This window comes from Gossypium arboreum, chromosome 11, assembly GCF_025698485.1.
Source record: "Gossypium arboreum isolate Shixiya-1 chromosome 11, ASM2569848v2, whole genome shotgun sequence".
NCBI classification, from domain to species: Eukaryota; Viridiplantae; Streptophyta; class Magnoliopsida; order Malvales; family Malvaceae; genus Gossypium; species Gossypium arboreum.
Window position 1 is genome coordinate 158,925 of NC_069080.1, and position 136,755 is coordinate 295,679.

General features: G+C 33.1%; 21 protein-coding genes and 2 long non-coding RNA genes across 32 annotated transcripts; 13 read left to right on the forward strand and 10 right to left on the reverse strand.

Annotated features, from left to right (window-relative positions):
* The first annotated feature begins 1,701 nt into the window (after positions 1-1,701).
* On the forward strand, positions 1,702-7,348 carry LOC108457202 (bifunctional D-cysteine desulfhydrase/1-aminocyclopropane-1-carboxylate deaminase, mitochondrial). The gene is made up of 10 exons (XM_017756118.2): positions 1,702-2,097; positions 2,177-2,242; positions 2,323-2,517; positions 2,607-2,717; positions 3,226-3,317; positions 4,079-4,171; positions 4,741-4,798; positions 4,880-4,993; positions 6,188-6,285; positions 6,843-7,348. The coding sequence occupies exons 1-10, from the start codon at positions 1,834-1,836 to the stop codon at positions 7,045-7,047; spliced, it is 1,296 nt and encodes a 431-aa protein (XP_017611607.1). The 5' UTR covers positions 1,702-1,833; the 3' UTR covers positions 7,048-7,348.
* Positions 7,349-9,402: 2,054 nt separating this feature from the next.
* LOC108455883 (transcription factor MYB54-like) lies at positions 9,403-11,002 on the forward strand. 2 transcript variants are annotated; one of them, XM_017754455.2, is made up of 4 exons: positions 9,403-9,734; positions 9,841-10,221; positions 10,330-10,449; positions 10,644-11,002. In XM_017754455.2, the coding sequence occupies exons 1-4, from the start codon at positions 9,620-9,622 to the stop codon at positions 10,745-10,747; spliced, it is 720 nt and encodes a 239-aa protein (XP_017609944.1). In that variant the 5' UTR covers positions 9,403-9,619; the 3' UTR covers positions 10,748-11,002. The 2 variants fall into 2 exon arrangements, with proteins under 2 accessions (XP_017609944.1, XP_017609943.1); XM_017754454.2 differs by having other exon boundaries at positions 9,407-9,734; positions 10,321-10,449.
* Positions 11,003-13,128: 2,126 nt separating this feature from the next.
* LOC108456277 (DNA-directed RNA polymerases II, IV and V subunit 12-like) lies at positions 13,129-15,087 on the reverse strand. Its single transcript, XM_017754872.2, has 4 exons — positions 14,916-15,087; positions 14,274-14,347; positions 14,109-14,201; positions 13,129-13,400 (listed from the first exon to the last, which is right to left on the reverse strand). Exons 2-4 carry the CDS (start codon positions 14,311-14,313, stop codon positions 13,378-13,380), a joined length of 156 nt encoding a protein of 51 aa, XP_017610361.1. The 5' UTR covers positions 14,314-14,347; positions 14,916-15,087; the 3' UTR covers positions 13,129-13,377.
* A 435-nt stretch (positions 15,088-15,522) lies between these two features.
* Positions 15,523-23,428, reverse strand: LOC108457305 (uncharacterized). 2 transcript variants are annotated; one of them, XM_053021551.1, is made up of 8 exons: positions 23,202-23,428; positions 21,423-22,647; positions 18,712-20,074; positions 17,966-18,245; positions 17,510-17,617; positions 17,147-17,425; positions 16,208-16,351; positions 15,523-16,056 (listed from the first exon to the last, which is right to left on the reverse strand). In XM_053021551.1, exons 2-8 carry the CDS (start codon positions 22,594-22,596, stop codon positions 15,868-15,870), a joined length of 3,537 nt encoding a protein of 1,178 aa, XP_052877511.1. In that variant the 5' UTR covers positions 22,597-22,647; positions 23,202-23,428; the 3' UTR covers positions 15,523-15,867. The 2 variants fall into 2 exon arrangements, with proteins under 2 accessions (XP_052877511.1, XP_017611778.1); XM_017756289.2 differs by having other exon boundaries at positions 18,712-20,089.
* A 2,077-nt stretch (positions 23,429-25,505) lies between these two features.
* On the reverse strand, positions 25,506-28,217 carry LOC108455933 (zinc finger protein SHOOT GRAVITROPISM 5-like). 2 transcript variants are annotated; one of them, XM_017754511.2, is made up of 3 exons: positions 27,451-28,217; positions 26,944-27,343; positions 25,506-26,373 (listed from the first exon to the last, which is right to left on the reverse strand). In XM_017754511.2, exons 1-3 carry the CDS (start codon positions 27,542-27,544, stop codon positions 25,752-25,754), a joined length of 1,116 nt encoding a protein of 371 aa, XP_017610000.1. In that variant the 5' UTR covers positions 27,545-28,217; the 3' UTR covers positions 25,506-25,751. The 2 variants fall into 2 exon arrangements, with proteins under 2 accessions (XP_017610000.1, XP_017609999.1); XM_017754510.2 differs by having other exon boundaries at positions 25,506-26,397.
* A 5,184-nt stretch (positions 28,218-33,401) lies between these two features.
* LOC108455751 (uncharacterized) lies at positions 33,402-36,842 on the reverse strand. Its single transcript, XM_017754293.2, has 7 exons — positions 36,150-36,842; positions 35,015-35,053; positions 34,845-34,915; positions 34,549-34,613; positions 34,381-34,470; positions 34,195-34,287; positions 33,402-34,108 (listed from the first exon to the last, which is right to left on the reverse strand). The coding sequence occupies exons 1-7, from the start codon at positions 36,563-36,565 to the stop codon at positions 33,707-33,709; spliced, it is 1,176 nt and encodes a 391-aa protein (XP_017609782.1). The 5' UTR covers positions 36,566-36,842; the 3' UTR covers positions 33,402-33,706.
* Positions 36,843-38,050: 1,208 nt separating this feature from the next.
* On the forward strand, positions 38,051-40,553 carry LOC108455770 (purple acid phosphatase 17). The gene is made up of 7 exons (XM_017754314.2): positions 38,051-38,448; positions 38,822-38,978; positions 39,057-39,164; positions 39,242-39,369; positions 39,796-39,924; positions 40,028-40,095; positions 40,185-40,553. The coding sequence occupies exons 1-7, from the start codon at positions 38,056-38,058 to the stop codon at positions 40,402-40,404; spliced, it is 1,203 nt and encodes a 400-aa protein (XP_017609803.2). The 5' UTR covers positions 38,051-38,055; the 3' UTR covers positions 40,405-40,553.
* Positions 40,554-41,642: 1,089 nt separating this feature from the next.
* Positions 41,643-44,312, reverse strand: LOC108454829 (uncharacterized). Of its 2 annotated transcripts, XM_017753416.2 has the most exons (4): positions 43,954-44,288; positions 43,785-43,867; positions 42,131-42,186; positions 41,643-42,051 (listed from the first exon to the last, which is right to left on the reverse strand). In XM_017753416.2, the coding sequence occupies exons 1-4, from the start codon at positions 44,123-44,125 to the stop codon at positions 41,973-41,975; spliced, it is 390 nt and encodes a 129-aa protein (XP_017608905.1). In that variant the 5' UTR covers positions 44,126-44,288; the 3' UTR covers positions 41,643-41,972. The 2 variants fall into 2 exon arrangements, with proteins under 2 accessions (XP_017608905.1, XP_052876796.1); XM_053020836.1 differs by lacking the exon at positions 42,131-42,186 and having other exon boundaries at positions 41,643-42,064; positions 43,954-44,312.
* Positions 44,313-46,176: 1,864 nt separating this feature from the next.
* On the forward strand, positions 46,177-48,413 carry LOC108455780 (uncharacterized). The gene is made up of 7 exons (XM_017754327.2): positions 46,177-46,604; positions 46,703-46,913; positions 47,287-47,357; positions 47,441-47,518; positions 47,834-47,921; positions 48,006-48,061; positions 48,157-48,413. The coding sequence occupies exons 1-7, from the start codon at positions 46,340-46,342 to the stop codon at positions 48,246-48,248; spliced, it is 861 nt and encodes a 286-aa protein (XP_017609816.1). The 5' UTR covers positions 46,177-46,339; the 3' UTR covers positions 48,249-48,413.
* A 376-nt stretch (positions 48,414-48,789) lies between these two features.
* On the reverse strand, positions 48,790-50,012 carry LOC108455823 (protein COFACTOR ASSEMBLY OF COMPLEX C SUBUNIT B CCB3, chloroplastic). Its single transcript, XM_017754376.2, has 3 exons — positions 49,867-50,012; positions 49,708-49,757; positions 48,790-49,470 (listed from the first exon to the last, which is right to left on the reverse strand). The coding sequence occupies exons 1-3, from the start codon at positions 49,907-49,909 to the stop codon at positions 48,955-48,957; spliced, it is 609 nt and encodes a 202-aa protein (XP_017609865.1). The 5' UTR covers positions 49,910-50,012; the 3' UTR covers positions 48,790-48,954.
* A 321-nt stretch (positions 50,013-50,333) lies between these two features.
* Positions 50,334-50,777, forward strand: LOC108456802 (SEED MATURATION PROTEIN 1). The gene has a single exon (XM_017755482.2). The coding sequence runs from the start codon at positions 50,397-50,399 to the stop codon at positions 50,643-50,645; it is 249 nt and encodes an 82-aa protein (XP_017610971.1). The 5' UTR covers positions 50,334-50,396; the 3' UTR covers positions 50,646-50,777.
* Positions 50,778-51,155: 378 nt separating this feature from the next.
* On the reverse strand, positions 51,156-61,659 carry LOC108456801 (probable serine/threonine protein kinase IREH1). 2 transcript variants are annotated; one of them, XR_008274476.1, is made up of 18 exons: positions 60,608-61,658; positions 58,849-58,913; positions 58,548-58,730; positions 57,119-58,474; positions 56,476-56,648; positions 56,032-56,278; positions 55,645-55,737; positions 55,425-55,565; positions 55,232-55,324; positions 54,528-54,732; positions 54,161-54,246; positions 53,546-53,634; positions 52,465-52,516; positions 52,292-52,348; positions 52,023-52,196; positions 51,862-51,939; positions 51,578-51,761; positions 51,156-51,484 (listed from the first exon to the last, which is right to left on the reverse strand). XR_008274476.1 is itself a non-coding variant. In XM_053021820.1 (17 exons), the coding sequence occupies exons 1-17, from the start codon at positions 61,299-61,301 to the stop codon at positions 51,678-51,680; spliced, it is 3,870 nt and encodes a 1,289-aa protein (XP_052877780.1). In that variant the 5' UTR covers positions 61,302-61,659; the 3' UTR covers positions 51,156-51,677. The 2 variants fall into 2 exon arrangements, 1 of the variants encoding a protein (XP_052877780.1); XM_053021820.1 differs by having other exon boundaries at positions 51,156-51,761; positions 60,608-61,659.
* Positions 61,660-70,514: 8,855 nt separating this feature from the next.
* Positions 70,515-74,067, forward strand: LOC108454007 (TPR repeat-containing thioredoxin TDX). 2 transcript variants are annotated; one of them, XM_017752285.2, is made up of 10 exons: positions 70,524-70,934; positions 71,024-71,057; positions 71,386-71,538; positions 71,635-71,722; positions 71,807-71,887; positions 71,967-72,031; positions 72,158-72,298; positions 72,368-72,484; positions 72,971-73,001; positions 73,453-74,067. In XM_017752285.2, exons 1-10 carry the CDS (start codon positions 70,825-70,827, stop codon positions 73,779-73,781), a joined length of 1,149 nt encoding a protein of 382 aa, XP_017607774.1. In that variant the 5' UTR covers positions 70,524-70,824; the 3' UTR covers positions 73,782-74,067. The 2 variants fall into 2 exon arrangements, with proteins under 2 accessions (XP_052877860.1, XP_017607774.1); XM_053021900.1 differs by lacking the exon at positions 71,024-71,057 and having other exon boundaries at positions 70,515-70,934.
* A 1,466-nt stretch (positions 74,068-75,533) lies between these two features.
* Positions 75,534-79,894, forward strand: LOC108457052 (ERAD-associated E3 ubiquitin-protein ligase component HRD3A-like). The gene is made up of 6 exons (XM_017755862.2): positions 75,534-76,373; positions 76,485-76,973; positions 77,597-77,812; positions 78,268-78,591; positions 78,713-78,955; positions 79,484-79,894. The coding sequence occupies exons 1-6, from the start codon at positions 75,549-75,551 to the stop codon at positions 79,691-79,693; spliced, it is 2,307 nt and encodes a 768-aa protein (XP_017611351.2). The 5' UTR covers positions 75,534-75,548; the 3' UTR covers positions 79,694-79,894.
* A 1,262-nt stretch (positions 79,895-81,156) lies between these two features.
* LOC128284245 (uncharacterized) lies at positions 81,157-84,230 on the forward strand. Its single transcript, XR_008274627.1, has 2 exons — positions 81,157-82,030; positions 82,152-84,230. It is a non-coding gene; the product is annotated as an uncharacterized LOC128284245 (long non-coding RNA).
* LOC108453996 (zinc finger protein VAR3, chloroplastic) lies at positions 83,694-87,739 on the reverse strand. Of its 2 annotated transcripts, XM_017752271.2 has the most exons (8): positions 87,222-87,739; positions 86,655-86,772; positions 86,074-86,420; positions 85,799-85,915; positions 85,293-85,409; positions 84,368-84,466; positions 84,120-84,286; positions 83,694-83,984 (listed from the first exon to the last, which is right to left on the reverse strand). In XM_017752271.2, the coding sequence occupies exons 1-7, from the start codon at positions 87,617-87,619 to the stop codon at positions 84,169-84,171; spliced, it is 1,314 nt and encodes a 437-aa protein (XP_017607760.1). In that variant the 5' UTR covers positions 87,620-87,739; the 3' UTR covers positions 83,694-83,984; positions 84,120-84,168. The 2 variants fall into 2 exon arrangements, with proteins under 2 accessions (XP_017607760.1, XP_017607759.1); XM_017752270.2 differs by having other exon boundaries at positions 83,694-84,286.
* A 3,084-nt stretch (positions 87,740-90,823) lies between these two features.
* LOC108456907 (outer envelope protein 64, chloroplastic) lies at positions 90,824-101,303 on the forward strand. Of its 2 annotated transcripts, XM_017755642.2 has the most exons (13): positions 90,824-91,280; positions 92,449-92,601; positions 92,960-93,084; positions 93,230-93,355; positions 95,163-95,345; positions 95,452-95,596; positions 96,379-96,547; positions 97,603-97,737; positions 97,837-98,037; positions 98,955-99,082; positions 99,159-99,210; positions 100,231-100,300; positions 100,880-101,303. In XM_017755642.2, exons 1-13 carry the CDS (start codon positions 91,078-91,080, stop codon positions 100,960-100,962), a joined length of 1,773 nt encoding a protein of 590 aa, XP_017611131.1. In that variant the 5' UTR covers positions 90,824-91,077; the 3' UTR covers positions 100,963-101,303. The 2 variants fall into 2 exon arrangements, with proteins under 2 accessions (XP_017611131.1, XP_017611132.1); XM_017755643.2 differs by lacking the exons at positions 98,955-99,082; positions 99,159-99,210; positions 100,231-100,300; positions 100,880-101,303 and adding an exon at positions 98,687-98,881.
* Positions 101,304-103,882: 2,579 nt separating this feature from the next.
* LOC108454776 (probable auxin efflux carrier component 1c) lies at positions 103,883-107,110 on the forward strand. The gene is made up of 6 exons (XM_017753345.2): positions 103,883-105,300; positions 105,378-105,630; positions 105,724-105,809; positions 106,154-106,311; positions 106,573-106,649; positions 106,741-107,110. The coding sequence occupies exons 1-6, from the start codon at positions 104,097-104,099 to the stop codon at positions 106,805-106,807; spliced, it is 1,845 nt and encodes a 614-aa protein (XP_017608834.1). The 5' UTR covers positions 103,883-104,096; the 3' UTR covers positions 106,808-107,110.
* Positions 107,111-112,065: 4,955 nt separating this feature from the next.
* LOC108453997 (thaumatin-like protein) lies at positions 112,066-113,776 on the forward strand. Its single transcript, XM_017752273.2, has 2 exons — positions 112,066-112,705; positions 112,787-113,776. Exons 1-2 carry the CDS (start codon positions 112,639-112,641, stop codon positions 113,455-113,457), a joined length of 738 nt encoding a protein of 245 aa, XP_017607762.1. The 5' UTR covers positions 112,066-112,638; the 3' UTR covers positions 113,458-113,776.
* Positions 113,777-115,767: 1,991 nt separating this feature from the next.
* On the forward strand, positions 115,768-116,608 carry LOC108455801 (probable calcium-binding protein CML27). Its single transcript, XM_017754349.2, has one exon. The coding sequence runs from the start codon at positions 115,976-115,978 to the stop codon at positions 116,414-116,416; it is 441 nt and encodes a 146-aa protein (XP_017609838.1). The 5' UTR covers positions 115,768-115,975; the 3' UTR covers positions 116,417-116,608.
* Positions 116,609-117,498: 890 nt separating this feature from the next.
* On the reverse strand, positions 117,499-119,212 carry LOC128284262 (uncharacterized). The gene is made up of 2 exons (XR_008274649.1): positions 118,732-119,212; positions 117,499-118,363 (listed from the first exon to the last, which is right to left on the reverse strand). It is a non-coding gene; the product is annotated as an uncharacterized LOC128284262 (long non-coding RNA).
* Positions 119,213-123,432: 4,220 nt separating this feature from the next.
* Positions 123,433-125,712, forward strand: LOC108457215 (ras-related protein RABA6b-like). The gene is made up of 2 exons (XM_017756145.2): positions 123,433-123,893; positions 125,212-125,712. Exons 1-2 carry the CDS (start codon positions 123,676-123,678, stop codon positions 125,645-125,647), a joined length of 654 nt encoding a protein of 217 aa, XP_017611634.1. The 5' UTR covers positions 123,433-123,675; the 3' UTR covers positions 125,648-125,712.
* A 949-nt stretch (positions 125,713-126,661) lies between these two features.
* Positions 126,662-131,150, reverse strand: LOC108457214 (uncharacterized). Of its 2 annotated transcripts, XM_017756144.2 has the most exons (10): positions 130,804-131,146; positions 130,625-130,694; positions 130,343-130,410; positions 129,825-129,886; positions 129,250-129,331; positions 128,922-129,155; positions 127,782-127,910; positions 127,647-127,708; positions 127,452-127,559; positions 126,662-127,017 (listed from the first exon to the last, which is right to left on the reverse strand). In XM_017756144.2, exons 1-10 carry the CDS (start codon positions 130,852-130,854, stop codon positions 127,002-127,004), a joined length of 882 nt encoding a protein of 293 aa, XP_017611633.1. In that variant the 5' UTR covers positions 130,855-131,146; the 3' UTR covers positions 126,662-127,001. The 2 variants fall into 2 exon arrangements, with proteins under 2 accessions (XP_017611633.1, XP_052877739.1); XM_053021779.1 differs by lacking the exon at positions 130,625-130,694 and having other exon boundaries at positions 130,804-131,150.
* Positions 131,151-136,755: the final 5,605 nt, after the last annotated feature.

The following is a 136,755-nucleotide window of genomic DNA, read 5'->3' on the forward strand; positions in this document are numbered from 1 at the left end:
AAATATTTTTATTTTTAGTTTTAAAAGATTCATTTCAAATAGTGAATTGGAATAAGCATTTTTTTAATCACGTCAACTTCCAAAATTGTTAATAACATTATTTATTTTGAGTAACTAATGATATAATTTTTAATCATATAAGATAATGGTAAAATTGTAATTTCAAGTCTACTAGTATTACATTTGAAATTTAGTCTTTATATTTTAATTTGACATAATTTGATCATTTATTTCATAATGGCATTAATTAGTCTAAATGCTTAACATCTTGAACTATTTCAATTAAAATGGTTATGTGAATTTTCCTTTAAAATACTTTTCTAACACACACATATATATTAACATGTTGGAATGGATATATTTACAAAAGAAATCAACTTCAACATTTTGACCATAATGATTAAAAGAATCAACTATTATGAGATTATGTGAAAAACTAAATTATATCATATTAAACTATAAATATTAAAATTTTAAATCTAAACTCAGTAGAGGTCCATAACGATAATTTAATCTAAAATAAGCTATTTATAAATTGATTTAATAAAAATAAATTTAAATTAATTGATTATAAGTTTACGGAAAAAGAATTGAAATAGTAAATTAATATATACTAAAAGTAATAAAATGAGATATGTGGTAGGAATGAAAGAAATTTATTAATGTTAACATAATTATCTTTTATAAAAAAATTAGGAAAAAATACAAAATAATTTTCCAAGGAATTTATACCTTTTCCATAGCTTGCCAAATGACAAGCTATTCTTTTATTTTAATTATTTAAAGAATTATTATATTTTGTTGTATCGTATTTTAATTTCTTTTAGGTCATTTACTTATATCAATATTTAGTGTTGAAATTAATAATCATATAAATTATTTAAAGTAAGACATTTTAGGTGGAACAGTAACATACTTCTTCGATTGATAGCTGGGCTGGCTATATTCTCTAACAAAATACCAAAAATGTATCCAATGAAATTTTCATTAATTAAGCCTAACTCAATTGTTGTCCTTTTTTTAATTATTTTTATCATGTGTCACGCTACAATTATACTACATAGTGAGAAATATGATTTTTAAAAAAAATTAAAACATGAAAATTTTAACAATTGAATCCATTTTTTCATTAGGATTCAATTGATTTTTTGGCCTTAATTATTATAATCAAATAATGTGAACCTTGCCAATATTACATTTTTATTAATTTCCTATGTTTATTTTTATGTAAATTAAGTGAATTCAATTACCATATCCATATTCATGAAAAATTAATAAAGGTGTATATCATTTTTCTAAATATTAATTCTATATCAATTTCCTTTTATAAAATTATCAAAAAATCATTATTTTTACATAATAACATATACATATGATAAAATTTAAATTCAAAATATTATGGTCTTGATTATTGAATTTTATCATTTCAATGGTGACCTTAATTTCAGCTAAAACCATATATTTAAGCCCTAAGTTGTGGATTATCACATAGGCTCTTAAAATATGAATTAGCTTACATTTTACTTTCTCCACTTAATTAAATTAATCATTATAATATAGATTAAATATAAAAAATTAGTATTTTATATTAAAATTCCATCATGCTAGTACAATAACCATGTAAATACTTTTACCGTAAACACAACTGCGTCGTAGTCATTATTATGTGTTTGTTACTACTGTTGATGATATTGCAAATGACATCATTTCTGTTACGAATTATATAAAATAAAAAAAATGAGGCTGCAGCTGAAAATGGCTTCCTCGAGTGCAATTGATTAAAGGCCTGTGTGTCGTAGTATATCTACATCATAGCCAAAGGACATTAGTGCAATGTTGTGGTCAGCTACAGCTAGGCTGAGTGCAAATCCATCGCCCTTACATCTGCCTGTTTCAAACCAGTCTATAACAGTCTTTGGAAAATCTAAACCCAGCAGAGTCCGTTGCTCTCACTCTCGCGCAATGGAATCCAACGACGACACCTCCAAAGCTAAGGGCTTAAGCTTTGATGATTTCCTCAGCAAGAAGCCCTACTCTCCTCCTACTTGGGCCTCCCATCTCAAACCAATCCCTTCCCATGTCTTCTCCCTCGCCCATGTAACTACTCTATCTCTACCTTTCATTCATTTTCATTGCCTCTGCGAAACACCCTAATCTTATTCCTTCGCTTTTTCAGCTTCCTACTCCAATTCATAAGTGGAATCTGCCTAATTTGCCCCAAAACACGGAAGTTTGGTTGAAGGTAATTTTTGCTCTCTCTCTCTTTTTCTTTAATTTAATATTTTGTTTGCTCTTTGGTACTCACGATCTTAGTGCATGCAGCGTGACGATCTTTCAGGTATGCAATTGAGCGGTAACAAAGTCAGGAAATTGGAGTTCTTATTGGCGGAAGCAGTGGCACAGGGTGCTGATTGCATCATTACAATCGGCGGCATCCAAAGCAACCACTGCCGCGCCACCGCTGTCGCTGCTAAGTATTTGAATCTAGACTCCTATCTCATACTCCGCACCTCTAAGGTTCTACTGTTTCTTTTCTTTTACCTTTCTAATATTATTTATTTCCCCTGCTACGATTATTCTTTTGCTTAACCAGTTTCCTGTTGCAGCTTCTTGTTGATAAAGATCCCGGATTGACTGGAAATCTGCTGGTGGAGCGTTTTATGGGCGCTCATATTCAACTTATTTCAAAAGAAGAATATGCGAAAATAGGGAGTGTTGTTAGTTTCTGACTTTCTCATTGCCATATTTTATTTGCTAACTATACTTATTGCAGTGCTGAGCCTAATTAGTAATTGCCAAAAAGCTGATGCTAATTTGCATTTGGATTGCGAGGAACAGAAAAGCTTGTCCTTGTAAAGGATACACACACATTAATTGTTTTATAAATGCATTCCGGTTTTCATTTATTACTGAGTGGGGATATGTAATAATGTATCTATTATAATATGACTCTTTGCTCGTTTTCAATTATTTTTAGATACTTTGACCTTAGACATGGATTTTGAGTTTACTAGCAGATCCGATTTTGGGGTTGCTTCATTAGATGGCTGAAATAAGAGTTTGTTAATGATTTCTTGAGAATGTTTCTGAGATACATATCACCAATGATCCTGCTTCTACATTGCAGGATCCATCAGCTATGTGATTGAATTGATAATTCTTACGTGCTAATGCTGTAATGCATTATGTGGTATTCTAATTCTCCCTATTTGAAATTTTGGTTAGGCCCTTACTAATGTTTTGAAAGAACAGTTGCTAAAGGAAGGCCGGAGGCCTTATGTTATTCCTGTTGGTGGATCAAACTCCCTGGGTACCTGGTGAGCTTCTGTCATAGTTTATTCTCTCTTTTCTTTCACATGTCATCTTAGTTGAATTATTTGCTTCGAAAGCTGCAGAAAATCAGTATCTGTTCTCTTACAAACTAATTTTTCTTACAAACTTTATGCTATAGGTGCATAACATGAGAAAAGCATTTTGTTTTTGGTCATTGGTATTTTCGGTTTTTCTTTTTTAAATGATAACTTGTTTTATATGGACTATATTCTCTAAAATAATAACTTTGGAGCAAGACTTTATAAATATACACTAAAAACTGCGTGAAATCCCTAACAACTTCAATTAATTTAGTTAGTACCCAATGGACCATGGGTTAAGGTTCATTTGTGCAAACAAACAAATTTATTATATGCATGATCATTGAAACTTTAATTGAATTGATAAGGTCCACTTGTTGCTGTAATACCAAATTGTTTTCATTTTTCATTGAACTGGATAAAATTTCTCTCCAAATGTTTTACAAAGCTTGTACTTGTTTGGTATGGAACTGTTTCTTTGGTCTTGAAGTTGTTTCGTCTAATACCAGATTCATGTATGGATCATTCAGGTTGAAAGAACTTACGATCCTTTACTCAAGCAGTTAACTATAGGGCCTTAATAAGTTCAGTGTTTTATTTTTCAAGGATATTGTACTATAAGTTCCTTGATCTTCTTTTCTCCTTGTCAATGTTTGCTAAACTTTTGAAGTATTTATTCCTTTTCTAAATCCAATACAAACATTTAACAAATTTTCTATCTTTAGGGGATATATTGAGGCAATGAGGGAAATTGAGGAGCAACTTCAGATAAGAAGCAACAGAATAAAATTTGACGATATTGTTGTAGCATGTGGCAGGTTCTATTCTACTCAAATATTTTCATTGTCAATGAATGACTTTTCAGATTTGATCTTTGACAATACTTAGCATTACAAGAAATAAACAAAACCTTTCTTCAATCAGAAACTTTGATGCCTCATTAACATTTTAGTTAATTTGTGTTTATGGTAATCGTGAATCCGATATCTGAACATTACTAAAGCGTTAAAACTATGAGAGTGCAACTGTACCATAATTGAAGCTATTGTCAATTATGTTTATGGGTACATTTAGTTTTCATTCATCAAAATTGGTTTATTTTTTTAAAAGTTTAAGACCTTTTTTTTAGTTGATTTCTTTGTTCTTGCAGCGGTGATGTTGACTATTTTTTACTTCCTTACCGTATAGTATTCCTTTTGATTTAGTGCTAAAGGAATTTAAGTCAGGGGTCCATTTTGGAGAGGCGTGGTCGTAAGTGCATTGAAGTTTTATTAGACTTGTGATCTTTAATTAATTTAGGTTTTATGTTGACTAACATCTGACCTTGGATCCAGGCTATAGACAAAAGCAATGTTGAGTGACAATTTTTTGTATTATTTATTTTTAGTGGCGGTACCATTGCTGGTCTTTCATTGGGATCATGGCTTGGAGCCTTGAAGGCAAAAGTGTGTATTCTTATTTATATACTAACACATACATTTCTGCATAGGCAAACTGATTTTTATGATGTTTTACTGACAACTTAGGTTCATGCATTTTGCGTTTGTGATGATCCTGATTACTTCTATGACTTTGTTCAAGACTTGATTGATGGACTTCAAGCAGGTGTTAATGCACGTGATATTGTCAGCATTTTAAATGTGAGATTTAACATGTCCCTTGGATTTTTGACATTTTTTCTCTTTTAAGATATAATAAATGATACTTCTTAGCTGTGCGGTAAATTTAACATGCATGTTCTGATGATGTTGAATGAATTCTTCATTTTATGTTGGTTCTTTTTTACAAGCCCTCATACCTATCTTGGAGAAAGTTTTAATGCCTTATATTTGTTTTGTTCATCACTCAGCTTTTTGTAGTTTCCCTACATTACTCTATGTTTTGTGTCTGTTGTAAGTGTAGACATATTATTTTGTTTAGATTTGTTTGCTAATTTCCATGCTTCAGAAATATCAAGTTTCTGGAATAGGCTTAAGACCTTATTTGTTTTAAGGATCTAAATCTCAACAGCACACTAGTTTAAGTAGCATAATTCTTTATAGTTGAAATTTGAAGTTTCTGGGTCTTAACCTTTTAAAATGTTTCATTTTAGTCCTTTTGTCACATCTTTCTATTCATAATTTATAAAAATGACCATGCGGCTTACCAATGGAATGCAAACACATTGTGCCATGTGAGCTACAATATGGATGTTACATTAGTGTTAATAAAATTATTTTAGGAAAAGCAAGAAGAGAACCACTTTAAAGGTTGGGGACCAAAGGAGATAACACAAACATCAGGGACTAGAGTGAAATCAAAATAAAAGGTTAACCGCGAATGGCATATACTCCCATATTTAGATATACAAACTAATCTTGGAGATGAAGTCTACTATATAGACACTACTTGGACTAATCAAGTTGCGTGAAAACATGTTAATAAGCAAAGATAATGATAAATCAACTTGCAAATGTTGTGATAAATCATATGAAGTTAACATCCTATGGGAGACAATCAGGAAATGCTTTCATTGTTGAATTCTTGATGTGTCTCTCATATTGGCTGAAGGATATTTTCCTTGTAAGTTTCAGGTTAGGTTTTGGGTACACCTCGGGTGGTTTAGCTTTTTTAACTTTGGTGTGAAATCAGGTTGGGTTGAGTTCGGACAGTTGGGCCGGTCATTCTGGTCAATGTCTAATTTGTAGTCTTTACCTATTTGGTTTATTATATGCATAAGATGGAGAGAAATTCTTGTAGCTAAAGTTTAATTTTTCTGATAACATGACAGATGCCATGAACATGCTGTAATTTATTGGATGGAATATGTATAATGTTGTAAAAACTCCTTACAGGCTAAAGGACTGGGTTATGCAATTAACACTTCTGAGGAGCTTAAATTTGTGAAGGAAGTTGCTGCTGCAACGGGTGTTGTTCTTGACCCTGTATACAGGTATGAAAGTTATCTTTACTATTGGCAATTTTAATTTTCTTCCTTTCTTCGTATGAGTGTTTTTTTAGAGGAAAACTAGAATCTTCTCATAGTTATTGAGCTAATGTCAACGAAAGAGGAAAACCATGTCTTTTGTTGGTATCTTTTCCCATGTGGCTAAGATGTTGTTATGATATTCAGGTTTTATACTTTTGGTCACATGCCTTATACATGCATATTGCAACAAAAATTTTAACTTGGTTGAAATTAGTGTCGTGATTTTCACAGTAAAGTAGAGCATGTTTTACTTAAAAACCTTCAGCCATAAGGTATATTTCTTGATGAAACTGGCTGGCGTAATCTAACTTATCTTCCGATAAGATTTGAACTACATGTTCGATAATTAGCATGGTGCAATTAGAACCTAGCAATTTCTTTTTTTTTGTTTGTTCAACAGAACCTAGCATTTTCTTAGAACTAGAGTTATCTACAGGTTCTATTTTGGAAAGGAAGATTTCTTTTGAGTCGTTTGTTTGCTTGTTTTTTATTTTATTTTATTTTATTTTTGTTGTGCTTAGTGGGAAAGCTGCTTATGGGATGATGAAAGACATGGCTGAGAATCCAAAAAAGTGGGAGGGGAGAAAGGTCCTCTTTGTACACACAGGTGGACTCCTTGGGTTGTTTGACAAGGTTGACCAAATGGCCCCCTTGGTGGGGAACTGGCAGCGAATGGATGTCAATGAATCTATTCCTAGGAAAGAGGGTATCGGGAAAATGTTCTAAAGAGAGCAGTGTGACATCTTACACTGTTCTGTTTAATAGACACCGGTTGTCCAGATTTGGTGTGTGGCAAATGTATGACTACAAACATACATACATACATACATACATACATACATACATCAAGGAACATCCACTGTAATTTTTATGGCACCAAACTTATTTATTTTGATGGTGGGATTTAATATTTCATTTTCAGATATACAAGGATATTAAGTTGAAGTGTGGGTGGTAGTCTTTTTCATGTCTTATGTAAATACTGAATCATCAATGGAGGCTCTGATGCATCTGCTCTATCTCGTAATGTGAACCTTTTCTTGTCGGGAGTTTTAAGTAAAAAAGAAAGAGGCTACATTCCTTTGACACATGATATGAGAAGTTATGTTGGATTAATTGGTTTAATATTTGATTTATTGACAATAAAAGGGAAGGTATAATCTACCGTGGGAAGACCTTATATTCCTATAATTGATTCCCTTTGTTAGAATTGAAACGTAACTTTCGGTTGGGGTAAAGTTGAAGTTTGTTGACCACTCAGTAATGGTCGATCAAGAAGTTAATATTAAAAGCAGCTAATTGAGAGCTTCAGATATTTATTATCCTTGTTTGGGGTTTTGAATGGTGTGGCGGTATCTGCAGCTTAATCATATGGTCGTGGTTGCACAAGTTCATTTATTAATAATATCGTCCTTTTTCAAATCTTGATTAATGATTGGCTACTAACCTATTTCTCTGCCCATGTCTCTAAGTTCCAGCTTCATCAAAGCCTATAAAACACCTGGACTCCTGGAGACCTCCCCAATTCGTGACAGCATATAATATAATATATGTGTTCAATGCCATGGTCAATATTCAGAGTACTGTAAAATGTTCCATGGTAAAAAATTGACGGCAGGCGGCAGAGCATATATTTAATGTGATGTTGCATTGGTCAAGGCAAGACTTTATTATTATTAATTTTTTGCTCAGAGAAATTGACATTTATAAATAAGGTGGAGACCACCATGAAACACTAACAGATCGCCTGGCCAAACTCCTTACGAAAAACACTAAACAGCTCCCAACAAACAGACAAACCATAATGAACATAAACATAACACTCGAAACAAAAGTGCATCCCAAGGCATTACAGATTAAACCTAACATAATACTTAGACTATGAGCTGCCAAATGCATTAGTAAGTTGTTGTATATGTATATTATCAAATGCTGACTAGCATCGATCATATGTCATTAAAACATAACAAAAAGAAAGATGATGTGAAATAGATTAGAGTTGTAGGTTTTGCTTAGCATGTAATGGTTTCTGGCTTTATGGGTGCAATGATTGAAATTTGAAGAAGAATTGTTGATGTGCAGTGCTGCCATATTATTGGACCGCTCTGGTAGTGAATGCAGCTGCACTTTTTGAAGGCCTCACTGTTCTGGGACTGCCTGTTTAATTTTAAACAAGACAAAATTATGGTTGCTGCTATTATCTTCATCGTCGACATCATTCCACACTTGAGCCGAAAGAAAGGGATGTTTAGTGCCTTTATTGATCTGCAATATATATATATCAACTTGAGATTCTGTAATAAATATGGTTTAGAACAAAACTCATCTAGTTAATATGACAGTATCAGATGAGATGTACGTTTACAGAGGTTGGAGTACTAATTTACATGCTTATCCTCCTCTACCTAATACTCCACAAGCTCAAAAATAATTGAGTTGCACTCTTTGCTATATTTATTTCCACACTGAAATAGACTTGTGGTTTTCTGACAATAGTAAGAATGAAGGAATATATTTGGTGGAAAGGCTACCATCTTATATCATTGGTCCCAAAATAATGGAAAACATGGGGAACGGTAAGAATTGGAGCAGAAATGCATGCATAGGCAATAGGTTGGTAGTTGGTAGTAGGGATGAAAAATTAGTTTAAAATGGGTCATTTAAAAAAGCTATAAATTTGAGTAATCTTAATATACAAGGTGAAGTTGAAGGGTTCTTTTTAAAAATTAATTATAAAAGAAAGTATGTATGATATTATTAATGATAAAACATCGATTAGTTATTTTGGGAGATAGCAGCGGAAGCCGCAACAACAACATATCATCTGTTTCTGTAGGTAAAATAGGTGAACAGTCAGTGAGTCTAAATCAATATGGAATGAAACTGGGTTAATATTCCTATTCTTAGATGAGCGTAATATGTTCAAAAAGAAAATGATTCAAATGTTTGCTTACCGGTATTTCTGATTTTCCAAAATATAGTAGCCTTAGAGATGAGGGTGGCAATGTTTGTTAGGTCTGAGAGAAGACCTAAAAATCTCACAACATATGCTTTACCTGGCATACCATTTTACAATAATATCAGGTTGTATAGTTTTTGAGTATAAGAAAATAGGGGATGTAGGTTAGAAAGTTGAAAGCAAAAGAGAACCAAATTGATTTCACCAAGCAACCCTTGTTTTTTGTATGGTTTGCTTAGACGTTCCATCAACTAACCCACATCACAATTCAATTGCCTTCTTCTTCTTCTTCTTCTTCTACTAGCAGCCTATCTACGCTTCTTCATAGCCAATCAGCAGATGTGCTCCAGAGGCCACTGGAGGCCTGCTGAAGATGACAAGCTGCTGGACCTGGTCCAACGCTATGGTCCTCATAATTGGAACGCCATAGCCGAAAAGCTTCAAGGCCGATCAGGTCTTCCATCTTATTTACTTACTTCCTCCTATGCTTCAATTCTTCTTCGTCTACTTATATCATAACTAGCTAGGGTTTCTAAATATATTAGTTTTGATATGATCAGGCAAAAGCTGCAGGCTGAGATGGTTCAACCAGTTAGATCCCAGAATCAATAGAAGCCCTTTCACGGAAGAGGAAGAAGAGCGACTTTTGGCTTCCCATCGGATCCACGGCAATCGATGGTCTGTTATTGCAAGGCTTTTCCCTGGCCGTACTGATAACGCCGTTAAGAACCATTGGCATGTCATCATGGCTCGTAGATGCCGCCGACAAAGATCCTCTTCCAAAACTCTTCCTCCTTCCACTTCCACCTCACATCAACCTCACATAACAAGCACCACCCTTTTCCCCCACAATAATTACATGCACGCTTTCCCTCCTTACTCTTATTTCAAACACTTTTACGCACACAATCCAAACCCTAGTCTTACCACCACTACTCAAGGTTTGTTTTCTTTTGTTTCCAATATATTACCTGTATCATGTTCTCACCATGAATATTTTTTCTTAACAAATAATTAACATTTCATGCTTATATGTGTAGCAATAGCAGATACAACCCAGCCAACCGAATTCTACGATTTCCTTCAAGTAAATACAGACTCCAACGAAAGCGAAGTGACAGACAACACCTGCAAGAGAGACGGTGAAGAGGTGGATCAGGAACATCAGAGTAGGCCTGCTGTTCCCTTCTTTGATTTCTTATCAGTGCCCAGATCCTCCTAACACCCATGCATGTCTCCATCTTTCAGCTATATATCACATATACATCTTTATTTGTAAAACTGTTGAGGGTATAAGAAGTCTTTTAAGTGTCATTACAAAAGTATTGTCTTTATTTCGAAATTTTATTTCTAACTTGGACAGAAAACTATATACGATTCACAAAAGGGTGCTCCGTGAACCGTACCAACTCTTCGCCGGAAGTTAAAGACAAAGTTCAATATGAAGACAATAGTTTTTATTGTTGAGAGTTTCATTAGTTATTTGAAGGCCTCAGGGCTCGAAAAAGGAGTCAATCCCCTCAACCATCATTTATATCAATACATTGTAGGGAAAAACTAATTGGAAGCTTTGGTAGATGTTTCCACTGCATTAATTGACACACACAGTATTTAAGAATGTAAATGTAATATTGAAGGATTGTAAGTTTTTTCTATATGTAGAAAACAGACCACATGATTTATGTGTGCTTGCTATAAAAAAAAAAAAATGTTGCTGTAAAACTCCCTTTACAATGAAACTTTAATTAGCATTAAAATGATCATGCTCATTTCCCTTTTCACCTCTACTCTTTTATACGTAATTAATTTGCATGCTTGTATACCATTTTCTTCTGTAACATAGCTTATTGCATAAACCCCATTACTACTGCAATCTACTTTGTTTTCTCTCTCCTTATCAAACCAGAGAAATAATGGTATAAAACAGATGCCGCATCAGTAATTTCATCTCAAATTATTAAAAATCTTAAAATTCAGAATGAAATTATTAATATAGCATTAAACTATTAAAAATAGATAATATATTTATTTCATACAATACTTCTTCTATCAATGAATAATTTGCAATTCTTAATCAAATATTTAAATTGTGATTGTAGTGCTTTTATATTACAAATAGTAGTGGGAATAAATTATATCTAATTTATATGTACTTTAACTTGGTTCAATTATAAAAAAAATGAATATATTAATTTATTTTCATGTTGAATAAATATAGCAGTTGTTATGTACAATATGTAAATGTAAAACGATAGTACATCGGAAATGGTGATAGTAATTGAATTAAATCCAAATATGAACCATGAATATTGATAATAATTAAAGAGGGTAAGAAACAAAATATACGGGTTACCATCTACAATATATATTAAATCAGCAGGTATATCATCATTTGAAAACCAAAATACACCTATATCAAAAGACTTTATTTCCTCCCTACATATTTTATAACATTAGAGATCTTCACTTATATACATATATATATGTATATCTTATTCTTAATCTCAAGATAAGCAGGCATAAGTTATAAGCAGTTTAACTTTTCTCTTGAAAGTTATTCTACGCTACTTATTTTATTTTGGCGTTATCGAATAACAGCAGATGGCACGATCAAAGAAAGCATGCATTGTGTTCTTTGATGAAGTCGATGCGATCGGGGGATGGTGGAGACAATGAGGTTCAACGTACCATGCTTCAAATCGTGAACCAGCTCGATGGCTACGATGCTCGTCGAAACATCAAAGTCCTGATGGCAACAAACAGGTCAAACTTGCTACCTACGATTCCAACTCCTAATATTCAACGAAGCATTGCATCATCTTTTGTTTCTTCAAGCCATCCCGACTCCAGTATTCGGAACAGGAGATGCTTACTGCTCTTGTCCTTTTCTATTTCATTCATTTTTTCAGGCCAGACTCACTGGACCCTGTCCCGGGCGATTGGCTCGTAAGGTTGAGATTGGTCTTCCCAATTTATAGTCTCCGACATAGATATTCAAAATCCATATACAAGAACAATGAATTGTGAATCCGATATTCGATTCGAGCCTTTAGCCCGACTTTGCCCAAATTCCACCGGTAGAATCTTCTTTCCAAAGTTTTATCTTGTTCCAAATATTGTTTTACTTCCAAAGAGTGATTTCGAGATTTTTATGGTATTTTATTCATAGAAACAGATATAAGAAGTGTGTGTACCCAGACCGGAATGTATGCCATTCGGGCTCAAAGAAAAACATTGACGAAAAACAACCCAAAAAGAATAAAAATAGAAAGACTACCAAAACTCAGGGTTTATTTAAGAGCGAAGAAGCTATATAATTATTAAAGGTAAAAGAGATTTCAATATTTGATTTTATATTCTCTCATAAAGTGTTTTATCACTATAATTAACGATTAAAAGAATGCTATTTTGAATGAAAGATAAATAAAATAATTTGAATATTTCATTTAAAAAAAAATTATTCGAGACCTGGTCTGTTTATATTTTTACTTAAAACCTTTTACATTTTACTTGTTGGAGCATACCTTTAAATTTGAGCAAGTAACCCAACCTATAATCAAGTCTAATTACACATGCATAAATTTTAAAGATAATCAAATTTAACAATCATTTGGATCAAGACTAAATCTCAAAATTCCAAATATACAACTAAAAATACCAAATTAATATAAAAACTAAATTTGCGAATTACCCATAAGGAGTAATACCAGAATTTAAACTTTCACATCTCAAGAGAAAAAGCACATTTCACCCACAAAAGATAGTTTGACAACCTTTATATCATTCACATATTTCTATCATCCAAACATCAAATCCAAAACTTAAAAATATAAACAAAGATTTAAAAGTTCACCATTTAACCAGAAATCACTAAAAAGTAGTCACAATAATATAGACAGTTTTTAAAAGTATGAATTCGTTTTTGATGTTCTAAATCAAGACATCACTTAGTTACTAGGCAAAGCATCCATGGACAGAACTTAGTGTTACTTCAAATCCTCACTAACCACACTTAATATAATCAACCATATACAAAACGCATAACTACTGATTATGAGATTCCTTGTTCATACCCTCCCCTTCTCCGAACACCACTTTCAGCGAGCTTCGTACTGAATAACTGCAATAAAGACAAGGTTTTATGACATTAATTGTCAAAATAATGAAAGACTCTCTTCGAGATGAGAAAAGGACTACAAGGAAATTCATTTCGCAGGTTAAACAAAGCTATAAGCCTGCTTTTGGCTAGAATAAAATTGTAGATTTGAAACGTCACACTTGAGGGCCTATTGCTAAACATTAGGCAACAAAGAACACATCCCAAACATTAACAAGAAACTTAATATGCATCAAAAGTTTAATGTTTGGTTGGTCTCAGGGATACTGTAAGTTCATAACAGCAATGAAGAGAACTTGTAATGGACAATCAATGTAGACTGATGAGGGTTGATATTGTCCCGGTTGAATATCCGAAAATGGTGTGTTCTCACAAAGTATAAAAAGCAAAAGGAAAAAGAGAATAAAGACCATAATTTAACTGTCTTCGGCATGCAATCTTGATGTCTATCAATTTGTTTAATTTCAGGAGGAGAGATGTTGGATTAATAGAAGAGGTGTGATCCTAAAATTTGAAGTTTTTATTTGAATCTAGTTCACAAGAAAGTTGCATTCAGTTCAACACTGTCAAGTATCGGAATAATGATCTCATATCACATTTTGTTTTATGTTTAGTACTGACTATTCCTGATCCTAAATTCATTCTTGATAGTGACACAAATAAGCATTACAAATAGTAAAAAGGACAAAAGTAGTGAGAAAAGAACATTACTTCTTCGGGTTCGCTTCTTGTAAAGAATGCGATAACCACACTCCCGGCATTGTATCACATCTCCATGCTTCAATGTGTTCTCTTGCCCACAGTCTTTATAAAAAGAATAAAGAATCAAAAGACTGTGCCAAAACTCAGGGTTTATTTAAGAGCGAAGAGGCTAACCTCCGCAGATATAGGTAACCGGTTCAGGTTGTGGATCCATTGATGCTCACTCAAACAAGTTTTTCCTGACGAACCTGCTCAAAACTTTTTAATATAGTTGGAGGAACATACACTGATATCCATGTCCTAATTTACAGCTATTAGATGAATGTTTCAGAGCAAACAAAGAGGAAGGTTCAGCGTAAACGAACAGAGCCCAACAATTTTGAACCCGATTTGAAGTCCAAAGCCCTGTTGTGCTCAATTTTAAAGCCCAACTAGGGTTTGAATCCGACATCAAGGTTGAGTGCAGAAACGTCACCTAGTGTGAACACGCACAGGGAGCCAACATTGGATCTCAAAACAGAAATGGGAATCAGTTACAACAGCTAAGCAACAAACAAAAATAACATATTGAAAATCCAAATTAATCAAAATAACAGATTATGAATCTGTATAAAATGAGACATGCACAAATGAAAAAAAGAAGGGAGTTAATCAATGACGAGATAAATTCACTCAGAATACAAAAAGAAGGGAGAATATCATAGTGTTTTTTAGTATCTTCGTCTCCAGCTAGTTGCATGCATAAGAATATCATATGTTTTAATCAGACCAAGAAGCTGCTCTAGCTCTTCTCTGTAGGCAGGGTCAAGAGCATACCCGTTTGGGGAGCTGGCAGTGTGTGTCGATGATGCTGGTGGCCGGTGGAGGAGAGGAGAGGAGAGGGGTGTTTCAACTGAGGGGAATATAGAACTGGTAGTTAGAAACCCTATTTGTTGAGCATTGTTTAATTATGGAATGAATCTAACCAATTTAATGTTATGGTTTCTTGTACAACTTAACAACTCAATACATTTGTGTTTTTTTTTTTTTTAAGTACCACTCTCCTTTCTATCGTTTTTAATATATAATTCTTGATGCAGTTCAATATACGTTGTAAGATGAAAACCTGATATGAATCAGAAATATTGAATGAAATCTACTCTCTATCCACATCTAATAGTCTCTCACTAACATCCTCAACTTACATATATAAATATATTGAATGATTAATTGTATTAAAAGTAGAATTTAAATATCAAATTATTTGTAATTTTGATATTAAATAAGTATTGAATCTAATAAATATTTTATAAATGAATATCTTGACAAACTTTTAGCCGACTGGCTACTAGTTTTCAATTCAACGATCAAATCATGCGTATATAGGTAGCTGCATCATGAAGCAAGCAAAGCCAACAATAACAGAGTGAAAGTGGGAACCCCATTTCAATCAAATATAAACTCAGGCCGCCAAAATTTTGTTACCATCTATGTCAGAAAGCTAATGCTACAACATAACCTAAAAAGAATTTATCACATTTCATTTACAACAATATTATGTTAGATTAGATCAGAATTATTCCTCATCCACAAAATCATATCAAGTGATGAAGTAAACTCTAACGCCACACTGTTACAAAAACCACATCCTTCATAATTGGCAGTGGGAGAAACTCCTTGGATATCACTTCAAATCCCATTCAGGTATTACAACTCACTCACCTCCTTTCCATGTCAATAAGAGAGCTGAAAATGAGACAAGTAATTGCCGTGAGTCTCATCCTAACATTCAAGCTGATATGGGTTCGTAAGGGTATGATAACCACGGGTGCTTCAGAGCCTCAGTGGCAGTAGGGCGCTTCTTTGGGTTTACTTCAAGCAAATGAGCAACAAAATCAACGAAACCCTGGTCCTCCATTGGCATCCGGTGCCTCAAGGATGTCTTCTTGGGTATCAGGTATTCTAATCTGTTGGTCTCCTGAAGTAAAAATGCAAGACTTTAACCTCAATTTCATAAACAAGAAAACTGAATTCAAGTAATACAAGGAGATAGGGTAGGGAGCTCATAACCACTCAAAAATAATGTTTAAAGTACTTCTACTGTAAGTAAATAATGAGAAAAAGTTGACCTGATTACGTTCATAAAGCATGTGATTCTTAGTAAAATATTTGTATGTATCCCGTCCTTTGGCAAGCATGCCTTGTTCAATGGGACCAATGATTCCAATTACCCTTGCAAGAAATGTCGCAGGTGAATCATTTTGGAAGAGGACCTACACCATCATTAAAACCAAAATGTACCATAAATTAATAAGACATAAGTTGCAAAAAATAGGTGATTAGAAACGGAACTGACACATCCTGCACTTGAGGCTACAGAAAAATAAAATGGACGAAAGAGGGGGAAACATCTCTATTTCCAAGCATATATCCAAAAATATATTTAAAGAAAGTGGTAGAGTGAAAGAATATGCATTTCGGTAACATTAATAATGAAGTTTTTGTCAGTAGAACGGGCCAACTTATAGCAATAGATTTAATGCATGGAAATCTAAATCTTATACCATAACATACAAAAAATTTTCATTTGGTCAAGTTTGAGCCAAATTATGTCAGGAAACCTGTATGCAGACAAGTTAACAACTCAATCAACTAGTCTTCCTGATGTTTTGAACAAGAGACAAACTAATTGGAGAAGTGCCAAATTTTTAGTCCATTCAGCATCTATAGGTGAGGACATCACTGAATGGAATTAAGAAAAGGTCTTCAAATATACAAGATCCTTTTTTTTTAGCAGCCAGTAAGTTTAAAATCAAATTAATGTACAGTCACAGTGCAATATATGCCTTTGTGGGCAAGACAAGAAGTCTAAAGTGTCAAAGATAGAAAGAAGATACAAAACTTTATTTTAGTAATATTCCTAATTAGAATAATTTATTAAGCAACTATTTTATTTTAGTTTCCTTAGTTAAAAACATTTCAAAAAGTTATGAGTTAAGAAAATCTTCAATATAATGTAGACATAGGAAGCAAACAATAATTAATGTCAAAAGGACACCAATACTTACATTGCCAGTACAGAGTTCAGCCAAGATGCAGCCAAGTGACCAAACATCTATCTTCTTGTCATATGGAAGTCTTAGGATAACTTCTGGTGCACGATAGGACCTGGATTGAACATAGGAGCACAACTGATCTGTCTCAAAACAACTGCTCCCGAGATCAATGACCTTCACCTCACACCTACTATAGCTTTTCACTAATATGTTTTCTGGCTTCAGATCACAATGTATTAGGCCCAGGCCATGCAAAAACTGGAGAGCCTCCAAACATTGAATAGTAATCGACTGCACAGAGGAATTGAGGAGAAGATTATATAATAGTGAGACATACATTAAATACACTTCTATAGAAAACAGCTTTCCAGAAACCTGCAATCTTGGCATTGTGAAGTAAACCTCTCCACCAGATTCCCTATTAAATTTATGAAACTCATATAAGTTTGCCTTGAGAAGTTCACAGACTATTAGCAAATGCTCCTGGAAAATAAAGAAGACTTTGTTAATCATGTGCAGGATACCATATCCATTAGCCAATAGATAAACTACTACACCAGCAGAGAAAATCATTTATGCTAAACATGCCATCCTGAACTTTTACAGATAAAACCATTTGCCTTTGGATGCCAGACATATTCAGAACAAAGTTCCCAATAAATGTACACATTCAATACAAACATGCAAAAGAAAAAAAAATGAAAATGCCCAATACAGAATAAGTGAAATTGCAAAAACAGAAAAAAAATACCCAGTATCTTTTAATTAAGTGAACATGAAGACATTAACAAACAAAAAAGAAAGACGGCTAAATGACCTGTACTAACTTACTCGGTAGTAGAAGTAATCATACAATCGAAGAATGTGATGCTTATCTGCTGGATCATGTTTATTAACATACTTGAGAAGCTTAATCTCATCAAGGCTTTGATCAAAAAAATCCTTGTTGTTCTTTATGATTTTCACACAGACATCCATGCCTGCATGCAGGTCATGTGCTTGTATAGCTTTACTAAAAGCAGCTGAACCAAGATACTCAGCAACATGATAGCGCCCAGCTATAACAGAATTCAAAACAACATGGAAATTCTTGTCCTCCTCAAATCCAGTCCTGAGAAGCAAAAGGGGACTTATGTAAGGAAATCTGTTAACAAGAGGATAGCAATGTGAACTACTCACTATACAGTGTGCTAGGGAAATATATAAGCTTAAAATAAAAACATAAGCTTGGCTAAATACTTGGCAAAGTAGTGAACAATGCTGATCATCTAATTAGTTAAATGAAGCTCCTTCAGCTTGACACCATTACCCTGAATAAAACATATTAATCCTCAAAAACTTTTGTCAGTTAGACAATTAAAAGGGAAGCTAGCAACCAGCTTCACCTCCCCAACCTCAACCAGTGATCATGGAGATTACCCCCAGAGAAATTCAAGGGTGCTCTATCTCACAAGGAAAAGGAGAAAGAGAAGATAAAACACACCATTATGCATCAGTGCAATTTTGAAAAGTGTTAGCACCAATGAATGAACAGAAGATATATTAGAATTAGGATTTGTCACCAAGACAAGACATGCCTGTTTTTCCTATGCACAATCTTGAGGTTGAAGGTTTCAAATTCCTCCTCTTGTTTTTTAATTTGTCTTACTTGATCTTGTACAACATCAACCTCTTCATCCTCAAGTGATGCCCCAGGATCCTCTTCCCTAACACCACTAATTTTCTCATCCTCTTCTTTCTTGGTCGGCTCTCGTCCACCATAACCATAATCAGGGAGGGTTGAAGGACTAGAATTTGCTGATCTTACAGCATAGGCTTTATTTTCATCCCCGGAACTTTTTCCAGTAGAAGAATCACTGCTTTTCCGTCTCCATGTAGCAAGCATATCATCAGACCCCAACAAAGCACTCAAACAGTCATCATGTTCATCACCAACAGCATAGCAGTTACTTGACCATAGAGACTTACTAGAGCCTGCCTGCACCAACTGCCCATCCCTTAGTGACGGAGGAAAAGAAAACCCCTGATCTGCAAGATTCTTCTTCATCTTTGGGCTTGGAACTTTATCATTCCCAGTAACATATTTACTAGAATCAATTTTTCCAGTTATCCTATTATCCCTAACCAATTTATCAATGTAGTTCCCATCTGTCTCATGATGACTTTGTCTGTACCCTCCAAGGGCAACATCACGATCATGACAATATTCTAAATCCCCTGCACTACTACCTCCAACTAAACTTTCATGTACTTCATTTCCAAATTCAGCAACATCACTGTTGATTCCCACACCAATAGACCTAACTGAACAATGCTGATTATTATCAATAGAAATGTCATCAAGCCGAGACCTGCCACACTCATTGAGAACGTTTCTATCTCCTAGCATGATAAGTTCATTTCTGTGTGTTACAAACCCCTGCCAAACAGGTTCAGGACGCATCAAATTGAGCTCCTCTTCATCCATCAGTTGCCCATATTGAGCAATTAAATTATTCTCATGAGTTCTGCCATATATTTCAGTTACAGACAGTTCTACGGGATCATCTGGAGCTGCAACAGGTTCAACATTCTTTGCCTGGCAATATTGTTCAACTGAGAAGCAAGAATCCTCCTCTAAAAATGATTGATCATCCTCACCCTTGGTTTGACCTCTTTCTTGCAGATCTGGAACACTCCCATGCCCAGTTCCCTTTTCGTTGTCACTAGGATAATCAATTTCATGAGCCAGAAACCAGGCTTCATCCTCAATAGGTTGTCTCATGTATCCAATATCATCATCATCATCATCATATTCATCAGAGTCCCAATATTCATTAGGGAAATCAACAGATTCACTTAATCCATCACCAACAGTAGCAAAACCAGAAACCAGATCAGATGCATCTTCAGCAATGCCCTGACTTATAGAAAGCCAATTACTTCCAGCATGCATTTTACCTGGATCATCATAAACTAGATACCAGCTCTACTCAGCAGAGTTATAAGAGGGGGAAAAACACTTCTCTACAAATAAACAAACAAAAGAATCATTGATGGTTATAACTTAATAGATTCATGTCTAGATAACGACAACATAGCATCCTACCCTAGGGAACCAGAGAAAGCTATAAGTTGGATCCTTTTATGAACATATTAGATATATATTGCTAAAGCTTAAGCATGCAACATCTAGAATTCGGACAACAGATAATCAATTAAATCATTGCCAGTACAAAGCTGGTAGAAATAAATGCATTTACCATGATTAGTGTTAAAAAAACATATAAGACAAGCTTATTTTTTTGTTTCTTCTATTGCAGTCACAGATGCTTAAAGATAACTGATATCCCATTAATATGACAAGTGGGAAGATGGATGATATCTATTTTGACACCCAAAGACAATATGTGAATATAAGCAGGATCTGGTTAGCTCAAATAATAGACTGACCAATAGGGTATTGAGTAGCCTGGTGGATTTGGAAAAAACTGAGGGTAGGCTTTAAGGTTACATTAACACAAGTTTCAAGACAATACAATTACCATCAAATTTTAAAACATGGGGTCACTAGATGAGTAAGATCACTAAACCTCAAGAAACAATCGGTAGCTCTTAATTTAAGCATTGTTAAAGGTATCAAACAATATTAAAATGCTTAATTAGGAGTGTAATCTAGTCAAGCTCAACTCCTGCCCAAGCCTCACTAGACGAATACACAAGCTCAAATCATGCCATTGTCAAGCCATTTATATTTTTCTTATACTTCTCTTGTTATGTCTGACTTCAATCAACTACACCAGGGAAGCAGAAATACTTTTTCCATTCGAGTTTTGCATTAAAGGGTTCATCCAACCTTCCTTCTTTTTTTCATTATTATTACAGTTTGTGGCATTAAGTGGTTTTTAGGGACCCCAAAAGTACTTGCGAACGGAAAATTCACAAACCTACTGTGAGACTTTTTAAAACAAAGAAAAACAAAGTATCAATTCCTCTAGAGGATAAGACTTCAAACAAAAAATTCATAGAGCTCACCAATGAGACTTTGCCACCCATGGCTAGATGGAATTTTTCAAGTGAACAACAATTTTTACCAAAACAAATTAGTCATGTGGGTTTAGAAATATAAAATGTTGCATCCCACAAGAATGTATAATAAATGGAAAATGAAGTATGGAAAAAGGAAAGGTAGAAAATAATGAAAGTTTGGGTAATTAGTCAACAATTTGCCACCATTAATTTAAAATAAATTAATAAATCAAATCTGTAAGCACATATCATCAATAACAGTATCATTATGTGAACTAACCTGAAGAGTTTAGTTCTTGCCCAACAGGGACATCTACATAGGAGCCTATAAGGAATGTATTGTCCGCACTAGTGACCTTCGCACCTGAGCCATTAAGCTCCCAATTAACATTCAATGCCTTCTCCTCCGACTTGAGTTTAACTGGTGGCAGCCTATGTAACTCTCCCTTTGGATTATTAGATGCAAGAACAATCGCCAATCCATTCGTACCTGTTTGCTCTTGAAAATTCCCAACAAATAGAAACCTTCCAACCTCATCCACCTGATCTTTAACTGCTGTTCTAGTATCAAGCACATCTGCTTTTATGTTTCCTTGTCTCGTATCTGAAGCACTAGCAGCATCATAACTGATTGATACATCCACCTTAGGGAATGGAATCTTCACAGAACAATCCTTCCATATCTCTGAAGATGAACTAGTGGGTTTGTCAGTTCTAGACCATCTGCTATTATCAGGAAAGTTTTCCTTCAAGTACGCGCTGCAAGTCTTAGATTCCTGAACAAGGTCCTTAGTATCACTAGTTTCAAACTGGTCATACTTGGAACTGGCATTAGCTTTGCTAGTATTTCCAAGCCATGAAGATTTCATTTCACCAGGAAAGGCAATCCCTTCCCCATGTTTAACATTGCCTTTATCAGTGTCAGGAGCTTTGGCCGTACGATATCTTGACTGATCTGGTTTCTCTAGCTCTGAAAAGCTAGTGCTACTAACAAAACCGTCATTTTTGTTCATACGAGGACCATTGCTAGTTCTGCAGTTCCAGGACTGCAAATCGAGTAAGGTATCCTCCGAACTTTTAGAGAAGGTGAAACTCTTACCGCTTGTAGCATTTGCTTCATCAGGTTTATTACATTCCCCAGTAGAAGTAGCATTTCTCCATTTCCTTTCAGACCCATTTCTGCTAGCCCCACATTCTATCTCTTTCACTATAAGTTCCTTGGAAACCTCTCCACTGTTTTGAGAACCTGATCCACTACTTCCGGTCACTATTTTTTTCCCAGTTTCTTCTTCTAGTACCTTTCCCGAGTCGTTTTCTTCAAGGGTAAGTTTCTGAAGGAAACCATTCAAATCAGGATGGTTATTAAGTTCACTCCGCAAAGCTGCCTCTGCTCTTGTAAAGTGATTTCTCGTCAGAAAGTCCAAAATCACATCAATTGAGCTTGGTTCTGTCATTATGAAGTACCATAAACCTAGCAAAGGTACTAGAAGCAAGCATCTACCAACCTAAAAATATCCAAGCAAACGAGACAAACGTTCAATTTTTGCTTTTATATATAGTACTGATCTACAAAAATAAATGCAATTCTATGAAAACAAAACCGCAAATGTGGAAAACTTTAAAATTAAGGATAATAGTAATTGAATTCTTAACTGCCATTGCCTACTAGTGCTAGGTTCTATCTATTTTTTTTTCTTTTTTTTTTTTGCTCGAAAGTGCTAACTTCAATCACGAAGAAAGAATGAATATGAATCCCACATTTCGTTTTCCTTTTTGTTTCTTAGCGCTGAAGCGTGAAAGTTTTTCCTTTCCTCTAAAGAAAAGCCTCATATTCCATGATATTGGTACATTTTTCATAAATGGAAGAGACAAAAATCATACAAAAATTCCCAACAGCTTGGACGAGATCGAGGTTAACAAAATCCAGAGCTCTAACCAAAACCCTAAAAGAATTCCCGGACAACCTTTTTATAAGAAAATGAAAAGAAAGCAGAGATGAATGGATGCAGCCAAAAAGCAGAAGCAGAGGAGATTCGAAATAACAAATAAAAGAACTTACAGATCAAGGGGACCAAGAATAGCATGCACGCCAATCTCTTCTGTTGTTTGCTTTGGATTCCATTCCATAGCCCTACTCCACGTTAAAAGATGGCAAGAAAGTAACAAAATTTACAGCGGGAAATTTTTTCGTCTCTGCCTGCCCTTCTGTTTTATTTTATTTTCAGTTTTGTTTTCCTTTTCCCTCTTCAGGATGGATTTTACTCATTATTAGAATTAAGTCCCCCGCTTCTATACTTATCACGGGTCAGACTACCCGCCCGGCTCGAAAGCGACAGATTTTGCACAAAAATGTAAGTTTAAAAATCAGTTTGAGCAAAAATAAAATTTGTTTTCCAAATATGTTGTTTATTGTTGTTTTATTATATAATTCTTATTTTATTATTAATTTTTATTATTTATAATAGGCATTTACTTATTATGTTGAAACTATATTAGTTTTAATGTATTTTTAGTTTGTAAAGAAATATTTATTTTAATATTTTTAGTGTATTTGATGTATTATATTTTTTAAATTTATTTTTATATAAAAAAATTTAATACGGGTGGGGCGAGTTAGGCAAGTTTAGTATTTTTATCTGGGTCGAATTTTGGTAAAATTTTAGGATCATTTTTTGGGTCAAGCCTAAAATTTTGTATTGGTCCAGCTTGACCCATGACCAGGTCTACTCGCTTCTCTAACATTTTTTACCCCTTTTTTCAAATTTTAATTAAATTATGGCAGGTAAAATTGTGTAACAAATATATTTATAAAAATTTGATATTAAAATCAAATAAGTCTCTTGTTTGGGTCTTGCACCTTCAACGGAAGGTATTGTCCCACTCAAGGAAGTTGTTTGTCTTCCTTAGGAAACATCTCGATTGATGTATATACGACCTGTAAGTTCACAGGAGAAGTCTCAATATTATTAAAAATTAACTATGGAAAGTGTGCTTACAAGGGATTGAATCATCAACTAAGGCATTATGTGCCTTATCACAGTGCTCCCTAACGGAGATAAAAACCACGAGTAGGACAATACTTTTCATTGAAGATCCAAGACCCAACTCCCCTCAACAATTGAAATGATAAAGTTAATTTGTTGAACATTACAATGATTTGAATTTGAATCCTATCAAATGCATTTTTCTAGATTTTACTATTTTATAAAAGGAAGAATTTTCAATAATTACTCAACTCTCCAACCCTGTCAGCTCTTTAAATATGATAACTATAGAGGAAGATGATATTATATTTTGTTAATGATGAAAAGTAACAATATTATTGCATGTAATTATTTTGTTAAATTTAAGTTTATTATAACACTTTTCTTTTTAGTTATATAGCTATCAAGTGAATATTCATTTTATGTAAAAATGTTACACTAATAAATTAAAAAAAAAAAACCTAAGAGTATTAAAATTAAACTGAATGTTAAAATTTAAAAATTAAAGAGACTAATTTTAAATTTATAGGGAGTCTAGCAGAGAAAATAGGAGTGGGGCTTGAAGTGTATTGGCGGTTGGGCGAACACAAAGTTGAAGCTCCCCAATGGAGGGACGAAGATCTGGCCCAACATCCATCCCAACACCATTTTCCAACATAAGGATTTCTTGCCGATAGTGGCTAACGTGTTTTAGCAAAAAGCAATCATAAACTCGAAATTCGGTATCTCCTCTGACTTTATTCATTAGAAGAGAGTTCTAATTAGTTGGTATTCTCCTTGTTTGTTTGGTCATTTTCAGCATTTGATATCCGAGTGCAATCACATAACACATACTACTTAAAATATTTAGGTTTATATCTATATTGACTACTTCAAGACACATGCTTCAAACTATTTGCAATATTTGCCAACCAGAAGAAAGCAGGCAATATTTGTGAGTGGGAGCAGCAACATCATGGAAGAGAAGCACATTGTCCAAGAAAATAAAGGCCAATAAACTGATCGAAAAAGCTGTAGCTAGCATTAGCCTCGCCGTTTGGTAGAAAAAGAAATGGTGAAAGATAACAGACAACAGGATAACAGACAACAGGACGCAGGTAGGTTTTCCTTTCAACCATCCAACTGACCACACAAGTCATGAACCAATAGTCTCTGCATAAATGAGAAAGTGTTTGCTGTCCTTTTCTTCTTCTTCTTCTTCTTCAGTACAACAACCCACTGCATGCATTATGGCCCTGCCTGAAATGAAAGTGAATGAATGGAGTTTAATTATTTGTGCTGTGACTGACAAGTGTGGCACTGAAAAACATGGCCTTCATTTGCATTTATTTCACAAAAAAGGACCATCAGTCTCAAGATTCCCTCTTTCTCTCTCGTGCTTTGTTTTGTATTGTATTGTTATTCATATATTAATGAAAGGCCACCATTTTCTGACTTGGTTAGTTAGGGCTACAAACATCTCTCCAAATATTCCAACCACAAAATCCAACGAAACTGAGTAGGAAAACCTAGAACAAATATATCCAACAAAACCCATTCCTACCTTCCATTTACCCAATTCAATGAACAAATTACATCACACCAAATGCACGATAAACACTCCACTAATCAATGGTGGTTTATGTTTATGTTTTAGTAACCTTTGCTCCAATATCGTTTTCAACTTCACCTTCTGTTATACCTGATGAAATGTAATTCACTACTGGAGACTTGTCCCCGAGAACTGTTCTGGCTTGGAACTGCTGCTTACAAGCTTGGCAAGTAATTTCAAGCATGGTGGATTTGATTTGCTTTATTGCATGCTCCTTTATATCGTGAGCCTTTTCTAATTCAGCTTGTGCTTGTAACCTAATTCTCTTTGCCTTGCCAAACTCTTGCTCAGCTATTTCCATCTGCCTTTTCGCTTCCCGTCTTGCCTCTTCTGCGTAAGCTTTCTCCGCCATTGCCACCCTTATCTGTTCACCAGCTTGGGTTGAATATTTTTTAGCCTCAGTGGGACTGGGACTTGATGTGGTTAGGAGTTGAAGTTCCAAATTGTGGAATTGTGCTTTGTGTGGGGAGCTAGGGGTATCCATTGTCTTTGCAAACATCAAACTACTTGGCCAAGGAGATGTGCTGAAATTGGTATCACTGGACGGACTGTGGCTCGAAGCTGTTCGTGACAAGCAAGCCGGTTGAAGTGCTTGTGGTTCTTGCCCGACACGCCCCATATGGCAAGCATCTTGATGTTCAATGAAACTCTCAACTCTATCAAACACAAGCAGGAAATGTCTAAACTGCAAGTTATGATTCTATGTAGCATAAACTGGCAAATAAAGAAAGAGAGATCAAACCAAAATCCATGCAAGTGTATTTAATATATTGTATTTATAAAGAAACAACACTGAAATCTATAAATTAATGTTTCCATTGATTGCGATAGAAATGGTGGAAAGAGCATTTATCGATTAAGGAAAAAAAAAAAAACAAAAACGAAGGAACAAGCAATATGTGTTAAGATCAACTAAAGGCTAGCTAATTAACTGTTTGATAGGATTTGAAACCAGCAACAGCAACACGACCAGGACAAACTGAAACTCATCTTCGGGAAATGTGTTCAACTGCTGCCTATAAACAGCCGTTGAACACTGGCTTAAGGTTCCATCAGTCAAAACAAAGTACAAATTTTTTTTCTTTTGAAGTAAAAAAATGTATATTAAAGTGGTCAGCAAAGAGAGATTTCACTATATATGCAATCATAGTTTGGAACATGTAAAATCTTTTAGCTTGAAAATATAAAAAAAAAAAGCATAAAATCGAATAGGACAAGGAAGGAACCTTGAAAAAACTCTGCCGCAATCACAGGAATGGCCTCTGGTGCCACAGGTTTTAAGATGGGCTTTATAATCAGATTGAACAGCATAACCCTTAGAACATTTCTGGCACACCCATTGCTTGTGGTTGCTGTGTTTTCTCCTAAAATGCTTCTTTATCCCAACCAAATCACCTAGAGCATGGCAGGGATCATGGTGCAAGCAGGTAGGCTCCGGGCAAACAAACACCCGCTTCCTCACCACCGGAGTTTCTCTCTTCAGTAGCTTCCATGGAACCTTATGTCGCCGCCTATGCATCTGTAGGTTTTGGTCTCTCTGAAACCCTTGGTTACAGATCTCACAAACGTAACGATCCGACTCCAGCAGTGTTTTGGGGGATAGAGAAACCACTTCTGCATCTGGATCTACATCAACCCCCAAGTACATATTCAAATTACAAACCAAAAATTAAACAATTAGTATTGCCTATGGTAGCTGCATATACATATACGATATGATATTGACCCCATACCTGGCGTTCCAGCCGGTCTTCTTTTCCTCTTATTGTTAGTACTACCATTCTCTAAATATAATGGCTGTGAAGAGCAAGAGCTATCGGGCAACATAGATAAAATAGCTCCTGCACTGCACTGCACAACCTCTCTTTGGGCACGATTAATTATTTTAGTTAATATAGAGCCAAAGAGGGCAAAGCAAAATATTTTTCCTTGGCTAAATGCTTCCTTTCTGGTCTTGCCTATTTCTTCTCACTCTGTAAAGCTGATCAAAAGTTTGTATTTAAAAAGAAATTGAAAAAAGGGAACAAAGAAAAGCTAGTACAGCATGACAGCATGAGATAGAGGAAGGTAGATCAAGTAAAAAAGGAAAGCCATTTTTTTTGTGTGTGTGTGTTTCTTTTCTTTGGGTCTGATGATCAGCTTTCTTGTTTCAGCTTTTTTTCTTTCCTCTCTTAAATTCCAACCCTCTTCTTCATCAGGTATAGTGTGTAGCTCCATAAAACCTTGTTTATAAGCCCAGTGAAAATGGTTGAAACCTTATGATCCCGCAAAGAAACAAATATCTCATTATTCATCTCCCACGTAAGCAGATCACCTGACTTCCTTTTTTTTTTTTTTTCTAACACTAATCCTTTTCTCCTTATGCAAAACTTTTATTAATACTAAAGATAGCTGAATCAATTTTTTTTTTTCCTTTTTGAAGTATAAAAGAAATCTATACCCTAATATGAAAGTTGTTCCTCATGGCATGTGAAATTTTGAATTCATTGATAAATGGACAAGTAAGCAATGTAATTTTATTGTTATCAAGGCTAATTCAGTCCTTTACCATGTAAGGAATGGGGAAAAGAATAAAACAAAGAAAAGAAAAGACATGTGGAATAAACAGATATTTTGAGAAATATTTTAATGTATTCAAGATATTAAAATTATATATATATTAAATAATCTCATTTTAATTATATTTATTTTTTAAATAAGAGGATAATTTGCTTTAACGCACTCAAATTTACTTTCAATATATTAGCAACAATGGCTATTAAGCTAAAACTCAATTGGCTATTAAAATTATATTTTTTTACATTTTAAAATTTTGTTTATGTATATGTTTATGTAATCAGGTTTTTTTTTAATGTGCTTAACGTGTTATAAAATTACATGTTTTACATGCATTTTACGTATACTAAATTTTCTTATACCCACCATGTAGGTGAACAAAAATATTTTATATTAAAAATATTTTTATAAAATTATTTTAGCAAATGATTATTAATGGAGTGGTATTTATTTGAATTTGTTAACCTTGTGTTTAATTTTCAAATAATATTTTTCAGTTGTTTTATTTGAAATATTATATAAATGATTATTAATGGAGCGGTAAAAAATTTTAATTTACTTTTGTACTATATTTTATTGAAGAAATTGTAATGAATATGCATCCCTTGAAATAACTAAATTATCCTTATTCGTAATTAAATTAAATCGGAACTAAGCTTCTTTTTTCTCTCTAAAATTAAAGGATTTGAAGCTGTTAAGACGTCCTCGAGGGTATAGCAGTCATTGGAGTGTTAAGCTTGTATTTGGGTAATTGAAAAGTAAGTTTGATGCTTCAATTTTTAGGACCAATTGTAATTAGAGTGTCACACATGAAAGTTATTTTAAATTTTATAAGAGGAATATGGAATTTTAATTTGAAAATTAAGGTTAAATTTTAAGATTTTTGAACAGATTTGGTGTATGATGACTATTCTAATTTGATAACAACACTTAGAACTATTACAAAATAACAAGTTATATAATTGATGTTAAGAATGAATAAGAGAAAAAAAAAGTGAAAGCATATTTTATTAATAAATATAAGTTACAATATGCTTCTCTAAAATTTATATTTATAAATATAGTATGTTGGATTTGTATACAAAATTAGGTACGTTCTAAACATTATGAATGATATATAGGAATAGCCTTGGTATATTTTAAGGTTGTTTCTCCCACAACACATCATATTTCTTACCCATTTGTATATATATTTTTTATATAATGCTTACAATTATCCATAATTTTTCTCAACTTTTAAATAAGAAAATAAATACACCTCAATGCGCTTAAATTTACGTCTTACTAAAATTGACAATAATGTTAATGTCAACCAAATCAAACCAAATATTACTTTTAATTGCTTTTCTAATTTCCCTTACAAAAATGACCCATTATATATATATATATCACTCTTTCATCCCATTTACAGATCAATTAATATATCTTTAATTTCAAGTTTGTTAGTCAGGACACAATTGGATTTACCCATCATCACAAGATTGTCAATATTCATTTCCATGCAAGAAATTTCTTCCAACTAAGCGCAATTTGTAAAAAGGATAATCATAAAACAAAGCAAATTTGGATGCTTTTGGTATTCTCCATGTCCCTAAAATTAAGATGAATTGTATGAATTTAAATAATTTTCATATGTGGTGCATTGAATATAATAAATAATAGATGACATGACTTTCAGCTCTTAATGGAGATAAAGCCAAATTAAGGCCATAAGGACAAACATAAAATTCCAGCCAAAAGTTTGTCACTTCCCAGCAAATTGCACTTAATAAGATTCTTGTTTGGATTATCTGTTTCTTCTTCTTGTGCTTGGAATTTGTTTTCCCAAAATGTAATGAAATGGTAATAAAGACTTAAAGACGAGAAAAAAGAAAAAAAAATAATGTCATGGCAATGGCAATAGCAATAGCAATAGCAATGGGTAACTTTACTTAAAAGTACAATTATAGATGATCAGACAAGGAGCGTGGATATGTTCTTTTTTTCTTCTGTTGGCTCAGTTTATCATTTTTGGTTGTAATGTATACTCTTTTGTGGGAAGCCCCCAACTTTTTAGTCTTCACGTGCCTGCCTACCCTCATTCATCTTCTTCATACATGCTACTGGATGCATATATTCATTCCATATCTCTATCCTATTTATTAATGTATTTTTTTTGTAAACTAATTGAGTGATTATTTTGTAATTTTTTATAATTAGGTGATTATTAGTATAAATTATCTTATTTTTTTATAAATATATATTTAATATTTGAACATTATATAAAAATAATTAAATTCTTTTTATTTGATTAAAATTTGATACAGTGAATAAAATATAAAATAAAAATAAGAGGATCTCATGGGATATCTTCAAAGTGGGTCTGCATGAAATTGTATTGCTAACGTTGAGCCATAGGGATGCACGTTCCTTCAATCGTTTTTCTATGAATATGATTTTCATATTTCATAAACCGTTTTCTCTTTACCAAATATTCATTTTAATTCCAATAAAAAGATATTACAAGTAAATGAGGGCAAATGTCTTGTATACAAAAGCTAATAAAGGTAAAAGATTTTGGTTCTAAATTATACATAACTTTGAAAAATAAGAAAAAAAGAAAAAACTTCAACACGTTATCACGGCCCTCTCAATTAATCGACACTTTGAACCATAAAAGAAAACCTTAGACGCATGCAAATGATAACAACGAATATATTTGTGAGGGATTGAATGTAGGGGGAGAGAAAAAAGAAGTTATAGGTGGTAACATGTCATAAAAGGACAACAAGAAAGAAAAAGAAAAAGCATGCTCTGCAAGGAAGGATCTAAAATGTCATAGTTATTATTATTATTATTATTAATTATCCTAAAATTTAAGAGAAATTAAAAGTTTAAGAATCATAAGAAAATTGGGCAAAATGAAGTGATGGCATAAGAAACAAAGCATGTGAAAGTGGGGAGACTTATCTTTTAAATCCAAAAAGAGAAGTTTGGGTGGACAGGTCCAAAAGTCAAAGAATCAAAATCCAAAACAATTGTGCTTTATAAAAGAGGCCCCAATGCGCAATCAATAACATTGTAGCCTTCATTTCACGTAAGCCAACAAATACAAGATGTTATTACAAACCTATCTTATAACCAAACTGGCCCTCCCTGTCTCTCATTTTTATTTTACCAAACCAATTGAATTTTAAATTAAGATGGGTGGCTATGCTAAATTTTCGGATTTCAGACAATATACATATATGTTGGATTATGATATCGATAATGTCTTTGGATTTGGAATCCATATAAGCAATAGGATAATGTTTTTATTGTGGACGCTTGCATTTGGTTTGTAATAGATTCTTCGCTATTATACTTGTCTGTCTCCGCTTTGGTGTACATTAATACACCAAAATGTATATATCTACATAACACCACTTGTAGTCGATAGATGGAAATTTTTATATTATATCTCTAATCTTTTATTAAAATTTTATCTAGTTTGTTAATACATTACGTGTAATTATATGGTTATTCCATCAATAATGTTTATTTTAATTATAGAAATAGATGATCTTTTAATAAAAATCAATTTGCTCTCTTTTTTTTTTTTTTAAAGTATACATTATAGCGATCTCAATAATTAATCTTTCACATTTTGTAGGCACAATAATATATAAAATTAATTTACTTATTCTTTAAATAAAAATAAAAATATATAAAATATAATTTAACTCATCATACAATATTTTCTATACAAAGTTACGTTAACAATTAAAAATGGGCTTTAGATTGTGAGAATCTTAAGCCATCCCTTTTAAGGGAAATTATTTTTTTTGAATGATCAAACGCCCATCTTGCCTTGCCTTGTTCTAATTATCATAGCAAATTATTTTCGTCTTTTTTTTTTCTTTTTCTTTTGAAGGAAACATATATTGAGATGTGTTTTTCAACAAATCCAAATCCAATAAAATGTTATGTTAGACATACATAATAAAATCAATTTCTTTCATTTAACAGTCTTAAATTTTGAGCATCAACGAAAATAGATTTGTTTCACTAAAAATAATTTTCGGAAAATAATTTTTAAAAATAATTTATTTTTCTAAAAAGTTAATATTTTTTTGTATTTGAATAAATCAGTATAAAATATTTTTTATTGTTTGGTAAATTTTCGAAAATATTTTATAAAAGTTATTTTCAATGAAACAAATATAAATTTAAGATTTATGATAAGTAGTGAATTGATTACAAAATGTTGTTAAGGTGAACTTATAGTAAATAAAGAATATTCATGATGTTAATGATTAATTTGTAAATTTTGTGAAATTTATAATTGAAACAAGAGAAGTGATATGTTCGAAAATTTGTTATTATAATGAATTATTTTATTAAAGTGCTTATGTAGTGAAAAAATTATATAGCAATAGGGACTAAATTGAAAAATGTATAGAAGTTTAAGTGTGAAGCAATTTAATATGTGAATAAGAAACTTATGATAAAAATTTAATGAATGTATTATGAGATGATAAAATATGTATAAAGTATTGTAAAAGTAAAATTGTGGAAAAATATGAAATTTTTATGATGACAAGGACTAAATTGTTAAACTTGAGAAAATATGTGGATGAAGTAATAGAAGTGAAATACATAGAAATTGATAAGTGAAATAAGATATTGAGATAAATTATGTGATTAAAGTATAACAAGAAAGAATATTGATTTAATGTGATTAATTAGTGAATAATGAATTTTTATGACAAAAAAAAACTAAATTGAAAAGTTATGAAAGTTTATAAAAAGATATTTGATAAGTGAAGAATGTAGTAGAGAATGTAACATTCCGGTGCTTTGACCCACTGTTCAAATTGAGTAAGAGGGTTATCAAGTTGAAAAATGCCTTAGGGAAAAAAATTGGTAAGACATTTTATAGGAATAATGAATAAATTTACATTAACTATCCTATTTTACATGAAACAAGCATCGGAAAAGACTGAAAATATAAGAAGAAAACATAATATATTTTTAGATTTTATATTTACCTCTTGAATTAAAAGAAATTGTAAAATATTTTTGTTAGACTACAATAATATATTTTAAAAAAAGAAAAAGAAAAGGAGATGTTTAAGTGAGATATTGTTTTGCAGCTTTTTAAGAGTAGTTTAAAAATGAAAGTTTAAATAAAATTGATACCAAAGAATACTCCCATTTCTATATAACAATGATGCAAATGAGCTGTAGCCAAAATTTTCCTTAAAACTTCATCTTCTAAAAAAGGGAAAGTTGTAGCTGCAGAGCGGACATGAATCCTCAAGTTTTAACATAAAATCCTGGCATTAGGGATCATGGTATCATTTTACAACGAAAAACCAAACTCTGCTGATGCCTATCATCCTTTACCGCCAAGAGAATTTATTCCTTTCCACGGTACTTGAACCTCTCTTCCCAACCTACCTTCTTCTTCTGTTATACTCTACAATTTAACCACTCGATTATGTCGTCCGTTACAACTTCTCGTTCCAGTTCAAACAGGAGATCATGTAACAGCCCTTGGAATAATCTGATCGTTTTGTCGGTTGAGGCAGCTTCTTTATACAGTTTTTCAGAAGCTTGAGGATCTGTTACGGTATCATCGGTACCATGAAGAACGAAGAAAGGAACCGTGAATTCCCTCAGGTTTTGCTGCAAGTAGGATGTAATTCTAAGAAGCTCACAACCAGTTCTTACACGGAGGGGTCCCGTGTACACCAATGGATCGGAATATTTCTCCACCAGTGCCTGCGGGTCCCTAGAAACTGGCCTGCCCTTTTTATTCGCGACCGTGATTTGGTATCTTGGCACTAGAAATGAGATGACCGGTGCAACTGCCTGCCACAGGCATAAGATATGTGAATGCTAGTGCTTGATGATCACTCTTATACCATGTTCTTCATAATTTCAAAGGAAATTCTTACCATAACAATTGGATGAGTCGGCTGGATGGCTACCGCTGGCGAAGTCATTATAATGCCTGCTACTTGTGCTTCAACCTTGGGATCAAGCACGGCCTAAAATGAATGCAAAAACAAGTGAAAACTGAAAATTTAGCTCAAACACGATCAATATCAATATATAAATGATTCTATTTGTAAGAACCTTACTTTAAGGACAATCGCGCCACCCGTTGAATGACCAAAGCAAAAGCATGGAAGGCCGGGATTCTCGGCTAAAACCTTATCAAGGAATATTTTCTGTAACAAGTTGGGAAGATGGATTAATTTCAACCGATACTTTCAAATTCATTTCTGTAGCTGAACCTTAAAACATACCAAATCAACAACAGCATCATCAAGAGAATGAACATATGCATGTAGCCCATCAGTTCCACCATGTCCTACAGAATTCAAGGAGCAAATAAACTTAAAAATGATAACAGCAGTAAAGGTGATCATGCACTATAAACTGGGAACATCTCATAATATTAGGGACTGAAGTGGGCTGAAAAAAACTTTTAAGGACCAAAGTGGGAAAAGCGGTATACTTGAGGGGCTAAAGTGTGCATTAAGCAGACGTGCTTTCTGGTCAAGTAGAATGTGATTTTAGTAGTCTGTTCATGAAAACTTACCAACCCAATCCATTCCATAGACCTTGAATCCATTTGCATTAAGCCTCTTTGCAAAGGAAGTGTATCTGCCACTGTCGTTGAAAAAGTAAACGTTGACTATAACCCATATAAAAGGCTACGGGGTGGGTTGAATATAATCAACAAAATGGCCTTAGATACAAATAACAAACCTGTGTTCATTGAGGCCATGCAACAGAACAACTAGTCCCCTGGAAAGACATACAAATAAAATCACTATTCCTTATTAAAAAATAAAATCACTATTCAACGATGGAAAGAAACAGTGAATAACAGAGGATATTCTTATTTCAGGTTGATAAAAATTTGATGCTTGTTACATTCTAGTAAAATTTATTCTCATTTTAATTTGGTTATTTCCGTTTACATTGGCGTTATTTGTAGAATATCAGGCGTTTAACAAGAACATCATTTGGTTGGATCAGTTTTTCCAGTAGGAAGATGTGCCAAATGATGAGTTCCTCGGTATGGGTCAAGGCACTGCCATTACCATAACATTTGAGAGACTATGGCCGAAGAGCATTGGAATTATTCTCCCAACAATTCACAGCATGCAGCCAGGTATGGGACCAAAAACAGAAGATTGCCTTTTACTTGGGTTGGGTACTACAAACCTTGGGGCCGGATATGGCCATTTCATTTTATCAATACCACTATACATAGTTCGAATATGCCATCTAAATATTCAGTTTCATTGGAAACTCAGCCATGCCACTTTTTTCATAAATTTACCTCTTTAATATTCGTGATTTAATTAAAAAAATCACGCAAGTTGTTTGGACATATAAGCTGATATCCGACATATTTAGGAATCTAATGCCAGCTCTTGCAAATCTTTGCTTATCTAGCTAGATTGCAATAATTTAACATTTTCTAGGGGGGCAGGGAATAGAAGGAAACATAGGAATTAACGTAGTTTAATAAGGAAAGAAAACCCATTTTCCTGAGCTAAGAAATTGAATTATCTGCTAACAATCTCTAGGAGCCCACAAGCCTACGTTGATTAAGGTCAAAAAATATCAACATCCGCATATTCAACATGTCCTTAAAGACAAAAACAAATTCACAGATGATTTAACTAAGATTGTTCGGGATAGAAGACCGGTGTGCGCATTTTACAGAACCCGGTTTAGGCTAGTTTAATTTTTTTGTTTTTGGTTTTGTCCTTATTGTTTCAAAAAAAAAAAGTACTGCTAATTATGATTAATAAGTCACATTTATTTACTAATGAAAATAAAATGATGATGACAATAGAAAAATCTTGAACAAATTGAATCCAAGACTGACCTGACTTGGACGGAAATCGGAGTCCAAGACTGAGTGAATAACGTGTCACCTCTAGCAGTAGAAAACAGACAAAACTCCCTCACCGTGTCATCATCATCATCATCCTGGAACACCCTCCGAATCGCTTGGGACCTCCTCACCGCGGCGGCCGCCTCATGGTCTACAGCCATGGTGGCGTTTCTCCAAAGCAACAACGCCCAGGGCACCCTAACGACGGTGGAAGCCGACCCTTTTCTCCCGCTCTCCTGCTTCTCATCCTTTCCCGCGTTATCCCCAGAATTAGCTTTCCCCCGGAATGGAAGTAGGAGCAACAAGACGACGGCGTTTAGTAGCAGCAAGAGGCTCCTCAAAGCATGTAAAGAGAAGAGGGCGTTGATGCGGCCACTAGCGCCAGACGTCAAGGGCTCCACCGCCATCCTTTGAGGCCGTGGATGAGAGCAGCAGCGGGTTGATTCGAGTTTTAGGGAATGCAACGGTTTGTTTGTTTCTTATGGAATTGCCAATGGTTAAGAAATGGAAAATTTTAAATTTAGGGTGTGTGAGAAATATAATCGCTGTAGTTGATGAACAGCTCATTAACCAAATCAAAATACGTAAACAGGAATGAAAGCAAGAAAATCGTTAACACACTGTGTTTAGATTTTTTACTATTATTCGTTGCCTCTCTTATATACGGCTGGCTGTTGGATTTGGAACATTATTAAGCACCCTCTTCCATCCATTTTTTTATATTACACCAACATAAAATAAAATTTCAATTTTACTTCTTTTTGTTGTTTTGACAACAAAACCCCCCCGTTTCAATTTGGGGTTATCTACTACAAATTAATTTCATAAAAAAATACATTTTCGACTTTTTCTATATTTTGAAATTATTTACTTTTTCTTAAAAAAAAAAAGACACGCTCATTTCGACATGAATTTTTTTTTAATATGAAATTAAATTGAGGGGAAAATAATCTGAAAAAGAAAAACTTGGTTCACTTGTTGCGTGGACGGGGACTTAGTAGAAGAAACAAAAAAGAGCTTAGACCAAGGTTCGGAGAGCATGTGTCTAAAGAAAATGGAGGCACGTGGCAGTTTTGCGGCGAACAGACAAAGGAATAAGAGCGAGGGGATAGTGACAAGTGGGCGCTGAGAGATCTTTGGTATAAGTAGGTGGTGACACGTGTTAACGGTGGCATCAAGAAATGTTATTTTGTCTTGGCGTAGTTAAAAGGGTAGAAAGAGGCTAGGAAGGGAATTAATATTTGAGTAACCATATTAATTTTTTGTCACCACAATAATCAGCGGACAAAAACAAAAGGTTTTAACCTTATTAAGCCCAATTGTCGCAACCCAAAACTCAAAATCACCTTGTTATAATTATGTTGGCACTCCACATCAATTTAATGACTATGAGAATCATAGATAGTGAATGAGCACAACTCAAGTAAATATCACCCTTTAGTATTGCTTCTAAAAAAAAACATTTTTAGAGATAAGTTAAAATTTTATGATATTGCGAAAAACACTTTTTAGTACATTTTTGGAGTTTGAAAAAGTATTTTATTTAGTAATGTTTTTATCTAAAAATATTTTTTAGAAGTAATACTAAATTGACCTGAAATTGAATACTATTTTGCTAGTATATAAGTAATTTGGCCAAGAATATTGAATATGATTTTATTAGACTCTTGTTTTATAGTATGTATTATGTGTTAAAGTTGAAGCATCTAATTGTGCTGTTGGTCACTGTTCACTCTTCAAAATAAATTGATATACTATAAAATATTAAAATTTGATGAAAATGAGGCTAATAAAATTCCAAAATAATGGGAAAACATCCCATGTGCTGAGACGTAGGTTGGTTTATCCAGCAATAAATAAACAAGTTGAAAGTGGTGGTTTAATAATAGGATAGGAGATGGCGAGTGTAGAAGCGAATATTCTAAGGGCAAGAAGAGTTTATCCTCTATGTTCCACTGGAAGATTCGAATATCCCATGCACTGCACTGCTCTCTTTCCTTTTTTTTTTTTTATAAACCCAAGACCAATTAGAAAACGTAGGCGGCCGCACACCTCTCCTCCATCTCTATATTTATTTCGCCCACAACCTTCCATATACCAAACCAAAGCAAAAATGGGTTGCGATAGGTGGGTTATGTTGGTCATTCCCATCATTTATGCCTTAAGTAATGTATCGGGTGAGCTTAAGAGATTTGAGCAACCCAGCAAAGGCGATGGTTCCCTTAGCTTTTTGGTGATTGGAGATTGGGGTAGACGAGGCGCTTTTAACCAATCTCAAGTTGCTTTTCAGGTTCATTTTCCATATACTCTCAACTTCATATTCAACCACATTGCCACACAATCATATATTTAACCTTTCACAATACTTGTTTCTTTAGTTTTTATCGAATATCCAAATTTTATCATACGGATCCATGAATATTTTGCAATCTTGCAACATTCAGGCTTTACTTGGCTTCAAAATAGGAAATTGTAATATGCAAAAAGATAAAAATAAAACATTTTCTTAGCTTGGAATTATTATCATACTTAACCTTTTACACGTTAAATTTATTGCTTTAGTCTCTTAAAATTTATAAAGAAATTTCATTTTAACTCTAAAAAAAATTATAAATTAATCTCAACTTCTAAAAAATTTCTGAGCTCGCCACTCCTCTTTATAGATGGGAAAGATGGGAGAGAAGTTGGATATTGATTTCGTAGTTTCAACGGGAGATAATTTTTATGACAATGGATTGCGCAGCGTACACGATCCGGCATTTGAAGAGTCTTTCACCAATATTTACACTGCAAACAGCCTCCAAAAACAGTGGTACAGCGGTAAGTAATTTCTCATTTACTCCTAATTTTCATTTTTTTGGTTGGGTTTCTAACCTTGTTTTTATTTGGGAAATGCAGTGTTGGGAAACCATGATTACAGGGGTGATGCTGACGCACAATTGAGCCCTCTTCTTACCAAAATTGACACCAGATGGCTTTGTCTTAGATCCTTCATTGTCAATGCTGGTAATTCAGCAACCTCCTTTTTTTTTTTTTTTTTATTTAACTCCAAATAATCAAAATCAATAAATAATAATGGGCAGAATTAGCTGAGATCATTTTTGTGGACACTACACCTTTCGTGAAGAGCTATTTTCAAGACCCAGAAGATCACATTTACGACTGGCGTGGTATAAATCCTCGCAAACACTACATTGCAAATCTGTTGAAGGTACACATTAGTTAAGAGCTTATTATTGGTAAAAGTATATTATGATTGCATTTTACCCCTTTATTTAAAAAATGAATAAATTAGTCATTGTAGATTAAATTAAGAGAAAATTGATAGTTTTGTTAAAAATTTTATCTATTTCTACCATTAAAGACTGGTTCTTATACACATTTCGCAACATACATCACCATATGGTTATTTCGTTAGTCACAGTAGTTTTTAATAGTACAATTTGATGAAATTTTTAACAAAAAAAATTAATTTGCTCTTTAACTTAATATATAGGGACTAATTTATCTATTTTCTAAGTAAAAGGGATAAAATGCTCTTTGACTCCTAGTACTTTTTACTCTTATTATTTGGTGTGTTTGAATTTGAAGAAATGCAAAGCATTAATTAATAGCTTGACTATACCTATTGATGTAGGATGTGGAGTGTGCATTAAGAGAATCAAATGCAAAATGGAAGATTGTTGTTGGTCACCATGCGATTAAAAGCGTTGGGCATCATGGTGATACTAAGGAACTTGCTACACACCTCCTTCCTATTCTCAAGGTCAATTTCTTTATACCTTCATATGTACAATGTCGATTTTGTTGGCTAAATTCTAGTTTAACCATCTAACATAAACTTGGTATTTTCCACCGTAAAAGTACAGGCTAATAATGTTGATTTTTACATGAATGGTCATGATCACTGCCTAGAACATATCAGTGACACAGAGAGGTAAGAAACAATGGCTAATTTCAACTATCAACTCTAGCATTTATTATATGAAGATGATGATGATTAAAAGCTTTACTTGGTGCATGCAGCCCTATACAGTTCTTAACCAGTGGGGCAGGGTCTAAGGCATGGAGGGGAGACGTGAAACAACTAAACAGAGAAGGACTAAAGTTCTTCTATGATGGTCAAGGTTTTATGTCAGTGCAGTTGACCCAATCTAATGCAGAGATTGCGTTTTATGATGTAGATGGCAAGATTTTGCATAGATGGAATGCATTCAAACAATTCGGTGATCATTCATCAATATAGCATTTAGGCTTTAGTTTTAACTACAAAGTGTATATGATGTTCTTCGTCTTCAACATACGGCTTGGAATTGGGAGCTGTATGTTAAACTTAATTTGAAGAATTGGTTCCTTACCACCATTGCAATGCAAGCTAATTTTTGTAATCAGAAACCGTTATGTTGAAAACCCATTATTCATTTTTGAATTTAAGTTTGCCTCTATTTTTTCCCTCATAAATTTCGTAATGCTAACGTCTCCATAATAAGATCTTCGATTCCAGCTACAACAAGATGACATTAAATTGTCCCCAGCTGATATAAACTTTGATCTAATCAATGTTTGTACATAGTAGTTACTTCCGTATAACACCCGTCTATATATTCTGTTCCCATAATAAACTCAAACTCCAAACTAAACATTTCACCTAGTACGATCCAAATAACCAATGAATTTGAATATGCCTAAAAAATATGTATTATTTTAACTAAATTCGAGCTTATTCGATTACATCCTATTTAAATAACTATTTTTATAAAAATTATTTAATTAAACTCAATTATAATATATATATAAATATTAATAAAAAATTGATATTTTTTAATTAGTAAAACAAATTACTAATTAAATTATTTTGATCAGTGAAAGCAGATAAACAGTTATCATACAAGTCAGAATTACATCAAAGGAACCAAGTAAACAAAGCAAAATCAGGCCTACAAAAGTGCAGGATAAAGTACTTGGATTGTCCCTATATTATATATAGACACTGTATCAAATCAGTCTATCTATTATTAAATGAATCAATTTAATCTCTATACTATTAAAAGAATCAAATAAATCTAAAAGTTAACATTACAAACCATTAAAATTTTAAAATATTAACTCTATTAAACAGTAAATGAAAAAGTTAAAACTATATTCCAATTCAACCTTATTTAATTCTTTTTAATAATTTAAGAATTAAATTGGTCTATTTAATAATAAAGGGCCCAATTTAATACAGTCCCTATAATAGAGGGAGCTCCCAAACACTTTCACCCAAAAGTGCAGGATTAATAGTGTCTATTTAAACTTCGCAACCTTAAAAAAATGTTATTAGACTGTTACTTAAAAGAAAAAAAAAAGCCTCATCCAACTGTTACTGTTTAGGTGTTGTATACAATGATATAAACATTATATAAAAGTAGGTAATATGGAATTAATCTTTACTTGGCTCGTGACGTCAAATCATTTTATTATTCTATTGTACTATATATAAACTTTATATAAAAGTAGGTAATATCGAATTAATTCACATGCCAAACACATGGCAAATGAAATTTATGAGCAGTTTCCAGGAAATAATTATAAAGATCAGCCTCAATATGACCACGACTAACAACAAAATATGTTTCTTGTACTGAAAAAAAAAAAACCACTTTCATTTAAGCCTAGAGATGCAGGAGAGTTTAAGCTATAATGGAAACATGACATCATACAAATACCGCAAATATGCTTTTTATAAAATAACAGTCTCAAGTCTAGCGGTGGTACTACATACATGAGTTTTCTGTAGCAGCAGCACATCCCAATATGTTCGAGTTAACAACACTACTCGTCCTTGTATCTCTTCTCTATTTCCTCCAAGCTCTGAATTTCCTTGTTATACTTGCAAATGCGTTGGATGCACCTGCACAAGTATCCTTACCAAATTCAAACGAAAAACATCTTTGTTAAAGTCAAGGCTGTGTCAAAATGCTAGCACATACCAATAAAGCAGGCATGCGGTTACGCACAGAATCACGTTTCTTTGAGATTTGTAGAACTGCAAAGCACCCCACACTGAAACTATTAACTCTCAACAGATAAATTCAAGAGATATTTCAGAAAACATCAACAGGCTTGTGTTTGATCTTCATATGTTAATCAATCAGGTCTAACCAGCTTTATAAGACGTAACTGAGTGCTTAATTAATTGATTGGTCATAAAAAAAAAAAAAAAACTCTTAAGTAAGCCAATTATTAGATGTAGTAAAGCCCCGAAACAGGAATGATTGGGAAAAGGCAGGGCAACCCCTAAGCTTTATCCTAGCCCAAAATGCTTTCCGAAATGTGGAACACACTATCAATATCCCTATCTTTAACTTGTTAATGCAATACTATGCCCCAACCCTGGGAATTTAAAGCAGAGACGCAAAAACCAGCCAAAAATTGGATCAAGAAAGGTAACAGAGTGATGATATAAAAACTAGATACTACGTAGGTCCCCTGAACATCCACAGCAGAATCTTCGAGTTGAGAAACACTATTATTCAACTCTTATCAATACAGGTGCCAACATGAGATCTAAGAAAATGACAAAGAAGTTTCCATTGGTTAATCCATTGCCCCTCCAATGCAAGTATTTGACATGGTAAAAGTCTATCCTTTTCTTTTGCTTGATATATTTGAGCTAGTCAAGTTGGCTAAAAGAAACTCCAAAGCAGGGAGTAGATATCTGGATATCTTTTACTATATATAAATATATTTTCTGATTGATTTTCCCATTGATCAGAATAAAAGACCTCTTTATTTATATTTTCCTCGATCAATTACATTTCTAACTAGTATTAACTCTAAATTGTTATTTTTCTGTCAAAAAGAATATAGTACTTTTACTCAAATAAGTTTGAACAAATACGTAAGCCCCATATGAAGTGGAAGCAATTTGCTCATTTTAATTAATCTTTGGTCAAAGTGCAAATCGTTGTGTGCTACTCTTAAGGAGCTTCTTCCATTTTCAGCATTTATTGTTGTCTAAGGCTACTGGGGTAACCAGCATGCAGTTATTGTTTGGGTTAATTCCATTTTTCAAAGACCAAAAGGATTAAGGTAAATGAAGAATCAACCCAAGTGCGAATGTTTCATTTCAATTCTTAATAACCAAACAACTGTGAAAATGCCACAAGAAATTTTTTTAAAAAAAATTCAAAACGTCTTCTAGCAACATCAATAAATAAATTAAACCAATATGCAGGAGCAGCTTTTCCTACGTAGTACCAAAAAAAAAAAAAAAGAATTCAAGGCTTTCATCCCACGAAAGTGCTAACAACTTTTCCTCTGTGATACTAAACAAAATCCTTAATAGCTTTCTGTAATTCTAGAATCAAAGTTGAGGCAATTATCAATTATAATAAAAGAACAAAACAAGTAGCCAACAACCAATATTGGCGATGATAAGTAAGATTTCAGCAAGAAACATGTAGAAGTTCAAACAATTTCAAATCCTTGAACATGCAAACCAAAATAAATAACGATAATCTAAAAGATGAAGCTAAAACATTAACAATTATATCTAAAATTGGTAAACAAATGAATCAATGTCCAAAAGCGCAGTAATATTTCACAATCAGATACCTAGATTTGAAATTATCAAACACTTACAGATTTCTCGTAACGATCTCTCTCAGCAGCGGTGCAGATCTCAGAGGTACACATCAAGCGGTGCTCGTTCTTCCAGTAAATATCTGCAAGCAAAATGAAAAATTTAAAATCATTGCACTAATACTGCAAAGACAAAGGAAATCAAAAGAGAGGGAAAAGGCGAGAAAACCTAAGAGCTGGAATCCGGCAAAGGGAACAATGAAAAGGGCAGGTTGCAGAATGAGAGAGATGAGAGAGACCAAACGGTTCTTCAAGAGCTTGGGAGAGGGAAGCGTCAAGAGGAGAGCCAGTGCTGCCTCAGCTGCAACCACGTACGTTAGAATCATCCACTGCAACGCCATTGTCAATCTTTTTCGGGGTGTTTTTTTTCCTTTTTTCTGTTGAGGATTTTTTTTTTAACAGTGAGTTGCTAATTTGGGGCAGATAGATTTTATTTTTCTCGTTTCCGTGCGTGCTTTTATGTTTTCGCCCGGGGGTTGAATGGGTGGGCTTTGATATTTCTAGATCGTTTTCTCTTTCACCCTGTTGTAGGCTGTTGCATTTTGAATTTGTACAGTTGAATAATATTATAATGTTTTTCTGTTTTGTTTTTTCAAAGTGTATAAAAATACTATTATTACATATTTAAAAAAAACAAATAACGTCAAATTGTTTAATTTTCTTTAAAAATAATAAATGAAAATGCATGACAACATCTTGTGGAATTTTTTATTTCACTATAAAATAATTATCTTTAAAGTATTATATTTTTCAACAAACAAATATAACATATTTATTATATGGAAAGGATCCACTTACTTTTGTAATTATTTATATGATTAATGTTTTAACGATTCAACCATTTAATTTATTAATATAATTGTATTTATCATACATGTAAAATTTTAAATCGATCCGATATATCTATCATATCAATTTAAAATATGTATATTCCACGATTGAAATTTTTATATAAAACAAATAGTTAAGAATTTTAAATTTAACATGCATGAAAATATCATAAAATATAACAATTAAAATATTAAAATATTAATCATTTAAATGATTCCTCCACTTTATTATATATTTATTTCAATCTTTATTCTATTTCCAAATAATAATACACATGAATTGATTATTGTTTAAAATAAAATTAATTTTAATTTCAAATGATGCGTTCTTGCCCAATTTGTTGTTATTTATTTACTTGATATGGAAACAAGCATCCACAATGTCTAAAATAGTAAATTAAAATATAAATAAAGAGGTTAAAGCTAAATAGGGATCAATTTAATTTTAAGTTTTGATCAACATGTACATTTGCAAATTAAATTTTAAATGATATATTTAAAAGGGTTGTTTTGTGTATCCATTCTATCCCTTCAGCAAAAAGATATTTCTTGGCTCATAAATTAATTTAATCAGTCTTAAACTATTATCATCATTTTATAAATTAAAATCTCCATAATCAACTTTTATTTTTAATAATATAAATTATTAATTTCCGTGTAAGTGGGCATTAACTCGTGTATATATATAAATATCATATATTTTTTAATACCCTTTCTAATCAAGTTAAGTTGAGTCCCAATATTGAAATGTTTGAATTTTATCAAATATCTATTTTAAATTTGAATTTAACTCAAGAGATAATTAGATTATTGAATTTGATTAAGTTCATAAGCATTTAAGCTCAAGCTCATTTTAATACTTAAGTTTTGGCGTAATAACATATATTGAGGTTTAATAATATAAAGATTTTAAATATATATTATAAATGAAAATTTTGATAATACTCTTAAGTCATTTGAGCCAAATATTATTAAACTAATATTCAATTGACCAATTATTTTAACTGAGCTCGATAATTACTAATTGAGGAGCATCAACCTCTCATTTACATCCCCATCCTTAAAATATAATAAATAAAAGAAACAGCCAACATTTTTTTTTATAGTTGATTGAGGTGTTAGTATGAATAAAAATAAATGGGTAAATTACATCGTAGGTCACTTTAAAATAGTATTATTTCTATTTTGCCTATTCTAATTTTTTTGTCAAATTAATCACTCTAATTAATATAATTTTTTTGAATTGACCACTACCGTTAAAATTTCGATTAATCCACTAATGAATTGTTGATAGCCAATTGAATGATGACATGTGACAATTTTTTTTTTTACTTTTGACTAAAGCTTTAGTCATTCAATTGACTAATGTGTCACTTCAGCAATCCAGTAGTGAATTAAAAAACTTTTAATGGCAATGACCAATTTAAACAATTATCTTAATTAAAATGATTAAATTGATAAAATAAATTTTAAAGTGGCCAAAATAGAAATGACATTATTATAAAGTGACCCGCGGTGTAGTTTACCCAAAGTAATTACTTGTAATAAAAAAATCCGGGTACTATAGAGTTTGAACTTTTGAATGTTAAAATACCCCGCTCGAAACATGACCGTTGAAGGTCACGATCTTTGTTTAAGCTTATTGATCAGTGATTTGGAGAAATCCTTTTCATCAGTTGCAGCCACTCTTACTTTCATTGAAGGAATTGAGATTTTTGAAATCAAATGGGAAAGCTTAGAGCCAAATCCGACTATGAAAGTCTGAGGAATGCTCGCATCGTAGAGAACCAGGCTCGATTAGCCTCTCTGGGAGTGCACAAAACCATCTCCGACCTAAGGTCCATCGTTTCCTCTGCAAAACCTAAGGTCCGAAAATGGCAGAAAAAGGATAACGTTATCACGCCTGTGCGCCGCTCCACTCGTTTCAAGGGAACCCCTCTTTCTTCATCTCTCGCCAGCAATTCTTTGCGTAGATCTAACCGGCTTAGGGGTAATAAAGAAAATCCATTTATATTTTTCAAGTTGACGAACGAATTCTCTTTTATTTAAAAAAAAAAAAAAGAACTATGATTTCCATTTTTTGCATAGGAAAAGCGATTGATTTTGAAGAACGGGAAGAAGGGACTGATTCTTATTCAAGCGAAACGAAAGAAAAAAGGCCTGCAAATGCTCCATTGGTCACGATTGATGATGCGAGTCTTCAATTGTCACCAGAGGATTCTTCTCGGCGCTGCAATCGAAAGGAGGGGAGGGGCAGTGTTTACAACTCTATTTGTGGAATTTGCTGCCATTTCTGCAGGTTTATTTCTCTGATACCATTTTCTATTAGCCTATGAGATTGGATTGAGGGAATATATTGAGCATGTTTAAATAACGAAGTAAGAAATAGGAAGACTTGGTGTCCATTAATAGCTATTTTTATTGGATGGTCAAAACTAAATACTCCGTAAAAAACACATAAACAACTTAGTCTTAGAGCCAGTTTAACATTGTTTCTAAGAAGCACTTTTGGTACAAAAAGCATTTTTTGGGAAAAGCTAAAATTTTCTGCTTTTGAAAAGCATATAATCTTATGAGGCATGTTGCTAGACTTTGGTGTGAGTGTAGGATACCGTCACGGATTAAACTTGTATATTATTACTTTAGATCCTAAACATATGAATCATATGCAGGCAAAAGACATTATGTGCTGAGAACGACTGCAAGCGATGTGGTAATCTCGATGTTAATCAGCCGTGCATAGGTCAGTTTTATCATAGAGACACTTGTATGTAGAGTTTATAATAAACTAGAATACCATTTTCACAAAATTTATATTCCATGCAGGAAAGACGGATTGTTCAGTTTGTCACTCTAGCAATGGTGTTCTGTGTCGGGCTTGTCTCAAGATTAGGTATGGTGAAGGTAAGATCAATATAATAAATGCCAAAAGAATGGGTTATCCTAGGACTAGGACTAGGGCGGGTTATAATCTTAAAACTGAACAATGATTCTTGCTAGATTTTGTTGTTTGTGATGTGCAACATACTTGTGCTGAACATGTACCCATATCTAACACTCACCTCCAAGTCTAATTAACAAAGCTTGAGAAAATAAAACTCAAAGTCGGTCACAAAAAAAGGTGGAAATGATGGTTTTTGGTAATTTGGTCTTAGAAAAGAAAAACACCATAGCAAGCAATAGAGGAAAGTTGACAGGGTAGTGTTATGTTGTTATCAGAACTGGAAGAGGTACGAGAAAATAAGGAATGGATGTGCCCACACTGCATAGAAGAAAAAGGGATCAATCCTTATTGGATATGTAATAGGTATGCGACTTCATCATTATCTTATTCCTTGTGAGAATTTTATATGCAGTTCACTGAATCGTTTTTTTTTGCAATTCTCCATAGTTCATTGTGTCTGAAGAATCGAAAGATGACTCCAACAGGAATAGCAATCTACAGAGGTATTGTCTTGAACTGATTCCTGTCTTTCCCAACTGGCTAAACTTGAAAAATACTGACTATTATTGTTTATTTGTTTTTGTGCTCGAATTCAAAGCTCGGGCGTTGGGATACAAATCGGTTGCGCATCTGCTGATGGATGAGCTTCAGCGTAAAAATCCTTCAAGATTGATGATATGCAGCAAGTGATTACACTAAATTTTCAAGGTACTTTTCATGCGGCAGTTGACGATGTGTACCAGAATGACTTTGACATTCTTGTTAGGAAATCACTGTACTTGATGCTAACTCTTTGTATCGACCAACTGCTTTAAATCAAATTTATGAGATGTAGCAAGTCCTCCGTTAGCTGAAGCACTCGTAAAGGGTTAAGATCTTGCCCATCGTTTTTCAATGGCTGAATATGTAATTTACTACTGATTTTACTCAAATGCACTTTTTTCATGGCTAACTTTTTAATACGATTTAAAAATGTGATTTTACTCCAGTTTTAAAGTTGATTGGATAAAAGTTAATTGCTAACATTATTGGCTAATTATAATATTTCAATCAAATGAAATTTAGAAGCCTAATTAAACACTCAAAAATTAACACCATTATTTTTTGGTACCAAAAAATAAAACATCCATTTTACATCATCAAGCTTTCAATACACTGAAATATGAATTGAAGAATGTTGACCCAACTAACCGCTAACCGGTGTTGAAGCCTAAAAATCATTTCAATCATGTTTAGGTTCTTGGTCAAGTAAAACCAAGATTTTTCTTATTATATATAGAATGCCGAAATTTGGAAGCTGAAAATCCATTTATCTTTACAGAAGAAATCGTATGTAATGGAAGAAGAATAACACAAAACATCCATTTTGTTAGAATTACCATTGTTTCAATGCATACTAGCTAACCTGTTGCGAGATAAGAACCAGAAGCCCTTGCGGCCCGACCAGGATCTCGTTAAGGAAACTAACCAACCCGAACCACACAACGGGAGTTACATCCACTCCTCCAAGAGGAGGTATCACCTTTCGGGTTGCAGTAAGAAAGGGTTCAGTGGGAGCATAAGCAATGACATATGGGAATTTCTCCACCGGAAGCTTAGGGTACCAAGACATGACTATTCTCAGAATAAATAGAAAGGCAAATGCTGAGAGAAATGGCCCTAAGATACCAATTGCCAGTTTAGCAGTGGCAGGGTCCAAATCGGCCAGTAAGAATGTCCTACTTAGATCCGAGGTAACAACATCAGGGGGCATGTTGAGCTTAATGCTTGTTTCGATTCCAGCAATATGCGGTGGCTCCCTTAAACTAGATGGCAAGAGTTGAAAGGTAGAATTTGAAACAGCTAGGCAGCAATACGAGAGTCGATGGCCTCCTAGATATGAAAATTTCTTGCTACGATGCCTGAATCTTTCCTGTGAAAGATAAAATGAAGTTTAAGCCGAAAATGGTAAACACTTAGATGACTAGTATGTGTTTATATTCCTTCTAAACCATATTCATTCCTCACCCTCTAAAGCAGTAGTAGATGAAATTGGCTTCCCCACCCCCAAAAAAAAAAAAACAAAAGACTGTTCATCTCCAAACAATTGGAATAACATTGCGCATGCTGAAAATATGAAAAGATGTAGCACTGAAGGATAAGTACTTACAGATATAGCAAAATTGTTGGTCTTCAACAACAGAGGTTGCCAGCCTGATCCTGAGAAAAAACAGAAATTGTTGGTGGTTGGTCGGTGATAATCAATTCCTAGGAAAGGTTGAGGAAGAAATGAGATGAAACGCAAAAGAAGAAGAAAAAGAATGGATACCTTTAATGAAAACGTTGCGTAGAAGGTGAGAGGACGTCGCCATTGGTGAGAGCTGAGAATAGCGTAAGACCGAGAGCGAGTGTTATAAGAGGAGGGGGTGGGGGGACGTTATCCTTTACTAGCAGTGAGGATGGATGGGGTCGGCTTGTTAACTAGGCTTATTTTATGTACTCTTTTAGGCCCATTACAGACTGACCCTGGCCCTATAACATAAGATTCGTTTCCCCTTGGCCCTGGCCTTAGCATTATTGGGATTCTTATAACTCATGTTGGTATCTAAAATCGAAATTTGAATGAAACAGTAATATAAAATTCTAATCTACGAGCAGAGCTGAGCGTTTTGTGCTTCTTGTATAGCAGAAGGCGTAAGAATAGGAAGGCACGTGCACTGATAGTAGGCAAAACGTGTCAAAATGTTGGACATAAATATGGCAGAAAGGTGCCACGTCCACTACTGTTAGTAGCTATATAACTTAAACCAACCAGCGAGATCCCATCGTCAACCAACCATCCGTAATCTGAGTTAAGAGATGGCACAAAGCAAGGACGATATAAAGCATGCAACCGCGCAGGCCAAGCAGTCTGAGGATGAGAGCTTGAGGGTAGCATACAAGCACGGCACTCCTCTTGAAGCTGGCAAAATAGCCGACTCTTCACCTGTTGATCTCTTTTCCAGTGCCCAACGTGTTCAAAATTCCTCCTCCCCATCGCCGCCTCCACCTCAATCTAACACTAGTACTGCTAACAATGCTGATTCCACCTCCTCTGCTAATACATAACCTCCTCATTTCACTTCAAACCCTTCTTTATGGTTTTTTTTTCTTCCGTTTACTAGTGTGAGTTTTGTTTTTCTATGTTCCCATGAACTAAAACTAAGTTTCTCTAATAAGAACTATAATTATCTTATTCTACTCCCATATTTGTACTTAAGCATGATCTACTTAAAAAATAGATAAATTGGTCCTTTTATATTTGTTTTTTGTTAAATTTTTTATCCAATTCTAACAATTTAGTAAATGAAAATATTTAAAAAAATTAAAAAGCTAATTTAGCAAAATACAATTTAAATTTAGTATGATACTTTCACCACATGTATGCATGTGAGAGCAGCACCTTAAAGAGACAAACAAGAGACTTGTCCCAGTTGAGGCCAAGGCACCCAAACTAGTGGAGGCATTTAACCATATAACTGCTTAACTCAACAACCTCTGCAAGCCATGCTATTCATATATATTGTAATATTCTCAGCAACCACACAACAGCCAAACCACTCCTTTAACTCTTCGATCTTAAAAAAGAAGGGATATGAGTTTTCATTGCTCTGAAAGTGACAGTAAAAAACGCTATAGAGAACAATAATAATGACCAAAAAAAGGAAGAAAACAACACCACTACCACAAATTACACCCATTGCCCAAAAGCCCATAACCCACACTGCGGCGGCATTTAAAAGTAGGCTACATTGAAGGTTCTCAAGAGTCATAGCAGTGCAGCTGGCATTAAGTAAAAAAGAAAAAAATTGCAAGTCTTTCCCACAGCGTAGAGCTTTTTTGCCTATAAAAGAAAAAAGTATATCCTCAAGCAGGCACCAGTTTCAATCCCAAATTTTCTTCTATCTCTGCATGGGTGAGAAACACCACTTAAATATATATTAAAACAGCAAATGAATTTAAAAAACAAAAGTTGTACAATATTGAAATAACATACATACATGTACAGGGTATACAAACAACACATCAATCAACACCGAATGTCAAAAAAACCCAAGCTCTCTCTCTCTCTCTCTCTCTCTCAAAGGAAAGAGGATGTTGCTATGCATTAGAATTGGCTGGATGATCGTCCTTCCACCCTTTAGAAAGCAGGTCATAGTTAATCGATGCGAGCTGGGATAGATTCTATCAAACCACCACAAAGCAAAAAACAGCTTGTGAGAGATGAATACCAAGAAAACAAAATTCAATCTTAGCAACAGCTAGTTTCTAGTTAAAAGAATACCTTAAAGGAGAAATTACTGAAAGAATAATTTACTGATGAACCGGACTCAAATTCAGCAAGACCTCCACATTCATCTCCCTGTTTCATTTGTGGCCATGTCAACAACAGAAATCATAGATAATCATCAGTTATGAAAATACAAATCTACGGGAAGAGGATACCACTTCATCTTGCCGGTTGCTCATGCAACTACTACTGCCACTTAAGCTGTCAGCATCACTGGAATCATCAAAATCACTACCAGGATATGTGTGGTCATTTGAAGTATTCCATGAGTAGCGACTGGTAAAGTAACTAGTATCAAGTGCACTGTCTGAACTGGGAACAAAGGCAGCCTGTAAATTGTGGAAAGAAAGGTGAGTGGATGCGAGACACTTCAAAACAATTAGCTCGCTTAGAATTTCATAATTTATGGTGAACACATTCTCACCTTTTGCCTTGCAAGAGTGTCCCAATTGATATCTTTGAAAAATACATGTTGCTTCACCTGGTTAAAAATTTCAATCCAAGACAGGCCAATTAAGAAACATGAACGCAGAAGCGTGAGAAATGGAAAATAGAACACCCAAAGATTGTTGTAGTGGTATTAAGAACAAATATCACCTCTGATGCTCCTTTGGCTCCAAGTCTCTGATTAGGATCTTCTGTCAACAACCTGGAAATGAATAAATTAAGAAAATTTAAGTCCATACCGAGACACCTGAACCAAGAAAAACACTAACGAAGAAGAGCATTACAGAAACTAAGAGACTCTTAAGATATTTTTAAGTCTGATACCAGTGACTTTGAAGAACCTTTGGTTAAACATCTTGATGCAGCGTACATCTTTTTGGGATAGACATTCACAAAGTAAGAATATATGTTGCCAACTAATAAAACCTATAAGCCTCAACAATTTTTTTCTTAATATAAAAAATTGAGCATTAATAGTGCTAAATACATAGGATACTTAACAAATGAAGATATGAAACATTGTAAGATCATTAAGATGTCGAACATAGTATATAGGATATGATCAGTTTAAGTAAATTGCTAAATAATTTAATAAGTTGGATTAGTCTTAAACTTCATATTAGTTACTTTCAAAAAGAACATAGAAACTTCTAGAAAAATAAAATTACCGATGAATAGGATAAGAACTTCATCAAGTATCCTGTGGGACGCAGTAGCAACAACTAAGGTGACATAGTAGTATCTCACTTAATCAGTTAATATGCCTATGAAGGCAAGGTTTCAGTCCCATAAACTGAGAAAATAAATCTGCGACTTGTGTTAGGAAAATACGTGTTCACAGATGTGCATCAACATGCCTTGATATTAGAAAGTTGTTTTTGTGTTTGTCATGAGACAATTAGATTACACAGACATGTATTGTGTTTGATAAATCTATGTAGGCACTTTGATTGAGGAACAATGTTTATGGATTTATTTTCTCTGTCTATAGGACAGGAACCTCTCTGTAGCAAAGCCATTAGCCATAAAGCAAATATAGAACAGCTGTCTTTGCAAACCATGTATGCTCGATAAATGTTTTCAGAAAAAAGAACTCATTAAAGTTATGTCCATCAAAATAATGCAACCAGAAACTACTTGGACTGAATCATTGCATTACTACTGTTATTTATTCCAACATGTATCAAATTCTCATGAAATACCAATGGCATCAAGAAAATAATTTTCTTACCCATCAATTAAATCCTTTGCTTCAAGGCTCATTTCTTCTGGTGCCCGTGGCCAAGGTATTTTACGGTTGAGAATATTATCAAATATTATCTAGAACCAAAATATGAAAGAAAATGAATGTAAGAATGAGAATTAACTTAAAATTGAACAGCACTCCAACAGTAACAATCTTTGAAAACTTAAAAGAAACCCTTAAAACAACACAATCATTAGCGTATCCATGTATCCCTTGCTTTTTGAACCAAATTATTATCTTTTTTTTTTTTTTTTAAGTATTGGGTTTCCTGTGAAGTGTGAACCAGGAGTCCAATGTCCCAAAACTAACTGGAAAATGAGTAAACCTAACATGATGGCTATGTAGCTTTCAATCAATCAAACAGAAGATCCACCTCCTTAATCATTCAATATTCTAGAAAAGGAACATTGTACTTGAACATAATCTCAAGCAATCTGGAGGAAAAAATTGATAGCCTTCAAGTTTTAGATCAATATAACAAGAACAAAAAAAAATTAATCTATACTTTGAGAAGGAAGAAACAGAAATAAAATGCAAAACATGTCAAGTCAAAAGGAGTGATTCTAGCAATAACTGGAACTCATAGAATAACGACATTACCTGTGGATGCTCTGCATTGAAGGGTGGAATGCCGACAATCAGTTCAAATAAAATTACACCCACAGACCACCAATCCGCAGTTGCACCTGAGGAAAATTGGATGATGTTGTGAACTTACTGCTTTAAAACGTGTTCAACCAGAGAAGAAATGCATATGCATCTCAATTAATCAGCTACCGTAGATTTTAACCTAATTATAACCAGCATCAATCATAAAATCAACTAAATAACTTGGATCCAGATTGCTTAAGCATCGTAAGATAAACAAATTTCAGGCTAACCAAATCTAATCAATCTTGATCCTCAAGTCAGGCAGGAAAAAAGAAGATAATTAAAGCACCTTAAACTTAAAAAAGGCTATACCAACCATGTCCTGTTCCCAAAAGAATCTCAGGTGCCAAATAGTCAGGTGTACCAACAGCAGAACGTTTCTTCCGCCTCTCTTGCTGATGCTCAGATGCAGATAACTGAGGCTGCTCATCATCAAGTAGAGATGTTCCACTAACTGCTGGACCAGACAAGTCATCAGTACTGTTGATGAGACCAACCTTTGAAAGCCCAAAATCTGTCAACTGCTCATAGGAAAAATAAAATTATCGTAAGTTTTAATAAATAAATTAGGTATTGTCCAAGTAACCTCAACATCACATTCCATTTAAGGTATCTTCATTTTGCTTAACAAACTAACAGCTCAAAGAATAAACATACATCGTCCCCTGACCCTCAGTCACATCCAACCTTCCAACATAATGGGTTTTTCCCTAAATAGTATAAAACACACTTCATCTTGCCATTGGTATCTCAATAAATTTCATAAATTATGATAAACAGTACATAGAAAAATGATATTTTGCATTATGAATGTTGACAACAGCAATGATAACAACAACAGGAAGAACCAAAGGTACATAGAAAGATGACATTAAGCTTCTGATCCAAAAGAAAGATGATATTTTACACTATGACAGTCGATGCACATTTAGAATTACTGAAAACAACTGACCAAGTTATAATGCAATGTATATTCAGTATTTGTCAACAGAATGGAAACAAGACCATATGAACTGTTACCTTGATATGACCATCGTGTGCAATCAACAAATTATCAGGCTTCAAATCACGATGAACCACATGCAGAGAGTGTAAATACTCCAAGGCAAGCACCTGTAAAAATATGTATATAACTATATAATAAAACAATAGAATTCAACTAAAATAAGCAAAAAGGTAGATATCCCTTGTAATAAATTAATTTAAAACTTACAACTTCCGCTATGTACACACGAGCAACCTCTTCATCCAAGCAGCCTAAATTTCTCAACAATGAATATAAATCACCTCCATTTAGATACTCCATCACAAGATACAAGTTCTCACGGCAAGTAAATGAATAGAAGAAGCGAACCTGATGCAGCAAATTGATGTCAGAATAAGATATCAAATTCTCAAAAAAGATAAATTCTTTGCAAGCAAGACCTGCTCACCACAAATGGGTTGCGGACTGAGATCAAAATATTACGCTCTGCTAATATGCTTTCGACTGCATTCTTGCGAATCATATCTGCCTTCTTTAGAACCTGACACAGCATAAACATGATTTTAATTGAAAATTGACCTCTCCCTTGACCTCTAAGTAACAAGCTAACAGAAAAAGAATGATGAAAATGATATGAAGTCAGACATGATGCAACAGAAAATATAGAGGGGAACCACAATAAAAACCAAAAGCAAAATGCCATTAATATAAAAGAGAATCCTATTGTAACTAATACAATATAAAATAGATACATAGATAAAATAAACAATAAATAACTAAACATTATATTTATAAGTGAAAAAGATCATAGGGGAAGAAAATCAAACTCAGGTACCTTTATTGCGAAAAGATCCCCTGTTGTTCTCTTTTTAGCTAAGAAAACACGCCCAAATGCTCCACGACTAATTGGTTTTATTATCTCAAAGTCATCTATGGAGGTACGGTCCTTAGATGAATGGATAGGGCTAGTTCTCAAGCTACGAACCACATCATCCTCTAAAGGAGCATCCTCATCAATGACAGTGTTTGATATATCAAGCTTTTCATCCTCGACTAGCTCACAGAACTGCAAGTACTTCTCCCTAAAATATCAAAATCATAACAGAATAAGAAACAAACTCAACTAGCACCTTTTGCTCAAAGTTCAAACATTCCATTGAAAAGGATGTTCAGCAAAGTTTTCATTGTATAGCTAAATTTTACTTTTTTCCGAAGTATCTACAGCATTTGTATTTTTACTATATAAATATAACAAAGTAAGAAACAGCAACAAAATTACCTGATCAGCTTCTCAATGCGCGCACCAAACGTTTCTACTGTAAGTGCATCAAATTTTCTGCGGTCTATGACAAGTCTCAAGTCTTCAAGACAAGACAGCAAATATGGCACAGACCGATCATCAACTGATGGTGTATTTGCTACACATCTGGCAATATCAGCAAGTTCATTCATCTGCATGATCAGGAACAAATTAAAACCTGGCACTGCCAAAGAAAGACTATACACTCTAAACTGGATGGCAAAAAGCAGATAACTAATGCATCTGCGATGTTGAAGTGGCTCCTATACATTCCCTGAATATGCAATAATTTGGCAGTCTACTGTGGGTGCATAACAGCCTTGAATTCACAACAATTAATTGAAGCAGATAACAAAATCACTTAGAACAGAGAGAAAAAGTGAAAAAGATTGCATTGCATATGATAAGAAATAAAACAACCTACATGAGGAACACAAAAGGTGAGGAGGAGAGCTGCATGTGGCAGGAAAGTTAGGGGGGAAACCTATAAACTTGGAAGTAAATATCAAAAAGTATACAGGTGCATTGGACATATAACGGTACATAGCAACCAAAGCATGTAGTTCAGCACCTCTTGAAACATTTTGTGTCTTTCTGAAATCAAAAACTGGACAAAGGATACCTGTGGAAGATCTTCTTGCTCTGAAAAAGAACCCTTGCCTGCCAATAACAAGTCTATTTGACTATTTCTTGGTGTCAATAAAGGAGATCTGGGAGTCATGCTTCCTGCAGATGATGTTGTCATTCCTTGATCAGACTTTGGACCAAAGCGAGTTTTACATGACATTGAAGGCAAACCCTTAAGGTCATCCATAAGAACTGAATTATCCACTTCAGGAAAACAGTCAAGCATGTCTTCTGAACCTCTCCTGGACCAATCACTTAGTTTAGGAGATAGGACATCAGATTCTTCAGTCACACTCGAATTTGATACTTTAGCAACATCTGGACTCCCTACATGTTGCATATCCTTATTAGCAAATAAGTCTGTCATTTTCTCAAGCATTTCAGCAATTCTTACAAGGCGTTCATCAACGCTTAAACCCTTCTGATCGCAACAATCAGCAACAGCACATATTCTTGAGTGATCTTCCACATTTGAGGTGGGAACCTCCTCCTCACAAATGCGGCATATTATAGAACTTTCTTCAGAAACATTCGGTTGGTCTCCCCAATAACCCCAAGAAACTTTGTGCTGGTGCTTGGAAGAATGTTCTTGAGATTCTTTTGCAGGAGTAGGTTCCTGAAGCTTAACAGCAGCCAGATCTACATCAGAAGCTCCTGTTTTTTTCCAGGTTTCAATCATACTATTGTTTTGCTCCTTGGAAGCAGTTACTTCCTTTGGACTTTTTTTGGCAGGAGACGGGAGTTTCTTCCAGGAAGCTATCCTATCTCTACTTGCAGAAGATTCCAAGTTCTTTTGAGCGTCATCAATGGAAGTGATCAAACTTCCAGGCAGCACAAGATGGTCCTTCCTCCAATGTTGCTCCTGACTATAAGATTTCTTAGATGAGGAGGCTTTTGACGCCTTTGAAGCACTCAAACTTTTTGCTTCTCTTAGGACTCCCGAGGAAGTTCTCTTGTCTGCAGCATGCAGGACTCTAGATTGGCGAAGCTGTATCACAGGTTCATCCTCAGCCAGCCCACTTTCTTTGTGAAACTGCAACAATCTTGTACACCTTGTGAGAATGAAAAGCATCCGTGTATACAGCTGCTTCAGTGTTCCTGGAGGAAGTTCTTGACGCTTATCATCTAACTCCTGAACAATGCCTTCACACTGAAGCCAAAACTCTCCGGGTGGTGTCATAGCACAGCTTCGAGCCAGAACCAGCAAATCCTCAATAGTTTCCTGCCACTCAGGATGACTTTCAGAGTTCTTTTCAAGAAGTCCAACCAGATCGGCAGCAAAAATAGCCAAATCAGAGTTCACTTCCTCTTTTGCTTTGTCAAATTTTGCCCGAATCACAACCACAATTTCCTGCATAAAACAGAAATCTAGTTAGGAATACAAACTGCAAGAAAGTAAGAGACAAGAAATAGGATCAATGTACCTCCAAGTTGTTTAAGCGTCTAGGTTTCCAAAATGGAAAAGGCCGTACTCCTTTTGAATTTAATTCATGGGAAAAGCTCTTAATATCAGCTGGAAACCTCTTCTGTGGCCCACTAGTAAGGCGAAGAATGGCTTGAAAACGGGGGGATTCAGACTCCTTGGAGTTTTCACAATCATATGAAGTCTGGAAAGAAAATATTCTAATAATCAATAACATCACAATTTGAAAGTAAAAGAATGCAAGAGCAGTCACTGAGTAGTAAGTAACTGCAAGGAGAGGATCAATGAAAATACTACTGTACCTCTGGCGTACAAAAATCAGAACTTTTTAATACTCCAGAATGCCCCCGTGATGATTTGAGTCGTCCTGGTAATAATATTCAAGCCAACAAAAGGAACTTTTGAGAGAAAAACATAACAAATTGCCAGCAATCCTTCAGGAAATGAAACCATTTCTACATTAACCAGCATTCCAAATAAAGCAGTTCTAATGAAGGAAATTGCTCACCTAATTAGAACAGAAAGGACAAAGAAATGAAGAAAATGCATAGAGAAAAATTTTGCTGCTCAAAATATACGCATAAGCATTCCACATTAAGATCAGCGTGCTTCCCAATCATATAATGATTGAATACATGATAATTTTGTCCACATATGAATACAGAAGACACGAACGATACAGGATATATAAGCTAATATTGAAACTTATTAGTAAATACATTTTGATTGAAGAAATAATATTTACTTAAGTAAAGAAAATTGTGAGTATTAAAATAATAGGGTGTATGAATTAACTAATTAAATCTATGCATGAAATCAAAAGCAAGCAATTAGCAGTAATATAAATGTTAAACTGGTGTTATCCCACATCAATGTCATATATTCAACTTGAACCTCTCCACATATTTCAAATTGTTTAAGGTTGGATGCTTGAGTGTTAGAACTTCGGCTCTATTCTGTTGTTATTGCATGTTACAATGCCCATTACCCCTTTCGAGTTTGCCACGTGATAGGCTTCTCCGTCTCCACCTACACTCGATGGGGTCTGTTAATGTGGTTTTATTCCACATGGATGTCTTATATATAATCAAGTTGGATCCCTCCACCTATCTCCAATTAGTTTTTAAATTGGATCTAAACGATAAGCAGCATGATGTGGATCTCATAGTAATAGTCTGATTTCTTGACCTCCTGATTTATTTCATTATCAGTAGTATGACTGAAGACTTATAGGGTTTGATTTATTAACAAGTTTTCTCGGGTTTGATCTTACTTTTTTTGTCAAAACAAGTTTTGGCAGGTCTTGGTTTATGTTCTTTGGGGCAGGTTTTTGAGGTCATTTTCTAACCTCTAATGATATCTACCAAGTATGATCTGAAGCGAACATATCATGCACTTATACTGACTACATTTCAAAATTAAGATGTCGATGTTTTCCTCAGAATTCAGCAAAAATCTAAAGAATATTACTGACTACCATAAATTAGACTTCACAGAAATCATTTCAGAGAATACTTTTCCATTTTGGCCTCTATCAGCTCAAGTAATAGCATAATCTTAGCTTATTTCTTTTAAAAAGAATAACAAAAACCTGATTCTGGATTATTTTCCTTTTTCTCATTTGTCTGCAATATGCGTACTGCTAACTAACCAAGAACCATGAGAAAGCAAATCCTACAATCTAACACATTCCACATCATTTCTACTGCATATTGTAATTTGTGTATCAGATCAATGAGCAGTTATAACCCTATTTTGACATCTATGCTCGAGAAGAGAATAAAATTATTAAACCTTGTGGTGAATTTAAACTTCCTTAACGTTCTACCTAGCCTTCCAGCTATACCTATATGACGGTCAATGCGAAAAAGCTCAGAACATTTACTCCGATCTTACACTGGGGAATCCTAACCAGGTATGTGGCATCATCAGACTGTTTTGAGCAATTCTATTCGCTGCACAACAGTACTGCCACTAAAGCATCATCTAAGGCAGAATCGGAAACAACAACTAATATTCCAGAAAGACAAAAACGGTAATGAGACACAGGTAGAGCAGTACCAGCTTCAGAGGATGATTCCCCATTCTGCAACCGAGACTTCCCCTGTACACCAGGGCTCTGCTCTCTCGAGTGCCATCCACCACTACCACTTCCAGGTGACATACTATCCGAATTGCTCACATTATCAAGCAAACTCTCTTGCAATAACCTCTGGTTCAACCCATCTTTCTTCCCAGAACCCGATTTCCCTGAACTACCACCGCCCCCAGCACTACTCGAACCTCCAGGCCTGGACAAGTTACTAGCTCCAAGCACCGAAGCGGCGGCACTTTTCTCCCCTCTAAAACTGAAAAAACTCTCCTGGGGCAAGGGACCGGAGCGAGTTTTAATCCGATTCAACCCCAAGGAAGAGGCGAGTAAAGGCGAGACAGAGGAAGGCCCGTCCTTAGCATCGGGTTTCTTGGAGGTAGAGGAAGAAGGTTTAGCAACTGGGGTTTGGGGTTCGCTGGGTTTGAGGTCCTTGCGAGCGGGTCCATCTTTGACTTGGGTTGGCTTAAAAGCAGTAGGAGTAAAAAGGGAAGGTGAATTAGGGATCTGTTGTGAATCAGAGTTGGGAAGAGAAGCTTTGGGTTTTTTCTTATCGGATCGGATCGGGGAATTAGAAGTGGAACGAGGGCTATTGGATGATCCGTCAGGACTAGAAGAACCCGATTTCTTAGAAGAGGAAAAGAAGAGCTTGTTCTTGAACACCATTTTTGTCCTGTTTCCTTCAGCATAAGGATCGATGAAAGGGAAAAGCCGCCACTAAATGATTCTTCCTTTAACTCCAACCATTTTTCCTTTTTTATTTTAAAAAAGAAAGAAATACCATAGAAGTAAGCTTTAGTTTGGTAGTTGAAAAAAAAAAGCGTTGAAGTTTGAACAAGTGAGAAATTGGTGAGGTTCGTTCGACTTTGAAGCCTCTTAGGACCGAAATAGGGAAGACGAGAATGCGACTTGCAGCAGAATTGTGGATATATGGAAATTAATCCATCACTAATAATAACCCATTTATTCGTCAATGGGCAATGCTCCAAATTATTTTACAGGTTTTTTTTATATTTCTATATTTTATTTATTTCTCTCGCTAAATTTATTCTTTTAAATGCATATTAAAAATGTATTTTCTACTTTCAAATAAAAATATATATCTTTTCTCCCTTCTCTCTAAATGCAGAAGGCAAAAAAACCCTAGTTTTTTTCCCTATCTTCATCCTCTCTCTTCACCAAAGTTAAGATTTAGTGAAATTCGTTTTATTGCGTATCAGTAAATAAATAAATTCATACGTTGAATAAATAAACACGATTATGTTAAAATTTATCTATTAAATAAAATTGATCATGAACAAAATTTGTAAATATTACATGTTTTTTTCACAAAATTTGTGATAAGTTTCGATTTTTGTTAATTAATTTTTCTGAGTAATCCTATTACATTCTCTCTTGCTTAGGGTGATAGTCCGGATTAACTTATTAGTCCGAACATTTGAAAAATTAGATTTATATTTATGTCATCATTATTATATATGATATTTTTAAATGAAAAATTAGAGTTTTATATTTCATAACTAAATATACCATGTCTCCAGGAATTTAATATAAAATTTTATCACATTTTGGAGATTTTCTCGTTAGAATAAGAAGCTAGGTTTTTTAAATGTTTTGTGGTTTTCTTCTTAGTGAATTTTATCACAAAAGGAATCAAAATCTTTAATCTTTACCTTTATTGCTTGTTAAAATTGTATTATTTTTTTATCCCTATGGAATGACAATTGAATCTTGATTAATTGTACTAACGTAATTTAATGAAGTCCAAAGATAGAAAGAAAATTTCTTTAAAATCCCTAATCCATTAACCTAATTTGATCTGGAGTCTAAAAAATTTTGATTTTTTTAAACTCTGTCTTAAATGTAATTTCATCAAATTATAGGTGATTCATTTTTTTTTATGAAGGGTTTGATTTTACGGGAAGTAAATTTAAAAATCTAGGCTTTTTTTTTTTTTGTTAAATTCATGCAACACTCTGTTTTTAAAATATATATTTATTTATTTATACATATGTAAAATATAAAATTATATTACATTTTTTATATTTTCTAGTCAGAATAAGCGACTATATTTTCTTTTAAATGCTCTGGATACTCTTTTTTGTCAATGTGGATTTTATTACAAATGCATCCAAATATTTAAGCTTGACCTTTATTATTGGCTAATGTTGGATTTCTTTTATATTTATGGAATCACAATTGTTTAAAATCTCTAATCGATTATTTGTTTTTGTTTTTTTTACAATAAAACATTACCTAACTAATTACATAGAAATATTTTGAAAAGAAAAAACACAATTAGCTTTGTCCATTTCAAAAAAATTCGAATCATTGTCGGGAAAATAAAAAGTTTGCACTTTTTTTGACCAAAATTTATTTAGCTAAACAATTCACAACTTGATCCTGTTCTCTCGGGATATAATGCAAAAATCACTTATTTTATTATGACAAAAAATATTGAATTCGTTTAATTAAAGTTCGATGCAGTGAAAGTACTTCCTAAAATAACTTTTTTCCAAACTGTTTAATTGAATGATTACTTTATCATGACCTTAATGTTGGATAAGTTTGATGCCCTTAAAAATCAAACACTTTTCTAAATATCGATTATATCCAAATATCCAATTTTCATTCACATCAGGTGCAATTGCATTGATTAATTGTTTTAATATAATTTGATCTAGTTTATCGATGAAGTTTAAAAGAAGAAAAAATACTTTTTAATTTTTTTAATCTTTATCATAAATATAATTTCATCAAATTAGAAATCATTAAGGAGAAAATTTATACATAGAATATTATTACATTTTGAAAAGTGGCTAGATTTCCTTTAAAATGCTTTAGATAAATTTTGTTCAGAACGTGAATTTTATTACAAATGCATCCAAATCTTGAATCTTGACCTGGTTAAAAATGGATTTATTTTATAGATATATAATAAGTGGGTGGATTATTTTCCTGGTGTTTAATTTTATTTCAAAGGCATCCAAATATTTAATATTGGCATTTATTGGTTGTTAAAATTGGATTTATGAAAATTGTTTAAAATTCGTAATCAATTAATGATAACAACGTAATTCGATCCGATAATCCCTCTCCTAAATGTAGGTGACAAATGTTTTTGTACCAAAAGTTTGATTTTATGGAAAGTAGTCTTAAATATTGAAATTAATCATTTTAGAGATTTAGAATAAGCGGCTGGATTTTCGCATCCAAATCTTCAATATTGACATGCAAAATTTGGATTTGTTTTATCCTTATAAAATCCCTGATCAGTTAATTATAGCTACCTAATATGATTTGGTTTATCCGATGAAGTCCTAGAAATAAAATTGCACCCACACATTTTATTTTAAATGTAATTTTTAAAATTAGAGGTGATTTTTTTTTTTTTTACCAAGGGTTCGATTCTATGGAAAGTAGTCTTCAATATTAAAATTCATGTTAGGTTCCATTTTAAAATTTATATTTATTTATACATGTATACATTTTAAAGATTTTATCGTTACAATAAGCGGCTAATATTTTCTTTTAAATGCTTTGGATTTTTCTTTTTATTACAAAGGCATCCAAATCTTTATTGTTTACCTTTAGTTCTTGTTAAAATTGGATTTCTTTTATCTTTATGAAATCACAATTCTCTAAAATCCTTAATCAATGAAAACCTAAAATAGAAAGAAATATATACTGTTGTTCCAATAGGGTCGGAAGCGTGTAAATTATTGTACTAAAAAATCACACAAAGTTCAATTCCCAGGGAAGAGAGGTGGATCACAAGGATCTCTTAAATACCAAGTCTTTTCTTAGTCAGAATATCCCTTTTATAGTAATTTAATAGCACAATTAAATACTACTATTATACCTCAAATATTGAAAGAAAAATAGGACAAAAAGAACACAAGAGTTTTAACGAGGTTGATAAATTATACCTACATCCTCGGCACTAACACGGATGATAACTTTACTATCTCCAAAATATTACAAACAAATAGAATTCCTTAAGAATTCTCAAATGGGAGAAGAGAGAAAACTAAGAGAAAGATTGGTTGGGATAATTTGAAATGAGAAATGAGAAGGCCTATTTATAGTTGAGGTTCAAGGACCAAACAATAAATAGCCCATTATCTCAAGGACCAAAAAAATTATCCCATGCCACTTTTTCAAAGTCAACTTTAGGGTGCTAAACTTGCACCACTTTGGATTGTTTGCCATTAAAATTGTGCGCCATTAATCATAATGCTAACAATCTCCACCTTGAAGATTTGATTAGGATAATCACATCTTCACACACTTCCTTCAACTCCCCAAATTCGATAAAGCTATCTTTTGTAGTGCCTCCAAATGCGCTCTCGGCGCCATACACTGAAGGTGCTCAAATTCTCAGGATGTTAATCAAGTTCAAACAATGATTAAACTTGATTGTTGTTACCACCTTGGTCATCATATCTGCGGGATTATCTGCTGTCGGAATCTTCAAGTAGAATTTTTCCTTTTCAAAGACTTCCGCACAAAGTGATATCTTACGTCGATATGCTTGGTTCTTGAATGATAGACTTGATTTTTCGCTAAATGAATAGCGCTCGATGTCACAATATAGACTAATGTGACTTTGAATAACTCCCAAGTCTTTCAACAATCCATTAAGCCAAATAGCCTCCTTAACGACCTTCTCAGAATCGCCATATATTCCGCTTCGTAGTAGACACACTCATGAGATGTAAGGTAGACTTCCAACTCACTGGGGCTTTCAAGAGTAAACAGATACCCGTAGTTGAGCAGCGTTTATCTAAATCACCAAAGAAAGTCGGAATCAACATATCCAACTACAAACTGACCAAGTGCTTCATCCTGTTCAAAAATTAAACCAACATCTACAGTTTTTCGAAGATACCGTAGAATCCATTTCACAGATTGCCAATGTCCTTTTCCAGGATCATGCATATACCTGCTCACAACTCCAACAGCTTGTGAAATGTCAGGCCGCGTACACACCATCGTATACATCAAACTCCCAACTGCATTAGCATATGGGACTTTTGCCATATATTCTCTTTCTTCTTTAGTCTTCGGAGATAATTGAGCACTAAGTTTCAAATGAGAAGCAAGTGGGGTATTTACATGTTTTGTGTTTTCATTTACACCAAAACATTGTAATACCTTTTTCAAATATTGCTTCTGATTCAAACAAAGCTTGCCTCTCTGTCTATCTCTACTTATCTCCATACCGAGAATCTTCTTGGCCTCACCTAGATCTTTCATCTCGAACTCTTGATTCAACTGAGCCTTCAACTTATCTATCTCTTTTTGGCTCTTCGAAGTGATTAACATATCATCAACATACAAGAGTAGATAAATGAAAGATCCGTCATGCAGCTTTTGCAAATACACACAATTGTCATATTTGCTTATTGTGTACTTCTGTCTTTTCATAAAGCTATCAAATCGCTTGTACCACTGCCTCGGGGATTGCTTCAATCCAAATAGTGATTTGTTCAGCTTACAAACCCAATTTCTACCACCAGCATCTGTGTATCCTTGAGTGAGTCATATAGATCTCTCTTCTAACTCACCATGCAAGAAAGCCGTCTTAACATCAAGTTGAGCTAGCTCCAAATTCAACTGTGCTACCAAGGCCAACAAAATTCTAATGGAGGAATGCTTCACAACAGGGAAAATACATCATTGTAGTCAATTCCTCCTTACGGCGTAGCCTTTAGCTACCAATCTTGCCTTGTAGCGAATATCCTTCTTGCTAGGAGATCCATCTTTTTTGCGAATACCCACTTGCATCCGATTGCCCTTTTACCTTTCGGTAATTGCGCCAACTCCCAAGTATTGTTCTTAGGAGACGCATTTCTTCATCCATGGCGCTTTTCCATTTATCACTTTCTAAGCTTTGCATTGCTTCTTGATAAGTGATAGGAATATCATCATCAACAACGGAAGGCGCGAGGCCACCATATCGAGAATCGAAAGGGTTTACGAATTTCTCTCCGTGGCCTTGCAAGCTGCAATCGGTTACGGTGTACTTAACGGTTCTTGGGTCGAACCTCTTCAACCTCTAATTCCTCCATTGTGGTGGAGAATTAGACTTATTCTTGGGAAAATCCCCATCTGCTCAAACTCCACCTGTTTTGGAGTACACTCCACCTGCTGTGGAGTATCGCTCGTCTGAATATTTTTATCTGCTACCTTTTTCAATGTGGCAGATTCATCAAAGGTAACATCTCTGCTACAGATCATTTTCTTTGTGTCTAAGCACCAAAGACGAAATCCCTTCACTCCAGAAGTGATTCCCATAAAGAGAGCTTTCTTTGCCCTCGGATCTAACTTTGACTCCTTCACATGGTAATATGTAGTGGATCCAAACACATGTAAGGAATCATAATCTGTAGCCGGTTTTCCAGACCCTACTTCCATAGGAGTTTTTCTTTCTAATGCAGATGATGGCAAACGATTAACAAGATGGCCAGCGTATGTCACAGCCTCAGCCCAAAATTGCTTGTCCAACCCAGCATTGGACAACATACATCGAACTTTCTCCAGCAATGTTCGATTCATACGCTCTGCCATTCCATTCTGCTGCGGTGTATCCCTAACTGTGAAGTGTCGAACAATACCATATTTTTGGCACACATCGAAGAACGGATCACTTTTATATTCCCCTCCATTGTCCGTCCTAAGCCGCTTGATTTTCTTGCCAGTCTGGTTTTCGATCATAGTTTTCCATTTAAGAAAAACTCCAAGTACTTCATCCTTAGTTCTCATGATATACACCCAAACTCTTCTGGAAAAGTCATTAACAAAAGTAACAAAGTAGTGTTTTCCTCCCAATGAAGGTGTCTTGGAAGGCCCCCACACATCTGAGTGAACATATTCCAAAATACCTTTTGTATTATGGATAGCAGTGCCAAATTTCACTCTCTTTTGCTTTCCCAGAACACAATGCTCACAAAATTTTAATTTGCAAGCCTTTGCACCTTTCAACAATCCTTGCTTTGCCAGAATTTGCAAGGATTTTTCGCTGGCATGTCCCAACTTCATATGCCACAACTGCATTGAGTCCAAGTCTTTGTTACCGGAAGCTACAGCGACTGTTCCAATAACTGTACTACCTTGGTAGTAATACAAGTTATTTTTCCTGATGCCCTTCAATATCACAAGTGCACCAGATGTCACTTTCAAAACCCCATCTCTCATAGTAACAACTGAACCATTGGATTCCAAGGCTCCCAATGAAATGAGATTTTTCTTCAAACTGGGCACGTACCAAACATCAGTCAGAACTCTAGTTGATCCATCTTGATTCTTTAATTGGATTGAACCTATCCCAACAGTTTTACAGGCATTATCATTGCCCATATAAACAACTCCTCCATTTAGTTCTACTAAATCAGAGAACCACTCCCGGTTAGGGGACATATAATAGGTACAACCCGAATCCAAAATCCACTCATCTGAATGGAACGACGATGATGATGCAACCAGTGATAGTTCAGAGTCACTAGTATCATACTTTGCAACACAAGCATCTACAACAGCTTTTCCCTTATTCTTCAGCTTTGGACAATTTTTCTTCCAATGACCTTTCTCATGACAAAAGGCACGTTCATCTTTCCCGAGTCTGAACTTTGACTTTGATCTCCCCTTTTGAGTTTTCTTCCGAGTGTATGAACGACCTCGGACTACTAAAGCTTCAGTATCTCGATTGAGTTTTTGTTTGTCCTTCTTTCTCTGTTCATAAGCAGTATAAAGCCGCGAGACTTCGCTCAGAGATATATCACTCCTGCCATGAAGTAGAGTAGTTTCTAGGAACTCAAACTCCTCGGAAGTGACCCCAACAACATCAAAGCCAAATCTTCATCTTTGAATGTCTCATCCATATTCAACAAATCGGTGACTAAGCGATTAAATTTGGTGATGTGATCATTCATTGTGGTACTTGGGCGTAAGTGAAGCGAAAGCAGTCTTTTCTTCAAGTGGAGCTTATTTTGACTGTTTTTCTTCAAAATTTTTCTTCAAGTGCCACCCACAACTTATTTGCGAAGTCTCCTTTGAAAAAGCATACCTCTGCTCTCGAGAAAGGCATGATCGAATTGTGCCACATGCCAACCGATTGATCGCCTTCCAATCTTTCTCCTGTACATCATCGGTTTTCTTCATCAATGGCAATGTCTAGACCTGCTGAAAAGGGCATCTAGAACCTCACTTTGCCACATACCAAAATGGCCCGTGCCATCAAAGATCTCCACGGCCAATCTTGCATTTGCAATTGTCGGTCTTGTCCATATGGACGATGTTGAAGCTCTTACACCAACCGTTTTCTCTATAATCTTTCAATATACCTAAGGAAATCTTTTACGATGTGGAAGATCGGTTAAAGCGCAACCACAGAGCATACTACGATTAACCTTGGCTCGATACCACTTGTTGTTCCAATAGGTTGGAGCGTGTAAATTATTGTACTAAAAATCACACAAAGTTCAATTCCGGGGAAGAGGTGGATCACAAGGATCTCTTAAATACTAAGTCTTTCCTTAGTCGAATATCCCTTTTATAGTAATTTAATAGCACAATTAAATACTACTATTATACCTCAAATATTGAAAGAAAAATAGGACAAAAAAGAACACAAGAGTTTTAACGAGGTTCGGTAAATTATACCTACGTCCTCGGGCACTAACACCAGATGATAACTTTACTATCTCCAAAATATTACAAACAAATAGAATTCCTTAAGAATTCTCAAATGGGAGAAGAGAGAAAACTAAGAGGGAAAGATTGGTTGGGATAATTTGAAATGAGAAATGAGAAGGCCTATTTATAGTTGAGGTTCAAGGACCAAACAAGAAATAGCCCATTATCTCAAGGACCAAAAAAAATTATCCCATGCCACTTTTTCAAAGTCAACTTTAGGGTGCTAAACTTGCACCACTTTGGATTGTTTGCCATTAAAATTGTCTGCCATTAATCATAATGCTAACATATACATCCACACATTTTCATCTTTTATAATTCCTATACCAAGCTTTTCTTAATTTAGTCTCTTAACTTTAATTATGTTAATATATGATGACGTGGCACTTTAAGATTATGTCATATCATTATTTAAAAATATATTTTTTTAAATTTTATATAAAAATTTTAAAATTTTTAAGTAATGAGATGATATGATCTCATAGTGTCACATTGTCACATCTTTAACAAAATCCAAAGAAAATTCAGGGACCAATGTGGGAAAGTTGCAAAATTCAATGACTAAATGTTACTGTACCCCTTAAAAACTTGTCCTACCATTGGTTTTTTTAATATATTATTGGTTCAATATACTAAGACACCTAAGTTTGGTTTCAATGTTATAGTTTGATACTTAGATCAAATGACATTACGTGGCATAATGAATAGTTAATGTGTATCTCTAATAATAAAAAATTGGTAAAAATACTCAAATAACAAATTGAACATTTAAACTAAACTTAGGCACTTAATCGTGACAAAAAAAACAAGTGCTAAATTGAAAAAATTCAGATAAAAACTTGAGCTTTAAAGCTAAATTTATGTACCAAATTAAGATAAAAAATTCAAATACTAAATTAAATATTAAAAGTAAGCTTAGGCATAAAATATTTAATTAACTATTTGCTTTAATACAAGAGCCCGTGAGGCATTCTCCGATTGATCTTTGAATCTCTGTGACCAGGACTCAGAATTTGAAATTTGTTTTGGATCTAATTTTAAATTATAAAAATATTTTAGAATGGAAAATTATAATATGAAATTTGGATAATGCATTAAAGTTCTTTTAAAATGTCAGATATTTCATTAAAAGTATTTGAAATTTAAAAGTGTGAAGTCGACATAATTAAAAATGGATAATCTGAAGTTTACAAGAACGGGATTTGGTGTTCCATTACAAAAAAAAAATGTATCTAATATAGGTTGTACAGGATTTTCCCCCTTAATTATAGTGAAGAAGGAAAGAGAATGATGTTGTACGCTGAGGTCCACCAGTAGTTCCCTGGACCCTTGTGGATCAATCTAGACATCATCGCTTTCAGTTTGATAAAAAAAGTGGGGGCACCACCTTGGTTAGCATCACCATCCTACTTCTTCACTTGCTTTTGGATCCTGAACGGAAAAAAAAGAAAGCATAGAGAGAGAGAGAGAGAGAGAGGCATATGCTACTGTGATGGATGCTTCAAAGGTAGCAGACTTAAAGCTCCTTGTTGATCAGTGCAAATCAAACCCTTCAATTATCCACACTCCCTCTCTTTCCTTCTTCAAGTCCTATCTCCTAAGGTAATCTTTTTTCCAGCTTATACTTAATATAATTGCTTTTTCTTCTGATTTGTTGATGAGGGTTGCCATGTTTTGATTTATTTTTGAAGTCTGGGAGCTCAAATTCCAACCGACCCACGGACGGTAAGATTCAGCTTATTTACCAAAGTTTCGATTTTTCTATCAAAATTTGATTATTATATCTTCATGTTCTTTATCCAAGACTTGGGTATATTTGCTTAGGATTTATCTTCTTACCACTGATTTTATTTCTTTTCATCGAGCTAGTGTTCAAGTAAATCAATTGTCTAATTGCTTCCTGCTTTGGAAGAGAGAAAGTACTTTTTCCTTCTTTATGTTTTTAGTATGTAATGATTTTAGCAAAAAGTGAATTATTTTCTGGTCTAATAAGATTTTCTTTAATGATGATGGTGAACTTCATTTGGCTCTTGTCATTTATGCCAATTTTCAGGATAGAGGTGGTGTTAAAATGGCAGAGCCTGAGCAACACTCTGATGACAAGAAACCCTATTTTTCAAATGAAGAAGATGATGATATTATTGAGTCCGATGTCGAGTTAGATAATAACGGTGTTGTGGAACCTGACAACAATCCTCCACAAAAAGTGAGTGATAATCCAACTATATTTACTTCAGTTAACTGGACTGTGATGGAGTTTCATGTTAAACTTGTAAATGTTTTGTGTCTTTTCTTAATTCAGATGGGAGACCCTTCGGTTGAAGTTACAGAAGAAAAGCGGGATGCTGCTCAATCGGAAAAATTAAAAGCCATGGATGCGATATCTGGAGGCATACTTGACCTTTTGAATTCATGATGTGTTTTCTTTTACCTATTTATTTCTTTACAAATTCACAGTTTCTTTCCTTCCTCAGGTAAGCTGGATGAAGCTATAGATTATCTAACAGAAGCTATCATGTTAAATCCCACCTCAGCAATACTATATGCAACTAGAGGTAATTTTATTTGCAACATAATTTATAATTTTTTCCAAAACATTTTTCTCTCTTAAATTTCTGATATGCTTGTTTTCAGCTAGTGTCTTTGTTAAATTGAGCCAACCAAATGCTGCAATCCGTGATGCTGATGCAGCTTTAAAGGTACCATCCCATTTCTCTCAGTGCTTGCTTAGGTCACAAACAAAAATCATGCTAAAGAGTCTGTGGTTTTATTTTATTTTTGCTTGGTATCATGCTGATGGCTTGAAGTTAACTTTTTATGTGTAGATCAATCCTGACTCAGCAAAAGGATATAAAGTTCGAGGGATGGCAAGGGCCATGCTTGGCCAATGGGAAGAAGCAGCAAGTGATCTGCATGTAGCGTCAAAGTTAGATTATGATGAGGAGATTGGTTCCGTACTCAAAAAGGTAACATTTCTGTTCTTTCATTAGTGTTCATCTGCAAATGCTTTCTCATGGCAACCCTTTACTTTGCAGGTGGAACCTAATGCACACAAAATTGAAGAGCATCGCAGGAAATATGAACGCCTGCGGAAAGAAAGGGAACTAAAAAGGAGTGAACGTCAGAGGCAACAGAAGAAAGCTGAGGCACAAGTAAGATGAATTAATTAATTTGATTGTATTTATGTGGCATAAATACTTATCACTTCTGGCGCATTAACTTTGCCATGGATTCGTTATGATTTAGAAGAAGGAGCCTCTTATTAAAATAAAGTTTAGGGTGCGCCTGATGCTTAAGCCTAAATTATTTTCTATTTTCTTTGTCTAGGAGAGGTTACTTCATTAAAGTAATTTAGTTATCCGAGCAAGAACTCGGATGTTTTAGTACATTTGGACATGGTCAGCATGGGCTGATTCATGGATCTAGGGTGTCGTGCATTTTGGTGTTGTTAGATAGGATTACAAGGGAAGCTTATGATGTTTTAGTTCTTATTCTCTATGCAGTGGTAGGGGCTATGAGCCAAATAACTTAATATATTGTCAGCCAAGTATTCCCATCCATTCCTAACTTTTGTTCTGTCGTGTATAAGCGGGTCACCGCATATATTCTGAAACTTATTTATCTTTGAATTTGTGCAGGATCAGGAAGCATTATCTGCTTTTAAAGATGGTAGGGATTGTTTTCTTTCTCCTTCATTTTTCTTATGGTAAATGCTTTATATAGGCCTCAATTGAAATACTCTTTAGAAAGACTGATATCTTTGATGAACTGAGACTACCTGCATCTAAAAGATGCTTATGTTTCTCGTAAGAATCCCTAGGGAAGGCCTTAAAACTTCTTGTGCTACTCTTTGCATGATGTGAATTAGTCTATGCTTTAGTTTCCTGGGTTCACCATAATCATCGTTCAATGCATATAATAAATCATCAATAGCTTGGTTAGATGACCTTGTTGATCTTCATACAGTTGCATTTAGACAATTTCAGACTTCTCGATCCTAAGACACTTATTGATCAATTACCATTAATATCATTCCTTTTGTGTGCGTATGAATTACTTTACATGAGTTATGGGACATAATTCCTATATGTTAACCTTACTATTGTTTTTCGAATGATAGGCCAGGTTATTGGCGTTCATTCCACCAGCGAGCTGGAAATTAAGTTAAATGCTGCTACAAGAACATCACGGCTGATGATATTGTACTTCACCGCAACGTGGTGTGGTCCCTGCCGCTTCATTTCTCCTCTCTATACGAGTTTAGCTGCAAAATATGCAAAGGTAGTGTTCTTAAAAGTGGATATAGACGAGGGTAGGGATGTGGCAGCGCGATGGAACATTAGCAGTGTTCCTACCTTCTTCTTTATAAGAAATGGAAAGGAAGTTGATAAGGTAGTTGGGGCTGATAAAACTACACTTGAAAGTAAGATTGCCCAATATGCAAGCTGATTTTGAGCCTATGCCTATGAATGAAAGGAAGTTAGACTCCGGCTATCTGTAATGCCCCTTTCCTTGCATATGCATGTGAAACATATCAATAATGCCAAGACTTGGCAATATCTTAGGAAAACTGTACCATATGTTTTATTAAACTGACCCGATGGGGGCTGGGCTTTTTTTTTTTTTTTAATTAGAGAAGAAGAAGTTATGATGCTATATCCAGTCTTCTATTATTAAAGTTTGTAGTTAACTATAAATTATATTGATCAAATCGTTAAAATGTTTAGAAAGCAAACGGATGAACTTTTGCTTTTAATTATGCGGTAACCATATAACTTCATATACCAACTATGAATTTATAGGTTAATTGGGTTTTAAATCTGAAACTTACTATTTCGAAGCTACAGATTTTCTAAACAAAAAAATGCATGCATGTCAAACTGATCATAAAGTTTCTACTAAACCAACGGCTAGCCATGTAAAATTTTACATAATGTGATTGTTTTATTTCTAGTTACTACCTTGTTTATAATTTTTATAAAAAACTTTAATATCAATATATAAGTCAATAAAAATCAATCCCGGGTTATATTCTTAATTTCATATAAGTTTTTTTTTTTTTATCAATTTTAGAATTAATGTATATATATATATTAAACTTTCAAAGAAGCATTAACTTTTATTATCAAATAAAATTATTTCTCTAAATAAAATCACAATTTCTATTTATCAAATGCAAAAATTTAATCAATTTTTGTTCGGCAGTGAATAAATTAAAGATTTATTAGTGAATAATAATACGGAATAACAAAATACTTTGGTATTTATATATATATTTTGTTCATTTTGATCTTTTTGGTCCTGAGCTTGTATTCTATTAAGATTTAATGATGTAGCCACTGTTACTAGAACAAGATTGGATCAGATAAACCAAAAATTGATTGATATAACAATCCGAACAAAGGGCTTGAACCAATTTACTCGAAAACTATTTGACATTGGTAAAAATAAAAAATTGAGATAAAAAATCAATAGTTGAACAAATTAATCTCGTTTAATAATTTTTTTTAATTTTTATTTTTTTAAAATTTCATGAAATTTTAATTATTATTGATCTAAGAGTTGAACCGATTGAACTAGTTGAATTGGTAACTAGCGGTTTGGTCTGTTCAACCACCAGTTCGACTATTAAAACACAGGATATGTCATTATGCGATACAATCTAAGAATGTCATATCATTAAACTTTTTGTTTTTTAAAGTTTCATCACCAAACTTTTATATTTTTCAAGTTTAGGGACCAAAATAGTCTTTGTTGTCAAGTTCAAGTGCTAAAGTGAATAAAAAAGTACGTGTACCAAAGTGAACCTAGTTATCAAGTTTAGGGGATCAAATTTATATTATCCCTTTTATGAATTGAGTAGAAAAACTAGGTTCAAATATGCTATCAATCCCCTACTCTTCTCAAATTAGAAATTTAGTCCCTATTCTTTTATTTCTAGCAATTTAGTCCCTTACATTTTAGATTTTAAAATTTAAGTTCATTACAAACCTTTTTTCAATTACATTGCTACTAAGCGAGTATTTTTTTATATTAAAATGTCTCACCCATAAATTTAACAAAAAAAAATCAGTGTTAACAATTAGATCTGAATTTTGAAATATGAAAAGTAGAGGACTGAAGTCAAATAAAAGTAAAGGGACTAAATTCTAAAATTGAGAAGAGTAAAGGGACTTGTATCAAATCTTAACCAAATAATTGAAGGAAAACCGAAGGATGCAGGTTGACATGGCAAAAAGTGATTGGGTGAATGACAAATGTAAACGTGGCAAGAATGAAGCACCTCTCTCTCTCTCTCTCTCTCTATCTCTATCTCTGTTTCTCTTTCAGTCTCTGGAATGGATATCTCGATTCGACCGTCTTCTGATCTCATGTGACTTCTTCTCCCCCCCCAAATCACAGGTATTCTTTTACCTTTTCCCCCAACAAATCCAGTGCTCCGACAAATCCTCCCTGTTTCCGACACACACCTACATCATCATCATCATCATGTCTAGGTCAAGCTGCCATCTCTTCCTTTTCCTCTTCCTCCTCCTTTTCTCCCTTTTCCCGTTTCCCCTCCTCGCCCGCCCTTTCGTTCTCGTTCTCTCCCAAGACGACCTCAAGGATGTCCAAAACGACGACGCTTCCCCTCTCGATTCCGATTCTTCTTGGGACGACGATGACTTCGGCGGTACTCATGTTAAGCCTGATGATGAGCTCGATCCTGGATCTTGGCGCCGTCTCTTCGAGCCACCTACTACCCTTCTCTCCCCTTCTCATGATACTTCCCTCGATTCTTACTACGCCGCCGTCCAAAAAATCATCTCCGCTTCCAACAACGGAGACGCCAGGTTGATGGAGGAAGCCGCGGCTGAGATCGAGACCGCTGCTAATGCGGACGGTGATCCGCACGCTCGTTCGGTGTTAGGTTTTTTGTACGGGATGGGGATGATGCGTGAGAGAAACAAAGCTAAAGCATTTTTGAATCATTATTTCGCTGCCGAAGGTGGTAATGCCCAGTCCAAGATGGCTTTGGCTTACACTTACTCGCGTCAAGATGTAAGCTTCTCTTTTCTTTCTTCCTTTATTTTTTTAAAGAAATCTGATATCTCCTTTTGTGGCTTTTCCCCCCAATTTTCCTAAACATTTATTGTTTTTTAAAACTTTCAGATGCATGAAAAAGCTGTTAAATTATATGCTGAACTGGCAGAAACAGCGGTAAACAGTTTCTTGATATCCAAAGATTCGCCGGTAATAGAACCGATTAGGATACACAATGGAGCTGAGGAGAACAAGGAAGCTTTGAAGAAATCAAGAGGTGAAGACGATGAAGATTTTCAGATATTGGAATATCAAGCACAGAAAGGGAATGCCGGTGCTATGTACAAAATGGGTCTTTTTTACTATTTCGGATTGAGAGGGTTGCGCCGTGATCATTCCAAGGCTTTGATGTGGTTTTTGAAAGCTGTGGATAAAGGGGAGCCTAGGTCTCTTGAACTTCTTGGTGAGATTTATGCTAGAGGGGCTGGAATTGAAAGGAATTATACCAAGGCTCTTGAGTGGCTTTCACTTGCATCCGAACATGGGCTTTATTCAGCTTACAATGGGATGGGCTATTTACATGTTAAAGGCTATGGTGTGGAGAAGAACTATACCAAAGTATGTTCATTTTTCTCTTCACTATTTTTTTTTTTTTGTCTTGTTATCCCGACCGTGCTTTAGATCAGTGTGCCTTGTTTTTTACTTGTGCTGGTGTCTTGACATAGGCATTGTGCTTTCAAATCAGATGTTCTTGGCTTACATTGTTTACCTGAAAATCTTAGTTCAATATGAATTATCTTTATATTCAATGCCGTTTGGCTATACTTGCACTGTTTTATAGTTTTTCACTTCATTGAATGTTTTATAATTTGAAACTTATGGCAGACTTATTCTGATTTCTATTTTAAAGTTGTTCTTTCTTCTATTACTAATCTGGATGGATCATGATGTTTTATAGCTTAGATTGATGACAGTTATTAATGGGTTAGATATACATAGTTTTGAATCTAAGAATAGTTGTTGATTTCCATGGCTGTTGTCTGTTCCTTTTGTAAGATTTTTGTAAGATTTGAGGCTACTGACAATTCATTGGATAAATTTTTCCATTTTTAAAAGAAAAAACGTACAGTTTCAAACCCTTTAAGAGTGAAGACAAAAAACTATATCTGGATAGCGTGTGGTTATAGTTGGTATGTTAAGTGCAGAGTTGGGCCAGAATGTGATTCTTTACTTTTTTGCAGGCAAAAGAATACTTCGACAAGGCTGCTGATAATGAAGATGCTGGTGGGCACTATAATTTAGGAGTAATGTACCTTAAAGGGATCGGAGTGAAGAGGGATGTGAAGATTGCTTGTAAGTGTTTTATTGTGGCAGCCAATGCAGGTCAACCAAAGGCGTTTTATCAGTTGGCTAAGATGTTTCATACTGGTGTTGGGCTTAAAAAGAATCTTCCTATGGTAAATAGCATGGTTTATGCTTATAGTTTTTTGGTTTTTTAACTGATTGCCTTCTTAAGAGTTCTATATCTTTATGAATGACATACTTAAAACTCCATTTGCTTAACCTCAAGGTTCTATATTTATGTTTTCTTTATGTAATAATTTCACCTTGCATGTATTACCAGGGGAATGTTTTTTCAGAAAATTTCCCTGATTTACATTGAGGTTTTAGTGTTAATATATGCATGCTAGAGCTTACATCAGTATTTCAATTTCATTCCTAAATGGAAAACGAATCTCCGATCACTGTAGAAGATTTTGAAACTTATAATTACTTTAGAAAAAAGTTTGCAATAATTATAGCTCACCGTTGTTTATGTTTCATGAATGAATTGTGACATGAATCCCTTTAGGATCATGAATGATCCTAATGTCCATGTACATTATAATTAGAGTTTCTTCCCCATTTCCAGGCTACTGCATTATACAAGCTAGTTGCCGAACGGGGACCATGGAGTTCCCTCTCTAGATGGGCACTTGAATCATACCTAAAAGGTGACATGGGCAAAGCATTCCTCTTGTATTCTAGGATGGCTGAGCTAGGTTACGAGATAGCACAGAGTAATGCTGCATGGATCCTTGACAAGTATGGTGAGCGCAGCATGTGCATGGGTGAATCTGGGGCTTGCACAGATGCAGAAAGGCATCAACGTGCTCATTCTTTGTGGTGGCAAGCTTCCGAGCAGGGTAACGAACATGCGGCATTACTTATTGGGGATGCATATTACTATGGCAGAGTATGTATCTTAGTCTCTATAGAGAAGTACTGTCTACTTTTTGGGATAATCTTTACCCGAGCATATTGCTATCTTATTACTTGGCTGAGGTTTTCTGTAACTATTTTCTTCTCTTTTTCAGGGAACTGTGAGGGATTATGAGCGTGCAGCTGAAGCTTACAAACATGCAAAATCCCAATCGAATGCTCAAGCTATGTTCAACCTGGGATACATGCATGAGCATGGCCAAGGACTTCCTTTTGACCTCCATCTTGCTAAGCGGTACTATGATCAGGCATTAGAGCTAGATCCTGCAGCAAAGTTGCCTGTCACACTGGCACTAGCAAGTTTGTGGGTACGAAAGAACTATGCTGACAGTTTCCTGGTGAGTTGCTCTTTGTGGTATATGTTCTGTTTTTGCCTCTCCCTGCCTGAGCATGTCTGAAGATCGGGCCCTGTTCAATCTTTAATGCAATTATGTCCTGTTCATTTTGTCAAATGCTTACAGTTGAATACAAGTGATTGAACAGACTGAACAGGATATATATTTTTATACACACACTCATATTTGAATGTCAACTTCAGTTGTAATATGTACCATTTCTCCGTTACTTGTTGTCCTCACCCTGTCCTGTGTTCCGGTTATACAAATGCAACCACTAGTCCGCATTCCATTGACCACATGGACTTTTTAACTGTAAAACTGGAGCTGAGCCTAACATCTTCAGACCCTGTGAAAGCAACTTGGCAGTGTGTAGATATTGATAATGAAAATTTAGTATCCTTGGTTCTGGATTCACACCGTGAGACAGTGATCCGAATTTCTGCCAAGTACATGAATCTCAAAACTGTTTTTATACCAGCTGTTTTAGTTAGGTCTTCTGACTCATTGCTATTTTGTTGTTTCGATTAGGTCCACATAATTGATTCCCTGCCTGAAGTTTATCCTAGAGTTGAAGAATGGGTGGAGAATGTGATCATGGAGGAAGGAAATGCAACAATATTGACACTATTTGTCTGTCTACTCACTGTTCTATATCTGCGTGAGCGACAACGCAGGCATGCTATTGCTGCTGCGGGGGCACACGAACCTAATGAGCATGTTGTACCTGCTGCACGCTAATTGTCAGTGTTGGTATTAAGATTAGATGTGTTTTTTTTCAAAAGTTAAATCTCCATAGCAAAAATGTATAGATCGGCTTCTTTGGCCTTGTTCTAGAGAGCTCCTACATTGTACCATAGAGAATATTCTAGTCCAAAAAGATTAACATAAGTTGAAAAACGATCTTTTGCCTCGAATATCAAAACATGTACTTTATGCTAATTTCAGTTGGGTTCTTTGCTTTATCGAATTTAAGTAGTTTGTTTACTTCAAAATTATACATGCATTATTGATTCAGAAATTTTCAAGTATCCATGATGAAATTCCCTTCCTGGGTCAATAAAATACATACTTGTATATATATGTGTATACCAAATAAATCAATCTAACTTTGCAATGGACATAATGGCCACAATCATTTTTGCTATGTTGGAAAAAATTTATGCCTGTCCTTTGCACTGCTGTTTCTGCTAGTCCTCAGGCCCTTAAGAGAAGGCTTTCATGGGAGGATCTCAATCTTTTGGCTATGGATGTTGCTGAACCTCGGGTTTTATCTGGTGATTTTAATTCAATTCTGCACAGAGATGAGGAAGGTGGAGTGGAGTTGATGCGGACGGGGTCTAACCTTTTTCGCTCATTTATTTTTTATAATGGTCTTCATGACATGGGATCTCAGGGACCTATGTTCACTTGGAATCGGGGTAACCTTTTTAGCAACTTGATCGAGCAGTTTGTAATGATCTACGGAATGTGATCGCTCCTGAAAGTAACGTAGGCAACTTCCTAGACCCAAGTCTGATCATCAACCGATTTTATTGTCTGTCTTCAAGGCCGCACATTACTACTAATCGACCAATTTGTTTCTTAGCTAGTTGGTTATTGTACCCTCGATTTCGAGGTCTTGTACAAGAAACTTGGAAGTGGACTCAGGATATTGTTACTAACTTGGATGATTTTACTTTGAAAGTCCAAGAGTGGGATAAATGTGTTTATGGTAACATCTTTGCAATTGGGTTGGGTTCAGAAAGCTCTCTAAATATTTTGACACCAATCGACTCCAAGGACAGGAACAAGAACTTAAAGTTGAGCTTGAGAGCATCTTGAGTCAGGAAGAGATCCTCCGGTACCAGAAACCGAGAAGCGATTGGCTTCTTAATGGCGATAGGAATATGAAATTCTTTCATAGCAAAACTTTGGCCCGTAGGAAGATGAATCGAATTGAGGCTCTTAAGATTGTTGGTAATTGGTGCTTTGAGAGTGATATTCTCTGATGCCATGCAGTGAAATTTTATAAGCAGTTGTACATTGTGGATTCGCAATAAACTCCTCGTCTACTTTGTTCGGGCCAATTTCCTTTTCTTAGTGCATGGGAGAAGGACTTGTTGGTTAGTAAGGTTTCAATGGATGAAATTAGGCAAGCGGTCTTTAGTATGGCACCACTTAAAGTGTCGGGTATTGATGGATCCATGAGAAATTTTATCATTGTTGGTAGTGTGCTAGATCTTGTGACACGGGTGTTCCAAGGGTCTTAGGTAGGATCCTAACCTTAATAGAACTTTGTTGCTCTTAATCCCAAAAGCGACGGGAGAAGAGATTTTAGCCCAATTTCGACGTATCAAATTTTGTACGGTTCTCTATAAAGTTATTACAAAGACCTTTGTTAATCGTTTACGTTCGGTCATGCAAAAGTAGATTGCACAAAACTAGGAGGAACATTGCGAAGTTGCTTAAGAAGCTATCCATATCCCATACAACGGTAGGTGAATGGCGATCAAGATCGATTTAGAAAAGGCTTATGACAAGATTCGATGGAATTTTCTTGAAGACTCTTTATTGGATGCTTGTCTTCCTGTTTCATTCGTCAATGTTATTATGCACTGTGTCACCGCGGCATCCTTGGAATTTCTCTGGAATGGTTCAGTCTTGGGAGTCTTTTCTTCCATCTCGCGGGGTGCGTTAAGGGAGCCCATTGTCTCCATTTTTTTTTTTTGTCTTGGGAATGGAGCGACTGGGGCATTTGATTGATCAGGCTGTTGCGGAGAAGAATTGGGAACCGTTGATGCTTTCCCGTAGAGGTCCAGCACTTTCTCTAACCTAATCTTGTTTTGTCGAGTAGATTTACGTCAGGCTATGATAGTTAATGAAGTTCTGGAATCCTTTATGCCAAGCTTCGGGCCACAAGATCAATAAGCAGGGGACTCAATTTTTTTTTTTTCTTCCAACACTCCGGATCCGACTACTTTAGCCACAAGTGAGAGACTCAGGTTTGTTATGGTGACAGATTTGGGAAATTATCTTGGAATGCCAATTTTTCATAAGCGCGTCACAATCTCCACGTTTCAGTTTGTTGTGGATAAGGTATGATCCAAGTTTAATGGTTAGGATGCCCGTCAACTCTCTATGCCCGGTAGGATTACCTTAGCGAAGTTTGTGCTCCTTTTTATACTAAACTATTTCATGAGTTCTGCTCACATTCCAGGTTCTGCATGCCGGAAGATCGAAAGAATAACCTGTGGGTTCATTTGGGGATCCAATTCCACAAAAAAGAAGCCCGCTCTTGTTCGCTGGGAAGACTGCTGTAGACCAATTGACAAAGGGGGTCAAGGTGTTCGGTGTCTCCAAGTGCAGAACAAGCTTTTTCTACTCAAATTGGGCTTAGTCTCCTTGCTAATACTGATTCTTATTGGGTACGTATTTTACGTAATAAGAATAATGTACATGGAATGATCCTGGTGTGTATCAACCGTAGTAACCACTCTTATACCTGGCGCTCCTTATCCAACGTTTGGCATCACGTGACGAAGGGAGTAGTTTGGTCCATTGGTGATGGGAGATTGATTAGTTTTTGGAATGATGTTGTCCCCCTTAAAGCATATCACATACCTGGAGTGAAGGTTGACGAAACTCTCTCATCGTTTAGAAACTCTTTTGCCTCCACTCACTGTTAACAGAATTGTTGGTTTAATGCCCCCAATGCTTGATGGAAGTCCTGATCGACTCACTTGGAGATGGTCATCGGGGGGTCGTTTCACTATGGCTGAAACATATGGCTGTTTGTTTGATAATGGTGTGATGAATTCTTGTAATTTATGTCTTGAAACTTGGAAGGTCCTTGCTCCACAGCGTGTTCGAGTCTTCTTATGGTTACTTGGCCAGTCACGTTTACTCACTATGATGAGCTAAGGCATACAGGTATGACACTATGATGAGCGAAGGCATAGAGGTATGACAAAGGAAGGCTTTTGCCCACGATGCGGTGAGTTCTCAGAAACGACATTGCAGACAGTGAGAGATTGTCACTTTGCTAAGGGGGTCTGGAGAACCATCCTACCTGCTGCGTCTTGGAACTTGTTCTTTACAACATCGGGCGATGTTTGGCTTCAATGGAATCTGAAAAATGAGGGGTACATTGTAATGGTTGAAGGTGAGTAGCCAACCTTTTCTCTACAACTTGTTGTCTGCTTTGCAAAAATAGAAATGATTCGGTTTTCAAGAATATGAGCAGTAGTAGCCATGAATTAATCTCTACTAGTGTGGCTTGGACGAGAAGCTATTCAGATGCTAGAATGAAGGACTGTTTTAAGAGTAGTCAGGTCGCTACAGAGCCTTGGCAGACACCGAAAGAGGGGTGGGTCAAACTGAATATCGATTGCTCTTTCACATGTCACATACCTCGTGCAGGTATTGGGGGAGTTATTCGGGGGTCTAATAGAAATTGGGTAACTCGTTTCTCAATGGAACTAGGTGAGACAGTTTCCAGGTTGAGGTGAGGGCCATGTACGAGGGTCTTATTTTTGCTTGGAGCAGAGGCTTTCACCAGGTCGATGTTGAAAGTGATAATGTTGGGCTAATTGAGTTAATCTGCAACAGTTATGCAGCAGATAATAAGTTACTGGTATTATTACCCTTGGTTCGTGCTCTTTGAAGGAGGGATTGGAGGGTCTAGTTTAGGCACACAGTCAGGGACAACAATAGAGTAGCAGATGGCCCGTCCCGGACTCATTTGCCTATTTTTTGAAACTTTTAGTTCAAATATATAAAGATTAATTTGTTTATTTTTTAAAGTCTTCTAATACAAGAGTCTCCATGTTACATTTACTATTTTTTTTCCAATGTTGATCGTTTTACTCCCTAGTTTTGGAGATTTGCTGAAAACTAGTGATTTACTGTTTACATGATCGATTTTGGTAGACGCCCTATTTATTTTCCTAAAGTCTACCAAACTATGAGCTTTGATGGCCACAAAAACAAACTATGAGCTTTGATGGCCACAAAAAGGGAGGAAAAGAAAAACCGTAAACTTTCCATCATCCTGCATAAGTGGTAAACATTTGCATGATACATTGTAACCGCAAAAATTGGCAAACTACAACTATACTATGGGAACCCAAAACTCAAAAGCATGCCATAGGCTTTGACAAACATGCAGCAAAAAGCAATCACTTACCATTGCGCACTTTGAAGAATGGTACTCAAATGCCAAAGGCTTCATGTTATTAGAACCGCTGAGGTCTCTTCCATGTGTGCTCATCATACTCATTTGTTGCTTCTTCAGGGCGTTCATGTTTGCACTTTAGACAAACCTGGTTCCTTCTATAATTCAAGAAATCACATCTGCACAGGATATTGTACTAGTAAGTATATATCAATTTTCCAATCAAAACTGAACTTGAGAGGGATAATAGAGAGACATACGAAGGGCATTCCCATTCTCCAGGATTCAACTGTCTCTTGGGCCTTGCCTCTTTGCAGCGTAAACATTTCCTATTACTCGCAAAATTCATAAATCCACACCTGCATAGAGGAAATCAATATTAGGATAAGCATGAATGGATCAAACTTTACAAAATTGCAGACCAGAAGCAAGTTAATCCCCTGTAAATCCATGACTAGTATTCCATCAGTTACATTTAAATTCTTTTTAATGCGATGAAATTTCAAAGAGCTCCATTTAGCCCCTTTACTTTCGATCTTGTTGGTTTTCAGGCTTTTGCTTTGTTCCCCCCTGTTTTCTCTCTCCCACAAATTGGAACGGTGAAACTTTTATATCTTTGAAAACTGAATATTAAACCGATTTGTCCAAAAGCTAACTCTATAATCATGTGAAATACCCATCTCATTTTGCGGGCATATGCTCAAGCATGATACATGTCTTCAACCCAAAAAAGAAACCAAAATACACAGCATAAGAATCAGATGAACCCAAAACCCAATAACAAACAGAAAAGCATGGGTTTGAAGGAATAGCAAGCTAGGTTTTGCAATATCCCTTCACCAGCTTTATGTTATTAAGCATATATTCTTCACGGGCTCAAGCTGGGAGCAGCAACTCGTGATTGAAAATAGTGAATGCTAAAGCCTAAGGATCCTAGTGCACATCATGGTATTTCTTCGTTTTCTTCCATTACTTTATATTGTGTTTTATTACAATCTATGCTAATACGATATGCATGAGACTTAGTTTGCAACAAGACGACAAGCATGGATGTGGCCAAATCACCTAGCAGATCATAAAATATGGGACTACAGTACAAATTCTATTTAATAGAATTATACTGAAGATGGATATTCTTGAAGAACAAAAAGGCTTCTTAACAATATAAACCAAAAAGAAACTTACCCTGGGCAGTTCCAATCCCCCTTCTTCATTTGAACATCATCTGTAGCAACCATCTTTGGACCCTCTGCTTTACACTTTAAGCACCTTGTATTTCTAGAAAAGTTCATGAAACTGCACCTGTAACATAAAAAGCAATGAATAGCCAAGGTAGAATGAACAAACAGTCACACTCATCAGAAAAATAATTGCCAACCGTTGTATCAAACCATAACTTTTAACTGTAAGGCCTAAATGTCCGACTTTTTAGTTGACCAACTATTACACAAGAAATTTAATGATCTTATTCCCTCATTTCAACATATGTCATCCAAACAAACTTGTAAACATATTAATTAAATTCTCACAGTATTTTGAATCTGAACCAACAAAGAGTAAAGTGCATGACAATGTACTATAGTGATAAAGATGAGCTTCACACCCAGTGAACATTCATAACAAGCAATTAGTATAATTGGGAAGCATTAAATAATAGATGATGACAGCTAGGAAGCTAAATGGAAACTCACTCTGAGCAAAGCCAATCTCCTTTCTTCATCTCAATTTCTTCTCCACGAACATTTTTAGGGCCACCTTCTTTGCATTTTAGGCATTGCAGATTTCTAGAGAAGTTCAAAAAGTTACATCTGCAATTCAGAAGCAAACCTGGCTTATAAACATGAAATTCCATGCAGAGATTTTAGAATGCGATGACATAGGAGAATAAAGTTCATATCCATTCACTTTCTATTCAACATAATCTCAGGAAATAACCTCGAGCAATTAAGCTTCATATAAGACTTACTTGGGACACATCCAATCTCCTCTCTTCATTTCAACATTTTTAAACTCTGCATCATCATTGCCACTAATTTGTTTTTCCTTCCGAGGACGAGCTTTAGCAGCAGGCTTAGGAATTTCAGCATCACATGACGTCTCACTCAATTTTGTCAAGTCTGAAAGTAGATTCCTTGCAGATGCATCAATATGCTCTCTACCAGGAGGTTTCTCTCTCTCCAAAATAACAAGGGGATCAAGGGCATAAGATAATAATATACGCACGATGTCCACAGTACGAGCAGCTGCTTCAGATTCCTTTAGTATCACATAAGCTCTATCGCAAGAACCACGCAGATTGCAAGCACCACAAACCTGCAGAAAAGTGCTTCAGTCTGACATCACTTGAAGTTCTTATAGGCCGGAGCAGTTGGCAGAAAATGCGCCTTTCCACACCCAAGTTTTCACTTTTCCATGACATAGGAATGTTCAAAAACCAAATAAATTTTAAATAACTGCAGATTCATCCTATTAAGAGCATATTTCTTGCGATGTGCAATATACGACTAAAGATAAAGAACTAAAATGCTAATAAGGAAAACGACATACATCCCCTTCGTCGAGATGAACATAGGCTCTCAACCTTTTAGCTGAATTAACGGATTTTCGTAAAACATTAGGACATCCACTCCCCACAACCGTTTCAATATCATCAGTAGATAACAATCTGCACTAAACAGAAACATGAAAGTTAAATTTGTGATCATTAGTATTATATAAATTGACTACAACAAAACAGATCATCTGCACTGCATTGCCCCTCATGAATCTTCAGAATCCTACTTTCTTTTAACGTTGTAGGAGCATAAGCACAGTAATAATCTTCCATTTGACGAAATAAGAACTAAGACTATGTTTCATTGTCACATTTACTCTACCCCATCAGCTTTAGGAAATAACCAGCCTAAATACTAGTCTTTAAAAGAGAAAACAAATAGTGAGCTTTTGCATTTGCATTTAACCAATTAAGTGTTGATTTTAATCAAACACATAGTTTTATTTATGTTAATGAACAGAAAAACAACAAGCAAAAGGAACTTTGAGTTAATTTAGAGGAGAAATGGAAGTGACGATAAACAAATAGCAGCAAAGTGAAAAAGAGAAAGAACCCAGTACTTGAAAAGATCGAAACGGTCACGAGCAAAGCTAATACAAGCGTCTTTCACAAAATTCATGTCCTTATAATCATTGCCAGCATCGGAAGTGACAGTATTATTAGCTTCAACAAAGTAACCTTTGGACTTTAATCTGTCAATGAAAGTGACCCATTCGGGCCAGGGGTGGGATTGAGGCTCAGCGGAAACGGTGTTGGCGTTAAGTGTGTCGAGGGCGGCGGTAGAGGAAGTGTAACGGTGGAAGCGGAGGGAGAGGGCGGGCGGGGAAGAAAAAGGAAGAAAGAGGGGATTGCGAGCACGTATGATAGAGGTGCTCAGGTGTAAGAAAGCTGAAGATGACATTTTCTTTGGTAGATTGTATGTCAAAGATGATGAAAGAAAATTTTGTAATGTGGCCATTTAAACCTGTTCAAAGAGCCTTCGATGTTAAGCGGATTTTAACCGAAGCAAAAGAACGAAGATAGGGTTTTATGTAGCGTGACTGCAATAGCTGTGTGGATAGGGTCATAGGCTCATAGCATTCTATTTACAACGCCTACTGGTGTAATCCAACCGAGCCCAACTTACTACTATCCAGGTCCAATTTGACTCAAAATTTGAAGCTGAGTTTGCACTCGATGTTTATTTATTTTTAAGTTTAATTTCGGCTTTATATTTAAGCTCAAATTTAAAAATTTGAGCTTGATCCAATAATTAAGCTTAGGGTTAACAATATATTAAAAGTAATAATGTAATTTAATAATATAAAAATATGAAAAATTACATAAAACTCGTGAGTTATTTGAGTCAAGTATTATTAAGCTCGAATTCAGCTCAATTGATAGCTCAAACTACTCGAGCTCAGCTCGATAATTACCAAATTGAATTCAAACTTCTTTTCAAGTCGAACTCAAGTAACTTGTGACCACCAGTATCTCGTTTACACCCTTATTTACACATCTATCTCCATTTTGGTAGAAAATTAAAAATGCCAAAAAAAATACCAACAGATTATGAACTGATGAAACTTGATAGGATCGATTTTTTTCTTTGAAATTGAATTCAAAGTAAATTAAGCTAATTATTCTAAAAAATGATTATGTTAAGATTGAATTTAACTTATATCTATCCAACCTCACTTCGAATATTAATGAGATTAATAAATATCTTTAGAAAAAACTCCCACCCATCTTGCCACCGCTGTTATACTTTGGCATAAACTCAAAACTATTGTTTTGTCAATAATAATAGACTTTATTAACAGGAAGTATCAAGCTGTTGAGTTTGTTTGAGTTAGGTTTCTAGATTATTTTTTTAATTAATTTAGATATTTAAATTTTCGTTTGTTATTGGAATTAGTTCTTACTTATTAGTATCGTTCAAAAAAAATTAGCTAATGGAATTGTACCACATTACCATCCATTAAAATATAATTAAAAGTAATTATATTAATCATAAACAAAATTTACTCCCTCCTCTCCCTTTTCTCATCCTATCCACCATCCCTTGATTGCTTCCTCGCAGCTTCGTTCCTCTCCCTCTCCCTCTCCCTCTCTCCCTCCCATCATTCGGCTAAGGATTGGCTACTGAGAGGAAAGGAGACGGTTAGGAGTTTTTTTTAAATATTAATGTAAATAGTAAAATAAAATATTTTTATTATGTTTTAATGGGTAGTGACATAACAGTATCTTATTAACTGTAATTTTTTTAATAATAGATATCAATTTTAATAATGAAATCAATTTTAGATACCCAAATCGATAAAAAATATTTAGATATTTCACTTTGAATAAATTTAATAAGTTACGTTGCTCTATTCGATTAATCCTTAATAAAATGCACATTGATTGGAGAGTAAAATATGAGGATGCCCTATGGTTAATTTACAGACCATTGGCTTACCAAGTTCTTTTATAATGAAATATGAGGTTTAATAAAAATTGGTGGGTTATTTTATTTGTTTAAAACAAGTTCATATAAACTAATTGTTTCGAAACAACAATAAAATTTGGTAGTAAGTATGATGTCTGTTTAAATTTATTTTCACTTACATCCTCCAAAATTATTTGGATCTAGATTTTGTCCGACTTGTGCTTTGTAATTATTACTTCTGTTTATGATGATTCATATGTATTATATTGATGATTGTTATTTGGTAAGATTGTATTTTGTATTTCTTTAAAAAATCAATTTTTATTTAATAAAATTGATAAATTATAGTCAATATCACTAAACTATTGTAAGATAATTTTGACTAATCAATTTTAAAAAGTTACGAAATGGTCATTAATCTATTGAAAAATATCATTTAAGTCATTGAGTTGTTAAGATCATTATTGTATGGCTTTCTACGTTCGCACTGTCTACTCTAACTCTAAAAACCTTCTTTCCATTTCTCTTCTACAATTTAAGTTTTTAATGAAATAAGTTTGAAAGTTATAAATCTATAAATTAAAATCTAAATAATTTTATTCTCCAGTCTCTAACATTTATCTTCAAATAAACTTAGATATAGAGTATATTATTCTACTTGTCAATGAGTTTTAATCTACCGTACCAATGGTCCCTTGAAGTTAGCTAGTCAAACTTAAAAAAAAAAAAAAGCTTAACTAGCCAGTGGTTTAAATAATTTTTTTTAAGAGTTTAATAAATTAAATGAAAACTTTTAAATAATTTAATGATTATTTTGTAATTTTTTTAAAAGTCAAATGTTTAAAATATAAACTCATTAATAGTTTAGTAACATTAGGTGCCAGTTGAGGTGTCTCATTCATAAACCGGACATAACTTTTCGTGAAAGCGAAAAACAAAACTAAAATCTCATTTGTTTTTATTAATCTTTTTTATAAATATATTTGCATACACTATGAATCTAATATATCATAAATTCACTTTGAATTATAGTTAATAACAATTTCTTACTAACCTTAAAATGACAAAAACTAATATTTTATATTTAAATTTAATGGGTAAAAGTTTTCCTTATTTTAAGAAAAATATATATAAGAGGTGACATAATTCACATATATCTCTATTTGCTAAGGGTATTTAAAATGTTTAAAATTATAACAAAAATAGATATAAATTGAAACACAAGGATAAACATTATTTTAATTTTAATTACTTTTAACACAACAAATTCTAACTCAGTTAGAAAACTATAACCAAAACCAAACCATAAATTAAATGATGTATTTATAATGTTATATTAATAAATTAGATAAACTATACCTAAAATCACCAAACAATTAATAAATTTACTCTTTGATCATTTAATTTAAAATTTTTAAATAACTATTAAATTATTTAAAGTATTTTATTTAAAATTGTTATTAAATGACCTTTTTGTTTACACCGCTTTCTTCTTTTACTATCTATTTTTTCATAAAAAATTTAAATATTATGAATTTATAAACTAAAATTTAAATAGTTTTCTTATTTAATCTTCTATCATTGAGTGTCAACTTGACTTGAATTTAATATATAATTGTTTATTCATTGATAGGTACTAATTTATCCTTAAAAAATTAACAAGAATAATTAATTTACATAATTATTTTATTTAGAGTAATTAAATTAATTTTATTTTAAGTGATAGAAATATAACAATCCTATTTTGAAGTTAACATGGGTGGAGTTTTATCCTAAACTAAAAGGAAAAAATTAAAACAAAAAGATAACACACGCAAACAAGCAAAGCAAAGCAACTCGATACATATTCCGTCTCTGAGTGTAGAAATCTACAATCCAGCGGTCTCATCCACGCACTGCCAAAAATCCTCAAAACCCACCCTAACCCTCTCTCTCTTTCTCCTTTTTCTATTATCATATTTTTGTTTCTTTCCCATTCAAATTTCTAGGGCCTGACCGCCGCAGACATGGCTTCTCACGCCGCCAATCTATGGGTGCTGCTCGGCTTGGGTTTAGCTGGAATTTTTCTGATGACCAAAAGGCTTAAGAAAACTATTAAAGCCGACTTTGGGGCTTTTATTCAGAAGCTAGAGTTGCTTCCTCCGCCTCAGCCTGCTCCTCCTAAAGCTCCCCATCCTCTCACCGGTCTCAATTTCACCGTTTCTGATGTGTATGCTATTCTTTTATCCCTTTTGTTTTTGAGTTTGTTGTGGTTTTTTGGGCAGTCGAGGAGAGATGGGAACCGGGAATTAATGAATTTATTTTACTATTGATTCGTTGTTACTGTTTCATTTTATCGAGCAGTGATAGTAAGTGGAAATTAATGAATTGTTTTTAGTTTTGTTTTGTTATCACTGTAAACTGCTGCATTTATTTTTTTTTAGATAAGAGAAGTGATTAGGGTTAATGGTCAATATGTACGGCATCTTTGTTCTTTAGGGAAATAAAGAAATCCCAAATTATTAATGGGATTTTGTTGCTTCTACTAAGTTTCAGCTACATATGGAGTGGCGTAGGGTCACTGTACTTAGTTGAGTGTATTGTCTTCCTTTTTTGACCATTAGTAGTAATCCAGTTTGTGAGTTTGATATTTGAATAAGAAATAATGACTTTCTCTCTATAAGACAGACATTCTAACTCGTTTTGATAAACCTTAATAAGGGTTTGATTGTTGCTTTTAATACCTGTTCTTGTTTTATGGAAGTGAAATGCATACAGAATGGTTTGGAATATAAAACATTAAAAACTTTGAATAGTTAAAAAATATTTTAAACTAAGTAATATTTTGAATAATGCAATTAGGGACTTTATGTCTTTATAGAATAGTTAAGTTTGAATGTTTTCACATTTTAGCTTGCGAGGAAGCAAAAACCAAAAAAGAATAACCTAAATGTTTTTCTAGCTATTATGAATATTTTGGAATTTCTTGTATTTCATTTTCAGGGTTGTTTATTTCAATTTATTTCAAAGCTTTGATTTGAAGTCTGTAAAGGTATTCATTTAATTTGATATTCACTGCCCCATTATTTCTCAAAGCATGTGTAAGATATGGAGGCAGGATTTTGCCTTGGGTTTTCTGCTCAAAGATCCTCTGAGTGGCTTGTTATTAACCTTTTCTTTACCTTTTTCTCCTTTTGAGCAAAATTGTTGAAAGAGTTAATTCAATTGAACATTTCAAATTTCTATTATGCTCATGTGTTTTAGACTTTTAAGTTGTCAGTTCAGATTATTTATGTTAGACATACATATACGCATGTTTGCTTGTTCATATGTTCTACGCGATGTTTGTCAATATCTATATGGCATCTAATAGCTGATATTTATGCCATGCTTATCAGATTTGACATTGAAGGGTATGTGACTGGGTTTGGCCATCCAGACTGGTTGAGGACACATGAACCATCTACTCGCACATCACCTGTGGTTTTGGCCCTTGTAGAAGGAGGTGCTACCTGTATAGGAAAAACTGTTGTGGATGAACTGGCATACAGGTATTTGCCATTGCAAACTGTTTTCCTGAGAAGCAGACTTTGGGTTTTCAACAATGTGTTGGAATTAAGGGGAATGGATGGAGAGGAAGGGAAAGGCGGGGGGAATTGGAGGGAATGATTACTTGTTAAATTTTTCAACCAGACAAGGTTGTAATTTCCCCCTTTTTATATTTTTAATATGCAAACATGGGGAACCAAGCCCTTTCCTCTCTACTCCTCTTGGTTCCCAACATATTGGTACATGTTTACTAACGATGGAGATGTCTCTTGTTTTAGGAAGTAGTCATCAGACATGATTTAACTTTTTGGTTATTAAGATTTGCAAGATGCTAGCTGCTTTTGCTTGTTTGATTTTCAGTATCCATGGAGAGAATAAACACTATAGCACACCAACCAATCCTGCTGCACCTGCACGCATTCCAGGTGGATCCTCTAGTGGAGCAGCTGTTGCTGTTGCTGCTGATTTTGTGGACTTCTCTTTAGGTAGCTTTGCACTTCTGACTGCCTAGCTTTCTGCAATTTTTGATCAAACATGATGAGATCTGTGACCCTGTAAAATATTATATTCTAGAAGATCCTTCATAAAATAAAATTGGCTCTAATTTCTTCATATAACATCTTTGAGTAGGCATTGATACTCTTGGTGGCATAAGGGTACCTGCAGCTTTTTGTGGTGTTATTGGATTCCGGCCCTCACATGGTGTTATTTCTAACACAGGAATTATACCTGTTTCATCAAGCCTCGACACTGTTGGTACGTATGAAGGAATATCAAATGCTGCGTTATGCACTATGAAATTTTACATCATGTCATATGGCATATGTGATGTGCAGTCATCTGTGTTCCCTAAAAAGTGGTTATGATTTGATTTAAGTTTCTTAGATTAATTCCTTGTTTGAAAGAAGTTTTATAACGCGCTGTTTGTTTGCCCATGTTTCAATTCAGTTTGCTTTCTATTATTATCCTCTTAATTTAGTTTGAAAGTTTAATTTGGTAATGGTTCTCTATTCAAAGCAGCTTTTAAGTTGAATATTTTTTGAATAGATTCTATTTCGAATGAGTTTTCCCTTTCTCCTGGTTTTATTCTCTATCTTGGGAATAGCTTTTCTTGAGTTTCAATGTACTTTGTGTATAAAAGTGAAAGCAATTCAGTTTGCTTTCTATTGTTTTCCTCTTAATTTAGTTTGAAAGTTTAATTTGGTAATGGTTCTCTATTCAAAGCAGCTTCTAAGTTGAATATCTCTTCAATATTTTCTATTCCAAATGAGTTTTCCTCTGGTTTTATTCTCTATCTTGGGTATAGTTTTTCTTGTGTTTTTGGTCCTGTTGTATAAAATCATTGGTTGAGAAGCATTAAGCAATCGTCGGTGCTGATACAATAAAAATGCCCATTCAGCACTTCTGGCTAAGAACTACAGTCCATGAATTACATTCAATTTATGTATGATTTGAACAAATTTGCAGCTTTTCTTCTTTTCTCTCTCCCCCCACAGCATTTTTGCGTGTTCTGCGTATAATACATTTTGACATAATGTGGTTTTAAATTTAGTATATGTTAGGATACAAGGAAGAAAAGGAAATGAGAGATTTTTGTAGTAAAGTAAAAGATACTTCACTTTTTTGTGTGAGCTTAAATTAAGGGAAAGGAAATGAAAGTATTCTTTTGTATGGTAAAGTAGTGGCAGGAGAGGACAGAGTATATTATACTACATTTCTCCAGTAATTCGCTACATTTTTCAGTTATCATGTCAGTAGCTTTGACTTGAACTATTTAAGAAAATTCAGTGTCTATGAAAGAAAAACAATTAAAGTAAGGAGAGCTTTTTTTTTTCAATGAATCCATAGGTAATATATATTTGGAATCATTTTATACAACAATATGTTCTTTCTAAACCAATCCATTTTTGAAGAAATTCAAGAATCTAAACTTGTATATCTTCATTTCTCCATATTCATTTTTCTTTTCCAGAATTTGTGAAGACTTAACTTAATGGTTGATGAAATATAGTTGATGGATGAGTTGTTAAAGATATAAAGGTTGCATGGATGGCTAAGTTTGATGATTATAGTGTATTTGAAAATTAAAATCACAACGCAATTATAAGGGTATTGAAGGACTTCACATTTAATATTTCAATCCTTTCCTCTCCCTTCTGTTTTCTCCAAATTGGGTAATTAAAAATTGTAGCTTTGGAGGGAAATGGGAGTGCTCAACCCCACTCCCTTTAATTTAAATAATATATTTTCTTTGGTTTCCTTCCTTTTTATTCTTTTCCTTCTGCTCCTCTCCCCTCAAACCAAAAATAGTGTCCTTGTGCATCGTCAAACTAAATTTGTCTCTCAGCAGAAAAGTGCTAGGTGATGATCACAGAACTTCTGATTATATATACGAATTAGTCATTTGCTGATTAGGCACTATTTTTTCTTTTTTGATTCTATTCTTTTAAGTTTCTTGTCTTTGCTAATTTTGTGATTTAGTCGGTCAAAATCTTGTCACTATTCTATTTGGAACTTAATAAATTTGATTATATTTGTTTGACTTGTTAAACTATTATTGCAGGATTGTTTGCTAAGGATCCTAGCACTCTTCGTCGAGTTGGCCTTGTGCTCTTGCAACTTCCATTTTCTGTTCAACGCAACCCCAAGCAAATTCTTTTAGCTGATGATTGTTTTGAACTGCTAAAGATTCCTAAGGATAGAATTTCACAAGTGGTGACTAATTCCACTGAGAAGCATTTTGGAAGTATGTTCTTTCTTATTTGCCTTATTAAGGGTTTATGTGAATGAATTTGTCCTGCTTTGTTGTTTAGGGTTGTGAAAATTGCTAACTTTTCTCTTACTTACTTAAGGACAAGTATTGAAGCATGAAAATCTTGAGAAATACTTCAGTTCTAAGGTCCCAAGCTTGAAGGAGTTTTATAGCCAGAAAATAAATGGTGATTCAAAATTTTCATCCTTAACATTGCTTGCAAATGTTGCACAGATTCTTCAAAGGTGAGCTTTCATATTAATAATTTGTATACACGTTAGCATTTGATGTTATTACCTACGCTGAATGATGATTATTAGTTTATTTATCATTTATGAAATTTCATATTGGCAAACCATTTTTAAAGATTCAACAAACAATTAGCTAGGTCTATTCCATTTCTATTAGTTCTAGGTTTATGAATTTACAGTACAGAAGTATAAATCCTTCACATTTGTAATTGTTCCAATTTATTGTATTACTATTTTTAATCTTTCTACGTCTCTGGTGCAGTGTCTGGCATCTAGACAATTTTAGGATATGGATTGCTTTCTTTACTAAAACAAGAAGATTGTTCATTACTCAAATTTGGATTTATTTTTTAATTCTTGTTTTCTTTGCAATATCTCTCCCTTATTTCTTTTATCCCCCTACCCCGGGTTTCACTATTTCTCCAGTCTATGCTCATTATTACATGTTTTTCCATGCACATGTTCTTTTTTGTTATTATTGCTGAAAAGCTTTTTGTATTCCTATGCCCTAATATCAGTTCAACAAACATAGATGTAACAATGAAATCCCATGCAATTTGTTGTGCAAGTTGGGAACCTGGAGAGATGAGGAAGTTCTCGTTGAAATATCTTCTTTTGTGCTGTAATAAACTGTTGAATATTGTTTGTGCCTGACTTCTATTGATGCTGTAACTGGCCTATCTAATAGCCTTCCTAGGCTATTAGGTAGTCGCTCTTTGTTTAATACCATAAGGATGATTGCCCTGATTGAGATCTTTTCGTACTCTTTTCTCCAGATATGAGTTTAAATGTACGCATGGAGAGTGGATTAATTCTGAAAAGCCTGTTCTTGATTCTGCCATCTCTGCGCAAATAAATGAAACACTTGATATGACAGATAAGGAGATTGAAATTTGCAAATCGATTAGGACTGAGATGCGTTTGGCTGTCAATAATCTTTTGAAGGTAAAAAGTTCTGTTAGATTCTACATTGTGAGTGTAACAATCATTTCCTGTTAAGTTAAAAATGCAATTTATTTAGCATTTAATTTCAATTCAACTTAGTATATTTTTTCTGGAATGAAGTTGAAAGATGGTTATGCCATCTAACCTCCTTGTTCACACACATCTTGCAACCAAGTATATAAGCATATGAATGAGAGTTGTGCAACAAGTTGAGCTGTATTATTGTCTTTAATCATGTAATTGTTCGTTGATCATCTAAGCTGCGCTTTAACTATAGACCATATCTATATTCTTGTTTTTTATTTATGGATTCAGACTGCATGTTTGTACCCTTCAAACCAATAAGTTAATTAGTGATATGGACTTAAAACATGGTTGTTCATGTTTGTCCTAGTCACATCATTGCAAAGCATAGTGTATCCAGATATAGCAATGTTTTATCCTCAGCTACAGGGAGGAGGAAAGAGAAGGAAGTAGGAGAGGAGAGCAGGTTACTAATTTAGTTTGTTTAAAGGCTTGGCTGACAATTCTAGTGAGCTCTTGGTTTTGTTTATAATCTTTACTAATACCTTCAAGATTTTGAGAGCATTCTCATGTTCTTTTGACCTGTGATTCTGGATTTTACAATTTCTTTTATCAGAAGTTGGAGAAGCAGACTTCTCTCAAAGACTCTCTCTCTGTTATTTTCAAACTTGGTTTTGTATATTTTTTCTATAAGAAAAGGCTACACTTTAGGGGAAAAAAACAATGGCAATTTTATGCCCAAATTTATCCTTCAATGCTGTTCGAGAACCTTTGCATTATGATTAAAACTCAATAGTTGTTAATGATGTTTGTAATTTTTTCCTCACCCCTTTCAATTTATGATACACGACAAAACATTTCTCTTATGTTGAACTGTTATACAGAATTTTTCTACTTTTTTTTGCTCCAGGTAGATGACACGTGTGTCAGTGCATGCATCTGCACTGCTCCTATTTGTAGTGTTGTTTGATACTTTGATTCTATTGGACTGCTTTTTTTGAGGGTGGTTGTTTTCTATTTCTTGGGCTCAGGATGATGGAATTCTGGTGATTCCTACCACTGCTTATCCCCCTCCAAAACTTGGTAGCAAGGAAATCTTCTCAGATGACTACCAGAACCGTAGTTTTAGTCTGTTGAGTATCGCTAGCATCTCTGGTTGCTGTCAGGTGAAATTCTCTCTTATATTGACGTGCATAAAATATTTAGTTTTAGAAGGGTTCTATTTTATTTTATTTTAAATTATCTGTACTTCATTAATGATGCAGGTCACACTACCTCTTGGATATCATGATAAGTGCCCAGTCTCAGTGTCCTTCATAGCCAGACATGGGGGTGATCGATTTTTACTGGATACAGTACAGACTGTATATTCATCCCTGCAAGAGCATGCTGATACTGTTGCTAAGTCTAAATTGTCGCCTAATGCTGTCAATCAGGAACATTCTGCTGAGGTGGTTAAAGAAAAGGTGAGTATCATCTTGTAGTTAATCTGGATTGTACTTCATCAATAAGTTTAATGTAGAATATATTGATTATTGAGTTCTTATCGTAATTTGTATTATTTTGATAATCCTTTAGTCTAGCAGAATAAAAGTAATTAGCTGGTTATGGATATTATGAATTAGACTGATTTATGGTTGGCTTGGTTGGAGTTTACTGGTTATAGTTTTGTTTGTTATCATAGATGAACCAAATTTAGAAACTAGAGAAAAAATTTGAAATGATAATGTATAGAATATGACACATTATAAAAAAAGTAAGTACTTGCTATGGTTGTTAAAAGTATGATTGCTCCGGAAAGTTGTTGTAGCTATAGGAAATTTGATCACAGTGCTTACTGTTAATTGTTAACACCTAAAGGGAACAGAGGAAACTGTTTGTTTTAGTTAAATTGTGCATATGTTTATTTATTTTTCCTTTTGCTGAGCTTATTTCACTAAGGCTTGGCATATGTTCTCGGTACATGATCCGTTGTATGGTTTATCCTTGTATTGTTTCTTAGATTCTAGTGTATGTATTACATAGTTAGCTTTGTTGCACAACCCTTTTCTTTTCCTGCACATTGTCTCCTTTGTCTTAAATAATTTTTTTCTGTTTACAAATTCTCTGGTTTAGGGCAACCAAGCATACAAAGATAAGCAATGGCAGAAGGCTATTGGGTTTGCATATGTTTATTTATTTTTCCTTTTGCTGAGCTTATTTCACTAAGGCTTGGCATATGTTCTCGGTACATGATCCGTTGTATGGTTTATCCTTGTATTGTTTCTTAGATTCTAGTGTATGTATTAAATAGTTAGCTTTGTTGCACAACCCTTTTCTTTTCCTGCACATTGTCTCCTTTGTCTTAAATAATTTTTTTCTGTTTACAAATTCTCTGGTTTAGGGCAACCAAGCATACAAAGATAAGCAATGGCAGAAGGCTATTGGGTTTTATACTGAGGCTATCAAGCTTAGTGGCAATAACGCAACATATTATAGCAACAGGGCCGCAGCATATCTAGAACTAGGAAGGTAAAATTTTACTCTTTTAGAGTTGACTACATCCACTTTGGTTTTTTGGTACTTGAAATTTTTCCCTCCCCTTCAGTTTCCTCCAAGCAGAAGCAGATTGTTCCAAAGCTATTAGCCTTGATAAAAAGGTAATTTCTTCCTGGAAAAGATAATGATTTTGATTGTATAACTGTTGTGTATTTTATTCCGTACATGGCATTTTTATGCATTATCTTTGATTGAAGTTTACTTAAAATCATAATTTCTACCATGATTCCATTATCTGTTTCAACAAGTGTCTCTGTTTGCAACTTATTGTGCTTTATTTCTCGTTCTAATGATATGATGTAATTCAATCGATGCTAAGGATCTGGTTGATTATTGTTTTTGCTTCTAAAGGCAAGTAGGGAAAGAGTACAAACAATAATTTTAGGCAGTAAGCATTTTAAAATTTTACTTTCGTGGATAAACATCTGTATTTATTCAAATTCTTTGAAACAATTATTTTTAAGTTTTTCTAAATTTTTAGTTAATGTGTTCCTTCCATTTCAAATTAACTTCAGATCTCACCATTTTAGCATGTTTCTAATTACTGTTTGCTTTCTTGAAATAGGAAACATTATCCATTCTGTATAATAAAATTACTGACCAATTCAGCAACTAATTACAAACAAAACAATATTTTATGTGGGCCATTCTCTAGCTTTTTTATGGAACTTGAAGGTTATGGTTTTAAAATAATTGATGAAATTGCTCATGTGTAAAAAACATTGTGGCATTTCGTAAGTGCAGAGTCAATTTAAAAGGGAGGGCTTTTTTATTGCTTCTGCTTTAGATAACTTTTGATCAAGTGAAAGTTTAGTTGTAAAATTGTTGTATTTGCATTTAAAGATTCTATATATACTTAAAATGAACCCGGTCTATTAATAATGTATACTTCCATTATATGATTGAGTTTGGTTTTATGTGAAGAGGCTGGCCAATATCAAACTGGTTCCTTGGATGATCACGGAACAAAATTTTGGAGTTTCTTTTCTATTACTCTCGTGGCACTCACTGAAATTTCTCTTAACAAAGGATGAAGTGTTCAAGAGACTGCATATGAAAATAAACTGTTCTTCTCTTTGTTTTCATTGATATACTATTGTTCGCTATGTTATATTTGTCAGAATGTAAAGGCATACTTACGAAGAGGCACTGCTAGAGAGATGCTTGGTTACTATAAGGAGGCAATTGAGGGTGAGTTCTTACATTTCATCTTCCAGGTTTTCTGTATTGTTATCTTTATATACAAGCCGCTCTATCTGCTTGATCAGTCAGAAATGAAAACAAAGGACTATGAATGCTCATGTCCTGTTTGGATTTGTATGCTTTTTGAGAATTTTGTTGAATAGAAACACACTGATATTCTGTCATGGCTGTTGCAATTTAACATGCATATAATGAGCTCTAGAATGACAGCATATTGCTTATATCCAAGTTGTTCCTATACGAAAATTTCAAACCTTTATGTACGGTGAATGTACCTCAGAAGTCCTTCTATTATAGGGACCTTATCAAATTGGTCCCTCTATTATTCAATAGATCAATTTGGTCCCTGTACTATTAAATGAGATCTTTTAGTTGGAATTGAACTGCAATTGAAAAAAAAAAATTCAAGATATTTTTTATATAGGAAGTGTCTGTCACAATTTGGAGTTCTTTTTAATAGTATATAGGGACTGTTTGATCCAGTTCCTATAATTCTGGGACTTTTCAGGATTTCAACCCTTTATGTACTGGATATATGTTGCAATAATGGCACCTTTTGCACTGCAGATTTTAGCTATGCTCTGGTGCTTGAACCAACCAATAAGAGAGCAGCCCTTTCTGCAGATAGGTTAAGGAAGGTATTTCAGTAAGTGAATGGAAGATAATAATGAAATTACAAGTGGATTCAGTGTTGCAGAATTGGTTCATGCGAGTTCTAAGTCATCCATTTGATTTTGTTGCATCAATTTCAAAGGATGAAGATTTTCATGCATCTGAGATGGTCGCAAGATGAGTTGGTTTTTCATACTATTAATTTTTATCTATCGCTTTGGTCTGCATCCTTATGTTATTTTAAAATCATTATTATATTTTTGTAGGTATTTAGTCCAGTTTTGTTTCTTTATAATTGTTCTTTGTATTATTGTATAATACTAGGATCTTATTGGCTTCTACACATTCCTTTTATATATCGAGTTTTATGCCTTATGAATGTCGTTTTAGTTTCATTTTAATGCTCTTACATTCATATTTTTTTACACCATTTAATCATATTGTTCTTAAAATTATTTTTATTTTGATATTATAAAATGTATTACATACATAGTTCATATAGGAAAGATAAAATATATTATTGATAGGGAGATATTTTATATGCATAATTAATATTTTAACAATTTACAAGTAATTTTTGAATTGATTATATGTTGAAGTTGGATATTTCCAACTTTTTATTTGTATAGTTTTTATGAATCGATTATAATTATATTCATGACCAAAGAACAAAAGGAATAGATGTAGTGGAGAGAGCTAAAGTGTCTTTTCTATATAAGATTTTGGATAATAGATATTTTAATTTATTCCTTAATTAAGTATAGAATTTTCTTTTACGCCACTCGATAAATATGTGTTAAATTTTGTATTTCACTGTATTTTCATTCTTAACAACTAAGGATGGGAGAGGGTTGTGAGATGAGAAGGAAAAATCCCTTTTTCACAAAACAATATATCTATATATTTCATGATTTAGAATTCAGGTCTAATGGTTAATTTTATTATTATTAAATTTGTTAGTGTAACATTAGGAAATAATCAAAGATTTTAATATCTCAAAATAAAACAGGTATATTTTAAGATAAAAAATTATTATAAGCATTTAAAAGGACCTGTTTTAAGATATGAGCAGAGAGAGCGTGATTGAAACAAACAAGAGCAATCGATTGAATACATACTTTAATTCATTACTCTTCCTCATGCTTCTATTCTACAACTCAAACTTGGCCGTCATTTCCTACTTATACCTTCAATTTTAATTTCAAAACTTCCTTCCCCACAGTTATTGCTTGCATTGATATTAAAGTTTTTGGCAATTTGCATTCAATGCTACCATATTTATATTTTCACCACTTTATTTTAAAAAGTTACAAAATGGTAATTAAATTATTTGAAAATTTTTCATAGCTTTTTTCGTTCACATTGTCTATATTAATCAAAAGTTTTTTTTCTCCTTCTCTTTTACGATCAGTTTTATTTTCATGAAATAACTTTAAACATCATGAATTTACGAATCAAAATCCAAATAGCTTTCTTCTCTAATCTTCGCCACTAACTATTAGTTCAACTTAGATCTAAGATATGTTTTACTCGTCAATAACTATTGATCCACTGTACTAAATATTGATGGTCAAATCGTCTCTTAGAGCTTGATAGCTAAATTTAAAAAAAAAATTTACACCCTAGTGACTTAAATGAATTTTTTTTAAAGTTAAGTAATTAAAATATAAAGTTACTAATAATTTAGTGAGCTTAGATAGAATTAATCCAAAGCTTTTTAACTAGTATGTCCTATTTGTTCAAATTTTAAATATAAGTTAAGAAAAAAGGTCATACAATTAAGAAAAACTCTTCTATTAATATATCATCTTGAGGTCGACGTGATGGGATTATCCTTCTCGTCTCCCAAAATATTTCATCTGTAATTTAGGAATTTTTCATATAAAAATACCCTAAAGTAAATAGAAGATATTATTAAACCTTATGAAATTACCGAAGAATTGTCATCTTTACTTGAATTTTTTTCCTCACATTTATTACTTCATTATTTTACATATTTTTTTATAATATGAATAACCAAATCTATCAAAACTCAAAATATATATTTTAAATCTCCTTAAAAGTTAACTCTCTTTGTGTAATGTAGTTAGGTTCTTCAAAATATAGTTATATCATCTCAAGTTAGTCAATCCTAATATATGAAACACAAAATGAGAAATTGAGTGAAGTGTTGTTAACATTTTTATTAAAATTGTTTTTAATTTCTCACAAATCTAAAGCTCCAAGAATTGAAGTTAAAAATATTCGGTTCAAATGAATCTTTTAAACATATTATGAAATAGAAAAATCAATTCGCTCATAATTTGTTAAATTTACTACATTAGGAGTCAGAACATAGCAACAACAATCCAAACCATTTTAAAACAGATGATATGAGTATTCTCTTTTAATTTATTCTTCATCTTAAAGAGTGAATTTTAAATTAAGATTATATTGACATAATTTATAAATAAAGAGAGTTAAAATTTAATTAATTGAGTGATCATTCAACATATTGATGGAGTCAGCCTCCTAATTGTATTATATCGTGAGTATGTTTCGATATTTTTCTTATTAATAAATGTACATGCAATTTCATTTTAATTCACTTGAAACTTTAAAGAGTGGTTTTTTTAACTAGAGCCTGGACATAGATAAATCTTTAAGAATATATCTTCAGAAGTTAAGAATCAGAACAGAACGATAAAAAGAGCGATAAAAAGGCAAGTAGGCAGCATAATTAGAATCCATTTGTGAAAAAGGCAGTCTAAGAAAAAAGAACAAGAAAAAAAAGGCTCTTTTCAATTTTAATGTTTACAAAAAGCTTAAAAAGGTGTCTCCAAAACAACTACACTTTGAGATATGAAGACACACACCCATCACCTTCCCAACCTCCCCCTAAACAGATGATATATACAAATACCAACTTACCAAGACTTTACTCCATACAAAAGGCAAAAATCCAAACCCTTGATTAAAAAAGCAAAAGCAAAAGCAAGAGCATACCCCCCCCCCTGTGCTAGCTTTGGGGACTGCAAGACTTCCCCCCCTCTGCTTAATTACCCCACTTGTCTTGCCCCATAACCCCATAAACACATGCTCTTCCCATTTCCTTTGCCTCCTTCATCATCACTTGTTCCAAGGCTCTCTCCTCTTCTCTACCTTGCCCTTTCGGTTTTGTTGATACCCAAAGATGATCACCATTACAGATTTCTACCATGTCATGACTGCCATGGTTCCACTTTACGTGGCCATGGTTTTAGCTTATGGCTCGGTGAAATGGTGGAAGATTTTCACTCCTGATCAGTGTTCAGGAATTAACCGTTTTGTTGCTCTCTTTGCTGTCCCTCTCCTTTCTTTTCACTTCATCGCTTCTAATGACCCTTATTCTATGAACTTTCGTTTCATAGCTGCTGATACACTTCAAAAACTTATAGTTCTTGCAGTACTTGCTGTTTGGACCAAGGTCAGTAAAAGAGGTTGTTTGGAATGGACCATTACCCTTTTTTCACTTTCTACTCTTCCAAACACTTTGGTTATGGGTATTCCTTTACTTAAAGGAATGTATGGGGATTTTTCAGGGAGTTTAATGGTGCAAATAGTTGTTCTTCAATGTATTATTTGGTACACTTTGATGCTTTTCTTGTTTGAATATAGAGCGGCTAAAATGCTTATCTCTGAGCAATTTCCCGGCACAGCAGGCTCTATTGTTTCTATCCATGTTGATTCAGATGTCGTGTCGCTTGATGGTCGACAACCTATTGAAACCGAAGCTGAGATTAAAGAAGATGGTAAGCTTCATGTTACTGTCAGAAAATCCAATGCTTCAAGATCAGATATTTTCTCAAGAAGGTCCCATGGTTTTACATCTACAACTCCACGTCCTTCGAATCTAACCAATGCTGAGATATACTCTTTGCAATCATCGAGGAACCCAACACCAAGAGGCTCGAGCTTTAACCACACTGATTTTTATTCCATGATGGCTGGGGGACGCAATTCAAATTTCGGTTCTGCAGATGTTTACGGTTTGTCTGCTTCGCGTGGACCAACTCCGAGACCATCCAACTATGAAGAGGATGGTGCAGCCGCTGGTAAACCGAGGTTCCATTACCAAGCACCAGGCGGTGGTGGCGCTGCAACCCATTATCCGGTTCCTAATCCTGGTATGTTTTCGCCGACTGGTTCTAAACCCCTCGGTGGTGGTAATGCAAATGGAAATGCAAAGAGGCCTAATGGTCATCCCCAACAAAAGTCTGAAGATGGTGGTAGGGATCTTCCAGTGTTTGTTTGGAGTTCTAGCGCTTCTCCTGTTTCCGATGTCTTTGGCGGTGCCGGCCATGATTACGGCGCTGCCGACCAGAAAGATGTTAGATTGGCTGTCTCCCCAGGGAAAGGTATAGCTCATGCTTCAATATTTGTACTTTATGTATACAACGTGTATTAGATTAATAGTTGCTGTGGTGTGGTGCAGTTGAAGGGCATAGAGAGAATCGTGAAGAGTACATGGAAAGAGAAGACTTGAGCTTCGCTAAAGGAGGAATGAACGGAGAAATGAACAAACACGAAGGTGACAAGGTGGGGGATGGCAATGGCAAGTCCAATACAATGCCTCCAACAGGTGTAATGACAAGGCTGATACTGATCATGGTCTGGAGAAAGCTTATAAGGAATCCCAACACCTATTCAAGCTTGATAGGTCTCACTTGGTCTTTAATCTCGTTCAGGTATGTCTCGTTCACGTAGAATCTCTGTTTATTATATATAAAAATATTTTGGTATAGTTTATGATCATAGCTTGTTTGCTTGGTTTATTGTAGGTGGAATGTAGAAATGCCAGCGATTATAGCAAAGTCCATTTCAATTCTGTCAGATGCAGGACTTGGCATGGCCATGTTCAGTCTCGGTCAGTAAATTACACCTCGTTTCCTTTGCTTTCAAATCACACACACACAACACTTGATGATCATTACAAAATGTAGTAATAAAGCGAGCACAGTAACTGGCAAAGCAAAACTGTTAAGGTGATGATAACATGTTGGTTCTTTAAGTCTTTTTTTTTTTTTTTTTTTTGGTCTTGGATTTTGACATGATGGTGGGGGGTGGTGGAAGTGATGATGAAAGGTCTTGGTCTTTTAAGGATTAAAAAAAAAAAAAAAGACAGAAATGTTGGTTGTTAATGTCTGGTTCTGACAACAAGTGATAATGGGGGGGGGGATGTTAATGTTAATGTTTGGATGCAAAGAACAGGTCTGTTCATGGCATTGCAACCAAGGATCATAGCATGTGGGAATTCGGTTGCAGCTTTTGCAATGGCCGTGAGATTCCTTACAGGTCCAGCTGTCATGGCAGCCGCTTCCATTGTTGTTGGTCTCCGTGGCGTTCTCTTACGGGTTGCCATTGTCCAGGTCACTTCCCAATATCCCATTTACCCATAAATATTAACCCTGCATGCACACCTTATTTTGTACACTTTATATCTTTTTGGTCAGTATCTCAAATATATTATACATTCTTTAATTCATTAACAATATCTGTCTATTTTTTTTTTTTAATTAGGTTGGTTCAAATTTTAAATATAAATTTCTTTTGCTATCTTCATATAACTATTTCTGACATATCCTTTTGTGTTGCATGTATTTTGGTTACCAAAATATAAAATAAAACAGGCAGCTCTTCCTCAAGGAATAGTACCCTTTGTCTTTGCAAAGGAATACAGCCTGCACCCTGATATTCTCAGCACAGCGTGAGTCTCTTTACTCACTTTTTATTCTTTTTCCAGTTGAAAGGTAAAAGCATCCAAATCAATTAATTCCTTCTTATTTTTGAAATTGCAGTGTAATCTTTGGGATGCTAATAGCTTTGCCCATAACACTTGTCTACTATATATTATTGGGGATATAAATTAAGCGGCAAATGCAAATGCAAATGCACAATACTCTTTTGATGTTCCACATTCAAAGGCCAAAGAAATCCTGGACCGACACATCATGACTGCATTCATGATTAATGTCTCTCTCCTTTACTTTTAATCCTTAGTTAAATTTGTAAAATCTTTATTTGTAGTCAAATTATAGGGGGAACTGTTTTTTGTTTTTTTTTTTTTCTAGCTAATTATCTTTTTATTCCAAACAATTTTATTCCTTGTCATGATAGCTTAAAAAAAAAGAAAATTTAACCCCTCGATATTTGTGATGGAAGTTTGAATTGAAGCCTGCATAATTGGATTGATACAGTGTAATAACTCTTAATTATTTTGGAATTACATTGTTTAAAAAGTAACATATATACAAAATAAAATTGCATATTCACTCCTTACATTTTCAATTACATTGTCAACCGTAAACAATAAATTGTTTAATTTTTCATTCATAATCATTATAAATCCATTTACTCGCTAGATTCGAATCATTGCATCTCTTATAATTTAATATTCATAATTCAGGTTGTTATCGTCATACAAGATTCTGTTGTAAACAAAATGTTTATATCTTAAATCCCAACTTGATTTTTTTATTGATGTTAATTAAATCAAAATTGTGTTTCATGATTAAAGTAAAAATATTTAAGAAATTACATGACAAGCTGCAAAATGAATTATTTATCAAGTTTTATTTGATAAAAAAAGTATAAAATTCCTATTAAAAAAAGTTGGCGTGGCAGTAACACACAAAGGCTGATAATGGTTGAAATTAAATAACTATATATATTGATGATATGATATGCATGGCAGCCCATCATATGGCAAACATGACGGGTACTTTAGCACAAAGGCCTTGTAAAATGCTTTGGATGAAAATTAATTTGTCAAACCTTTTCATTATAATTTTGATATTTCTTTGACTTTATTGCATCTCTTTTTTTCCCATGATTCTCGCACAAAATTTGAGTGAGTAAATTATACACATATATATACCTTCATACAGCTTTAATTGCATCAAAACTTGTTGTTCATAAAAGTAGTTTGAATAAGTTGGTATTCTTTTTCTTGATTCCCGCAGAAAAGTTTGATTTTAAAAATACTTTTTTTAATTTTCGAAAGTTACGTGTGTAAAATGGAAAGAAATAAAATAGCTTAGAAAGGCGTAGAAGAAACAAACAATGAGAAGACGAAGATAGATGCCTAAACAAATTTAGTGGCATCGTCAACTCTATCATATCAATTTCACACCAGATATTGATTCAAATTTAATAAATATATAGTCTAGTTTAAACAGCTCTATTTATCAATTTAGTTAAATCCGAGTTTCGTAATACTTAACTCAAACAATTCGTGAGAATTATTAAACTATTCATTTCACTTATACCGTTGTAAAACTTAAGTGATTTTACACCATTCTATAACTTTCTTTTAAATGATTATTCGTAAAAAATTATAAAATGGTATAAGATTTTAGACCGATGTAAGTGGATCTCTCATTTCTAAATAATTCATATTATTAACGTTTTATTTTTAATATATAAGCTTGATTTTTAAACTAAACTCAAACTTGAACTTGAATACATACAAGGTTAAGTTTAAATTAGTATAAAATTAATGAATAAACTTAATTGAGCTTGAATCGAGTAACTACTAATAAGATAAATATATAATGTTTAATGTTAATTGATTATTTATTTTATATTGTTAAGGCGTAGTTTTATATTATTGGAATACCAGTAAGAGTGTAGCACAAAATTGAATAATTTAAGGTATAGTAAAATGTAATTTAATGTGGATACAAAATGCAGTTTCATAACATGTTTCTACTTTCTATTATTCAAAATTTAATAATAAACAATCAAAACCATTTATATATATACACTACAAAATATCAATCTTTTTAAAAGTATATGAGTAACTTTTTCTAAATATTTTTAAAATTGATTTGATTTTATTGCATTTTCAATTGTCACCATGTAAATGATAGTATATAAAGCACAATTTTATTGCAAAAGAAAAAGGCCGAAACCAAAGCAACGCTAGTTTTGGGGTGGGTCGGCCTTCCCCTAGACAATCCATCGTGGCTTTGTCACATCTTTATGTTCTTCTCCTCTTGCATTCGATTGTTTAAGAATTGTGTTATTCCTCTATTCCTATGACATTTATTAATAATAATATGTTAAATTCAAAAGACAAGAATCTATATAAAATGGCTTAGTTCTAATCTAGCATTCTTGACTTAACCTATATTTAAATAAATTTATAATTTATAAAAATGAATTTAAATTAATTATTTAGACAAATTTTAAAGTTGGCCAAAATTATGAATTCCAATTAAGGTGATAAATTTTGGTACTAAACTAAATAAAAAAATTCTAAATTCAAGTTGAGTCAAAATTTTCTTTGGTACTGGTAATATTGATGTGTACCTATTAATTTTGTTTGTACAAGTTAAAAATGGGGTACCAACCATTATGAGGAAATTTGTTTTTCCTTATTTATTTTATAATTGTTGAATGATGAATTGTTATGAATTTAGTATGAGTTGATTGTAATGTTAATGCATAAATTAATTTATTTTTCTTGTTTATTTTGTTATTTTATCTCACAATTATAAATATTTTGTATATATAATAAATATATTAAAAATAACTAACATTAAAAATATAATAGGTAAATTGTAAGTACACTCTAAAATGCTATTTTGGTTGGGGAAATGTATATATATATATATATTTATAGAGGAGAGAACTATTTTGTATTATAGATATTACTCAAACTTGCCTCATATATGAATAGAAAACTGCAAGTAGCATGAGCACGCATGGAAGACATCATTAATTAGAGCACTCAATTTGGCATAATCATTAGTAATTATTTATAATATTAAAACTTTCAAAAGTACAAATCATGTGTTTGGAAGGACATTCACTATTCACCTTATTATTTTATATGTTTAACACAAATAATTTCTATTTTTGTTTGTTCGGCCTACTGAACTTGGGAAGGAAATACTTCTGCAAGCATCCAATTGTTATCCAAATTAAGATTTATCGTGGTGGATGGCTACAAATATCCAAAAGGAAGCCCAATCAATGAATCCAACCCAATGGAAATTGTTAAATCATCCTCTTTTTTCATTTTATTAAATTTATATTCTGTATAACATCAATTCAAATGGGTTGATTTTAAGTCTCATTTTCTATATAGATCCAACCTTGGACAATATATTTTAACTTGAGTTAGGTCTGGCCTGCTCAGAATACATTATATTATAAAAATATTATATTAATTATTTATGTTATATTTATATTTATATTAAATCACTAACCCAATAACAATTAAACCTATTACTCAAAATCTAAAAGAAGGAAATCTTATCCAACTAAATATAAAGTTTTAAAAGTATATTTAACACAACAAAATATTTATTATATTTACTTGTGTTTTCTAAATATTAATAATTTTAATGTGTTAAAAACTTTTTATTTTATATTTTTAAATAAAAATAATTAAAAATATCAAATATGAACAAACCGGTTAAGATTGAGTTCAGCCAAGCCTAAATAAAATATAAACCCATTTGTGAGCCAGGCCAGGGCTTAAAGATATGGTTTATTTACCTGACCCAGCCCAACCATCAACACCTCCACCTATTTATATTTTGAGTTTATATTTGTATACTAAGGAAGGGTTGTTGAAAAGTAAATAAAATTTTATATTTATAAAGTAAATGATATTTTATCATTTTAAAGCTGCAATTTTACGATTTAATAATTAATTGCTTTTAGATTTGAATTATTAAGGGTTATACAAATTGAATTCATATCAAAATGAAGATTTTATTGAAGCTATATTTAGGTGGTGTAATCTCAAGACTGGAAGGATATTGACAAGGTGATGCCACTAGTTAGGAAAAAATAAAAGGAACAGGGTGATTCCCTTGCACATGACATGTGATGGCAAAATGGCAATGACCTTGTGTGTGTTTTTCATCTGCATTTGATTGATTTGGATACAGACAAGTAAGGGATCTGACAACCTCGATTATTGAGCTGCCTCTCATTTCCCTTTTTTTCTTCTTTACTGTTGTTTTCCTACTTTTTTCAGTAAATTTGAAATTTTAGATTTTATTAAAATATGTCTATGATTTAAGGAAAGGTTATAGAATGACTTACATCATTTGAGACAGACGTGTTATTAAGATTATTTATATATTTACAATCATGTTTGCGAGTAAAATATGAGAATATTATGTTGGAATGTTAAATTACTCTCAAAATGTTAGATGATTTAAACTAAACGTCCCAACTCCCAACGTTGTCCTTTTTCTTCTCCGGCTTAGACTTCTCGAAACGGACCTCTAAAATACCGAAACTGACCTTGGACTCTGGCCTCCATGCCTTGGATCTCTACCGTCTGTCCTTCCCGTAACCATTGTTTAGTTTCGTTGGAAGCACCGAACCCATCTCATCTCAAAGCCTCCGATCTCTGATCTTTCAAAATAGTATGTTCTTAAGCATGTGTTTGACCTTACGGGGTCTTTCGAGTCCATTGTGACTTGAGTTTTCCGGTCCTTTTTTACTTTGTCACTTGATATGGCCTCCCACTGCATATGTTGTTTTAGGTTCAGAAAAGTTTTCAACGCCATGGTGTCGAGGGTCTCCACATCAATATTTGGGAAAATTATTGGTGCCGACTTAGGCCTCCCCCTAAGCCACGCCTTCACATGGATCATCAATTTTAAATTTTTAAATGTTAATTTAATTCAGTAATATTATTAAATTTTTAGGTGAAAATTAAAACGTCAGGAATTATTAAAATTTAATAATTTAACAATTTTTTAGTAAATGATTAAATTCCAGATATATAAAAATAATCACATTAGCTAATAGAAGATCTCGGAAAATTACTAAAATAATATGAATGCTAATAAATTACATAAAAAATTGTTAAACTATTAAATTTTAATAATTCCTTAGTTTTCACCCAAAAGTTTAATAATATTACCAAATTAAATTAATTTTTAAATTTTCTTAAAATATAAAAATTATAACTGATAATCCATGTTAGGGGAGGCTTGACACGGATTTGACTCATCAATGTATCAAAATTTACCCCAAAATCAAGGCCAAAATAGACATCCACAATTCTGATTATTTTTTTACTGTAGAAAACATACTAATTTTGCATTCATATCATTTTAAAAAAACATTATTTTTTCATATTATTTGGGTAATTTTCCCTCAATATTGAGTTGCCCTTGATGGTTGGGTGTGCCAAACACCCAATTTTTTCTTTCATTGAGCAATAGGACTGAGGCATTTAACTCCTTTCCCCGCTCTAAGAGTTCGGGCTTGGGCTTGTGAATGTGATGTTGATCTCCTTTAGCTTGTAATCGTTTCTTTCTTTATGTAAAACTTCAAATTTTGATTCAGAACAGAAGACTTTGTAAAGGTGAGCTTCTTTTTTTCTTACTTGAGCTGTTGAAGCCTTCAAAGTAACAAATTAGAACCGTTGAAAAGGGGTTTACAGTACTACTGAGTGCTGTCCCCACCTTTTTTTTATTGTTCAATATGCAACTCATTGAAGTCCCATTTACAGTAGGGGAGGTCCAAATTCCAGCAGGCTTTACTCACATTTCACTAAAAAAAAACCTAAGAAAAATCATACAGTAACCAAACCCTGACTCTGGTTTCTTTTCTATCTATAAAAAGCCTACCATGGTTAGAAGCTTAGTGATATAATCCAGGCAGTCCTTTCCTTTCCTTTTTCTCCTCTTACATGCTTCTTGGTACCCAAGGTTTCAGCCATGGCGACAATGCTGAGATCTCTGCTAACTTTCACACTCTTCACGCTTCTTTTCTCCTACGTTTCTGGTACTCTCTTACACTTGGAAGTTTTTAACTTGGTTATATGTACGGTCTTTTATAACATTTGCTTCTTTTTGTTTTCAACAGCAACAACAATAACACTCTACAACAAGTGCCCTCATCCAGTGTGGCCAGGTATCCAACCCAGCGATGGGAAGCCACTTTTAGCTCGCGGTGGCTTTAAACTTCGACCCAACAAGGCCTACTCCATGCGTCTCCCTCCCCTCTGGTCCGGTCGTTTCTGGGGTCGTCACGGCTGCTCCTTCGACGCATCCGGACGCGGCCGTTGCGCTACTGGTGACTGCGGCGGTTCCCTCTTCTGTAACGGCCTCGGCGGTGCCCCGCCTGCTACGCTAGCCGAAATCACCCTCGGCCAGGACCAGGATTTCTACGACGTGAGCTTGGTGGATGGCTACAACATAGCAATGTCAATAACCCCATTCAAAGGCTCAGGCAAATGTAGCTACGCTGGGTGTGTGAGTGACTTGAACTTAATGTGCCCCGTTGGTTTACAAGTGAGATCGAAGGATAACAAGCGAGTGGTAGCTTGTAAAAGTGCTTGCTTTGCTTTCAACTCGCCGAGGTATTGCTGCACTGGGACCTTCGGGAACCCCCAGTCATGCAAGCCAACAGCGTATTCGAAGATTTTCAAGGCAGCTTGTCCCAAAGCATATTCCTATGCATACGATGATCCAACCAGCATTGCTACTTGCACCCGCGGCAATTATTTGGTCACTTTTTGCCCCCATCGTCGCTAGAATTGTTATTTTATATATACTTAGTAATAACTATCATCAAAGTTAGATGCTATATCTACTACGTATATTACTTACTGTCTAATATCTTCGTATACTATATGTTGCTTTCTATGTAGTAGTGGGACTTATTAATTAGAAACATTTTATTATATATGGCGAATTTTTGTTAGCTTTTTTCTTATTAGATCTGCTAATAAGAGAATATCTGTGTGGGTGGCGGTGGTGTTGGCCACTGGCCAGTGGGGGCCATGGGTCCTTGACCACGTGAGCTGCAGTTAAGATCTTTGAATATATTGACAAAAAAAAGGTATCTATGGCATCTGAGATAGCTCTTCATCATTTCATCAAATTTTAATAATGTAGTATCTACTATATATGTTATGGTTTGGGTAAGGTCACATTCAGCTTGTATTTAATTGTATAATGTTGTAAAATATTATTCTTTTGAGATTGATTTTTATATAATAAAATAAAAAAACACTATATAATTTTCAATTATTTTTATTTTACTAATTTAACAAAAAGTTGGTATGTTTTAATATATTTTTTATAAATACATTTGGGTGGCGGTGGAATCCATTGCAATTTACAGCTTAGAATGAAAGTGGGGTAATAAGGCTTTTGTAGTCGATTGATGAATCTTTGTTGCACTCGTTCCATCTCTAACCTCAAATCTCAATTGAAATGAGATAAATATTTTTTTAATAAAAAAAACTCAATTTTAACAAATGAGACTCAATATCCTACTAACTTCATTTTGAATATTTAAGATACTCATACCTAACACTCAAAAAATTAAAAAAAAAAAAAAAAAAACTCGAATGTGAATGTTGAATATCTTAAAAATTGCTTCTTTTAATCATTTTAAACTTTTAGGAAGTTCATTAGGTAGATTTTTGGATGGGGAAAATGTATAATGAATAAAAGTTGTGTCAAGCTCTCTCTTTTGGTTCTATATATGTGGGATCTTATTATCATCATAGATTTCTATTTTCCATCTGTCTATTGAATTCATAGAAATGCTTGGAAGAGAAGAGTTTATTGAAAGCATAATATTTAAAGTGTGTTGGGTGAAACTGAAGTATAATTGAAAATCTCCAAATTTTGATTGTTCATAAATTATATTGAAGAAAAATGGTAAGTTGAATGATGGGGTTGTTTTGGAAAATTGAAATTCACGAGCTTCTATAAACTGAAAAACGTGATGACAGTGTGTGTCAGAGAGTTGTTGACAGCTAATCCCTTTTTTCTTTTAGAGCGCCAGTTAGCTGTTTGGGAAACTGTGCTAATAAGAACCCATAACTTTTTCCTCGCTTTGGAATTTTTTTACCACAACACTTGCTTCAATGTTAAAAAATTATTTAGTTGATATTTTAGCTCAATTTTAATTGATTTAGTAAGATTTTATATCTTAATCAATTCTTTATTTAGTCTATCTAATTCAATCCCTTTTCTCAGTGTTGGCGCCCATTTTATCCTTACCAACCTACGCAGAGGTAATGAAATCTTTTACTTTAAGAGGCTAATCAACTGTTGAGACCATTTGTTAACTTTACCCTTCATAATCCACCAATTAATGCGAAACCCCGAGATTTAGCACAATAAAATCTCTAACTCATAATTGATTTAGAAAAAGAGAAGAATGAAAAACAAGAGAAAATATATTAATTTTTTATCCAACAATTCCGCCTAACATGTCCAATTAACATGTTTCAACTTATCCAAATAAAATTAATAAAATATATTCGAAACTAAATAAAAATAAATTTAAAATCAAAAACAAAAATCTACCAATTCATCAATGCATGACTTAACCTTTGACAGCACTACTAAAATCTCATTTATGTAAAATTAAGAGTTTTACTTTCTTAAATATCGAATAATTTAAATCCACAAATCTAAGCAAATAAATACAAATAAAATAATAAAATAATGGGAAGCAGTGCACTCAACGAAAGAGGTCAAATATAAGAGCATTGCAAGGATAGAAAAGGAATAGAATAGGTTAAAATGTGACATACCTCCATCTACTCTTTCAAAATTTAAAATTTAATTTTCATATTTTTAATTTTAAAATTTTAATTTTATATTTTAAAATTTAAATCAAACTCCTAACATTATTAATATTATTTTATTTAACTCAGATTTATTAAAATTTCATTTTCAACTATATTGCTATCAAATATTTTTTATTTTAAAATATTATATCAATAAATTTAATAAAAATAACAATATTAATAATTAAATTTAAATTCTAAAATTTAAAATGTAAATAAACTAAATTTTAAAAATAAAAATATAGAGAATATATTCTAAAATTTGAAAGAGTAGAATATGGCAAGGCTCTATTTTCCCTGTTTTCCTCCAGGATCCTAAAATAAAATGCCTAATCCCACCCCTCTTATTTCGCTCCCACCATTCATAGTGGAAACTAAAATTAGTCACTCAATCCTCTCTACTTCTTTTAATCGTTCACCAAAACCAAAAAATATTAAATCATGTCCAGCAGTAACCAACCATGGATCCAATCCAGAAAGTTTTCAACCAATTCGACAAAAACAAGGACGGCAAGATCTCTGTATCGGAGCTCGACGAGGTTTTGAAAGCGTTGGGTTGCTCCTCCCCTGAGGAGGAAATCAAACGTGTCATGGAAGAACTCGACATCGACAAAGACGGATTCATCAACCTTTCCGAGTTCATCAACCTCTGTAGTTCCTCTTTCGACACCGGCAACGCTGAAACGGAGCTTCGTGAGGCCTTCGAATTGTATGATCAGGATAAGAACGGCTTGATCTCGGCGGAAGAGTTGCATCTGGTTTTGAATCGGTTGGGGATGACGTGTTCGGTTGAGAAAGCTGTTAAGATGGTCGCTACTGTTGATGCGGATCATGATGGGCATATTAATTTCGAGGAGTTTCGGAAGATGATGAGTGATTCGAAGCCGGGTAATGAGGAATGAATCGAAGCCGTAGGATTGCAAGTTTTTTGGACAGTTATTTGTTGATTCAACCGACGTGAATGAATCAAAGGTATTGTTATATAGGTTGTTTGGAGTATTAATTACGAATATTGACAATAACTATATGGAATTTGCTGTACTTGATGGATTCTGAGCTCCATGGAATGAAATTTTAAATTGGATTGGTAGCAATGACCGGATTGCATTTTTGCATCTTTTGATTATAATTTCTTTTAAGATATTCAAAAGTTAATTTATTTATATTAATCTGATTTTTCAAATAAAAAATTTCATAGCACACCATACATATTACGATTAAAACTATCATTACAAATATCATTCTCGCTGAATAGAAGACAGAGAAATTGGTAGTAATCACTACATCAAAACGAGATTTATCAGCTTATCAATTGTTAATAATTACATCTTAACCATCACACGAACAATTCGCTTCGAGGGTTACGTGAAAGCCTCCAACAATCCCCATTGCATCTATGATGCGTAAAAATTTAAGTCTTGCATCATCTCACGATGTTCATTACATTGCTCTATTTTAATAGAGTCATATGATAACACATTTGCGTTGGTAATCCTCTTTAATACGACAGAATATTAAGGTTGTACATAATCCTGTTTTAATCAACCAAATCAAATTCAGTCAAGGTTTGGTTAAGGATTTTTTTTTAATTTTAATTAATTGAATTGATCAATAAACCAAAATTATTAATAATAAAATATTATAGGCCCAAACATATTAGATAGATTCAGTATATTATGTAGGGTAAATTACACCAACAGTCACTCAACTTTAGGGTACCTAATAAAATAGTCACCTAGGTTTCATTTCAGTCACCTAACTTTTAAAAAATAACAAAACAGTCACTAACGTTATAAAAAAGTGACAAAACAGTCACTGACTAACAGTTTCCGTTACTATCTTAACAGAACTGCTGATGAGGCAAATTAACTAGCTGACGTGGCCAGTTAACTTGCCACATTGGATGAAAAAATTGAAAAAAAAAACCCCAAAAAAAGCCCTTTAACAGAGAAGAAGAAGAAGAAGAAGATGAATTCAACACCAGTTTATCTACTAATTCATTTTCATTAAGGAGACATCATCGTATCTTGTGGTGACAAGCAATATTGTTTTGGTATACTTAATTATTTCTACTCTTTGTGTAAGATAATCCTAGCTACCAATATTTTATACTACATGATATGCTGCGTTACTAGTTTACTTCAGCTATGGTTTGTAATACAGGCTTCGACCCTCTGCAGCTATCATCATCAACATCAGGTGCGATGATTCCATTTGTGGTTTGTTTACTTTGTATGTTGTGAGATGCAATGTCCTGAGCTGAAACTCCTCCATTTTGAAGCAGCTCTTGCAGTTCTTGCTTACTAATTATCAACTTAATTCTGACAACATTGGGACTCCTTACTTGGTCATCATTCACTTCTGGATTTGAAAACCTCGCTTTCTTTTTCTTACCCTTTTTGGATGGTGATGGAAGAGGTATAAGGTACTACAACTGCCCTGAAATCAGCTTTGCATCAGGTTGAAGATGGTGGAAGCCTGAAAATGAATCCGACAGTGCATGACCGGAGAAGTTTGATAACACTTGTTCAACTTTGACGGGGGCTTGATATTCAAGGATTTTGCCATCAGGCTCCATAATTCTTATAACTTTCTCTTCAACAACTAAGCAATTCCCCATGGCTTTGTTGCTCACAATAAGACGAAAAAGAAAATATTGTTGAAGTTGAGTGAAGAAGAAGAAGAAGTTTCTCTTCAACAGTCTCTTCTTCTTCTGTTGCTACTGCTTCTTTTTCTTTTTCTTCTTCTTTTTCTTCTGTTGCTGCTGCTGCTTTTTCTTTTTCTTTTTTTCATCCAACGTGGCAGGTTAACTGGCCACGTCAGCTAGTTAATTTGCCACATCAGCGGTTCTGTTAAGACAGTAACGGAAGCTGTTAGTCAGGGACTGTTTTGTCACTTTTTTAAACGTTAGTAATTGTTTTGTTATTTTTTAAAAGTTAGATAACTGAAATAAAACCTAAGTGACTATTTTATTAGGTACCCTAAAATTGAGTGACTTTTAGTGCAATTTACCCTATTATGTAAGCTCAAAATATAAAAATTAAAGAATAATTTTAAAACTAATTGGATTTATACAAATTATTATAATATGCTTAAGATTGTAATAGATTTATATGTTTTTAAATTAAAAAATAAAATAAAAGTAAAAAACGAAAGAAGTCCTTTTTTTTTTTTTCCTTCTCCCTTTCCTCTCTATTGTTTTTTCCCCATCTCCTACCTCGTGGTTTCTTTGTCCTTGCTGGCTCCCTCTCACGACGTTGGTGTTTGGTCGAGCCTCTGATGGCTCTTTAGGACATGTTGGATGGTTGTTGCTCCTGTTTAGATAAAGGGCTCCTTCGCTAGTTTCTTTCCCTTTCCGGCATAAGGAGTTTTTTAGAATAATAAGTGGCCTTACAAGTCGTAGAGGACTTTTGTTCTCTGGGGTCAGTAGTGACTGGTTTACTCAAGTTTGGGATGGCTCGTTTGATTTGTATGAATTAATGAGAAGTGAGATGGTATAGGTTAAGTGGGAAGAACAAATTATGAGGATTGGATTCAACGCACCTGTGCTTTCCTTCTGGTAAATACTTGTACCCGTGACGTTTGTGTTTCTTCCTGTCATACATTTTTTTGGAATATTCATATTTGATACTATTTTGTTGGGTTTGTTTTCCTTTATACCGGGATCCTTGTGATTCCCATTTATTGTAATAATTTTACATATCAATGGAAAAGAATTATAAGCGTCGGATATATAATTGTTACAATATATGTGTATTAATATATAAATCTATACTATATATTAATCACTTCAAGAAAATGTCTTTATTTTATAAACTAAATTGTATTGTTTTTAGAGGTTTTTTCATCATTTTCTTTAGAAAAATATAAAATAAGATTTAAACTCAATACTCTATTTTCAATATTTATATTTTACCATTTCAACTAAAACCTAATTTATTAATTATATCTATTTTTATAAATATATTTATTACATAATTTTATTTTTCAATTACATTGTAAGTCATAATCTAATATTAAATAAATATATAATCAAGCCAGAATTGACCTCGGCAGGGACAACACCAAAAGCAAGACAATGGTTCTACACCCTCTAAAATGGTAAATTATTATTTTAGTCCCTTTAATTTTTAAAATTATAAATTTATTTAGTGGTAAAAATACACAAGATAAAAACTTTTTCAATTTAATTCTTTTAAAATTCTAAAATAACAAACATATACACAAATAAAATTGTACTTTAAACCCTTTTAAAATTTTATAATTTAATTTTAACAGATAAACTTTTGAGAATCGAAACTTAATTTTTATTTTTATTTTCTTTTATCCACAGCTTCTCTAAAATATATATTGGATTAATATTTGTGCCAAACCTATACATTTTGACTTCATATATCTGCTCAAATTCTCTTAAACATCAGATCAGAATTTAAAAATAGAAGAAATAATTTAATTAAGGCAAACTTGGTGTTCCGATGAATAATAATATCACTCATAAATGCATGGTTAAATTGGATTATCTTATGGGTATATACATGTTCTTAATGAAAACATAAAATTGGAATGTAAAGATTACAGAGAAAAGAATAATTGTCACTAAAACAAGGAATCCAATCCCTAATTAAAATGACTTACTTAAACATCATATTATCCATTTAAATACTTTCTACTCACTTTCATTATTTATTTTACACCAAAATGAGAAATTTTTGGACCAACATTCTTTTCATTTTCTTTCCATTTTCAATCCATCAAATTGAGCGAAAATATTGAGTTAATTGTATATTGATGAGTTTTATTTTATCATCTTTAACTTAATTAAAATTTTTGGAATTAAGTAAAATTCAAGTCGAACATAGTCAAACAAATTTGTTCCAGTTAAATAATAATAATAATAAACTAGCCATATTGAAATATTGTTTACAATATGATTAAATTTCAAGTTAATGAACATAAATACTTTATATAGTTGAAAAATATTTTAAAAATAATAATTAATATGATAATTTATTTTGTTTAATCGTCAAATTTATCTTTTAGGAATTTTAAAAAATTATATAGTTTAACATTTATACATATTTAAAAATTTTCAATAAATTTATCGATATATATTTTATAAAATTTCAATAAATTTATCATTATATATTTTATAAAAATTTCAAAAATATTTTACAAATGTTTTGAATATTTGTAATTTTTAAAGGATCAATTTGCACATTTTAAAACTATCAATGACTCAATGGATATTTCTATCAATTTGTTATTCGATTTATTCAAAATATTTGATTTAAAAAGTTGTAAAATTCAACTCAATTCAAACTTGTAAAATAAAATTATTTTTTCGACTTGATTAAAAAATAGATTAACTTAAAAAATTTTAAAAAAAATCGATTTGTTGAAATTGAATAAAATTTTCATCGGTTTTTATGTTTGAATATAAGAGTTGGTAAGGATAAAATAAAAATTCAAAATCATTTTGAAGTTGAGCTTTAAAAAGGAAATAGAGAATAAAAGTTGAGGTTCACACTTCAAATAATCATTGAATGCTTAACATGTCGCAGACATGAAGTTGAATTAATTTGCTGTTTTGTCTTTTGATGCTTTTTTCATAATTGATGGTCCATTTTGTTTAAAGTAATCACTCTAATTTTCAACACAAATTAGTAGGTTTGAGTTGGCACCTTATGATTTAACTCGGTTGAGTTGAATTTGATTTGCATGAAAATAGAATCATATTAAAAACTCTTAAATTACTTTTATTGTTGCATGCTTTCCTTCTCATTCAATAATATTAAAAATAAAAATAAAAGACTTGCAAGGGCATATAGATAAATAAACTGACTTAGGGTTAGTTTTTCAAAGTAGTTGTTAGTATAAAAAAGTATGATTTTATTAATTTGAAGTGTTTTTCGGTGTTGTCAAAAAATGTTGTGGTAAGTTAAAAATGTTTATTTTAGACACGATGTTGAAAAGTAAAAATAAGTTAACTTAAATACTAATTAAATAATTTAATATACTAATATATAAAACAAGGAATAGAAATTTAATTATATATTTTTACGATGATAAAATAAAATTTTAGCATTTTAATAGCCCATGTCTTTATAATTTTAAATGATTAAATTAAAATTTTATCTTTAGAGGTGGCAAAGTGCAATTTTACCATTACTAGTTTAAGATTTTATAAATTATAAAGGGACCTAAATGAAACAAGTTTCATTTTAGAGGGAACCAGGGGGCCTACCACCCTCGGCTTCACCACTGACATGAAATATGAAATTTAATTACTTTTAAGCAATTACTATAAATTATATGTTAAATTTAATGAACAAAATTAGAGAAAATTAATTTTTTACCAAATTACATGCTCATTGCTAAATGTTAAGTTAAAACTTAATATATATATATATATATATATGGTTGGTATGGATTCATTTAGTTGTAAAATAAATATGATATGATAATCTATTAAACTTGAATTTGTAGGGATGAAAAAGATGAGAGTATTTTGATAATTTTACATTTTAAGGGTTGGGTCTAAAATTTAATTTGAAAATCATTTTTATTCCAAATTCACTTTATTCTTTAGTTTGAAACACAATAAAGAACAAGGACTTGATTAGAACCAATTTTAACATTATATAAATTTTAACCTTTGAGTTTTATTTTTAAAATTCTCTTATTTATTAATTTAGAAGGAATTAAAATTAAGGGTCATAGATTGTATCAATTCCATTAATGTAAAATAAAATTATTTATTTATTTTGAAGGTAATTAAATAGTTAATTTAATAAATAGATTTTCAAGAAAAAAAGATTCTAAAAAGTAATAACTCAGATTAATTTTTGTAAAAGGAGTATTAATTAACTATTTATATGATGATTAACCATCATTTCTTTAGTATAATTCAACAACCGCATGATGTCACCAAAAGCATATAGGATTAATAAACAAATAATCTACAATTATATTTTTGGTTTTCTTCGTGTTTATTTAACAATACATATTTAAGATTCGTGGTTGTTTTTCTTAACAATGCCGTCTCTAAGTTTTGAGCCTGTGTCTCACATTGAGAATGCAATGTGTCTTATCATTGCATACAACACTTATTGATAATTATATTTATATTTAAGTCTTGATATTATGTGTCATTTGAACATCAACTCAGTTAAAAAAGATGCACTTTATATTTTTATCAATCAATAAAAATTCTTTTAATTTTATCATTTAATATAAATATTATATATTTTTAAATTAACTTCTAATAAATATCTTTAATACATAAATTTTTTCACAAAAAACCACTTCCTTAGTAGATGCTAGCAAACACTAAAGAAACATCATATTGTTTCGAATCTTCATTTTTTTTGGAAATATATGTATCCGCAGTGGCGAACCCAAAATGAAAAATTTACCTTTCAATCCTCTCATAAATAATAAGTTTATAAATAAATATAATTAAATTTATACTTTTAACTCATAAAAAATGAAAAAAAAAAAGAGATTATTTTAATCCTTTCAAAAGTAATAAATGATTAAATCAGGGGCGATTCTAAGGGCTAGGTAGAGGCTTTGGCCCCCTAGAATTGAAAATCATACAATTTAGTTTCTTTATGAATAATGAAAAATTTAAATTAATACATGGTAAAATTATACTTTGGCCCCCTCAAAATGTAAAAATTATATTTAGTACCTTTGAAAATGCTGAAACAAAAATTAATAAATATTAAAAATAATATTTGGACATCTTAAAATTTTATAATTCAATTTCGATCCCCAACTAAAAAGAATATTTGATTCTCAAAATATTATAATTCAATTCCAACTCTTAAAAAATTCCTAAATTCGCCCCTAAAAAAATATTGACACGCACATTAGGTATGTACCTGTATCTGTAACTAACACATAAATTCGAATGGTTTCACATGCAAACAATACCATACCATACCCTCAAAAGCAAATAGCAAAAAGAAGTCATTGATTTGGAAATTGGAATCATATGTGTATATATATTCGTGTTTCAAAGACGCATCTAAATTGGTTTCTTCAATTCTTCAACTCCTCCATTTTGTTTGTTTTGGCTTTCTTTTCAACTTTTTTTCTTATCCTGAATAGTTTTAAAAGCTAGTATTTGTGGAGTACTATACGTATATATGTATGTATGGCAGATTCATATGACGAAGAGTGTGATTACCTGTTTAAGGCAGTGTTGATCGGTGATTCTGCAGTTGGAAAATCGAATCTCCTCTCAAGGTTTGCTAAAGATGAATTCCGATTGGATTCCAAGCCTACTATAGGCGTTGAATTTGCATATCGGAATGTTAAGATTGGCGACAAAGTTATTAAAGCTCAAATATGGGATACAGCCGGCCAAGAAAGGTAATTTTCACAATTCCAACTTATAATCTTCTTTTTTCGCTCCTCGTTCTTCGTATCCGTAAGATATGAGATGATCATCCTTCAATCATGCTTAATTTGACTGATAAACCAAATTTTGAACGAACGAATGAATTATTTGACCCAGCAACTTGATCAAGTATTGTTTGAAAAAATGTCCTCTTTGTTTGTTTAAGGAGATGAATCGATACTGACTGATTCAACTCTCTAAAATTCAGCTAAAGCGAGACCACTGTGTCTAAACTCAGTGACTCAGTTAACTACTTTCCCTTTAGAAGCTATATTTTCAAGCTACTTGCATGTTCCCATATATATATATATATATGAGTAGTTGTGAGTTAACTCAGGGAAATTACAAGAACACGCTTCTTGCTGATGAACTGCTGAATACAAAGGAGACATTTTATCTTTAATCAATTGTGTAAATAATAAAGTTTAATCAGTTTGGATTATTAAGATAATTAATTAAAACAAAATCCCCATTAAGGTTAGGCTAAGTACAAAAAAGGGTGTCAGCTTTGAAGTTTGTTTTCAGAATTGTTGCGAGTCCCAGTGACAGAGGAGATTGATAGGAGCTTCAGCCTGATCTCACTGCACTTTATTCAGTTTATGAACATTAAAAGTGAATGAGGTAGAAAAATGCTTCTTGCTTGCATCCAAGCGTCCTTGATTTTCCGGTATCCGTAATTTTTGTAATATTTAAATATAATTTTATACAATTGTTTTAAAATCCAAATTCATTTATTATTAATATTAATTTTGAGTATTACTATCCAAACTCAAATTTAGATAAAAAATAATATTATATCTAAAGAATGCTAAGTTGTAATTGATTTTAATCTTTTGGGTAAAATATTCATCCATTTTGTTGTTTTAAAACTGGCGTGGCTAATGAAATAATTAAATAGTTACACAATACACAAGGTGTGTCACATATATCTCATTTCGAAACCATTTTTAATAGTAGCAATAGATGAAATAAAATTTTTAACAAAAAAAAAAACTCATTTGCTTTTTGATGTAATGTAGATAGACTAATTTTCTCATTTTTTTAAATAAAGGAGATAAAATATAAACTCCTAATATAAAGGCTACCTGGGACAAAGGTAAAGAGAGCAAACTATGGCCTTTTCCTTCTAGCCCTAGTGGCTGATGCACTTAGACCCTCTAATAATTCTCTATCCCTAAAACAATTTTCTTACTTTGTCTGAGACTTCCATCATATTTTTACAGCAAAATAATCTATATTCCTTCACACTTGTTTATGTACTTAAAGAATGCAAAATGTACATGGATGTAGGTTTAGAGCAATTACAAGTTCATACTATAGGGGAGCATTGGGGGCATTGTTAGTGTACGATATAACCCGAAGAACAACGTTCCAAAACGTGAAGAAATGGATGCATGAGCTACGAGAATTTGGAAATTTGGAAATGGTGATTGTGCTTGTTGGGAACAAATCTGATTTGAGTGAGTCCAGGCAAGTAAGCGAAGAAGAAGGAAAGAAAATAGCAGAGATGGAAGGTTTATTTTTCATGGAAACATCTGCTTTACGAAATTTGAACGTGGAAGAAGCGTTTTTAAGAATGATCAACAAAATTCATGAAACCACAATGAGTCAAAAATGTTTAGATGTTAATATGAAAGAATCAAATGTTGTTGGGGCTGGAAAAGAAATCATCACCATTGATGAAGTCACTGCTACTAAACACTCAAATAATTGTTGTTACAGGTGACTGCCTTTTTTCCCTCCACAACTTTTAGTGTAAATTTTCATGCAATTCTGATGCCCTTTCATGCATCCCGCTTGTCTGTGTTTTTTTTTTCCTTTTAAAATTTGGCTGCTGCAATTTCAATTTATTCAAATTGAATTATATTTATTATTATTTAAAAACTTAGTTAAATTAATATTACTCATCAATCAATCATATTCTAACTCAATTGCTCTGAATTCTATTGTTACGACACATTTTATATAAAATGAATAAAATTCACACATATTCAGAGTTAAACCTAACACCATCATGTCTAAATTTTAACATAATCCAATAAATATATCTTTTACATGCCGTAAAACAATACCGTGTCCAAGCTTGGATACGAAAACCAATTTTACCAATTTTTTTATTACTTAAATATAGTAAAAAAAATTTATATGGAAAATTCTATATTTTTAGAATTAAATTTAAATAATAAACTAAATTTTAGATCAAACCAATTTTCAGAAATCTATCCAAGAAATTAAACGGATCAGAGACACTGTATCCATACAGCGAATTGCAAATTCATGTTCTGCTTTTAATACTCGTATCCAATAGAACAGAATGTGATTCCATCAATGAAATCACAATATTGTAGTAATTTGCTTTCTTTTGTATCACATATAAATATGCATACATGTGATACAAAGATTCCATCAATGAAATAACAATATTGTAGTAATTTGCTTTCTTTTGTATCACATATAAATATGCATATATGTGATACAAAGATTCCATCAATGAAATCGCAATATTGTAGTAATTTGCTTTCTTTTGTATCGCATATAAATATGCATATATGTGATGCAAAGATCAATTATACATCCGAATTACTTTGTATATAAATGATATTATATCCCCGTCTTAGCCTGGCGGACCTTTTTTTGGGGGCATAATTACACCAAAATTTGTTCAGCAAGTAATAATAAATTTCAGAATCTCAAATGCATGAACGAAATGCAACGATATAAAATAATTGGATTGTAACTATTTCTGTTCAGAATGTAACGTTTATTTAATAAATCCCACTGAAAATATGTTATTATGTTGGTAACATTTATTCAACATAACCACCATAGTTGACAATTCCAGAGTCTAAAATACATGCATGAAATGCTCCACAAACTCATGTTTTGAATATGCATGCGTATTTGCACAGAAAAAGTAACAAATACAAAGTTCAAAACATAGCAACAATGGGACCATTACCACAACTGCATTACCTTTAAGATCCTATTTGCCTCCATCAGAAACGCGCCAGCAAAGTTTCAAAACCTCGTCTACGAACTCGTGAATCCAAAGATAAGGAAGCACAAACTCAACTTCTGTTTTATCCTTGCTTTGTACTGCAAAAACGGAAAATGATATAAAAACTCTTGGATCAGGTAGTCACCGAACCATGTAATATTTTTTTTATTGGACAATCCAGGTAACTGAAATGAAAGCTTTGAGATGTGAACCAAGCTAAGATGGTACTCTAGACCTTTGAATTCCATATTCGTTCCTAGAGCTTAAAGGTTTTAGTCACATTCAGAGTAAAAGTACAAACCACATAAGAGTTCTATTATGTCATGTTCTAGCAGTGTTGGCAATGCCATAAGGTTAATCAGCACGCTGCATGGGTTAAGTACAATATGCTCTTCCACTTTTGTACCCTAAGACTAAATTTCTTGTCTAATAGATATGATGGACAAAAGACAAACTTTCTAGTGGAAAACAGATTTAAGAGTGTATAACATCCCAAAAGTGACAACTAACAAAAGAAAAGATTTAGTCTCACCGGTTTCTGTTTAAATTACGGTTGTAGATAGGAAATTCAAAGAGAAAAACGGCTTTGAACCAATATGGCAGGTTCCCATATATTGATCGTGGCAGTGGAATAAGAGGGCTGAAATAAGAAAATGTTAAGACTCAGTAACTCCGGCCTCCACTTCATATTTCAAGAGATTAAACGATGGAAGAAGCGATGACTAACCTAGTTCTTTTCTTGTAAACCCTATATGCTTCCACATTACCAAACTTCTTGTCTCCTGACTTCTGTGTGTCCATAGATGTAAGATAAAATCAGTATATTGCACCGAAAAGAAACACTGAAGCAAGGAAAACAAACCTCGAGAATTGTTAGGCCGCTAACAAAAAGCAGCAGCAATGTCAAAAAGACAGGCCCGATTAGTACAAGCCATTCAGCACCTTCAATTATGGGAAGAGAGGCCACAAAGTATCCCCAGGTAAGTAAAATCTGGCAAAAGATATTTGTTAAGAATTATTTAGAAAATTATTAAGGAAAAGCAAAGCGTCAATGCTTTAGGGGCTCTGATATAGTGGGTTTCAACTCTATTTTCTCTTCAACCAGAAAGAAAATTATGTCTTGTCAATCAGACGAAGCGAGGAGATCCCTATTACATCGAATATAACCCCCAAACCCACATCTCTCAATTAATTGAATCCCAAGTCACCTATTTGAGCGAGATTCTACTCAGTCACCTAACTAAAAGGTAATTCTTTGATATTCCCAACTATTATAGCCTACATTTGTAGGCGTACAAGAAATGATACAGAAGCACATATATGGAGATTAGATCCAGTCCTAACTATGAAATGTAAGCTACGTAGATATATTGTTAGATAGAAAAGATGTTGAAAAGCAAATAAAAATTTCAGTATTTTTTTACTAAAGGTGAACAACAGGGTTTTGGACAGAAGTGAAAGATTAAACCTACTTTGTTCCAATCTAGAGGTCTGTAAGGTCTATTATGCGCACCAGAAAGTCTTAGATGAGCCTACTGCCATTAATATCTGAGAATCACATGATTGAACAAACGAAACAGGAGCTCAAGAAAGACAGCATGATAGAGTATGAAAGCTACCAGGACCAAAATGAAGTAGGCACTTAATCTCTATGTTGCTCCGACTCTTCATTTTTGTTGAAGTACCCATGTCTGACGCTCATACCCAATGTATATTGGGACATGAGTATGGACATCTGACTCTCTAAGCCGAATACATGGAAAAATTTAGAAAAAAGTAAACATACTCATGTGGACATATACCCATAGCAGACACTTATATAAGTTCGACTAACATAGCTTAATCTCACGATCAGTTAGCATTTGGGACGCTAAAATAAAACAAGCACTATTAGCTAGACTCATCTCTAAGTAAGCATACAACCAGACGCATAAGAAAGTCAAAGCACTTTTTCAGAGTTTCTTAGTTGTTTACTGATGCACTGGAAAATTATGATGCTCACATCACCAAAATAGTTTGGGTGGCGAGAGTATTTCCATAGTCCGATTTCGCACCACTTTCCTTTGCTTTCTGGAGAATTCTTGAAAGAAAATTTGTCCTTATCAGCTAAAATTTCAACAATGGTACCCACAAACCACATAATCCACCCTATGATGTCTTCGGCCTGAATGGATGGATCTTTGTCACTTGCATTAACCACTGTTACAGGTAAAGTCACAGTCCACACCCAAAGACCCTGAGATGCATGCAAAGATTGGGATACATTAGTTTTAAAATCTAACCCCAATAAACAACAAAGAAATAGCTGTGATCAGAAGGATAAAAAAAACCTGAAATATAAAGAAAACTGCTAAGTTCCCCACATTATGGCGCATCCTATCATAACGCTTATCCTCCCCCCATCGCAAAATTCTGATCACCATTGTATCACAAAAGCATAATTATGAAAATACATTACACATAAGAGGAACTGTTACAAAAAGCTTTAATTGTACACTATATGGGCATATTCTACAAAAGCCACAATCAGTAAGATATAAGAATGAGATGGAACATTTGGTAGTTAAAAGTAGCATGCCAGCTAAGTGCCTAATGTTCACCTGATTTTTCTGAAAACAGAAGAGACCCTTCCAATGCTTGAGGCATCATGTTAATCCTACCACAGACCCGAGGGAATACAGGTCTCTGGATGCTCTATTCCGTGCAAATGGAAATAATTATAACAGTAATATTATTACCTACCAGGTGTAAATTTTTCATGAATCACACAAAATGGAACATCACACAAAAGTTAATAAAATTTCATAGAACCAATTATGAACAAGCTATCATCATGAAAGACTAAATACATGGTGCTAAAATCTTGGAGAGAATAGTGTTTTTATGAACTTCCATACTATCATACCTAAAAAAGAGATATAGTGCCAATCGTGTGCTCCATATTACTATCATCGCCGTCAGGACTACCTGGAAAACAGAGCTGCAAAATCACTATGGAGAAAATATGTACACAAAACATTATTCTAGGGTGAAAGTCACACAGAAGCTTCAGGCCATTCAAATGAAAAGGAAAAAGTCAAGAAATCTCTACAGTGTATGATTTGGTTAGTTCTAGTTTCTTATGATACAGAGATTTCAGGCATTTTCTTTTCCATCTGCATTTGCAAATTCACACATGATAGAAACAGTTAGGTGAAAAAAATACATCCCACTAACAAACTTCTTGAATAGCTTGAGTAAGCTAAGGATTAACAAAAATCAACCGACTTAAATTAAAGGATCAAAAGTGTTTTAATTAAATTCATATGAGAATCATAATCTAACAGAGATCAAGTACATATATTCCATGATGATCTCGGAGGTGATATAAGACTTTGTCAATCTATTTTCATCTTATAAAGTCAGAAAACGACTCTCAATTACCTGTCGTAAATGCCATGATCCCTTTTTAACCAGAGTCAATAAAGCGATTATCACGAAATTCGTGCTTCCTGGTAAAAAAACAACAACGATATCTTTAAAAAAAAACTTAAAAAATTCAGCAATCGATGAATCAAGAAAAAAACTAAGTTAGCATTTGAAGAATCCTATGAATTGCTAAATCAATCTACCCAGAAGATTAAAAAAATTCTCGATCTTAGCTCTAAATTCTAAAACAATAGTAGAAGAGAGCATCAAAATAAGTTAAACATACGGATTGCGTACCTGCAAAATCAGTCAGTTTATCAAACTGGAAAACAGCCGCGATTAAAAAGAAAAATAACTGATACCCCGCCTAAACATCAAAATGAACCAAAGAATCAACTCTATGTAATTTGAAATTAAAAAGAAAAAAGAAAAAGAAAACACTAAAGAAGCTGAAATAAGGGAAAATAAAATCATACTGTAAAAGTAGCAGTTAGAGATAAGAATTCCTTGTCTGTATCAGTCAACATTTTGCTTGATGAATCAACAAGAGATAAGAAAAAAGGTGGATTCTTTTGGTTTATCTAAAAATCTCTTAGGGTTCGATTAATATTTTTATGTTTATATAATACTAATAAGTCAATGTGCAATGGGTACAAGTATAACTTGACCTAAAATAAAATAGAAAAAAAAACAGTGTTTTCGGCGACCGGAAAGTCACGACAAGTTCCTGTATCGAAATTTGTGGGAAAGATAACGTCCAGGCGTGTTAACTTGACATTTTTAATATAGATGCCATGGAAAAACATTTATTGAGGCTGAGCCATTTTATTTAATGTGTACATGCCTGTATTTCTCCTTCTGTTTTTTTTTCTAATGTAAATATTTTACTTCAGATTTTTAAATTGTTTACTTTTATTTTGTTTAAATTTTAAAATTAGTTGTTATTTTGATATAAATATTAATTTTATTTTAATGATGCTCTTAATTTATTATTTTTTAATGTCATATTTTTAAAATTAGCAACTTAGGGTATGTTTGGATTACAATTTAAACCAAAATTAATATTTTTATGTTTGAATAACTCTATTTAAAATATTTTTTTGTTAAATTTTCTTAAAATAATTTTTAGAGGTTGTTTTAAGAAATAAATACAAATTAGTTTTTTATAAAATTTATAGAAGTATTTTTTGTGGCAACCAAAATTTATTTTACAATAAGATCATATTTTGTAATAATTACTAATTTGTATAAACTTAATAATAGACAATATCCTTTCATAGTGATCGCCTATTTGATCTTATGTAACTAATATACAACAATCTCATAGAACTTCAATTAAGAGAATATCATAGCAAAACCATATAATACTAAGCCAGGCAATAACTAATATGTAATAAACCTACCATTTAACTAACCACGTGAGCAACCTACATTCTATATTGTCAGTGACATGACACTTCCAAGCAAATAAAACTTTCTGCACACGAGGAATAAAGAATTTCTCTTTTTTCCCTAAATATCCAAGCATAACTATTTTATTCCTCCTAAAAACTCAAGGTCCCCTACTTTCTCCTTCCTCCCTTTTCCTCTTCTTTAACTTTTTATTTCAACTTTTCGCTTGTCACGAGTGAATTGACATTTCAATTTCGATCATTGTCTCTTCCTTATTGATTTCCTATATCAACAATAACCAATTAAAAAACGGTTGTATATAAATACTTGTTTTTATTATTATAATTTATGCTAGATGACATCGCACCCATAATATGAATGAAAACAAATTTATTTAGCAAATTAATATAAATAACAAATGATTTTGTAATTTGTTGGTAAAGTAAACTTATTGTATAATAAAGAGGAGCTAAAATCTTATTATGTTTGCAATTTTCTATATAAAAGATATAAAATTACAAAAACACCTTTAAGATAATACAATTTACTTTTTTAAGTGATAGTCTTTTATATCTTATCAATTTAATAGTTAACTTGTGATACAAACTCAATAAATATAAACAAAAAGTGTTTGGTAAAGTACAATTATTATATACAAAATATTCTATCATACGTGTAGATGTAACACAAATGTATGTATAATAATAACATATGTAAATAATAATACATTATGTTTGAAACTAATAAAAGTAACACATGTGCATTATGAATGAATCACAATTAAAAAAAATTAGTTCAAATTGTGAGTAAAAGAAATTTAAATAGGCGAAATACATTGGACTAAAATCTTTTAATGCGCTCAATTTGTATATAATTGTATTGTTATAGTTTTTGAGTCGGTATCAAATTAACTTGCGAGATCAACTCAATCAAAGACATTAGCATATGAATAATATGGGTGAAACAATTTGTGTAGTAACATTAAATTGTATAAAAATATTAAAATATAGTTTTAATTAAAATGTTAAAGAAAATATTCAAGTATGAGTTCAAATATTAATATTTACAATTTTCATTAATCAACTTACCATTGAATTGAACACTTAAATAATAATAAAGATTACAAATTTGTAAATTCAAAATTATATTTTTCTATTTTGCTATGAGAAAAGTACTCTAAAAGAATACATTTTATTTTTTAAAATTAAAGTATTTTCCTAAATTACCAACTAAATTAATGCCCTATTAATATTTGATACCAACTTAGCCCCACTATAATAATAAGTTCGGAGGATAATTAACTTTTAACATTCCTTGTTCCCATATAATTATAACGAATACCCTTCAAAAAAAATAATTCAATCTCCTTGGTCTCAAGAACCGAATTCAGCATATCAAGCCAGTTATTCTGAAGTTATAAAAGGAGCAGAAAATTTGTTGAAACAACAACAAATTCCAGAAATAAAAGATTTTTATAATCCAAGATTACCAAGTGAAATTTATAAATATATTAATGAAATATGGAAAACCCGTATTTTAGAACAAAGAGCAAATTTTAGACGAGCTCTTACAAAGTTTTCACAATTTCTAGTTGAAAAAATAACTAAAGAAAATGAAGCACATGAATTATTATTAAAAGCTGTTTTATACAGAGATTGGCAAGAATTCGAAATAGAGTATACAAATATCAATGAGATAAATAATCTTATTGATATATTTCAATACTTTATTCATAAAGGAACAAATAGTCCCATTATGAATAAAATGTTTAGAATATGTTTATATAATAAAGCTAGGAAAATACTACCAAGAGAAATTTTTGAAAAAATCAATAAAATTATCTACAACCAGCAGACTCAATATAAAAAAGTATTTTCTGAATACTTTTTACAATCATATGTTTATCTAAATGATATAGGGGAAGAAATTCCTACTATAAAATTCAGATTAGATCATGAACCATTTGATATAAACAGTATTGAATGGGTTTCGTTAGAGAAATTGTAGTACAAAACTTTTCTTTTCACTTATTAAAAGATTTTCCTGCTATTATAAAAGTTATATTGTCACTTTTAGTATATCAAGATGATTTTATTACTATTTTACTTGTGGTAGCTTCAAAGATTCTAATAAAGCATGCAAAAATATGTTTTATAGTCTCTAAATTGAAGTGTAATTTTATATATGTATAATATTTCCTAGGTTGGAAATTTGAAAATGTAATAATATCATTTTTTCTTATTTTCATTTGTTGAATAATAGTAGTAGATTGTATTTCTTCCATTCTAGTATTTCTAGAATTTCTACTAGGTTCAGTAGGGAAAATAGGTATTTGAACTGTTTTCATACCTATTGGTGTTGTCGAATTTGTACTAATATTATCTTCTTCTTCCTCTATTTGAGAATTAGAAGGTAAAACTAAATTATCATTTGTATTTGTTATAGCATTATTTTTAAAGTATAGCCTATCTCCAAATGACATATATTCTATAGTACTTACAGGTTTTGAAGTACTAGTACCACTTATTCTATCTATCATCCAATCTTTTGGTATTGACAGATCTTTTAGCTGTAGTAATTTTGGTTGTATCTCTGTAGTCAATTTATTGGGTTCAAATAACTCAATTATTTTATTATTAATTTCTTTAATTTCTACTTCTGCCGTGTTGGTATATTCATTAATAGAAGTCTAACTTATTGCTGGATCTTCTGCTAAATCACTTATTTCAGAATTTTTTATCTAAATTCTTAAACATAAACACTCTTCTATTAGAGGGTCTGTAATAGATATAAAATAGTTTGGTTTAACCTTAAATCCTATTACACCAGTATGTAAATTAGACTGTATTCCTCCAATAAGTGCTTTTATCGGGTTTTCAAATCTTTTATCTAATAAAACTGCTATGATAGGTATATCATGTCATTTTCTAAATAAAGCTCTAATTATTATCATAATTATACCTAAATGTATATATCTAACTTGAGGGTATTTCTTTTTAATCCTCTTAATTTTTTCTTTAGTAAATAATAGAATTTCTGTTAATCCTCCTCTAGTATCCTTAGCGACTGTATTGCCACTAATCTTTTCTATATGTCTTTGACTCCATATTTTAAACTTAGATATTTTATATATTTCTTCTTTAGAAATGTGATTTTTATTTATTTTTCTATCATTTCATCAGAAAAGTTTTCTTCTCCAATCAAATTTCCTAATTTTATGTCTTGTTGTTCAGACTTAGGAATTTATTCTAATTGATTTTTAGAACTACTTCCTACATTAAACATAAATATATATTCTTCTTTATCCTGAATCGCACTGCTTTCGATATTAACTCATATAATATTTCTTCAGGATTTATTTCCTCTTCGTAACAAATTTCTAAATCTTGTTCTTCAAGACTTTTAATCATCTTTTTAGTACTTTTTCCTTTATTAGGACAGTTTGGTGCTATATGGCCTTCTTCATCACAAATAAAACATTTACATATCTGTTTTTTTAGATTTTTTAGAAGTTTTTTTTCTAAATTTTTTTTCTTTTTCTTATTATTACCATTATATTTTTTATTTCCTGGTTTCCACCTAATAAATTTATATTTTCTATTTTTCTTTTTATGTTTTTATAAGTATTAGGACGTGTTGTTTTGCATCCAAATTCCATTCATTTTCTAGAATTTTTGTACAATGACTATAAGTTAATTTATTTTTTACTTGTTTAGCCGCTTTAGTTTGTAGACAATGTATAGTTATTCTTTCTTTTGCAAAATTAATTCTATTTCCTATAGAATCTATATTTTCTTTTGCTATTCTGATTCTTTACTATGTTTATCTAAATAAGACACATATTTTTTATACATATCTCATCCCATGGTGGGGTAGTTTATGAAAATATTGGTTTTCCAAAATTCTATATTTTCATTTTTAATTTTTGATATTCATGAAGAAATTTTTTGAAAATTCTTCTAAATATCTTATATCACATAATTTAAATTTTGACAAGGTATAACTAGCTATACTATCTTGATCTTTTTTATCAAAATAACCACAAAATTGCTTTTTAGAATATTTGTTAATCCTTTTAAAAGATCTTTAGGAGTACCTATTTGATTAATTAGTTGTCATTTTTGGACTTTTCCTACTTCTGATTCTTCCCAACGTCTTAAGAATTGTAAAACGTCTCTTTGAAAAGTTCCTACAAAATAATTTAAAAATTTTTCTTTTGTCCAAGAACCGTTGTTGTTTACAACTATTGTCATTGACTGTGCCCAATCATCTATGGTTTTTTCATAGTCTGATATTGAAATATTAGTCAAATCTAAATATATTCCTCCTTGAGCCACATTTCTTTTATGTGGTATAGGTATAGTTTGACTTGGTTGTTGATTAGAAGATTACCAGATATTCGGCTTTTAACTTCATTAGTAGCTATATTTTCGGTTTGATTACCAAAAATTCTTGTTGTATTTTCAACTGTTTCAAAGTCTTTATTTAAAGCTCTCAGATAATCATCTTTTTGAATCTCTGATTCTAATTTTCTTTTACCATAAGGATCTGTTTGATCAGTATCCATAGGTTCGGGGACTTCTATATTTTCATCCTCATCTATTGAAGTATTTTCTTCATCGGATTTATAACTAGTTACATTTAAATCTTCTTGATTATCAGAATTACTAGAACTACTACTTTCTGTAGTATCATAATTTAACATATAGTGATAATTTTAAGTATCCTATTCTTTCATTTTTATCTGTACTTTTAGTAAATTTGACTTTCCAATATTCTATTAATTCTTTATAAGATTGGAAATCATATTTTGTTGAGTAATATTTTTCTTTTCTTTTTTGATTTTTATTTCTATTAATAGTAGAAGATGACTCTTCGAAGAAGTTTCTTCTTCTTCATCGATAAAGTTAAAATTATATTACTATTACTATAATATAAGGGACCTAAATCTATATCGATTCCATATTATTATTATTAATAACCCGATCTAATTTATTATTGACTTCGATAAAATTTATTTAGATTTATTGTTTAAA

Excerpts from the sequence above, each read along its gene's own strand:
- LOC108457202 (XM_017756118.2), top strand. The coding sequence starts at position 1,834 with ATGTTGTGGTCAGCTACAGCTAGGCTGAGTGCAAATCCATCGCCCTTA. Across the intron at positions 2,718-3,225 it reads ATGCGAAAATAGGGAGTGTT|GCCCTTACTAATGTTTTGAA; the intron begins GTTAGTTTCTGA and ends AATTTTGGTTAG. Across the intron at positions 4,799-4,879 it reads TTGGAGCCTTGAAGGCAAAA|GTTCATGCATTTTGCGTTTG; the intron begins GTGTGTATTCTT and ends CTGACAACTTAG.
- LOC108453997 (XM_017752273.2), top strand. The coding sequence starts at position 112,639 with ATGGCGACAATGCTGAGATCTCTGCTAACTTTCACACTCTTCACGCTT. Across the intron at positions 112,706-112,786 it reads TCTTTTCTCCTACGTTTCTG|CAACAACAATAACACTCTAC; the intron begins GTACTCTCTTAC and ends TGTTTTCAACAG.
- LOC108453996 (XM_017752271.2), bottom strand. The coding sequence starts at position 87,619 with ATGGCCACATTACAAAATTTTCTTTCATCATCTTTGACATACAATCTA. Across the intron at positions 86,421-86,654 it reads TTCATCTCGACGAAGGGGAT|GTTTGTGGTGCTTGCAATCT; the intron begins GTATGTCGTTTT and ends ACTTTTCTGCAG. Across the intron at positions 84,467-85,292 it reads GGGGATTGGAACTGCCCAGG|GTGTGGATTTATGAATTTTG; the intron begins GTAAGTTTCTTT and ends TCCTCTATGCAG.
- LOC108457214 (XM_017756144.2), bottom strand. The coding sequence starts at position 130,854 with ATGTTGACTGATACAGACAAGGAATTCTTATCTCTAACTGCTACTTTT. Across the intron at positions 129,332-129,824 it reads GCACTATATCTCTTTTTTAG|AATTTTGCGATGGGGGGAGG; the intron begins GTATGATAGTAT and ends AATGGTGATCAG. Across the intron at positions 127,709-127,781 it reads GCGGCCTAACAATTCTCGAG|AAGTCAGGAGACAAGAAGTT; the intron begins GTTTGTTTTCCT and ends ATGGACACACAG.
- LOC108455883 (XM_017754454.2), top strand. The coding sequence starts at position 9,620 with ATGTGCTCCAGAGGCCACTGGAGGCCTGCTGAAGATGACAAGCTGCTG. Across the intron at positions 9,735-9,840 it reads AAAGCTTCAAGGCCGATCAG|GCAAAAGCTGCAGGCTGAGA; the intron begins GTCTTCCATCTT and ends TGATATGATCAG. Across the intron at positions 10,222-10,320 it reads TCTTACCACCACTACTCAAG|CAATAGCAGATACAACCCAG; the intron begins GTTTGTTTTCTT and ends TTATATGTGTAG.
- LOC108454776 (XM_017753345.2), top strand. The coding sequence starts at position 104,097 with ATGATCACCATTACAGATTTCTACCATGTCATGACTGCCATGGTTCCA. Across the intron at positions 105,631-105,723 it reads TGGTCTTTAATCTCGTTCAG|GTGGAATGTAGAAATGCCAG; the intron begins GTATGTCTCGTT and ends GGTTTATTGTAG. Across the intron at positions 106,312-106,572 it reads TACGGGTTGCCATTGTCCAG|GCAGCTCTTCCTCAAGGAAT; the intron begins GTCACTTCCCAA and ends AAAATAAAACAG.
- LOC108456802 (XM_017755482.2), top strand. The coding sequence starts at position 50,397 with ATGGCACAAAGCAAGGACGATATAAAGCATGCAACCGCGCAGGCCAAG.
- LOC108455770 (XM_017754314.2), top strand. The coding sequence starts at position 38,056 with ATGGCGAGTGTAGAAGCGAATATTCTAAGGGCAAGAAGAGTTTATCCT. Across the intron at positions 38,979-39,056 it reads CCAAAAACAGTGGTACAGCG|TGTTGGGAAACCATGATTAC; the intron begins GTAAGTAATTTC and ends TGGGAAATGCAG. Across the intron at positions 39,925-40,027 it reads ACCTCCTTCCTATTCTCAAG|GCTAATAATGTTGATTTTTA; the intron begins GTCAATTTCTTT and ends GTAAAAGTACAG.
- LOC108456801 (XM_053021820.1), bottom strand. The coding sequence starts at position 61,301 with ATGGTGTTCAAGAACAAGCTCTTCTTTTCCTCTTCTAAGAAATCGGGT. Across the intron at positions 58,914-60,607 it reads GGAATCATCCTCTGAAGCTG|GACGACTCAAATCATCACGG; the intron begins GTACTGCTCTAC and ends TATTATTACCAG. Across the intron at positions 54,733-55,231 it reads CACACGATGGTCATATCAAG|TTGACAGATTTTGGGCTTTC; the intron begins GTAACAGTTCAT and ends TCCTATGAGCAG.
- LOC108454007 (XM_017752285.2), top strand. The coding sequence starts at position 70,825 with ATGGATGCTTCAAAGGTAGCAGACTTAAAGCTCCTTGTTGATCAGTGC. Across the intron at positions 70,935-71,023 it reads TTCAAGTCCTATCTCCTAAG|TCTGGGAGCTCAAATTCCAA; the intron begins GTAATCTTTTTT and ends TTATTTTTGAAG. Across the intron at positions 72,032-72,157 it reads ATGCTGATGCAGCTTTAAAG|ATCAATCCTGACTCAGCAAA; the intron begins GTACCATCCCAT and ends TTTTATGTGTAG.
- LOC108455751 (XM_017754293.2), bottom strand. The coding sequence starts at position 36,565 with ATGGCGGTGGAGCCCTTGACGTCTGGCGCTAGTGGCCGCATCAACGCC. Across the intron at positions 34,916-35,014 it reads CATGGCCTCAATGAACACAG|TGGCAGATACACTTCCTTTG; the intron begins GTTTGTTATTTG and ends TTTCAACGACAG. Across the intron at positions 34,614-34,844 it reads CTATGGAATGGATTGGGTTG|GACATGGTGGAACTGATGGG; the intron begins GTAAGTTTTCAT and ends TGAATTCTGTAG.
- LOC108457052 (XM_017755862.2), top strand. The coding sequence starts at position 75,549 with ATGCAGGTTGACATGGCAAAAAGTGATTGGGTGAATGACAAATGTAAA. Across the intron at positions 78,592-78,712 it reads ATGCATATTACTATGGCAGA|GGAACTGTGAGGGATTATGA; the intron begins GTATGTATCTTA and ends TCTCTTTTTCAG. Across the intron at positions 78,956-79,483 it reads ACTATGCTGACAGTTTCCTG|GTCCACATAATTGATTCCCT; the intron begins GTGAGTTGCTCT and ends TGTTTCGATTAG.
- LOC108457305 (XM_017756289.2), bottom strand. The coding sequence starts at position 22,596 with ATGACAGAACCAAGCTCAATTGATGTGATTTTGGACTTTCTGACGAGA. Across the intron at positions 20,090-21,422 it reads GCAAGAACTAAACTCTTCAG|TTTATGATGATCCAGGTAAA; the intron begins GTTAGTTCACAT and ends GCTGGTATCTAG. Across the intron at positions 18,246-18,711 it reads ATTGTGCATAGGAAAAACAG|GACTGGATTTGAGGAGGACA; the intron begins GCATGTCTTGTC and ends TTTGCTTCTCAG.
- LOC108455780 (XM_017754327.2), top strand. The coding sequence starts at position 46,340 with ATGGGAAAGCTTAGAGCCAAATCCGACTATGAAAGTCTGAGGAATGCT. Across the intron at positions 47,358-47,440 it reads TGTTAATCAGCCGTGCATAG|GAAAGACGGATTGTTCAGTT; the intron begins GTCAGTTTTATC and ends TATTCCATGCAG. Across the intron at positions 47,519-47,833 it reads CAAGATTAGGTATGGTGAAG|AACTGGAAGAGGTACGAGAA; the intron begins GTAAGATCAATA and ends TGTTGTTATCAG.
- LOC108455933 (XM_017754510.2), bottom strand. The coding sequence starts at position 27,544 with ATGTTGCCCGATAGCTCTTGCTCTTCACAGCCATTATATTTAGAGAAT. Across the intron at positions 27,344-27,450 it reads AAGACCGGCTGGAACGCCAG|ATCCAGATGCAGAAGTGGTT; the intron begins GTATGGGGTCAA and ends GGGTTGATGTAG. Across the intron at positions 26,398-26,943 it reads TGCGGCAGAGTTTTTTCAAG|ACATTTCCTGCTTGTGTTTG; the intron begins GTTCCTTCCTTG and ends CTTGCAGTTTAG.
- LOC108456277 (XM_017754872.2), bottom strand. The coding sequence starts at position 14,313 with ATGGATCCACAACCTGAACCGGTTACCTATATCTGCGGAG. Across the intron at positions 14,202-14,273 it reads GGTTACCTATATCTGCGGAG|ACTGTGGGCAAGAGAACACA; the intron begins GTTAGCCTCTTC and ends CTTTTTATAAAG. Across the intron at positions 13,401-14,108 it reads CAAGAAGCGAACCCGAAGAA|TTATTCAGTACGAAGCTCGC; the intron begins GTAATGTTCTTT and ends TCTTTATTGCAG.
- LOC108455823 (XM_017754376.2), bottom strand. The coding sequence starts at position 49,909 with ATGGCGACGTCCTCTCACCTTCTACGCAACGTTTTCATTAAAG. Across the intron at positions 49,758-49,866 it reads ACGCAACGTTTTCATTAAAG|GATCAGGCTGGCAACCTCTG; the intron begins GTATCCATTCTT and ends GTTTTTTCTCAG. Across the intron at positions 49,471-49,707 it reads CCAACAATTTTGCTATATCT|GAAAGATTCAGGCATCGTAG; the intron begins GTAAGTACTTAT and ends TATCTTTCACAG.
- LOC108456907 (XM_017755642.2), top strand. The coding sequence starts at position 91,078 with ATGGCTTCTCACGCCGCCAATCTATGGGTGCTGCTCGGCTTGGGTTTA. Across the intron at positions 93,356-95,162 it reads ATCAAGCCTCGACACTGTTG|GATTGTTTGCTAAGGATCCT; the intron begins GTACGTATGAAG and ends CTATTATTGCAG. Across the intron at positions 97,738-97,836 it reads GCATCTCTGGTTGCTGTCAG|GTCACACTACCTCTTGGATA; the intron begins GTGAAATTCTCT and ends TTAATGATGCAG.
- LOC108455801 (XM_017754349.2), top strand. The coding sequence starts at position 115,976 with ATGGATCCAATCCAGAAAGTTTTCAACCAATTCGACAAAAACAAGGAC.
- LOC108454829 (XM_017753416.2), bottom strand. The coding sequence starts at position 44,125 with ATGGCGTTGCAGTGGATGATTCTAACGTACGTGGTTGCAGCTGAGGCA. Across the intron at positions 43,868-43,953 it reads TGCCGGATTCCAGCTCTTAG|ATATTTACTGGAAGAACGAG; the intron begins GTTTTCTCGCCT and ends TTTTGCTTGCAG. Across the intron at positions 42,187-43,784 it reads GAGATCGTTACGAGAAATCT|TTCTACAAATCTCAAAGAAA; the intron begins GTAAGTGTTTGA and ends GGTGCTTTGCAG.
- LOC108457215 (XM_017756145.2), top strand. The coding sequence starts at position 123,676 with ATGGCAGATTCATATGACGAAGAGTGTGATTACCTGTTTAAGGCAGTG. Across the intron at positions 123,894-125,211 it reads GATACAGCCGGCCAAGAAAG|GTTTAGAGCAATTACAAGTT; the intron begins GTAATTTTCACA and ends ACATGGATGTAG.